The sequence below is a fragment of the Mirounga angustirostris genome, unplaced genomic scaffold, assembly GCF_029215605.1.
Source record: "Mirounga angustirostris isolate CCGP_5_RB_7025 unplaced genomic scaffold, mMirAng1.0.hap1 SCAF_5, whole genome shotgun sequence".
In the NCBI taxonomy this organism is placed as follows: Eukaryota; Metazoa; Chordata; class Mammalia; order Carnivora; family Phocidae; genus Mirounga; species Mirounga angustirostris.
The window spans coordinates 88,592,411-88,714,306 of record NW_026991713.1 but is presented as its reverse complement, the minus strand read 5'-3'; the positions used below and the strand labels follow the sequence as shown (position 1 = coordinate 88,714,306).

The 121,896-nt window shown below is 38.1% G+C and overlaps 1 protein-coding gene and 2 long non-coding RNA genes across 13 annotated transcripts; 2 read left to right on the top strand and 1 right to left on the bottom strand.

Annotated features, from left to right (window-relative positions):
• Nucleotides 1-916: 916 nt before the first annotated feature.
• LOC123843926 (uncharacterized) lies at nt 917-53,921 on the bottom strand. Of its 2 annotated transcripts, XR_006790671.3 has the most exons (3): nt 53,765-53,921; nt 37,648-37,697; nt 917-1,392 (listed from the first exon to the last, which is right to left on the bottom strand). It is a non-coding gene; the product is annotated as an uncharacterized LOC123843926 (long non-coding RNA). The 2 variants fall into 2 exon arrangements; XR_010411601.1 differs by lacking the exon at nt 37,648-37,697.
• On the top strand, nt 35,193-37,756 carry LOC123843925 (uncharacterized). Its single transcript, XR_006790669.3, has 3 exons — nt 35,193-35,266; nt 35,345-35,386; nt 37,536-37,756. It is a non-coding gene; the product is annotated as an uncharacterized LOC123843925 (long non-coding RNA).
• On the top strand, nt 53,337-75,308 carry MGST1 (microsomal glutathione S-transferase 1). 10 transcript variants are annotated; one of them, XM_054507161.2, is made up of 6 exons: nt 56,688-56,711; nt 59,915-60,062; nt 62,415-62,509; nt 63,411-63,439; nt 67,357-67,385; nt 71,550-74,801. In XM_054507161.2, exons 2-6 carry the CDS (start codon nt 59,937-59,939, stop codon nt 71,583-71,585), a joined length of 315 nt encoding a protein of 104 aa, XP_054363136.2. In that variant the 5' UTR covers nt 56,688-56,711; nt 59,915-59,936; the 3' UTR covers nt 71,586-74,801. The 10 variants fall into 10 exon arrangements, with proteins under 10 accessions (XP_045729751.1, XP_045729749.1, XP_045729752.1 ...); XM_054507162.2 differs by having other exon boundaries at nt 56,691-56,711; nt 74,703-75,308; XM_045873795.3 differs by lacking the exons at nt 56,688-56,711; nt 63,411-63,439; nt 67,357-67,385 and adding an exon at nt 53,337-53,507 and having other exon boundaries at nt 74,703-75,308.
• The last annotated feature ends 46,588 nt before the right edge of the window (nt 75,309-121,896 follow it).

Here is a 121,896-nt window from a genome sequence, read left to right as displayed (position 1 = left end):
AATTAATTATACAGCAGACACTTCAACCTAGGTGCTCTGACTCCAGAGCCTACACTTAACAGATGTTTTTTCTTTCATATAATAAAAATATGGAAAGATATTATGTAAAAAACCACTTTTTTTCTCCACAGAATTCTACATTATTTAATGTCCAAACTACATATCACCTAAAATCATTTCTAATTCCAAGGTATTGGGAAACATTCTTCTATGTAATTCTCCCTAAACCCTCCAGAAACTTTTTTTTTTTTTTTTTTTTTTTGTGATGAGAACCTTCCCTTGCCAGTCTGCCATGGAGCTGGATGACATGCTCACGGTTTCATGACTACGCTATGCTCTTTCATCTTTTTATCTTTTCACATGCCATTGCTTCCACTCAGGGAGCCTCTTTTCATTCCTTAAAACTCAGCATCAGTATCACATCCTCAGTAAAGGCTCCTCTGATTCTCAGATAGTCTTTTCTGTGCTCTCAAAACACTGTATCGCTTTCTCTCTTTTGATACATATACATATATTAATTAGTTTGCATGACTTTTCCTCACTGACTGAGATCTTGGAGAACAGGAGCAGTTTCCTACTTGTCTTTACACCCCCACTGCCTAGCACGCTGCCTGGAATGTACTGGTGGTTTCAGCGTGTGCCTAGGGGCTGAGGGTCGCTGTGATGTTTGCCATATTCAGACACAAATAACCTTTATTCCATCAGAGTTCTGCAAGGAGTGCTCTTCGTTTAGTTTTTCCCAGTCTGCTACCAGGATCTTGACTCTTAATAACTAGGTAAAATCCACTTGATGCCTATATATTAAAACATTTTAAATGGATAAATGTGTAGTTGACTTCCTGAGTGAATAAATGAAAGAATGGTTAAGGATTTGACGTCCTTGAGATGTTATGAAGGAAACAAAAGCGTTCCTATGCACCAGTGGACCTTATCTGACCACGACCAAATATTTATTAAGCACCTAGTAGAAGCCAGGCTCTGAGGATCCTGTAACGACGAAATACTAGCCTTGGCTTTCTGGGGCTACAGTGCAATAAGGAATATCAATGATCCAGCAAGAACTACGGTCCAGTGAGCTGTGTGCCATGATGGAGGAAAAAGAAAGGGCCACAGAGCATACAGCAGAGCTTCTTTCCCAACCTCAGCAAGTTCACAGAAGGGTTCCCATTGAAGCAATATCTCTGCTTGGGTTCTTTTGAGGGATAGAATTCAGCTTGGAGAAAATATGTAAGGTGAGAGGTGCTTCTAACAGAGAGCTTGTTCTCTGTAATGTAGAACGTTTACTCTTGAAGGACCTAAGAAGTTTTTTTTTTCAATGGTTTGAGGCAGGAGCAGATTCAGAAGATCTGGATCAGGGAGCTACAAGGATCTGGGCAGACATGAATCCTGAAGCTGAAAAGATAAAAAAACAGATCATAAATGGCTTTATGAGACAGAGTTTTGACTGGTTCTCGAAGTCAGTTTTCTTCCATACGCCAGACTTATCTAAGTAGAATGAATTTCTACCAAAAGCAAGGTATAAAGGACTAAAGCTTTTCATACGAAATCATTTTTTTTTCTATTCAAGATCAGAAGTATGGGCATGAGTTAAGAGGTACTGGCAAGACCCAATAATTTCTAGATACTTCTTTTTCTCACCACCACCACTTAGAGTACTAATATAGTAATCTAGGGAAAATAAATGGAAAAAAGTACTAGGGTTTGATAGAAAAGCAGACACAGAAGCTTTAGGGCTCCTTGGATGTGTGGCATGAGGAAATAAGGGCATTAAGGATGATGTACAGCTTTCTAGTGTAGACATTTCAGTGGGTAGCGGTCTTATGCAGCACAAAGGAACAGATCTGGGGTAAAGGAAGATGACTACTATGTGACAGATGGAGTTTGAGGCCCCAACATCATATTTGATAGGCCATGAAAGAGGGGAATCAAATTCGCTTTCTTTGTGCATGTGGAAAGAGTTACTTCTTGCTTTGAGCCCAGGTGAAAGGTATCTCCAACGAAACTTTGTATAACAATGTTAAACATTCCCAAAGCAAAGAAAGCTTAGAACATGGCTTTCTAGCTAATCACCTCTATTGAATACCGTTCAAATTTCATGAGAATTTATGGGGCATTATGCCACCCCCAAGGAAGGGGCCTACAGATGGCTATAAGAGACTATAGCCAATGCTAAACATAAACTGTAGAACAACAATAATCTTTTTTTGAGAAAAAATTAAAGTTTTTATTAAAATAGGAAAATGGATATGCTTTAGTTGTTTTAAAATTAATTACAAAATATGAATATAATTTAAATTTCTTTGAGTCACTTCCTCTTATTTCTTGGGGTAAACTAAACAATGTGGCTGTTATTTTAACACTAGATTATATTTTCATTAAAAGAAAAATGAAAGCAGTTGGATCATGTATTATGTTAATCAACGAGAAGGTGAAACTAAGTCCCTGTCATTCATCTCAGATTTGGGTTTTGCCTGCACCAATTTTGGGGAAAATATGTAGGAGGAAATATTTAACTTCTATAGCACTGGTCTTGAAAACTTAAAATAATGATGAATGTTAAAGCCCCTTCCACACCCCTCCCTCCCAGCTCTTAAACCAATCATTTGTTTAGAATATGAGCTTGGCCGTAAGTTAACAGACGTGCTTTAAAGGAATGATGGCTCCCTAAGCAAGATGTCTTACCATTGGTGGGGGAGTATTGGAGATGGTGGATACACAGATAAGACCGGCGGTATCTCTTTTTAGACACCCATAATTTTAGACCAACTATCCTCTAATTTCAAATTTGTATGATTTTAGATCTGCAAGAGGGCATTTTGGCCACGCTCCTTGCTTCACAGTGTTTTACAACTGAAGGTCTGAGAGGTGAAATGACTGGTCTAAGCTATTTTAACTAATTAATAACCTGTCCTGCCATAAATTCATGTCCCTTTGCTGCCAGTCTAATTTTATTTTTATAACATTGCAGTTGGGTAAAAATAAGTCTTAGAGCTTTGAAATTTGAGTACTTTGAAAATTAGAAACTGACCTGGAACAATAGAGCTTATGCTTAATCAAATCTGCAATATTGTAGAAATGCTTTTAGACCCAGTTCTTCCACTGTCTACACAAGTGTGTACAATAAAATTTTTAAGACCTCCGTTTTCTTAAACAGTGACTAAGGGCCTTGGAGTAGATGAGATTTAAGGCCCTTTCTGGTTCTCTGCTTCTAATTTCCCTTGCTAAAGACCTTGGAAATTTACAAGAAATATATCCCTTTCACAGTAGTAATGGAATTGTCTTCCTATAAATTTTTCCTTTTGTATATGTAAACTATGCAGAGGGCATAAGTAAGATTTAACTATTTTAAAAGATACAATTACCTTGGTTATGGCTAGATTTCTATCTTCGTGGTACTGCCCCTGTGGATCCAATTTGAGAGGTGGGGAAGGTGGAAAGCAAAGGAAGAGCTACTACATTGCTCTCTTTCTCTGGACCCCAGAGTTAAAAATTATTATCCCTGGTCTTTCAAAATTTATACAAGAGAAAAAAACCAGAAAATTAAAAAATATATAGCTATAAATAGCACTTTGGTTCTGATTTTATTGTTTTTTCAAACTCTGCAAATTTTATTTTGGGGACTTTATTCGAACACATGTAATTACCTAAGCTAAGCAGTTTTTCATACTTTCAAAGCTCTTGCATTATTGCACCTGTACGACGGCTTTATAATTCAGTAGTAATTGAACAGCAATTATTTTTCATGATGCATGTACATTTTTATATCAGATTGTTGGCAGATATTCTTTATGATGATGTCGTTTTCACTAATGAGGAAATTAGAGCAAGTTATCTCATAGAGTGAGAGGTCTTTTTCTGACTCATTTCCTAGCTCTTGATATGGATTTTAGAAAAGTTTTTGTATTGTAAAATAGCATCCACAGATGGGAACAATGTTATCTGTGAATCCATGGAGGGTAAGGGGAGTGTTGAACTATTTTATAGGAAGAGTAAGATCCTGTCTGTCTCGTCCATATGACAGACTCTGATATTAAACTCATATATTCAGCTATGTAGGTATTTAGATTATAAAATTCCAAGAGAACAAAGACCAAACCTTTTACGGTTTTCACAGTATTTGCTTAATATAGGTCCTCAAAAGACAGACTGACAGACTAACTTCCTCAATAGTTTGGCATAGCACAAGAAAGTAGAGGACTGGTATGGTTTTCCAGTGAACTCAGGCACCAAATCAACTCAATCTAGAGCATTTAGGACCAATAAAAATTTAACATTTATTGAATACTTGTATGTCAGGCATTCTGCTTGATGCTAAGGATTCAAGGGTGAATAAGATCTGATCATTAACCTTCAATTTCCTCCAATAAGTATGTATTTTAGATATGCCATATAAACATATAACTATGAAAAGATTACTTAATTCAACCAAGAAATATTTATTTAATATTTGTTTGTGCTAGAAAACTATAATAAGTAGAGAGGACTCAGAGAAAAAGACACAGATCTGGCCTTCAAGGAATTCATAGTCTGGTGGTAGAGATGGAAATAAAAATAAAATTAGAAAACAGTGACAACTGTTCTCATAGAAGTATGCACAGGGCACTATGGGATAATGGATAAAATATGCCTTAATGTGACTGTATACAAAAAGCTTTCTGGAGGAGGTATGCTTGAATGAAATCTCAATGGAAGAGCAATGGGTTATCTAGGCCAAGAAAGAAAGGAAGTGCATTCTGGGAAGAGGGAGGAGTGAGCCACAGGCGATGATACGGGAAACCAAAAAACTGCAGATATTTTGATAGTACTAGAGCACAGTGAAAAGAAGATGTGGTGAAAGATAAGTTAGATGAGGTGAAATTGTGGAGTCTTTTGTCATGATAAAGAGTATAGATTTTATTCTGAACTTAGTAGAATGCCATCAAAAGTTTCCACCTACAGATTGATGGAGTCAGAACTATATTCTAAGGAGCAATGAGGAACATTTTTCTAGCAGCAATGTGAAGAATGAACAGGAGGCCATAGAAATTGATTAGTATAGAAACAATCTCGGTGATAAGTGATGAGAGTCTATTTAAGGGTATTTTTAAACGTTTTTTTATACCAAGATGTTTTTTGTTTCAGTGTGTGGTATTCCTCATTTGATATTAAATATATATTAGTAGTAGTGGCTGGGGATGGGGGTGGGGGTTGCCCATCCATCTCCAGTGAACACAGATCATCCTGCACTGCCCTTGACAGACGGCAGAAGGTGCATGTCCACCAAAACGCTGAATTCTGAGCGCTCTGTGCTGAGCCCAAAAGCCAACAGGGGGCAGGCAAACTCACCATTACTGAGCAGTATGGAGCACCTGCACATTCTTATGGAGGACTACAGTGTGAGCTCAGTGAGGAAAGAGCTTCATTTCCTCCAGACCTACTACAGAGATACCACAGTGGCTAGTGGACAATGTGAGGAGGCATTCAGTGTGGAAAATTTTCCCTGTCCCCATTCCAACTGATGAGGTGGCTGTGTGTTTTGGGATATCCAGGACTTTGTTTTTTGTACTGAAGTATAATTAACATACAGTGTTATATTAGTTTCAGGTGTACAATATAATGATTCCACATTTCTATACATTACTCAGTGCTCATCACTAGTGTACTCTTTTTTTTTTATAAAGATTTTATTTATTTATTTGACAGAGAGAGACACAGCGAGAGAGGGAACACAAGCAGGGGGAGTGGGAGAGGGAGAAGCAGGCTCCCCGCAGAGCAGGGAGCCCGATGCGGGACTCGATCCCAGGACTCTGGGATCATGACCTGAGCTGAAGGCAGTCGCTTAACCAACTGAGCCACCCAGGCGCCCATCACTAGTGTACTCTTAATCTCCTTTATCTATTTCACGCATCCCTCCACTCACCTTCCCTTTGGTAACCACCAGTTTGTTCTCTGCATTTAAGAGTCTTTTTTTTTTTTTTTGGTCTCTCTTTTATTGTTGTTCATTTGTTTGTTTGTTTGTTTTAAACATGTGAGTGAAATCATCTGTCTTTTGTCTTTTTCTGTCTGACTCCTTTCACTTAGCATTATACCCTTCAGGTCCATCCATGTTGTTACAAATGGCAAGATCTCATTCTTTTTTTATGGCTGAGTAATATTCCATTATATATACAACATCTTCTTTATTCACTCATCTATGGAGGGACAGTTAGATTACATCCATATCTTGGCTATTTCAAATAATGCTGCAGTAAACATAGGGGTACATGTAGCTTTTTAAATTAGTGTTTTTGTTTTCTTTGGATAAATACTCAGTAGAGGAATTACGGGATCATATGGTAATTCTATTCTTTATTTTTAATTTTTTAAGAAATCTTCATACTGTTTTCCACAGTGGTTGTACTAATTTGCATTTCCACCAACAGTGCACAAAGTTTCCTTTTTCTCCACATCCTTGACAACACTTGTTATTTCTTGTCTTTTTGATTCTAGCCATTCTGACAGGTGTAAGGTGATATCTCAGTTTTGATTTGCAGTTCCCTAACGAATGGTGATGGTGAACATCTTTTCATGTGTTTATTTAAGGGTGTTTTAATGGGGATAGAAAACCACATTAGTGAGTTATGAAAGAGGGAAAATTTACAAATATTTCTGGCTGATTTAAATATCTGTGCTAGGGGAGGAGAAATCAATTTTGACTCCTAGGCTTCTGGTTGGAGAAATTTCACAATGATATTTCCTGAGACACAAGTTGGTGGAGGGTTGTGGTGGGAAACTTGATGGGCTTGAGGAAAATAATGAACTAAGTTTGTTATGAGGTTTTTGAGAAGCCATGGATCATACAGAAAGAGATATCCAGTATATTCATATCTGAAGTTGTAGAGGCAAACATGGACCAGAGATACAGACTGAGTCATCTATTTACTGGTGCTAGATGGAAACATAGAAGTAGTTGATGCCATTCAAGAAGGGTTGGGAGAGAAAAACAAAGGCAATACAAAACATCTTGGAGAATTTTAAGACAGAAAAAGAGTGTAAGTGTAAGTGGAAACATAACAAGAAAATGGGTGTGGCAGCAAGGATGGGATTGCCCAGTAGATTTAAAAAGTACTGAATGTTAAATGTCAAGTTATATAAGAAATAAAATGTACTTTATGTGACTTAATAATATCTTTGATGAGGAACCAATTTCATTCGTACATTAAGTGCTATACTGAAGGTGTTTTCAAAGTGCTCAAAGCATGTTACTTGACACCTATATAAGATGCCTATATAAGAGGTGAGGTGAGGAGACAATCCATTGACATTTGAGCTGGGCCTGAAGAGAGTAGGAACTTGCCTTATGGAAAAGGTGAAAAAGAGTTCTATCCAGAGTATGAGCAAAACCCTGAAGTCTGATAAACCTGGAATATTTGGGTCACTGTGTGGCTCGGAATAACCTGATCCTCCCCCTTCTCCAGGTCTCCAATTTCCACATGTGCCACTGAACCTGAACAAACTGAAGCAGAAACCAAATGGTAAGGGAGCTTCAGAAACAGAATTTTCCGAGGGCACACCCCAGTGATACAGAGCCAACTAGGAGGAAAGCATGGAATGAGCAAGTAATAATAGAGATGGACAGAAATAGTATCTCAAAAGACATGTCTTAGGTATTGATGACCAAATATTCTGACTGGTTGGAATGGGCCAGAGATACAAAAAAGGTGACTTAATTCCCCCTTTCCTGGGTCTCCCTACACATGTGGGTGAATAATATTTGACTGGGTTGGAAAATACAGAAGAAAGAGCAGGTTGGGACCAGATACTGAGCTTGAATAGAGGCATATGGTTGAAGTTACTAAGAAACATTCAGATATCAATAAAAGAAATATGAGCCTGGGGCACAAGAATATGAGCCATAATGATGTTGTTTTAAGAATCATCAATGTATAGATCATCATTAGAATGAAAAGAATAGATGAGGTCATCCAGGAAAGGTGTGTATAGATAGAAAAGAAGACCACCAAGGACACTTCCTTGTGGGGGGGCTTGACAGTTCTGGATTAGATATTTATATCTGCTTTCATCAACCATCCTTCTAGATACTGATGTCTTTGTTGCCAAGGGTATCCATGGTAAGAAGGTTAGTGAAGTGAAAGACTCAGGTTATTCTGATATTGCTAAGTATTCTAATATTACTTTTTAAAAAGAACTTCCAGTACTGAGAGAAAGAAAAGTTTAGATTGTTTAATTCTTTATTTGCTTGTATTTTTAATGTTTTTAACAAAAATAGCCACACAGATGATTTCAGTTGACTCATTTCACTTCATCCTTTAATTTTCAAGTACTTCCTTTTTTTGGCTTATGTACTTATAGTCATACCCAGTTAATCTGCTTTAAAGAATCTACATTGGGTCTTACTTTGGCCACCTCTACTGAGAGAAATCAATGACTATTTCCTCAATCTCTTTGTGTTGTGCTGACAGTCTCCATTTAACACCCAGAGAGCACAGAACATTTAGTTGTTGCATTTCCTCACATTTGCAATTCATTTTCTGTGTCAATTCATGTGGCTGATATTATAAAAATCATTTTAAACCTAGTTTAACTTTTCTTTTTTAACGTTTGGCTTATTCATAATTTTATGAGCTATAAATTTTATTGCATTGTGAATTGTCTTTCCCATCTGCAGATAACTCTGAGGAAGCCCTTGGAGGAATTGCTTAGGATGTGGTAAAAAATGAAAAGAAAGAGACTTCTGTTGTGATTTGGTTCATGTTAGGCCAAAATGTATCCTTGAGTAGAAAATGACCAGGAAGGAAAGATTTGGGCTCCATAAATCTGGTTTTATTTGAAGTATTCACTCTAGCTGAACAGGTAAATGCTGTCCACAACATGCAAAATGAATATGAAATTTAATACAATTGCATGGTTTACTGAAAACAATAGCTCTAACTAATTCGTATAAAGTCCTTCTCAGCGAAAGATTTTCTTCAGTGTGAATTATCCAGATAAGCTATCAACAAGAACTAAAATGATGAGAATATGCAAGTTTCTAGGTGTGTGTGTGTGTGTGTGTGTGTGTGTGTGTGTGTGTGAAATATTGACTTAGTCTTGGTACAGTTAAAGCTGGAATTACTAAGATCATACCAAATATTTATTGAAGGTTTTGGGATTTCCACACCCATATTTTATTATTAAGGTAAAGGCAGAAATATGTAGAAGAAAAATTATACTGATTGGCTTCGTGTTAGGTTTATTTATTTTGACAGAGTCTAAATGACTCAAAGGGTATTAAAAAACAGCTAAAATGAATTTTGAGTCCAAGTTCACTTGGTTTGTTGATTTAGCACAAATATAATTTTATCTGATCACTAACTATTTAAACTTACTGTTTTTATATTTCCAATAATGTATAATTATTCCTCTAGAGAGTTTGGAGAGGTCTAGTACCAGAGTATTAAGAAGTAGTATATCCTAGATTTGAATATTGCTCTTCCAGCTCAAACCTCACTCTTTTAATTTTGCTGCCTTGTAGACACTGTCTGTCCATGATATATATTTTCACCATGTCCATAAACACCCAACATGTCACCAGTGTAAGGCCTTTTCCTCAGCTTTTTCTTCTGTCTAGAATGCTTTTCCCCTAGATATCCACATGTCTAACTTCTTCACTCCCAACAAGACTTTGCTCAGATACCATCTTCTCAGTCATACATGCACTGAGCTTCCTCTTTAAAATTGCTTTCTGTTTCCCCACTCACACATTAGGGGGACCAACTTGTCCTGGTTTGCCTGGGATTTTTCTGGTTTTAACACTGCAAGTCCCACATCCTAAGAAACCCCCTCAGTCCAATATACCTTACTCTGCCTAAGTTTTTTTTTTTTCCATCCATCCGTCCATCCATTTATCTATCTATCCACACAGATACCACACAAACATGTGCACACACACACACACATTTAATTGAATATTTCCCTATTGTAGAATTAAGTTCCATAATAGCAGGATGCTTTGCTATTCCCCAGCCCCCCACCCCCCATGGAAACATCCAATGGCTTCAAAGTAGTGCTCAAATAATACTTGTTAAATGAATGAAAAAGTTTATATGTCAGGGCAGATTAGTAAAAATTAGAATAGAAAGGCCATGTTGATATTCCATCTGTTCAAATAGCTACCAGAATTATGTTCTGATCTTTATCATTTTCCTAGCTCGTACTTACAGGTAAACTCTGAATGAGTCAGAGTTTCCAAATGTAATGCCTTAAATACTGGTAGTTTGAACTGAAAATTGAGATTTATATAATGAAAATGCTGATTCATATCAGAATTGTGCTACAGGATAATCAGATTGGATAGAAACTTTCAGTGTGTCTCAGTCTGTTGGAGACACTGTTAGAAAAGTAAAGAAAAAAGAAGGAAATAATGGGCCTAAAAGAGCATTATAGAACTTGCTTGGCATCTAACTTTAAAGAAGGCATGGAACAGTAAGTACTAGCAGATTTAGATTCAAATTCAATCAACCAAAATGTGCTTAGGCACTTCTATATGTAGCATACAGATATATGTTATCTAGTGAAACAAACAAAACAAAACACCAGAACACAAATATAATAAACCTGGGTATGTTTTAGATGGTGTTGGGGAGGAAAATTTTTCATTTACCATTCAAAGATTCTTCCAGCTTGTCTAAGAATTAAGTTGACATGAGACAGACTAACAGAAAAAAAAAATCAAATTTAATTTCACGTGTATGGGATTCCCACTTACCTTAGGGGTTCAAAAGCAGAAAGACCAAATGAGGTATATACTGCCATCCTGTGCTAAAGAATGGGATACGGGCCTGGGGCTTCAAGGGGGGAGGAGGGCAATTCACAGGGCAATAAGAAGAGCAGATGTTTGGTAATTAGATGTTCACTCTGCCATACAAATGGGTCACTCCGATAAAATTTACCTCTGGTAATAATTCTAATTCTGGAAAAGATCTCCAATTTATATTCCTCTAGGTACTAAAGGGAGGGGTAAAAGTTTCTCTTGGGACCACAAGATCTCCATTTGAGCCTTCAGCTCAAAATTATCCACATTTTGGGGATTCTTGCTCAGAATACCTTCAATGGCATCAATGGAAGTACGACAAGTAAAAATGAAGTCATTAGCCCAGGGAAATGGCATGATTTACCAGGATTACTCAGAGCATCTCTCTCTACACGTCTTTATTATGTTTTCTTTTAGCTTACATCCTGGCTCTGTGGCTAAGCATTGCTACCTTTCATTTTTCCCCTGCTCCTTTCTCAGTTAAACTTCTGTGGTTTGGGGTATTTCTCCTCTTTCACTATCTTTCACATCCAATCACTCATCGGGCTGTACCCTTTTTACCTTCAGATATTTTTCAGATTGTCTCCTCTTTTTTATCCTTAGTGTTCCTTAATCAGGCCTTTATTATCCTTTGCCATAATTATTGTAAGAGATTTCCTATTGATTACCCTGTCTCTACTTTGGTGACATTACAATCCTTTCTCTATTTAGCTGCCATCATCCTCTCTTTACCCTGTCACTCTCCAGGATGACGCCCTTGCTCCCAAAGAAGACTCATATTGCTCACCATAATCTGGCCTCTCCTTCTCCCTTCAGGGCTCTCTCTGCTGCAACATCAAACTCCTCATAGTTCCCAACACAGCTATGGCTTTACTTTCTTTCCTTTGGCCCACGACGTTTCCTATTTTGTGAATACTATCCTCTCCAGGTGGCTAAGTTCTCTTCACATTTCCAGATTTATTTCAGCTTTCCTGTCCTCTATGAGGATGCCCCTATGCTTCCATCCATGGCAGGTGACATGTTCTTTCTCTGTGCTTCTATTTCACTGTACTTCAAGATCTTACATCATTACTATTTATATCTCCATTGCCCACTTTGTCCTTCTCTCTTGAAGACATGGATAGAGTCTTAGTCCTCTTTAAAGTAACAGCATCTGGCAAAGTGCTTGCTGATAAGACAACTGTTTATTGAATGATTGAATAAATGAATGAATGTTTATATGGCTTCACTCTTACCAGCATTACATCTATGGGCACGCTCGAGTCATTCATCGATCAGCAACGGACTTCCTTTTAACTCTCTTTTCAAAGGAATCTCTTTGGTTTTTCTCATGGAGAATCTTCTTTTACTTCGACATCTGACAAATGAGTCATTGAGTCACACCTCAGCTGTAATGAAATTTTCCTTCTACTGCCAATTCTCTGTTCCTCATGGAAGGATCCATGTTAAAACTTTTTACTTTATTCCCTTCAGACTATTGTAATAGTTTTTTGGCTGGTGTCCCAGCACACATAATTAACAGACTTCAGCTGGTATGAAATGTTGCCGCTAAAATCCGATCCAACACTAGATCAAATAAGCACATAACTCTGGTTTTTGTGTCATCAAAATTAGAGATGGAAAATTATTATTAGTTCCGCATAGACCCATTCCTCTGGGGAATTAAGGCAAAATTATTCCCCTCTGGTGTTTTGTCCACTGAGTTTAAGTCAATCAAGCAACAGGTCCTCCACTATTTCCCTTGGGAGATTCTTTCACTGTCAAATAGAAATGATTAAAAAGAAGAAGGGAAAGACTAAAAAAAACACCCTTCAACTTATATTAGGTTTTCTTAACTTTTTTCTTTCTAGCCTCTGCTCGGTTGCATTCTGAAGCATCTGTACATGATGGAGTGTATCTTTTGGCCAAAAGGTTTATTTTCCTTTGTGATGCTCATTGAAGGCGTTGCTTTTATAATGACCCATTTAGTCCCAGTCACTTGGAAATGAGTTAAATACTGCCTGCTTCACACAATCTAAATTGGTTTAACATCTTTCAATGCAAGTTATTTGTGTAATTATGCTATGCTAATGTGTACACCTCAATCTGACTACATAGACATCAGGTCCAAACAAATGATTTCAGGGGCCCAGGAGTGAATTACTGTATTGATCTATTAAATAGACTTAAAATGCTTGTTTGGATTTGGAAGTCACTTGCAATCAGCCACATTTTAGTGAAAGGTTTAGTCTGGGAATGACTTAGTAGTAGGATGCAAAGCCATTGCCTAACTACCTATAGGGATCAGTATTCCAAGAAGTTTCCCTGAAGGTTTTGGTGACTAGCAGGCTTTGCTATGAGACTTGATGTCAGTTTTCTCCATTAAAATAATTCTTGAAATCAGATTATGGTCATGGGGGAGAATTTTCCCATGAAAATCTCTTCACAGTTACATTCTACATTCATTAGGGAGGAGATTAACACAGGGGAAAGGAAGCTTGCTGGAATCTGAAGCCAAATGGACTTCCATTCAAATACCAATTCTTCCACCGTCTAGTGAAACATTAAAAATGTTATTTGGCTTTCTAAACCTCTGATTTCTCATTTAAAAATTGGGAATGGTAAAATAATACTCAAATGATTGTTGTGGGGATTAAATGAAATAACATATGTAGTGTATCTTGGCACAGGGTAGACACTCAATAAAATTTTTATTTCTTTCTTCCCTTCCCTAGTCTTGTTAAGAAGACTATTCTACTACATAAATCAACGAAGATGTGTTGGAAAAAGTAGATGAACATCTGGGATAAATTTAATATGTATTTTAAAGAGATAGGAAATCAAGGTACAGTTTATGTTTAATTATTAATAAATTACCACAGGGGCGCCTGGGTGGCTCAGTTGGTTAAGCGCCTGCCTTCAGCTCGGGTCGTGATCCTGGAGTCCCGGGATCGAGTCCCGCATCGGGCTCCCTGCTCGGCAGGGAGTCTGCTTCTCCCTCTGACCCTCCCCCCTCTCATGCTCTATCTCATTCTCTCTCTCAAATAAATAAATAAAATCTTAAAAAAAAAAAAAGCTTTAAAATAAATTACCACAAATGTCATTAAATCGAGAGTTCCATATAAGTTTAAGATACTATGGCTACTGCTAATATAATCTACTTAGTGATTCATCACATCCCTTAATAGCTTCCTCTTCACCAATAAAACCCTTTAAACTTTTTGTCCAACGTATCTTTCTATATCCTCAAATATTATTTGGGGCACCTCAATCTTGCCTGTTTGTGGCAATAGTATGTAAATGTATCATTATAAAAAGTCATCTCATATGTTCTGGAGGTCTTTTTTCCCCCCTCTTATTTACAATCAATAGGTCAATAATATTAATTAAGTTCTTAGAGCAAGCAAAGTGTGTGTGTGTGTGTGTGTGTGTGTGTTGTTTTGTGGGCACAGGAGTGTTGATCAAAAAGTGGAAGAAGGAAGCATTATGCCATTTAATTGGATCCTGTCTCCAAAGCTTCCATCATCCTCCAGGCCGATTTTTGAGGTCCTTGAAGCTTTATCATTTGTTTTGTGTTGCTGTATATCTTTCTTTGTTGCTTAAGTAAAAGACAGTGGATTCTTTGGACTTACAATGTGGGTGTGGTATGGGGGGTGCAGCAGGAGTGTCCCAGCCTTACACTACCAGATGGATTTCTTGCTAGTCTGGGCCAAGACCGTAGGAAGCCAGTTTGATTAAGGTCCTATAGGAAACCAGGAGAGGATAAACTGCTGTGTGGATTGTGGTCTTCAGTACATGAGCCATAAAAAAGCTGGTGGTGTCAAGGGTTTCTAGATTGTGTTTCAAGCTAAGTTATGATTCAGGAAAGAGAATCCATCCTTTTTTCACTCTCTGATTTGTTTTCCCACCCAAAAAAGGTTTTTTTGCTGCCTTAGCATTTAAGTTGCATGTTATATTTTAAGAGGTTTTCTAACTTTTTTTCCTTAAATAACTCTGTGAGACAGATCAAAATCAACCCTGGCTGAAGAAAAATAGTTCTTAGGGGCAGATGTTTACTTTAACTTGTTTCTATCTAGAAATAAGCTCTGATCCCATTAAAAGAAGTGTCACAGCAGTATTAATTTGGTTATTTTTACATAAATCTGCATTAATATCCAAGATCCTACTGCAGGTATGCAAAATAAAGTAGCATTAATTAATTAGTGCTACCTCTGTCAACTACATTCAAGCCCAAGATTCAAAGCGTGAAAGTGGCTGAAACACACAACAAGTATATAAACCAATTAGTGCTAATTCATGCTTAGAGGAGATGCATAAAGCAAGTTTTCATACACGCACACACAAAGGAGGATGTCACAAATAGATACCTTCATGTTTGTAGGTGGAAACATGACCACTCCCTTTCCACTCCTCCCTGCACCACCCCCCCCATTCCAAAGAAACCCGCCGCAAATAACAACAAACGCACACAGGCTGGAGGGACAGAGAGCCTTTGTCAAGAACTTAATAAAGCTTAGATATACAGTTTTTCAAATTGTATTATTATTTTAGTTTTTAAATATGCCCCACTCTCAAAAACTCAGTGCAGAATTAAATGAGGTGGGGGTAGGGAGATGAATTGCTCTCCATTGGTATATTGTGGGGGTGTGGGGGGTGGTTTTGAGAGGGATGCAGAGGGAAGGGAAGGACAGGGAGGGAAAGAGGGAGTAGCGAGGAATTCTAAGCAGTAAGGAAGACAGAAATCCTCCAACGGCTGTCTATATACTTTGATTCACTAGAGCAGACAGTATTACATGGGGAGAGATTAGAGAACAAGAAGAGGACAAAACTTTGGGGAAAACTGTAATTTATGAAAACAAGGAAGAAAAAGTGCCCGTGAAGGAGATTAAAAGCAAGTTTTCCTTTCCTGAATATCCTCCACCTTCTTAATTTTCATAGTAACGACACAGCACATAACTCAGAGTGTGGTTATCCCCATCCTGGACCATCGTTAACACCTTTTCTCTGAGCTCTGGACTTGGGAGAAAAATTGGAAGCAACCCAACTTTCACCAGTGGGAGAATTAAGAAAGAGCTTGTATTAAATTCACATATGAACATTATATAGCAGGTAAATTGAGTGAACTAGACCTACATTTATTAACAAGGAAAAAGCCTCAAAAACATAAGGGTGAATGGGAGAAAATGTGCAAAATGATATATTCAGTATGACACCATGCATATAAAGTTTAAAAACTAAAAAAAAAAATAGTTATCGTCATGGAAACATACATAGGAATGGGAATGATAAGCAGGAATTTCGGAATAGAAGTTACGTTCAGAAAGAGAGTAGAGGGAATGGGATTTGGTAGAGTTGATACACGGCTACAGCTCTGTCTACAATATCATATTACTCCCTTTCTTTTCTGTAAGAATAGAACTTCCACCTGAGTTTAAAAGGGCACTTGGCTGCCTAGCTAGAGATTATGTTTTCTGGTCTTTCTTGCACCCATTGTATGCTCATATGACTAAGTTCTTGGTAGCATGATTAGAAGTGATGTGTGTGACTTTCCAGTCATTCCCGTAGAGGAAATTGCTGTCTCTGCATCTTCTTCCCCTTTTGTAAGTGCTGGAATATGGGCATAATACTGGTAATCTAGTCTCAACCCTGAGAACAGGGACGGTACACCAGGGCAGGGGTCCTTGCGCCAATGGCCTCATCTGATGCATATAATAGTAATTCATTAATGTTCATTCTTACGTCTCATTTTGTTGTGTGAATACACCATGGTTTATCCTGTTGATGACATTGAGATAATTTCCTATTTGGGGCTATTAAGAATATCCTTATGTAAGTCTCCTTCCTCAAAGATTAGAGTTTCTCTGTGGTATGTTCTGTCTTTAGTCTGTTTGGGCTACTATAACAAAAATACTGTAATCTGGGTGGCTAATAGACAAATATTTATTTCTCACAGCAGGCTGGGAAATCCAAGATCAAGGTGACAGCAGAGTCAGTGTCCGATGAGGACCCAGCTTCAAGATGGCCACGTTTCCTTTGTGTCCTCACATGGCAGAAGGGGCAAGCGAGCTTTTTCTAGTTGGTTAAAGGGCATTAATCACTGAAGGATCCAGACTCATGACCTAAATCACCCCCCAAAGGCCCTGCCTCCTAATATCATCACCTTGGGAATTAGTTTTCAACATATGAATTTGGGGGAGACACAAACATTCAGACCATGGCATATATATTTAGGAATGGAACTGATGAATAATAGGATATGTCTATGTTCAATTTTCCTTAGTACCATCAGAATAAACTTTTTTCTAAGTGGCTGTAACAATTTAAATCATCACCAGCAGTGTGTTAGAGATTCTCACTTTGTTTTTGATTAAATTTTAATTTTTTAATTTTTTTTTAAAGATTTTATTTATTTGACAGAGAGAGAGAGAGCGAGAGAGGGAACACAAGCAGGGGGAGTGGGAGAGGGAGAAGCAGGCTTTCCACCGAGCAGGGAACCCGATGCGGGGCTCGATCCCAGGACCCTGGGATCATGACCTGAGCCAAAGGCAGACGCTTAATGACTGAGCCACCCAGGCGCCCCTAATTTTTTAATTTATCATCATTTTAATTTTCACAATATCAATTATTCACTTTTTTAGTGTGATCTTAATTTACATTTTTCTGATTACCAATGAGGATAGGGATTTTTTTTTTTTTTAAAGACTTTATTTACTTGACAGAGCACACGGGAGCAAGAGCAGGGCGAGGGGCAGAGAAAGAGGGAGAAGCAGACTCCCTGCTGAGCAGGAAACCCCAACAGGGGGCTCAATCCCCCCTCCCCGCCCAGATCCTGACCAGGAGCCCCGAGCCCCAAAGGCAGACACTTACCCCACGTAACCAACTGAGCCACCCAGGCACCTCCCCAAGGATAAGCATCTTTGCATATGCTTGGGGCTATTTGCCTTTGCTGTGAAATGCCCATCCACATTTCTGCTAATTTTTCTATTATGTTGTCTTTTGCTTATTGGTTCTACATATAAATCCTTTGTTAAAAATATGTGTAGCAAAAGTCTTCTGTGATTTGTCTTTCTTTTTTTTTAAAGATTTTATTTACTTATTTATTTGAGAGAGAGAGAGAGAGCATGTGGGGAAGAGCAGAGGCGGAGGGAGAGGAAGAGAGAAAGAATCTTCAGCAGACTCCATGCTGAGCACGGAGCCCAACTAGGAACTGGATCTCAGGACTCTGAGATCAAGACCTCACCGGGAACCAAGAGTCAGCCACTTAACCGACTGAGCCACCCAGGCACCCCTCTGTGATTTTTCCTTTTAACTCCTTATGTCTTTTGATGAATTCAAGTTTTTAGATTCAATGTAGCAATATACCAATCTTTTACTATATGGTGTGCCACTTTTATTATCATTTAAGAAATCCCTGCACTGTGAGGTTGTAAAGATATTCTATATTTTAGTCTATAATTTCCATAGTTTTACCTTCCATATTTGCCTTAAATCTACAATTAGTAACTGATTTTTGGATATGATATGGGTTAAGAATCAAATCTAATTAATTTCCGTGTAGATAACCAATTGTCCTAGACCCATTGATTTAATAAGGTTTATTCCCCGCCCCCGGCCACTGATCTCTAATTCCTGCTCCAGGTTATTTGTGTGGGATTATTTTTGGAAGCTATCTTTTCCATTATTCCACGTATCCAACCCCATGCAAATGCCACCTGTTCCTATTATAACTTTAATAGAAGTGTTGGTGTCAGGATATATCTCCTTCTCCTCCTCTTCTAATGGAAGATTATTTTGAAAAGTCTTGTTTCTTTGCTATTCTATCTTACCTTCAGAATCAGATTGTCATCTTGTTCCATTGTATTTGTAGATCCCATTGTTCTTATAGATTAATCTGGGGGATAATTTTGGTTCCTGTTCTTAATTTATTTTTAAGTTTAGGTAAACACGCTTCTTTTGTATAACTTTATCATAAGCCTGACTTTTATACATTTTTGTTTTATAGAGGTTATAATCTCGATTTAAAATTAAACAGAGCAAGTAAAGAGGTAATAGGTAAAGAATGGTTTAAAAAAAGAAAGGAGAAGAGTTTTGGTTGTTGCTTAAAGGAGAAATGTACACATTCAGGAAAAAAAAAATACCTTAGATGGAAACAATGGAAGTGCAAGTCCTAAAGGAAAAACGTGAGGAGCAAAGCATGTGCTTGATCTTGAAGAGCGAGGTAAGGAAGTAGAGGCCATGCTGGCTACCAGCTGGCCCAGAGTGGTGTAGGATGGCTCAGCTGCATTCTGGAGCACTCCCTGAGGGAGAAAGCAGAGGATCCTGAGGTAAATACTGAGGGTGGGAAAGAATGAGTTCATTATGTAAATAATAGTTGCAAGCCAGATGTTCATAGCTTGGGCATACCTTACTTGCCTAAGGCAGTTGTACAATGCATTTTGAGCAAGTTTTCATATCCTCAGGGGCCTTGCTATCAAATTCCAAAATTACTCCCTCTCCTCAGACAGCTTTTCTCACAACTGCTGAAAAAAGAAACTGTTAGGAGGGCTTCACATTGAGGAAATGCTGGTAAAGTGTGTTGCATGCAAACAGGAACATAGTGGGAATTGAGCAATTCAGACAATTATTGTCATGAATGTTGGACTGTGTAAAAAAAAAGGAGAAGATCTTGCTTTTCCATGTTTGTATACTGAAGTACATAAAATGAAAAAAAAGAGAATGCCATGAACCTAATTTTTTGAAAAACTAAATAGGCTTTTAGCTGCTCAGATCCCATAAAAATCAAAAGGACAAATGTGACTTAAACTCGTTTTACTGAAGCAAATTTTCACAACCTGGCATTAAAAGTGAGCTTTGGGGCTCTCAAATAATCCCACAGGCATGTAAAATCTGATACTATATCTGCATGTAAGTATTCTGCTCTGGGATTTAAAATCCCAATTGGCAACCTGGGAAAACCATATTACTTACACTTGCTCAAATAGTCTCTAATTAGTTCTTCTGACCCTCTTGTATACTAATCAATGGCCCATTACAGAACATTAAAGCTGAATTCTTTCCATTAAAAATGATTTCCCTGCTAGTGAACATGATCTAGGTTTAATGTACGATGTTGGTTAACATTAGATTGTTCTAATGTACAGTGAATGCTTTCCAGTATGAAGTGATTGTAACACTAATCAGGCTTTCTGGTTCAGTCAGTTAGCTGAGAGGGGGACGAGTCTTCCCACAGGGGTCTAAATATTGCTTATATTCTTAGTTTGTTTTTGGTCTATTACTTTTTGATCTAAAGAGCTGAAAGCTCTAATGTGAAATTGTATAATGAGCCTTGGAAAATTATGAGCCTAAAGAGACTTTTATATCACCTCATCAGGTCAATTTTTAAGTTTTATTTGGTTAGTGGTACAAACAGGCTGATGCCATAAGAACTTCTTCTGGGATTCTGGCACATTCCTCAGACCTTCCAAGGTCCCCTTGGCACCCAGTGCAGTGTCCCACATAGTAAGACTACACGGTAGATTAATATCATTAGATGATTCTGAGGGACTGGTCAGTAATATTTCTGAAATGCTTATCTAATCAATCAATATACAAATATTTATTGGGCATCTATATGTGCCCAGAACTGTGCATGACAAGCCCTAAGGAAAATTTAAAAAATGCATTAATAAGGCTCCGTGAAACAATACCATAGGGATTAAATTATATTTTATTATTTTAGATACTTATAATTATCTTAGATTAGGAGTATTCCCAAAAAACTGGGCCATAGGCTTACTAAACACATGTGAATCAGAATGTTCACTAGGAGGTCAGGGAAGATTTTAATACAACAAGCACATTTTTTTTTTCCTGAGTTGATATGGTGGGAATTGTACTCACTAAACTAATATTTATTGAGCACCTGGCATGTGCCTAGCACCCTGCTAGGTTCTAGGCACATAGACAGAAAGTTATGACTGCCTTTCAGAAGAGCATGGTCACATGGAAAAGAGGGAGACATATAAACAAATATTCTGGTTAAATGGACTAAGCATCACCATAGCTGTTTTAGACAGACTGACACCATATCCCTGCTGAGCTGGGCTTTGCTCATCCAGATGGAGAGGAAAGAAGTCTATGACTGGACAGGGATAGCAGGTGAAGCCAAAGGAATTGGTCAAGGATGTTGAATAAATAGGAAAGTACAGGGAATAGGAAGTAGATGCAGGAAAGAGGAGGTACTTGTTGAGTGGTATGAGGTCTGCTGGAGCCTTGGGGACTTAGCACTCAGCATTGCAAGGGCCTCCTACCTGCTCTTCTTTTTTTTTTTTTTTTAAAGATTTTATTTATTTATTTATTTGAGAGAGAGAGAGAGAGAAACAGCATGAGAGGGGATAGGGTCAGAGGGAGAAGCAGGCTCCCCGCCGAGCCGGGAGCCCGATGCAGGACTTGATCCCAGGACTCTGGGATCATGACCTGAGCCGAAGGCAGTCACTCAACCAACTGAGCCACCCAGGCGCCCACTACCTGCTCTTCTTATTTTCAGCCTGAGCTCATGATTATCAAGGGCATTTTTTCTCAGAATATTGCCCATTTATACCCTCCTCTCCAAGGTTGCCCAATTTTTTAAGAAAATAAACCCAGCCTCCTTATTTTGGCTTTTGAGATCTTCTACAGTTTGACAGCAACATGCAATTTTGCCTCACAAAAATGGCATTTTTATATGTTTCAACCACTTAACTTTGTCTCTCTCTACTCCATAAATAGGCTCAACTTTAGTCAAGTTTGACTTCTTTATTGTATCTGTGTCTTTTTCAAAAATTCTGCTCATTACTAACAGCCCTTTACTGGACCTGACAGCCCTTTACTGGAGCTAACAGCTCCTCTATCATGTTCTTCCTGGTCCTCCTTCATCCCTGTCCACAGGGAGATTCTTCCTCACTTGAAACTTATTTCTGTAACTTATTTCTGTAACTTATTTCTCTCTATCGTGTCTTCTGTTTTATATTATTGTTATTTATGTACATGTATGCTTTTAATCTGTTTGATTATAAGATAATCTTATTGTACTCAACTTCTGGTCTTTTTTCTCACTCTGCTTATGAAGCCAATGTCCATCTTGTCAGTTCAGATGAAAGAATGAATACTAGAGATCATATCACCCCAGGCACAGCTGGATCAATCAAGGAACCTATAGGAATGCAACTCCACTAGCTTACAAGGTGTTAATCAGCACCACCCTAACGATAGAGTCACCAGATGTACTTAATGAAATCTCTAATGTAAAGAATAAAGATATTTTTCAGATTCCAAGCCTCCTGAGATGGAAAAGACCTCCAGGGCACCAGAAGAAGTGGCACCAGAGCATCTACTAATAGGACCTTATGGGCCCCCAATCAGTGGGTTCCACCTTCTCAGAAGATCTCTGCCCCAAATTTTGCCCTTAAAAACTCTCACTTCCAAGTCATCAGAGAGTTGGGGACTTTTGAGCATTAGCTCCCCATTCTCCTGGGTGGTGCCACACCAATAAATAGCCTATCTTCTTCACTGCAAAACCTCAGAGTCAGTTTTTATTGGTTTGCTGAGCATTGAGTAGAGGAACTCTCGTTTGGAGTTGTTACATGTACAGCAATCTGCATAATGTAAGACCATAAATATCAGTTACAAAAGATAAAACTGAGTGCTAGATGGAGTTGATAGGGAGAGACTTGAAAATCCCAGACAGAAGATAGGAGAGATGGGGAGATGTTCAGTTGTCATCTTCTGGAAGACTGATGGAAGAATCCCTCTTGCTCTCACTTTCTTCGTCTCTCATTCTCTCTGTCAGGTGTGTCTCTGTGTGTGTGTGTGTGTGTGTGTGTGTGTGTTTGAGGGTCTTCTAAATATTTAAATTAAGATTAGGAAGTCTCTCCTAAAAGCATTAATAGTTGCAACTATGCAAAACCATTATAACCTTCTTATTTATTGTGTAATGAGATTGACAGCCTCATTTAAACGTTGTGAATAATGCAAAATGCCTTTGTTGGGGATTCTACTATACAGTTTTCCAACAGTTTCAATTAATGAATACAAATTATTTTCAATGCCAGTGATTTCTGAGAATGATTTGACCCTAAAGATTTTTTTTTGTTCCCCACTTGCATAATAAAAATTTTGTAAAGAAACATTTTATATACATATATATCTTAAGGAAATTATTTAGGAGCGCAGCAGAATATTTATGGATACAGACAGAAAATCTGAATTCAGTTCTTGTGTGATGAAAGATATGTATGAAAAATGTAAAAGGAAACATGAGGAGGAAATAGAACAACACATACATTCAAATAAACGGTGCTAATCTGTATCTGCTACCACATTTCCAGAGATAGCTAGCTTACTACTCATGGTGCTCTTTTCATACCTGTAGGAGATAAGCATTTTTTCAGATGTGGAAACAGGCCTATAAAGATCACGTAATATGTTCTCATTTTCTTTCTTGCTTGCTCTAGCTTTTGCTCTCTCTTTCCTCATTTAAAGAAAAACTCCGTATGAATGAAGAACTCACTAATCCATACTCATCCTGTATACTCTTGCTCTATTCTATTTGCTGGCCAAACTTTTAACCCCAGGGTCTACTCTAAAGTAGCGAATTGTTCAGAGGCAGACACTTATTTAAGTTAGGCAAAATTTCTTTTGTTTTAATCCCTTCTCTTTCTCTGCTTATTCTACCTAGCAGCTCTAAAATATAGTTACTGATCTTCATTGAATCTAGGCTTTATATCTACATTATTATTCTTGTTTTACTGATAAGTAAAATGAGGCCCAGAAAATTTATGAGACTTCCCCAAAGTCACTGGGATTCTGGGATTACAGGTTGAATTGTATCTCCCTACTTCCTGCCCCTCCACCCCTGCCTTCATTCATATCCTGAAGTCTGAACTCCTAGTACTTAAGAATGTGACCTTATTTGGAAATAGGGTTATTGCAGATGTAATTAATTAAATTGAGATGAGGTCATACTGGAGTAGGATGGGCCCCTAATCTAATATGACTGGAGTCCTTATAAAAGAGGGAAAACTGGGAACAGATGCACATCCAGGTTAATCACTATGTGAAGATGAAGACAAAGATTGGGGTGATGCCTCTATTAGCCAAGGAATTCCAAAGATGGACAGCAAACCACTAAAAACAACAGGCGGGAGAGGCATAGCACATGTTCTTCCTCATAGTTCTGAGAAGGAACCAACCCTGCCAACACCTTGATTTTGGACTTCAAGCTTCTAGAGCTATGAGACAATAAGTTTCTGTTGTTTAGCTGCAGAGTAGATTAGAAAAAAAAGATTAGAGAAAGTAGATAGATTAGGAAAATTTCCTAAGTAGGCTTCTAGGCATGTAGAGTTTTAATGTTTTAGGAAAACCTATAGGGGACCGACACGTTTTAGTAAAAACAGTTCTGATCAAAAGAGGCCATAGGAGGCTCCTCATGGTTTTTGTAGTAGACCCAGGTTACGCATCAGCCCAGGTCCACCTAGGTCCATCTGTCCTCAAACCCAGCTTCTACTATTTGCCTCTCTCCCTGGCCTGAGCAGCCCCAGCAATGTCACTAAGCAGGCTCGTGAGCCTCTGCGACAGCTACAATCAATCATTTCATCTCCTAACACCACCAATTGACTCAGCCTCCTCTGGAGCAAGGTCAGCCTCTGGCACAACCTTCATAGCTGCATGAGATACAAATCTCTTTTAAAGCTGTCTGTGGCTTTAACAGTGTGTTTTAACTTGGTATGGAGGTACCTAAGCCTATCATGGTCTTTTAGCAGAGGATGTAAATACAAGGTGGATTAGTTGTGCTATACTGTGACTTTCATCCAGCATTGTCCTTGATACTCCAGTACTTCTCTAATGGGCCTATAAACAGAGTGACCATGGTGGCAGCAATGGAGTCTTAAGATGAGTTCAACAACAGGGTCTTCCACTTACTAAGGCAATCTAGCAACCAACACTGCAGAATGTATAATTCAGCAGCAGCTATGACTGGCACCCCTTGTAAGCCACCATGTTTTGGGGGCCAGCCACATGATCACAGGTCAATTACATTGAACACCTTCCATCTTGGAGAAGACAGTAACTCATCCTTACCAGAACTGATAATAGATTGAAGCATATGAATATGTCAATATATGACCATTTTTTGTGTGACATAAATGACAGTTTTATGTGGTTCAACAAAATGCATTATTCTGGATGTGGCTGTGGCAGACAGAATGATGCTCCTCCCTCCCCAAACATGTCTATGTCTTAATTCCTGAAACCTATGAGTATGTTAGCTTACATGGTAAATGGAAATTAGAGTTGCAGATGGAATTAAAATTTCTCATTAGCTGACCTTAAGATAGAGAGATTATCCTGGATTTTCTAGATGAGCCCAATGTTAACTGGGTCCTTAGATGTGGAAAGGAGAACCAGAAAGATGGCAATGTGAGAAGGACTCAGCTCAACATTGATGGCTTGGAAAATAGAAGAAGGGGACCATGAGCCAAGGGTTGTGGGCAGCCTCTAGAAAGTGGAAAAGGCAAGGAAACAGATTCCTCCCTAAAGCCTCCAGAAAGGAATGCACCTTGCCAGCACCTTGATCTTAGACCAGTGAAATCCATGTTGGACTTCTGATCTTCAAAACTGTAAGATAGTAATTTGTGTTGTAGATCACTAAATGTGGTGATTCATTATAACTGCAATAGGAAACTAAAATAGTGGGATTATTTTTCTTCCCCGCAGTACCCATACTTGGCATTACGTTCCAGTCCTTTACCAAAAGGCTTATCCATTGACACAATATCCCACACAATATTGCCTTGGGCTAAGAGATCTATTTTTTTTTTTTGTAAGGGAGGTAAAATATTTGGCTCACTCCCCAGGTATTTATGTGTGTTCTTCGTAATTTATGAGTAGGAAACTTGATAAAATATGGAATAGCCTGTTGAAGGCTTATTTAGGACAATAGCTTAGGGGCAATTTTTGAGGGGGAAGGCCAGTATATTTGTTATACCTGCAACAAGTAGGTGGAGCCATGTCCCTGATAGCAAAAATATTTAGGATGAAGAATGAAAGGATAAGAATAGGATTTGTTTCTTTTTGTGACACTTTCATTCTCCCACTTACCTCTTATCCTAGAAAATTTAGGTTCTGTGAGGTTAGAACTGAAAGCTATAAATACTGCTTGGCCCCTATGTGGTTTCTGTGCAGTAGACCATGTCAAAAAAAGAATTACTCTATAGGCCAGGGTGATTGACCCTAACTACTCTTAGGATCCAGAGCTTCTACTACACATGAGAGCAGGAAGGAACATATGTAGAACTGAGGGGATTTATTGAGCCTTTTCTTGGTGCTTGTGTGTCCTACAATTGTGAACGGGCAATTGTAGCAATCACAACCTGACAAGGATAAGGAAATTAGAGCTCAGACCCTTCTAGAAGGAAGGTCACCCACTCAGTAAGAAATACATACCAGCTCAAGTTCTGGTCAAGGATGAAAAAAATTGAAATGGATAGGAGAAGAGAGATATGATACATGTCAGTATGGCTATAGGATCAGCCAAAGCAGCTGGGAATGTAGCTTGGGTTGTTAACCTCTCCCAGTTGTTTTAGGAGATGGCAACTGGCACAATCTTGGATGACTGGATTTGTATGTCCCCTCTGGGGGGAGAAGTGAGGGCACCTTGTTTACATATAAGATCATATATTATTAGAGGGTGAAAGCAGAACTGAGCTGCACTGAATGAGCTTTATCAGACTTAGTCAGTTGTGTCCCCACATCAGCTTGCCTCATCACCCCAACCTCAGGGAGTTGCCTTACTTTCTGTCCAGGTGGGTCCAAGCAACAGCTCACACCATACCCTGCTGCAGTCTTAGTCACCTTATTTCCTAATACCACCAATTGCTTACAACTTCTCCAGGAGATGAGGGCTGGGCTTCTACACAAATGCCATGCCACCCATTGCGATGGGGGGAGCCACAGCAGCTGTAGTGTTAGGTCCTACTGAGTGGATACCTAGAGGCTCCAACTTCCCCAGTGGCTGTCCTGAGGGATCCAGTAACCAAGATGGAAGTATGGGAAAATTAAAGTCCAAGAGATGGACTTTGGCCAGTGAGAGATGGAAGATTATCTGCTTGCCTTTCCTTCCTTTCCCATAGATCTTTCCTAGCAATGTTTTCATACTCCCTCGTGGAAGTGAAAAATTCCCTGGATTTCTTTGAGAAGCTGCGCCAGTTCCATAACAGATCATCTTATATTTGCTTTTCTTTTTTTCTTGGCGTCCTCTTCTTGCTCCTTATCCTTCCCCTCAATAAAATGTGTGCATTTATGCTCTGCCTTAAACTCTGATTTTTAGAAAACCTGGGCTAAGATATTGCACTTGAGACATGTTGAAGACTTGGACTACATGAGTCACAATGCAGATGGCAAAGAAGGGTAGATGCATGAGATAATTAGGGAGATTAAATTCTTGCATTTGCTATTGCATTGGATTGGACTTGGAGAGCTGAGTGAAGGTAAGGGAGGCGATCATGAAAACTCTGAAGTTTATATCAGTGGCAATGACTGTAATGATGCATTAACTGAGGTTTCAAATATTAGACGTTTGGAGAAAAGGTAATGAGCAGAATTTTGAATCCATTCTGCTTGATATAGCTGTGGGACAGCCAAGTGTTGAAGTCTAGGAGGAAGTTGGAAATGTGTTCTTGGAGCTAAGGCAGTGGCTTTGGTAAATGAAAGGTTGAGGTCAGCTCACTACAGTGTAAATTTTTTATACACATAGATTTTTTACGGCCACATTTCTGGCAGACACGTCACGTCGGTGTGTTTCAGCAGTGAATATAACACCTTTTGGAAAATAAATCATCCAACAGCATTTATTTGAATGTCCCATGCCCTAAAACATTTTAACACTCCTGTCATTTATTTCTTCCAAATCATCTATCATTTACCCTTTCCTGGCTAAGGCCACATTTATCCACAGGGCTGGCTATGATGCGCTATCAGAGGACCCAGTAAGGCTGCCCTGTTTCGGGAAGCATCTCTCCACTGCCTTGCTCAAGCTTGATATTCACAATTAGTGATTTTACTATTGAAATGAAAGATATAATTCATCAAAACTCTGTAGGTCATTAGTGGGTTTGGAGAGACTGAGAGTAATAGATTCTTCCTGAGGGAAGATTTTTATTGTAAAGAGAGGTATGTGTGTGTGTATGTGTGTTTGGGTGGGGGAGAAAAGAGGGTGGGGAAAGAAAGAGAGAGAGAGGAATATCATGAATGGTATAAAATAGTGGTTCTATTTAGTGCTTCTATTTAATGGTTAAGACCTCCGGCTGCCTGGGTTCAGTTCTAGCTGTGTTGCCCCTGGTTCCATCACATTGGAAAAGTTGTTTTCCTGAGATTCAGTCTTGCTGCATCTATAAAATTAAGCATAATCACAGTAAATGCCTGTAGGGCTTCTGTGTGAATTAAATGAGAAAACAGATGAAAAGCACTTAGTGTATAGTAAGCTCTCAATAATTATTAATAATATTTTTGAAGTATGGATTGTGAAGCCCAGGACAAACATTACCTACTTTTTAATACTGTCTGGAAAAGGCCTTTTTGATCATGTATCATCACTTGTTAGTGGATTTAAATTTGGGACCCAATTTTTTCTCTTAGTCCATTTACTGTATAATTTAAATAAATAAATTGATTCCAAGCACCCCTTACTCCCACACCAGTCGAAGTCTCATCCACCTGCCTCGCTTCTTGGTTCGCTGAGAAAGGAGCTTCTCTTGTCGTGTTCACCCATCTACTTGGAAGTTGTACTGTCTGCTTTACCTACAAAATACATCTTAAAATTTTCACCTCTCATCATCTACACAGCCTTGACAATGGCAGTGACCTCCTGATGGACTCTGATTTTCGTTTTTTGCCCCTACCATCTGTTCTCCTCTCAATACAGAGACCATATTGAGAATATGGTTTTGATTAGATCAAAATCCAAGTTCCTACCCATGGCCTCTAAGCCCTTCCATTAGTAGATTCCTGCCACATCTCCCACCGCATAATGCATCACAAACGTGTGTTCACAAGCAATATCCCTCCTCTGATAGCTAACACAACATTTTCTTCATTTTCTTCATAGCTCTTGTGCCACATCTTTTTGTAATTATCTTGTTTATTATTTAATTTGTATAAACCTCTCTCTTCTTTAAGGGCTTCATGAGGCTAGATGCTTTATTCCTATCTTGTTTATCTTTGAATCTCCAATGTTAAAAGAGTCTGGCATAGAGAAGTTACACAACAAAGATCTGTTTCATAAATGGATGAATGAGTGAATGGACACAGGACAAATATTGCCCATCCAAATGAAGTGAAAAAGAAGACCACCCACATGATAATAAATACAAAGTGTCTCTGTGCCTGTAGGTAGTTGAAAAGAAGTAGAAGTGAAGGTTTTAACAGCTGAGAAAGCAGAGCATAAGACTAGCGAACACATTGTTTTTGTTTGTTTACCAGGGGTTATTCCAAGAAATTTAATCATATTAACTCAGCTGTCACTAGAACCTCCCAGAGTAGAAGCTGTTATTAACATCCTTACTTTATAGATGAGGAACAGTCACAAAGGAGTTGAGTAAGTTGATGCTCAAGATCACACAGTTAGCAAGTGTCAGGACAGGCTGTGAATCTAAGCAGTCATTGTTCCAGAGCCCGTGCCCATGCGCACCCTACTGTTGGACAGTCCGAAGTAATCTAACAGGCTCATCAGTGTGACACTGACGTGATATGAAGAAAACAAGGACCATATCTCATAAATGTTGATGTGCACACCAGCACTTAATCCATTGCCTTACCTGTGATGGTTGTGTATCAAACTGAATCAGATATTGAAGTCCCTGAGAATGTCATCAGGGCAGGTGAGGCAAGAAAGGCCCTAAGCTAGACCTTAAAAAATCAACAAATTAGTTGGGAAAATGTTCTAGAGGTTGGAAAAAAAAAAAAAAGATGATTAAATAAAAATGAGGAGCATTGTGATAATAAATACAAATAATAGAATTTTTATGGAATCCAGAAAAAAAAAGTAGGGTGAGAATAAATGTGTTTCCAGGGAAAGAATGACATTCAAAAGAAAGAGGGTAACTTTACTAGAGAACACAAAAATGTGATTAAATTGGCAAACATAACCGTTCAGTGGAGAGGAATGACTCACTAGGCTGCATAGTTCGATGAAAATATCATCTCTTGAGGCCATGTGATTTTCATTTCTCTGATTCTGTATTTACCAAGCAACCTTTGAATTTAAATTCAGTTTCTCAATGTCTCCTAGCATGGATAAGAAACAAAAAAACCAAAAACACAAACAACCTGTCTGCTTTAAAGCAAAAATTTTCCTGGGAAATTATTAGACTTTCTCTGGATTATCAATTCAAGCCATGCTGCCTGAGCCCTTTGGAAGGAACTCTTCCAGCTGTGATTGTGGTGTGAAGATGATTGGAACGTCCTCCCTGCTCTTGGCTTACCTATGAGGTTGTGAGTGTGCTTGCTTTTGGTGTAAATGTGGGCCTAATTGTCACCTGGGGGAGGTGACCACTAAAATCCTCCATCTGTAGCAGTGGAGGGTCAAATACTGGATCCACACGGCTTTGTAGTCATGTATCTCCACCTTAAATGCCCATTGTTCTGAAAGGAAGGAACTTCCCTTTCAGACAATTGGCTCCTTTGGCCACGTTCGACCTTGATCCTCCTTTTCTCTCCTGTGAACTAGTACTGATCTGGTGAACCAGGAATGGACATTTCCCCAACTGAAGACTAAGCTGATGCCTGACCTTCCATGAGAGCGACGTCCTGTAATATGCGTGTTCTGATCTCCTTTTTGGTTGTGGCCTTGAGAAAACTTAAGAGATAAACATTGTGTGATCTTGGCAATAACTTGGAAGATTTTTATTATTTATTTGCATCAAAAGGCCACAGAAGAATAAAGCATTTAAGCCTGTTTTAAGAGCACTCATTTTCAATAAAGAATTATGTAGCATGATCGCTCTCTCTTTCTCTTTTTATTCCCTCCCTCCCCCCGCCCCCACACACTTCCTCCCAGCATATCATTACATAACCACACTTCCCATGTGGGGTGAGGACTGGAGAGGGGAGCATGGAGATAACATTACCTTGAAAGACTTAAATAAACTTGTTTACCACTGTGACCTTCACCCTTTGTCCTAGGTCCCAGCTCCTAACATTTTATGACTTTTAGCATCACCCCATAAGCTTTGGTTGTGGGTCCCTCCCAGAGCTAATGTTAATAAGCGGACGTAAAAATACTCACAGTTACATAGATATTTTTTTAATAAATTTTTTATTCTGAACTAATTATAAACATACAGAGAAGTTGCAAAATTAGTACACAGTTCCCATATACCCCTCCATCCAGCCTCCTCTCATGTTAAGAGTTTACATTTTAAATTTTATTTTTTTATTTATCAGAGAGATAGAGAGAGAGAGAGAGCACAAGCAGGGGTGGTGGCAGGCAGAGGGAGAAGCAGGCTCCCCGCTGAGCAAGGAGCCCACTGTAGGACTCAATCCCAGGACCCTGGGATCATGACCTGAGCCAAAGGCAGACACTTAACTGACTGAGCCACCCAGGTGTCCCTGTTCAGAGCTTACATAACCACAGTAACAATGATCAAAATGATGAAATTTACATTGGTACAAGACTTTTTACCAAACTAAAAACCTTATCCTAATTTCTTTTTTTTTTTATCAATCTTATATAATACACCAGTGCTCCTTACATCACGTGCTCTCCTTAACACAATTACATAGATCTTAAATATGAACACACTCTAAGACAAAGGGAGTGGAGTTTATCCCAGGATGGGTGTTTAAGAGATAGGATATACAGGCCAGGTGGCTAGAACACTGCTTTACACACTTGCATCTATGACCTTCACCCCCATGCCTACCTGTCAAGGCTTCACCTCCTCCTCCTCCAGCCTTGACTGAAATCATCGAGCTACGTATGAGGCTTTTTTCCTTCCCACCCCTTTTCTCCTCTCTTCTATTACTTTTTCATAGTTAACGTCTATGTGGAACTAACTCACTGCACTGTTTTTCAATTCGTACTCCCCAAAGTCTCCTCTGGAGTCATAAAACCATGAATAAGAGGAATTAGCAAACAGAAAGCCTATGATTTTAGAGTATCTGGAGTAAATGGGAATCTAACTAGGCTGGTGCTGGTTTACAATTAGGAGAGGGATTATATCTGCCTTTACTCACTATCTCTGAAGGTAACCTGGAGAAATATGACTAATTTGGGGGAGAATTACCACATTCGCCCATAGCTCTAGGTCAGGCTCTCTCTCCCCGAGCTGTGGTAAACCTACAGGCCCCTTCTTACAGAGAAAGCACCAGCTAGCACCCCTGCTGCTTTATAAATGCTCTCTCCAACCTGAAGGGTTTGTGCTCACAGCACAGTGCCATTTTCATTTAGAAATGGGCTTCCAATTGTGTTGACACACCTCATTAGCTAAGCCCTACCTCTTAAGTCAGGGTCTTTTGTACAGTTGTTAAGTACGGGAGGAAGAAAAAAATAACAAGGAAAGGGAGAAAAGCATCATTCTTCACCTAAATAAATAAGGGAGGACAACGTTCTTTATTCCAAGTCCCTTGCAACATGTAATTCTAAACTTTATTATTGTTGTTGCTATTGTTTTCCTCTATTTCACCTTTCTTCCCCCCCACCCCACCCCGCTGGGGCAGGAAGTCACGTTAGCTGTGGACGAGGAGGGTGAGGTTAGATCTGGGTTGTGCTTTTGAGAATTATAGAGAGATGGCTCAATATTGCTTTTCTCTCTATGGCTTCCACCGCTGTGCATTCTCTTCATTGTCAGGTGTGCCATTTGGAAGTGCTCAGTAGAATTTATTTAAATGTTTTATTTTATCAGCCTCTGCTGAGGGCATATTTGGCACTTTATTTTACTTATTGGTTTATTCGATGAGTTGTTTCTCGGTTGTCTAAGGGAATATGTGTCCTGGTAACTACAGCAGGTGTTTAAACGTTTGGCAGGGCTTGTCACTTGGAAGAGAACCAACCCAGCTCGGGCCACATCCTGGGGTAGTAAATTTCGGCTCTACTGTAGGTTTCTCTTGTTCTTCGATGATTTACATGTCAGGAAGAGCATCTAGGAGGTTCTATTGAGTTAGATGACTGCCGTCCTCAGAAATATTTAATGAACCAATTCTCATGGTAAGACCAGGCTGGAGACAATTGCTCATTCCTTTTGCTCTTTTTCTTCCTGTTTCTTTCTAAGTGCTTTCTTGAGAAAGAGAATTGCATCATAAACCTGCGGTATGTAATTAATATGTGATACATGCCTTTTTCTGGACACTTTTGTGTATTTGATGATTAGCTTTTGCTAACAGCAGAAAGAGGAGGGAGAATGTCAAATGAGAGAAGCTACTGCAAAGGCTTTATGTAACAAACCATACTGTCAAACATTACCAGAAAAAACACAGCTGCAGAATGGTGGCAGCACACAGGGCAGAAAAGCACCAACGGCCACCAGAGATAACAACATACATTTAATTTCCTTGAAGTTCTTTATTTACAGGTTATGGTTCTGCAAAGCATATTCTGGAACTCTCTTTGGGTAAACTGATAGTTTTTAGAGCCAGAACATTCTTCTTCGCAAACTCAGTGGCCCTCTTCCCAGGTTTCATGGAATTAGTTTTGTTTTAGCTCTCATTTTATGTCCTTTTCATTTGACCTATTTTTAAGCTGTAATCTTGCTTCATTCTAATTATTGGCTGTCTTGAACGATTTTTCCAGAGATGTCAAAGGATGATTCTAGTTTTGAAATGCAACACTCCACCTAAAACAATCAGCAAGTAGCCCACTGCCTGAAACGTGTATCCTATTCTGTTCAAAAACATTTCCTACAGTTTGGGAACTGTGTTAAAGTCTCTACTCACTCATTTAAGACATGGAGATACCACAATCATTCTAGTCAGTCTCAAATTATGCTCTGGAAAAATTGCCCTAGTGTTCCCAAAGCTTGAATAACCGTAATAATCAACTTCTTGAAAATACAGATTCTTGCCTGGAATTAGACTGGTTTGGACCAGAATGTCCAGGGTGTATGGAGTTGAACCAGACAAAAGAAGGTCAGAACCAAGAGTCCAGAGACATACCAAAGCTTCTAGAACACAATGGTAATCAGATGATTGGTCTAGACTCGGGAAGACGAGAATGTGAATATGAAAAGAGAATTTAAAATTGGGAGATGATGCCAAGGGGAAAAAATAGCTGGCATATGAAGCAAGATGAGATGGAATCCCATGTGTCTCCCTAAGCAGAGACAGAGTAGGTAGTTACTATGGGGCCTGTCTCTATAGAGACATCTGGCAGAGATCCAAAGAAACAGCTCTTCAGACATTCAGTAGTAGATGTCAAGAGCCTCCATGCAGGGATGGGGCACACACTAGGTGTAAGACCAGGTGAATAAATATAGCTCAGGGACAGGAACCCAGCCCAACAGAAACTTGGTTGCACTCATCACAGTTGACATTGTGAAAGCAAACAACCTGATTTAACATGGAGATAAAACATCTCAAATATGAGCCCTTAAATTCCTTCTGCCTAAAGCCTGGGCTGGTTGTATTGTATGGGGTAAGTCTCAGCCCATAGGTGAGGACTGAGTGTACATTTTCTCAAGCGATACTCTGCTCCACAGGACGAGAGCCAAGCACATCACTGCAATCTCTAGGGAGGTATGGGGAAAGAGTGGGTGAGAGACTGGGGCCATGATTTGCAGAAAGGCAGCCTTGGGAAACAGTAGAAGTCAGCAAGCATGGAAACTGTCCTTTGGTGACACATCAGTCTTTTTTCTTCCTACCCTCACCAGCTATCTGTGCCTCTCACCCATTTTTCTTTCATCTGTTGACATATGCTCCCCAAATAATGTACTTGTGTGGAAGCATATCTTCATTGCCCTGGGGAAGTATTATATACATTTATTATGTGGGAACAGAGCTATATGTAATAAGCTCCCCCTTTTTAATGGAAAACATGACTTTTAAGGTAGAGACAGTAGTGAAGCCTGCAACCCCATCACTGAATTACTGTCGGAAGGAAGAATCCAGCCTCTGGCACCTCCGCGGGGCTGGGAGAACCGCTGGAGCCAAAACTGAGAAAACTTCATGTTTTGTAACCCACAGCAGTATTGATCATTCTCTGCTGCCTTCTGTGGGAACCAGAAATAATTGCAGCAAGAAGGCTGGCCAGGGGCATGTGGAAAAAGAGGTTTCCAAGTAGTTGAAGAAGCACCAGGGAAGGGAGTAGCTATCGACTGGGACCTCCAGGTCCCAGGCTGCCTATTGCAACCTGCCTTTTCCTCCATTTACCTTTGGCCAGTGTTGATGTGGAGTAATCAGGAATGTTTCTTCATTCCATTATCAAGCAAACTCCGAAGGAAAGTCTTCCCAGACCACCTCCTGGTTGCTCTCATTTCTAAATTTTTAGCTGGTGACTAGAGTTACTACGAGGTGGGGACCTGGTACCCAATGACTTAAATAATGCATATTTATTTATATCTTTGAATAAGTTTTTTTTTTTTTTTTAAGGCACTTACTGTTCTAAGAACTGTCACAGTGAAGCTGAAGGGGGTGAGTTTGGGCTGGAAAGACAGTTTCTGTTTCGTGAGTTTAAATTAAATCCTTGGCATTATAAAACATTACAGATACATTACCATTGTCGATTGTGCATCGTTCGTATGTTTTTGCTATTGCATTATTCAGAATTAAGTTAAAAATTCTTTTTATTGTGTCTTAATGTTTCTAGGATGTGGACAGATCAATATTTCTAGTCTGTGCACACACTCTACCTAAGGGCTGTGAGTCATATTTGCTTTGAAAGAAATAGCACTTAAGGACTGTCAGTCAAGTCAGTTGTAAGAAACGTAGAACTCTTTAAGAATTACTCTGCCTCCTCCTCATATCTAAATATAGCTAACCAGTTGCAGTGTCTAAGAAAGATAGCTAAGCTGTATTTAAAAATGGGTGCAATTGCAATTAATCAATGCAAATAAATAATGCAAGGTCTTTTTACCTATATGTATCAAATATAGAATCTTTATTAAATTAACATTTATGTAACAGTATGAGTAAGGCATATTTGTAAGGAAGTGACCCAGTTTACCAAAGTCATTTGTATGTCAATATTATAGTATTTTGTTTTAATAGGTCCCTATGCCCTGGCTGGGAAAACACTGGGCAGTGTGTTCACACGCTGGGCTGGGAATGCTAGTCTCCTTTTGGCCACTGCTTAGCTGCATGACTTTTAAAAAATCACTGCCTTCATTTCTTCCCTCCCAAGGTCTGAATCTCCTTTCAGATGACAGGTTGAGGACGACTATTGAGAATTGACTGTATATTTTCAGATTTACTTGCTTGTCCCTATGAGAAGTTGGCATTAATAATGTACAGCTTGATAGAGAAGAAATCCTCTTTTAGCACTAAAACTGGCTTGCCTAATTCAGATCAGCTTACTGTTCCTGAGAGTAAATAAAAGCAAAATTGTCCCTTTGGTAGCTAAGAGACAAATAACGTAACAACTATTTATCCAGTGACTACTTACCTTAGGCCCCTCACTATGTTACTTGTGTGTATATTTAATCTTCTCCCTGAGTGAGCTTCCATTTACCTACCACATAATCTATATTTGCAAAGTGACATTTGGATTCTTCTGGCATATTACTGCCACGGGTGCCAATAAAGGAACCATACTGTGCCCTAATATCCCTGATTATATTTGTATCAGGGTCTGTAGAGGTTGTATCAGCAGACGGAACAATGGACTGTACCATTAAATTAGCACAATTTTGCAGCATTGCCTGGCAGACTCTCACACTTAATCCAAGAGGTTATTCAACCCTATCCAATATAGATTACTCTATAAATATTTGCCCAAGCTCAGCACCAGCCGTTATATCACTAATCACACGCAGGTTTGTTATAGCGAAGACCCCCAGCGTCAGCAATTTGAAAAACAAAGCTAATTAGTTTTGATTTAGGGATGGGAAGACTTACTAAGTTGAAAGTGAAGAGTTCGCATAGGATAGCGGCTATTTAGAACACATATGAAGGTGAAAGATTTACTTTTGTTTGCATAGGATTTTGAGAAGGAATGGAAAGACTGTTAGGCTAAGGATATGGGCATATGCGACAAGACCCAGTGATGATGGCAGTGAGGGTGGGGCAAGAGAACAATCCCCTTAAAAATGCTACTGCAGGTAAATACCCATTAAATAAATAGTGTACTTTCTATGCAACCAGGTTTAGGACAACTCCCTGGCTTCCCCTTCCAAACAGATCACTGATCCTAAACCCCTCCAATAGGAGAATTCTGGTACTAACAACAGTGTTGACCCATATGGTTTGATTTGTGGGGAAGGTAGCAAAGGAAGACCTTACCCCTATATCCCTCAGCTACCAGTCTCTTATGGTACTGAGGTTATTATTATTATTATTATTATTATTATTATTATTATTATTATAGTGTTTGCATCCTTTAAAAAATATTTTGAATTGCAAAAATTTTCCTTAGTAACGTATATCTTTATTAGCACCTAATAACACAGTATTACTTATTCCAGTTTCTGGAAAGGCACTATCAGTCAATGGAAAGACCTCATTCCTGAGACATGAAATGAAGAGAACTAACATTAATTGAGCCCTTACATTGGGTCAACCACTGTGCTACCCTCTTTAATACACTTTCATTTCATTCAATACTCAGAAAAATTTTATTTGGCAGGGCCCATAATATCCCCTTTAAGGATGAGGACACTGAGACTCTATGGGTTTAAATGACTTAGCTATGGTCATTTCACACTGTCACCCATTGAAAACCAGACTCTTCTACTCACAGTTGAGATCTTGGGTAAGTTGTTTCTCTCTTTGGGGTCAATTGCCTCCTCTGTGGAGTAAGAGGAGCAAGTGAGATCACTGGTCTTTCAGCTTTTTTGATTATACTACTCTATCAGTAAAAAAAAAAAAAAAATGAGCATTTACCCTCTAGCTTATATGTATTATAAGATATATATATATATATGGACACACAAATATATGCTATTATGAACCCATTTGCTAAATAACAAGCTCATTTTTTTCTTAAATTTTACATTTAAAATACATAAAATATAAATCCTAACATCTTTCTTCCTCAACTGAATGAATCAAAACTCCTGTGCATCCTACTTTGGAAACTGCTGGACTAGATGATCTCCACAAGTTCTGAAAATCTACGCTTCTAGGTTGTCTGTTCAGTTTTGCAAATTACAGAAAGAACGTGTTGATAAAAATCTTACTGCCATAGGTTAATTACAATAGAGGAGCCAGGAAGAACTGGAAAAACTAGGTCAGGAAAGTTCAGTTGCAAGCAGTGAATGATGTAATGTGGAGAAACGAGGAACTCAATAAATAGGGAACAAGTAAGGATCAAAGGAGGTTACAATTAATAAAAATAGTCATAATAGTGATAGCATAGTAATAGCAATAGCATCCTTTCTATGTCCTACGTGCTGTTTAATAATTTTGCGTGTGTTTATTTATTTAATTAATCATCACATTCCTATGAAGTAGGAATGAACTATTATTATATCTGAATGAGAAGTAGAGGAGAAAATATGGAACAGAGAGGTCATGTAACTTATCAAAGGTCATATATCTAATAAATGGCTGAACTGAAATTCAAACCTAGTCACTTGGTCTAAAGAATGAGCTACAAAAAGAAGCAGAGAGGACAAAAGATCATAAAAAAAAATTGTTAAGCCTAAGTGGATATTTGTTCGTTGTCTTGTTAGAAGCCAAGACTCCCTACATCCTTCCTAAAACCATTCCTCGTTTCCCAGTCAACATTTGGATGAGGTTCTCTCTCATCCCCAATTCTGAAAGTAGACCCACACAGCAGTTGTATTAGTTCTCCAGGGTTCTCCAGAGAAACAGAACTAGTAGGATAGATGGATAGATAGATAGATAAATAGAATAAAAGATAAATAGATTTATTATAAAGAATTGGCTTGTGTGAGGATGGAGGCTGGGAAGTCAAAATCTCCAGTGTGGGCTGGCAGCTTGGAGACTAAGCAGAGCCAATGGTGCAGATGAAGACCACGTGCAGTCTGCTGGAGGATTCCTTCTTGCTCTCAGAGGCTGGACTTTTTGTTCTTTTCAGGTCACCAACTGATTCGATGGGGCCCACCCCCATTATGTAGGACAGTCTTCTTATTCAAGGTTCACAAATTTAAATATTAATCTCATCCCAAAACACCTTCCACATTGACACATTAAAATTCACCACCAAGGCTGTGTTAAGTTATCCAGTGTATTTTATCTACCTCATTTCAGAGATGGATGTGTGGTCCAATTAACACCAATTAGGGTCAGGAAGCTTACCTCTATGACTTCATACATTTCTGGAGACAGGACTACCTTGCAAACATGAGGGGAGAAGTTGCCTAGAATGCAGCCAACACCAAGCAAGCAAAGCTGAGTAATGGGGAGACTCCAAATTCATTCCATAAAACTTGATCTAAGCCCTTAAAGAAACTAGATGTACCTGTGGACTAACCAATTATGTGAGTTAATAAATCCCTTTTAATTGAATTTGCTTTGGGTATTCTGATACTTGGAACGTAAAAAATGCTAACAAATGTATAGAGAGAACTAGGCAGGAGAGGAGCCCAAACTTCTTGAAATCAACCTCAGGTCATAGGCAGCTACCATGTTGTTTCATAAGAGGACAGCTGATTATTAGATCTGGAATAGCATTGCAGACATTTTCATATATTTCTAGGTGCAGAGAAAAGCCTGGATGACATTTACTGCCAGATAACTCTTGCCTACTTCAGGGTTTCACCTAAGTCTCACTTAATGACTAATAAATAAAGAGAAGGATGTGATCACCCATGAATGAGATCAAAAGCAGAAATATGGAAGGATGTGTGACTAAAATTATCCTAATATACTCTATAAAATAATTCATCTTAAACTCTAGCGAAAAATAATCTTGCAAGAATCACCTCTACAAATACTTTACCTTTTTTTTTTTTTAAATCCAGGTCAATCTCTGTATATTTCTTTAAATTTTTTTTTCTATTTTTATTGAGAAATAATTGACATACATCACTGCATAAGATTAAAGTATACCACATGATGGTTTGATTTACATATATTGGGAAATAATTATCACGATAGGTTCGGACAACACCCATCTTCTCATTATAGATACAACAAAAAGAAAAAGAAAGGGAAAAGAATATTCTCCTCATGACAAGAACTCGTAGGATTTATACTCTTAACTTTTCTGTATATCATACACTGGTGTTAGCCACAGTCATCATGCTGTACACTACATCCCTAGTACTTATCCATCTTTTGACCCTTTTCCTCCAATTTCCCCTCCTTCCACCCTCTGCCTCTGGTAACCACAAGTCTGATCTATTTTTCTATCGGTTTGGTTTTTGTCTGTTTGTTTGTTTTTAGATTTCACATATAAGTGAGATCATACAGTGTTTGTTTCGAGTGAGTGTTTGCATTTCCTTTGGATATATTTCCAGAAGTGGAATTGCTGGATCATAGGTAGTTTTATTTTTATTTTTTTGAGGATCCTCCATCCTGTTTTCCATAGTGGCTACACCAATTTGCATTCTCACCAACAGTGTGCAAGGGTTCTCTTTGCTCCATATCCATACCAGCATTTGTTATCTCTTGTCTTTGTGAAGATGGCCATTCTAACAGGCATGAGATGATATCTCATTTGTATTTCCCTGATGACAAGTGATGTTGAGTATCTTTTCAAGTACCTGCTGACCTTTCATATATCTTCTTTGGAGAAATGCCTATTCAGATCCTTTGCCCATTTTTAAATTGGGTTATCTATTATTATTTTTGTTATTGAGTCATATGAGTTGTTTATATATTTTTTCTTTAATCTCTTATCAGATACATATTTGCAAATATTTTTTTCCCATTCTGTATGTTGTCTTTTCACTTTGTTTATGGTTTCTTTTGCTATGCAAAGCTTTTTAATTTGATGTAATCCCACTTATTTATTTTTTATTCTGTTACTTACGCTTTCAGTGTCATATCCAAAAAATCATTACCAGGACCCATGGTGAGGAGTTTATTACCATGTTTTCTCTTAGCAGTTTCATGGTTTCAGCTCTTGCATTAAGCCTTTAATACATTCTGAGTTAATTTTTGTGAGCAGTGTAAGATATAAATCCAGTTTCATTTTTGGACATGTGGATATCCAAATATCCCAACATCATATATTTAAAAGACTATCTATTCTCCATGGAGTATTCTTGGCTTCCTTATCAAATATTAGCTGACCAGATATGCTTAGGTTTATTTCTAGGCTCTTGGTTCTATTTCATTTGTCTATTTGTTCCTATGCCAGTACCACACTGTTTTGATGACTGTAGCTTTACAGTATAGCTTGAATCAGAAAGTGTGAAGCCTCCTGCTTTGTTCTTCTTTCTCAGGATCACTCTTGGAGTCTTTTGTGGTTCCATTTAAATTTTAGGAGTGTTTTTCTCTACTTCTGTAAAAAACGCTATTGGAATCTTGATAGGGATTGCATTGAATCTATAGATGTCTTTTGGTAGTATTGACATTTTAACAATATTAATTTTTCCAATCCATGAACATAGGATACTTTTTCATTTATTTGTATCTTCTTCAATTACTTTCATCAATGTCTTATAGTTTTCAGCATAGAGTTTTTTTTCACCTTCTAAGTTAAATTTATTCCTAAGTATTTTATTCTTTTTGATGTTATTATAGATAGTATTGATTTTTCTTCTCAGAAAATTTGTTGTTAGTGTAGAGAAATACTACTGATTTTTATATGCTAAGATGTTAATTTTGTATACTGAAACTTTATTGAATTCATTAATTAGATCTAACAGTTTTTTGGTTGAGTCTTTAGGATTTTCTCTTATATAAAATCATGTAATTGGCAAATAGAAACAATTTTACTTCTTTTCCAATTCTGCTAACTTTTGTTTCTTTTTCTTGCCTGACTGCTTTAGGATTTCTGGTACAATGTTGAGTAAGAGTGGTGTGACATCTTCGTGTTTTTCCTGATCTTAGAGAAAAGCTCAGTCATTTGTTGTCGTATACCATTACTTTGTAGACTTGGGTGCATGAAAGAAAAATAGAAAGATGTATATCACTTCAATAATTTTTAGAAGACCAGGACAGAATGTACTCTGGGATTTTCCCTATGGGTTGGGCAAGAAAGAGAAAGCAGAATAGTGGAAAAATCTAAATGTGTTGCTCAGCTTGGAGATGGTAAGTTTAGAGATAGGCACATGGAAGCTGGAGTGCTTTCAACTTCAAAGTCAGGCCAAATATGGAATAGACAGAAAAGATGTACCTTCAGGTTCAAACAAATCTTCACTGTCTGTCAAAAGAGGAGCAATGTAGCAATGAGCATCTGGTCAGATAACAGGCCAGGTACTAAAGACAAGTCTTGGGAAGTCAGAAAATAACCATTGTAACCATTGAGTAACAGACATTTTTGGCAGGAAGCCTTCTCTAAGGTCTGGAATGAAAGCAAGACTCTAGACATTGAAGACTAGCAAAGCGTAAGGACTCAAGAATTCAAATGAGATGTATGTCACAGTCCAGAATTGAATCAGAGAAATGTCACACTCTAAAATAATTGCAATCAGGAATTAGGACAGTATGACATAACAGCAAGAACCTTAGACTTAGAAAATGTAGGTTCTAGTTACCAACTGATTTATCTTGACAGATATTATAACCGCTCTGTGCCTCAGTTTACTCTCTGGTAAAGTAAGAGGATTGGACAAGATGAACCCCAATATTCCATGAGAGTGATTTAGGGATTTCCTAACCAAGGAAATACACATTTGTCCTAATCACTAGAGATTTAGGACCATCTGGGAAACCTGTACCTTGGTGTAAATTATTTTAAATTGTAAGGTTCTGGGTAAGATTTCATTTAAAAACAGAATTATACTTAAAAAAAGTTTGAAAACCTCTTGAACTGATGCTACTAGAGTTTGTTTCATTATATGAACATGAGAACCAAAATCATTTCTCCTTCCTGCAAATAACCCTAGATGATAAGTGTTTTGTATTTTATTGATATCATTTGAGAGTATTTTGTGGAAAAAAAAAAAAAGCTTAACGTACCTTTGGCAAGGAAAGTAATCAAATATTTGAATTTCTGATCAAATATATTTATTATTGTATTTTACATTAAAAAAGTAATACATATTATGGCGAACAGTTTTCAAAAATAGAGATAAGTAAAAGGAAGAAAATAGAAATCATACAGATGCCTTTAGGCCAGAAAAAACAATTATCACCATTTTGTTTATTTCCTTCCAGTCCCTGTGTGTGTGTGTGTGTGTGTGTGCGCGTGCGCGCATGCGCGCACATGCGCACAGACACATTGTTTCTCAACGTGGGGGCCCTATATTTATATACTGCATATTTAAAGGTGGGTTAAAATAGACTAGTAGGAGGGACGCCTGGGTGGCTCAGTCGGTTAAGCGTCTGCCTTCGGCTCAGGTCATGATCCCAGGGTCCTGGGATCGAGCCCTGCGTCGGGCTCCCTGCTCTGCGGGGAGCCTGCTTCTCCCTCTGCCTCTGTCTCTCTCTCTGTCTCTCATGAATAAATAAATAAAATCTTTAAAAAAAAATAGACTAGTAGGAGTGTTAAAATATTACGAAAGTAATCACATTATAAGATAATGTAAACATACCGTAAAGGAGGTAAATATAATCTCCTACAAAAGTTCAGTAGAGAAGGAAATCACTTTTAATTTGGTAAGAGCCTCAGAATTATGGGAAAATAGAAGCTAGGTTAGACTATATAAATTTTAGATAAACTGAGGTGAAAAGAAGATATTGTCAGATAAGACAACAGAGGAGAAGTACAGCAATGGAAACAGGTGGAACGTGTGTCAATTAACCAACCCCAGAGTAAGCAACACATATAGACTCTCTCCCTAGTCTTCTGCTTTCTCTGCCTGTCCTGGAATTCCACATACAGTTAAGATATCAATAATTTGTATACTGGCCCCATAAGCTATTAAAATATTTTGGCATTCTTAAGCCATTGCTGACATTGATTCTGAAGGATGGAAGCTTCACAGTGTTGACAGAAAGTCTCCTGTCATTGTCGATGTAGAGCAATCTATTTTCAGATCTCATGGGAAGCAGGAAGCAACTCTCTTTATCATAATAGGGGGTTTAAACCCCATCCCTATCTTTTTTATCCTCTGTAAGTGAGAGCTGCGATGGTCACTGATCTTACAAAGAGATGGCAGACATGGAGAGCATCATTGTCTGTAGCCCGTCAGTGCTTAAAGATCATACTGGAAAGTAAAACCTTTCCATAGAGATCATTTATGGACTTCCATATATATATATATATATATGGACTGCACTATGAGCAGGTGCCCAAGTAAAGACTGAGACTTCACAGTAAAGTTTCTTTTTTTTTTTTTTTAAAGATTTTATTTATTTATTTGACAGAGAGACAGCGAGGGTAGGAACACAAGCAAGGGGAGTGGGAGAGGGAGAAGCAGGCTTCCCACTGAGCAGGGAGCCCGACACGGGACTCGACCCCAGGACCCTGGGACCATGACCCGAGCCGAAGGCAGATGCTTAACCGACTGAGCCATCCAGGCGCCCCTTCACAGTAAAGTTTCTAAAGCATGATGCAGCATAGGTTTTGCTGGACAAAACTAGAGTAGAATGTGCAGGAGAAAAAATTATTCTGGATCAACTTATTGCCAGTTATTGCGTTATTGAATCCAATTATTGCCATTTTCTTCCCAAGAAGGAACTGGAACTGTGGTCAGAGCCTGCTGTATGTTCATTGTATGTTAGTGGTTTAACCAAAACATGGCTGTGCTCAAGGGGCCTCTACATTCTCAATCTGTTTGTTGGAGTCCAGCTCAACACCTCTCAGGAGTTCCAGAAAGAAAATCAACTCCCTAGGACTTTTAGAGAGAGTGGAATACTTTCCTGAAGAGTGTATGGGAAAAGAAAGAGGAGGAAGGTTGCATTACATACTGTGTCTGAAATCCTGATGAAAATCCTTATGAACCACATCTGTTCTTACTCTGAAATTCCTCTTCTTCACCAGCCATCTTGTCTCTTTCTCAACCCTTTGTCCTAGGGCTCCTGCTGACCTATTGGCTCTGGTTTGTAAAGTTTCTGCTCTAGTAATCCTCTCCACTTTTTATCTCTCTTCTATCTTATATAGACTTACTTAAATTCTCTTTATTTAGTTGCCAACTACATTTGAGGGTGTCAAGAAATTGTAAATTAAAAATTTTGCCTAATATAAATTTCATAATTTTACATATGTATACTAAATTTGGTGTTTATTTTCTTTTTTTTTAAAGATCTTATTTATTTATGTGAGAGAGAGAGAGCACAAACGGGGGAGTGGTAGAGAGAGAGATGGAGAAGCAGGCTCCCTGCTGAGCAGGGAGCCCGATGCAGGACTTGATCCCAGGACTCCGGGATCATGACCTGAGCCGAGGGCAGATGCTTAACCAACTGAGCCACCAAGGCACCCCTATTGTTTATTTTCAAAATGTCTGCTTAACAACTTCCAACAAATCCTTTATACTGTTTTCAAAGACAGAAGTTTAAGTTCTGCATAAGTACTCCATTGGATACTGTAAATGGCTGGGTGCAGGTCCAACTTACGTCAGTATTACAACAAGATTCACCCCAGAAGTTGACCAAATGAGGTAAGAAGACCCAGTCCACCTCCCAACATTTTACTTTTACTGTCATATAATGCATACTGCAGATGGGATTGGAAAGGTGGACCAGTTGAGATCATTGTTTCTTGAATCCCTATCTTGAATTTCTAGTAGAGGAGTGGCTTATCAGAGTTGTGCTCCAGAAAGTCCAGACATGCAGAGGTGGATAGAATATACTGGTGCGGAGAGAGGCTAAAATTGGAGAATCCCCTTAAACAATTGTAGTAACTTCTCTGTGGTCACTTGAAAGGTACCCTCTGGAGGGAACCTGAGATCATTTTCCAAGTTCTACTACAGCTTGGGGGAAGTATTTCCTTCATTCTGGACAATTTGTTATTTCTCATTTGGTTTTCCACCTAGAAAGGGACTACTTTGTAAAGTAAATCTGAGTAGTCTGACCTATAGAAAGGCAGAACTTTCTCTTTTTACTTAATAAGTAAGAATTCTGATTTATAAAGCAGCACTAATAAATCTATCAGTATGAATTGATTTTGAAGAGCCTGAACACTGGCCTGGGTCAATAAAAAGGAAGTATTTAAAGATAGAGGCATCTAAGATGCATCTTTGTCATGCTTCCCATCCTTCCCTTTATTTTTCATGGTCGTAGGACATTTCAAGGTCATTTAAAATCTGTTCTTAAGTTTTTAAATCTATGCAAAGAAGGTAATGCCTGTCCTAAAGTGTTGTTTTGAGAATCAAACTATCAGTGGAAGATAAGACCCTTGGAAAAAAAGTGTTGTAAAAATGTAAAGAGTAAAAGGGCAACTTTTAAACAGAAATTGTTTGGCCTGTGTTCCTGATGGGCCATGCCTGGCTGTGCTGAAAGGGTAAAATACATTTAATTTATAGAAAATGTATGTCCCTGTCTACTAATGTTTTCTGTGACATGCTCCATTCCTGGGCTTTTTAAAACATGAAGAAACATTTGTATTAGATTTACATTATTTTTAGGATAAAAATTTTAGTTCGTACAAATTGGTTAACCCCATAAAAATTTTCTGGAATGGTTGGAACGATGTCCAACCATGATGAGCCAAATCAGATGTTCTCAGTGTGGGGTAAGCTGCTTAGCCGACTATATACGGTCTTTCTTAGCATTTAATAATCTCCATGCCTGAGCCTCCCCTTTCCAGATCTCATGCCATACCTTTGTATTGTTGGGATGCCTGGGTGCCTCAGTCAGTTAAGCGTCTGCCTTCGGCTCAGGTCATGATCCCAGGGTCCTGGGATTGAGCCCTGCATCAGGCTCCTTGCTCCGTGGGGAGCCTGCTTCTCCCTCTGCCTGCCACTTCCCCTGCTTGTGCTCTCTCTTGCTCTCTCTCTGACAAATAAATAAATAAAATCTTAAAAAAAAATTGTATTGTTGCTATCACTGATATATCTGTTCTAGAAAGAAACAGGCTTTCGTTTCCAGGACTGTCAAATCAGGAGCTTTCACAAGAACACAAAGATTCACTCTATTATTGCACATCATAGAACTCAAGCCTGTAGCTTGAAAACAGAAGTCTTTGGTGGAGGCATTTGCTTGTTTGACAGTTCTGTTCTAAATTTTGAAACTACTGGTGCTGGAAAGTGCCTGTCTGACAATGGTGTACCAGAGCTTAGTCATGCAAAATAATTATTGTTCACGGTTCCTTAGCTGAAATCAATAGCTATGTGCAAAACACAACATAATACAGAGATCTAAAGTTACTAAATCAAAACTGAGAAAAAGAAGAATTTTAAACAGGTTTGGCAGAAAAAAAGCGGGTTCCACAAGATTTGCCAAGTGATTTCTCTCAGCACATGGAAGGCTTTCATATACCTAAAAGAGGCTCCATTATAGAAGTGATGGTAACTTTTATTAGTACATTCTGGTAATTGTTGTCAGTAAGCTTATGTGATGTGAAAGAAGCAAAAGCAATTATGGGGATATTAGCAAGTGGTGCATAGTGCTTATTTTCTAAACTTGAAATAATATTTTCAGTTTGCTTCGGTGAATTTAGTGTTTTAAAGCCTCCAATATATCATCTACACTGAAGGGATTGATTGAATGAACCTAAATTATGTAACTCAATTGGAGTGTCAGGATGCTTTCCCTGGGCCTATATAGTATGGTCCATGAGTGATTGTAGTGGTATCTGCTGGAAAAGTTAACATTAATCCAGAAATGGAGAATTATGTCTCCATGTTGCCTGAGACATTTGCCAGAGAATCTTGGCAAGATTAGGTGTTGCTCTTTGACTGCTTCAGTGAAAGGGATGATGTCCTTCTTAACACTTGGCAGACAATTATACTTAAGAATATCCCTCTTCTGGGAAAAGCAAATAATATCTACTGTTTCAGTGGAAGAGGGAGAAACAGAAATAAACGAGGATTTCAGTCTTCTCTGAAATATATTTACATTTTCCTTCAGTACTTTCCAACCCAATATTAAGATGGAATTGATAGAGGTGAACATGAACATTCTAGGCTTAGCTCATTACCACCTTCCATAGACTTCATACAACTTTTAAAAATTTATTTGTTATTGAGGTACAATTTGTATGTAGTAAAGTACACAGATTTTAAGTGTACAGTTCAGTGAGTTTTGATAAATGTGTACCCCTATGTAACTGATATCCTGAACATTTTTATCACTCCAGAAAATTTTCTTATGCTCCTTTTCAGCCAACTGGCACCCCATCCCACCACAAACAACCACTTTTCTCATTATGTGATCACAGATTAGTTTTACTTGTCTTTGGGCGCCTGGGTGGCTCAGTTGGTTAAGCGACTGCCTTTGGCTCAGGTCATGATCCTGGAGTCCCGGGATCGAGTCCCGCATCGGGCTCCCTGCTCGGCAGGGAGCCTGCTTCTGCCTCTGACCCTCCCCCCTCTCATGTGCTCTCTCTCTCTCATTCTCTCTGTCTCCAATAAATAAATAAAATCTTTAAAAAAAAAAAAGTTTTACTTGTCTTTGAACTTCATGTAAATGTTTCTTTTACTTGACATAGTATGGAAATTCAGCCATGTTACTATGTGTCAGTACTTTCTTACTATTTTTTGAGACCTAGTTAGTATTTCTGTATGAATGTTACCACAATTTGTTTTCTCTTCTTCTGCTGATGGACACTTAGGTTTTCCCAGGTTTTGGCAATTATAAATGAAGCTGCAAAAAAATTCTTAAACAATTCTCTTTGTGTCTATATGTCCTCATTATAGGAAACTACAAGCCAGTTTTTCTAGTGTGGGTGTTCCATTTCATACTCTCACAGTCAATGTATAAAAATCCCATTTGCTTCACACCCTCATCAATATTTGATTTTGTCTTTTTTTTTTTTTTTAATTCTTGCCATTCTGATGTTTGGGAAGAAGTATCTCATTGTGGTTTTGATTTGCATATCTCTGAATACTAATGACATTGAGCACTTTTATATCTGCTTCTTAGATACTTACATAACTTCTTTTGTAAAGTGTCTATTCAAATCTTTTGCATATTTTTTCTATTTTTAATTGTATATTTTTGTCTATTAATTATTGTTATAGGTATTCTTTGTATATTTTGCATACAAGTTCTTTGTCAGATAAATATATTGAGAATATTTTCTTTCAATCTGTGCTTGCCTATTCATTTTCCTAATTATATATTTTTTAAAAATTTTATTTTATTATGTTATGTTAGTCACCATACAGTGTATGGTGAACACTACAGACGTAGTGTTCCATGATTCATTGTTTGCGTATAACACCCAGTGCTCCATGCAATATGTACCCTCCTTAATACCCATCACCGGGCTAACCCATTCCGCCCGGGCCAGAACCCTCAGTTTGTTTCTCAGAGTCCATAGTCTCTCATGGTTAGTCTCCCCCTCCGACTCCCCCCCTTCATTTTTCCCTTCCTACTATCTTCTTTTTTTTTTTTTTTTAACATATAAAGTATAATTTGTTTCAGAGGTACAGGTCTGTGATTCATCAGTCTTAACACAATTCACAGTGCTCACCATAGCACATACCCTCCGCAATGTCCATCACCCAGCCACCCCATCCCTCCCACCCCCCATCACTCCAGCAACCCTCAGTTTGTTTCCTGAGATTAAGAATTCCTCATATCAGGGGGTGGAGGGATGGGTTAGCCTGCTGATGGGTATTAAAGAGGGCATGTATTGAATGGAGCACTGGGTGTTATATGCAAACAATGAATCATGGAACACTACATAAAAAACCAATAATATAATGTATGGTGACTAATGTAACATAATAAAATAAAATAAAATAAAATAATTCCTCATATCAGTGAGATCATATGATACTTGTCTTTCTCTGATTGACTTATTTCGCTTACCGTAATACCCTCTAGTTCCATCTATGTCATTGCAAATGGCAAGATTTCAGTCTTTTTGATGGCTGCATAATATTCCATTGTATCCTAATGATATTTTTTGACTAGAAGATTTCAGTTTTGATGAAGTCCACTTTTTGAATATTTTTAATCTCTTATAGATAATGCTTGTTCTGTCTTGTCTAAGACATCTTTGCCTACCCCTAGGGTATTTTCCTGTTTTTTTCCAGAAGCTTTAGTGTTAGTCTTTAGGTCTATGATCCATGCTGGATTGATTATTATGTATGGTGTGAACTAGAGTTGAAGTACATTTTTTTTTTTCCATATGGCTATCCAGTTGTTCCAACTCCATTTGTGGAAAACTTTCTTTTATCCATTGAATTGCTTTGGCACCTTGTTGGGAATCAATTGACCAATTAAGTGTGATTATATTTCTGGACTCTATCCTGTTCTTTTGATCTACCTGTCTATCCTATAGCTTTGCCGTATTCTTTTGACTAGCTTCATGAGTTTTATTATTTTTTAGTCCTGTTCCTCTCATTGTGGCTACTTTTACCTCCTGTAGGTATTAGGCTCAGAGTTTATTTTCGAAGTTGGTAAAGCTTCCAAATTACTCTGGATCTCAGAGTGCATATACGTAAAATAGGAAAAATAAGAACTCTGTTATAGGATTGTTGGGAGAGATAAACAATCTAGTATCCTTTTAAAAAGCGTATTATATATTTTTTAAAGGTTTTATTTATTTATCTGAGAGAGAGATTGAGCCACCCAGGTGCCCTAAAAAGCATATTATAATTCTAAAATAAAATTTGTATGCTTAGGGGCACCTGGGTGGCTCAATCGGTTAGGCGTCTGCCTTCGGCTTAGGTCATGATCCCAGGGTCCTGGGATCGAGTCCCGCATCAGGATCCTGCTCAATGGAGAGTCTTCTTCTCCCTGTCCCACTACCCCAGCTTGTGCTCTCTCTCAAATAAATAAATAAAACCTTTAAAAAAATTTGTATGCTTAGAATGTTGCCTATTTTCACTTTTTGGTTCCCTTAATTTTAAAAGTTCTCATGCATGTTTACACAAATCTTCATGAAGGATATGCACTCTTAGTTTCAGGTTACAGGGGCACTTTTTCTGTGGATTTAGAAAAAAACAAAGATCTAAGATAATTATAAGAAATGATGGGCACCTGATCCCCTCCCACTTACAGTAAGCCTTGTCTTGTGGTAATGACAATCTTTTCTGATATTTCTCCTTTGTGGGTTTTCTAAAAGGCAAGAATTGCTAGGCTGTAAATGCTTTATTCTTCTAGACCTTTCTGATCTGATCCCCCTTTTCTTTGTTATGGCAGCTACTCTGCTGAATGACCTTTGCTCTCCCACCCCAAATCATTGACCTTTTAAACTGTTTTAATATTTACTAGGGAATTACTTGTCTTAAAGCTTGAGTTGAATTTTCCGGAAATATTTTATTATAGACTTAAAATGATGGTGAGGAGAAGGGTTCAAAGTCTGAACCCTTTCCTTTACCTGAAATAAAACAAGCTGGATAAAAACTCTTTCTGTCTGTACTCATCTAAGAGCTTATAACAAAGATGAATAGAAAGTGTAAATTCTTTACTGTCCTAGTTCCTACCCCGACTATCATTCTCATTTCTCAATTGAAATATTTTCTTCCTCAAGTTTGGTGGCCTTTGTACTTTTTTGGCCTTTGTGTTTAACAGGTTATAAACTCCTTGAGCAAAGTTATTTGATGTTATTTATCTTAGTTTCAGATTTTAACATCAAGCCAAATGCCTTGTATTCACTTCATAAATGTCTTTTGATTTAAATGTATTACTGTTAAGTACTGATGTTGTACTAAAGCTAGTGTCATACATATAACAGACAGGCAATAACTGCTCATGGTTTATTGACAGCAGGAACTCAAGATTTATTCATTGATTAGTTAAGTTTGAATACATCTTATAATTAGAGCATCAGATGAGTCAGGTCCTCCCTTCTTTTCAAAAACATGTTAGAACTGCTCAACTGGAATTCTGTAGATCAAATTATTTAATAATAGCTCTTTGTACCTTTTTCTGTAATGTTATGGTTTGGGCTGTGTCACCTCATAATAAATTAAGAATACTAAACTCCTGTGGTGAGAATTCAGAACAGGCTCATCTCAAAGTCTGTCCTATTCCAGTTAGTGTTAAGGCCAGGTTCCAGAGTACTTTACTGAGATAAGTAAATAAACACAATTTTTAAAAGATATAGACCTGAAAATGAAGCACTACTATCTTCTGATGCTAGATTTCCCAGTACTCTACTGATAGGCTTGTATAGAAATTGTTCTCAGGTTTGTGGTTTATTTCTGCTTCCCAGAGCAAGCTGGTAAGTCTTACTTCCTTTTTTGGTAGAATACAGACTTGTCTATCAAATCTTAGCTAGCTAGTCCTGAGGGCACCCCTTAAAACCTGAAGGAGATAAAATTAGGACAAAAAAGAAAAAAAAGAAAGAAAGAAAAAAAAAGGAAGTATACTACACAGCAGGTGGTAAATGTGAGAAGTAGTACCAAGAGAGAAATAACATAGATTGAAAACATAAATCCTTAAATAGTTTTAGATAAAACCATGGAAGCTAGATCCATAAATATTTTTGTGGGGACTAGGAAGCTTAGAAATATCCCTAATCTAGATATTGATGTTAGAATAACCATAGTTTCCTAAAACACTCCCCTGAATGTCCCTGCAAAAACCATACTGAGCTGATCCTGTAATGAACTGATCCAATATAATCCCCTCCATTTCCATTTTGGATCCTGAACATGAGGGGACAGAGTGAGGAAGCAAGCTGCTTGGGATTACAGGTTTGGAAGATTATAGGTGATCTTTACTGAACATTACATTGTGTCCGAGCCAGGCTTTGCCAGCCACGGATGCAGGGAAAGTGAAGTTCAATGGAAGGTAATTTTATGAATGATTTCTCATCATTTTCCCCCCTAGAGATTTAAATCTTCTATAAAGCTTCTAAAGCTTTCAAAATTCAACATTAAAACCTTTAAAAAATTTGTTTCCAGCTAAATAAAAGTTAACCGCTTTTTCCTTGCTTTCCCACTCGCGTGCTTGCAAAGTCCAAGGACACACAGGTCTGATACTAACTGCCAACATCTCCTCCCCACTGAATAGGGGAGCCGGAAAGAAAGGCTTCCACCAGGCGCCGCAGGGGGTCAAAGAAGGAACCGGGTGGGCAGTGATTACTCTTGCACAAAAAAGTCAGGCCAGGGGCGCCTGGGTGGCCCAGTCGTTAAGCATCTGCCTCCCGCTCAGGTCATGATCCCAGGGTCTTGGGATTGAGCCCCGCATCGGGCTCCCTGCTCCGCGGGAAGCCTGCTTCCCCCTCCCCCACTCCCCCTGCTTGTGTTCCTGCTCTGGCTGTGTCTCTCTCTGTCAAATAAATAAATAAAATCTGTAAAAAAAAAAGAAAAAGAAAAAGAAGTCAGGCCATTTAGGGGAGGTGCTTGGCGAGGCTGGGAGTCAGGCTTGAAGCGCCGGAGAGCGGATTAACTGGAAATTGGCCAGATGGGCGCGGTGCCCTGCGTCCCTCTCCCGAGCGGTAGAAGTCACCGCAGTGCCCGCGCGAGCCACCGGCTGGGACAGCTTCGCTGCCGCTGCGCCCCTACTCGGACTCACCGTACGTGCCCGGGAAGGGACGCGCAAGGAAAGGGTGCGCGGTGGGCGGGAAGGAGCGAAGTGGGTGGAGCGGGTGGGCTTTGCCCGCGTGGAACTTCTTTGCTCTCTGTAGCTGCTAAGCGCTGGCTTTTCAGTCCGTCGCCTCTGAAACGGAGTCGAGTTCCTGTACCCTGGTAGGTAAGTTTTCCCCGTGGTCAAACTCCAGGAAAGAAACTTAAGGGAATAAGTCCTTTTACGTTTACGTAGTGAGTTACTCACTTTTTATTCTCAAGCCGCGCGAGCGTCCACCTTGAACGGGCCCCCTGGAACTCTGGGGTCCCAGAGACGTTAAATCACAACCTGCCAGTGGCGGAGTCGCATTCACCCCGACCCTAGTCTAGCTCCAGAGTCTCTGTGTGCTCTACGCGCTTTGTGCAAATTGTATAATACATGAAGTCGCTGTATGTTAGGCAACTTCTGTTCAACCGAAGGGTGTGGAATCCTGCAGCGGCCCTGGGCAAGTTGGCCTTTGCACCTACTGAAGTACAAGAAGGATTTGCTCCTCGTGGTTCACTTTGCTAGGCAAGAGGAGCATTGTCACGTTTAATGATAATAATATAACGACAGTAACAAAGTGCAGGAGGACATAGGTTAAACTTTGTGATATTATAGCCAGCCCCCCAGTCTGGAGGAGGAAGCCATGGGAAACTCTTATTTGGGAGGTGAGGCCTCGGATATTACTGTTATGGCGGCCCCGGGGCAGTGGAGAGAAGGTGCATGCAAATCTCCCATCTCCTTGCTTTCTTCGAAATAGTCCCAAGGCCTCTTAGTATTCTGGGCACCCTTTTGTTTTCTCCTTTGCCCTCTGTCTGCTTTCTCTCCAAGAGAGTGCCAAGTGGCTTATAATCAAGCATTGTTATAGGGGCACATGGAAAATTCCCCAGATCCTCCAGTTTACAGCCTTTCCACTGTTTGCCATTTAAGACTAGAGTTCTTCAGGGCCTTAGCTTGTGGTGAATGCCAAACTACAGACCCTTTTCGCATCCCCCCCCTGGGGGCTTACCATACTGGGAGTTAAGATAGTAATAGGGTTTGCTGTCCTTTGCTGTTCCCCAAATAAGAGGACTATGTAGAACTTTGGTCATTTTTTTAAATGGCAAATCAGTCCCAGTTTGAATATTGCTCTTGGTGGCAGAAAAGTACAATTTTTTCTAAGGGTTTGTTTTAGAGTGGAGTTTATCAGTGAGGCTGGGAAAGGAGATCAGCAGAGGCCCCTGAGAACAGCCTTACCTCACATTCTCCCAGAGCCCCCAGCATTTTCTCCCCAGCACCCAGGCTCTGAAGCATAGGAGGCCAAGATAATTTAATTATCTTTTTTTTTTTTTTTAAAAATCTTGTGGTAGTATTACATTTGTTTTAGAAGGTATGAAATTGAGGAGTCATGGCTCGGGGTTGTGTGACCAGATTTTTTGTGTGTTTCACAATGTTGATGTTGCAAGGCCACCATAAATAAGAAGAGAACTTTGCCCTTTTTGGCCCAGAGCCTGTAAAGAGAAGAGGAATATTCCATGGTTGAGAGATAAAAAACTCAACTGTAATAGATACAGTAGGGGTAGGTGCTGTATTTGGATGAGGAGGGCAAGATAGGAATAGGAGATTGGACAGAAAAAGGCCCCCAGAAACCAGAGTGGTCTAGAATTCTTAGCCTTGATGGTGGATAGCCCATGAGCTAAACACTTGAGAAAACTGGGTTCCAGTCTTGGCCCCTCCACTGTGAATTTGGGTCACATTACTCACTCTACCTCTTCAGACTTCAGCTTCCTTTCATGTTATTATTAGTTTTTTTTAAAGATTTTATTTATTTATTTATTCATTTGAGAGAGTGAGAATGAGAGAGAGAGAGAGAGAGAGAGAGCACATGAGAGGGGGGAGGGTCAGAGGGAGAAGCAGACTCCCCGCTGAGCAGGGAGCCCGATGAGGGACTCGATCCCGGGATTCCAGGATCATGACCTGAGCCGAAGGCAGTCGCTTAACCAACGGAGCCACCCAGGCGCCCCAGCTTCCTTACATGTTAAAGGCAGAGACAAATATTGCTTGCTCTGACTACCTTAGAATTTTCTAGATCAAGTGAGATAATGGGTAAGCTTTTTGAAAACCCTCAAATGATCTCCTCAGTGCCTAGAACAGTGCCAAAGTGGGAACTTATTTATCAAATACTTATATAATATTTACCAGTTCCCAGTGCTTTTGTAATGTCTTTAGACTTTGCTCATTTGATACAAGAATCTTGTGAGATAGGAAGTATTATTAACCTCATTATACAGGTAAGGTAAGTAGGTCCCAGAGAAGTTAAACCACAACCAGTAAATGGCAGAGCCGAATTTACCCAGACTCTAGTCTAGCTCCAGAGTCTCTGTGTGCTTCGCACTTTGCTCTTTGCCCCTTCAGAGGCATCACCTCCACCTTAGGGGACTGAGTCCAGCTCTCTGGTGAAAAAGATAGAGGTATTCTCTGCTGTGCCAACCAGTGATGGACAATGAAGGGAACGATACCCTGGACAAATGTAATTCATCATTGTAACATTTTATTCTCTCTAATTCATAACCAAGTTTCATGTTTTGTCTTTTCTTAGATTATTCATACCTCGTTCCTAGAATACTCAAAACACTTAACAATTTACCCTCTTAATTATTAACACTACTACACTGCTCTCCTCCCTCCTGGCGACCTCCCCTAGTAAAAAGCGTTCAGTAATTTTGTGGGTTTTTTTTTTTTTTCTTAAAGATTTCATCTACTTATTTGAGAGAGAGTAGGAGAGCACGAGTGAAGGGAAGGGGCAGAAGGAGAGGGAGAAGCGGAGCTCTGTCCCAGGACCCCGAGATCATGACCTGAGCCGAAGGCAGATGCTTATTAACCAACTGAGGCACCCAGGCGCCCCATTAATTTTGTATTGACTGCAGTGCCCTGCCGTGATGTAAGCTCAAGGCAATGTCCTGACAAATCAGCTTTGAAAAAAAGTCTAGGCCAGCACCATCTTATTCCATGCTGTAAATCACTTCTGTTTCTTTCTTTTTTTTTTTAATTAACATATAATGTATTATTTGTTTCAGGAGTACAGGTCTGTGATTCATCAGTCTTACACAATACACAGCGCTCGCCAGAGCACATCCCTCCCCAAATCACTTCTGTTTCTCAGTGCCTTACCTTCTCCTCACCTGGCCCTCCGGTATGCTGGGAGTGGAAGATATTGGTCTCTGAGAAATGGTTCATGGACCTTTAGGATGTGAAGTCAGAGGCTCAGCATTGGCCCATCTCCCCAAACCACAGACTCCAGGAGTTAAGCTACATTCTTGGTGTTGGAAAAACTCTTGCTGTGAGGTACGCTTTCAATGTGTTATTCACATTGAAAGAAAAAAACCTCGCATTGCCCTTTTCCTCCAACTGCTGACATCTTTGTGTTCTTTTCCCACCAGCAGCTCTGGAAGGCTTCCGCTTTTTCTCTACTTTTTCAAGACCAGTTTTTAACCAAAAGAAAACCATTCTCTGGACTTACATTCCATTGCTAAATACATTTCATTCTGTAAACATCTGTAGCGACCTACAGAAACTGTTTAGTTGTAAAATTATTGTTAAATAACAACAGTTCCGACTTGATAAACTTTTCTTATTTTTTTTAAATTAACATTCCTGCTGTGTTTCTTCAGATCTCTGTCCAGAGGCATAGGACTTAAGGATCCCTTATTAAGCTAATTACTTTACATGAGCTTTGAAGGATAGCGCAGTTTATTCCTGACTTCCTCCCCCCCCCCACCCCGCTACCAGAACAAGAGCAGATACATTAAATGGTACTAAAAGTATTACCTTGCACCGAGAGCTTATATCACATTCTGTGCTTTCAAGACTGCTGACTTGTGGAGGTGGATTAATGTATCATATGCATTTGGTTTTGTTTTTTACACTGAAACATACAGTTTCTGTTTGCTTAAATCTGAAATACATATTCAGCCCACCTTTCAAAATAGGAGTTACTGGGATGCCTGGGTGGCTCAGTCGGTTAAGCGTCTGCCTTCCACTCACGTCATGATCCTGAGCTCTCGGGATCGCGTCCCACGTCGGGATCCCTGCTCGGTGGGGAGTCTGCTTCTCCCTTGGCTCCTCCCCCTGCTCGTGCTCTCTCTTTCTCTCAAATAAATAAATAAAATCTTTGAAAAAAATAGGAGTTACTTCGGAAGTTTTGGTTTCTTCATCTGAAAAATGGGAGTAATAGTATCTACCCTGTAGCATCACTGGGAGAGGAAACAAGGTAACAGATGTGAGGTGCCCCAGCCACAGGCAGGCATTCAGTCAGTGTTAGCTGAATCAGCATTAAGCACTTTACAGTCTCTTGAAGGAGACAGTGCTGTGTAGTGTAAAGATACGAAGTCAGAGACGTGGGTTTGTGTCCTAGCTTGGCTGCTTAATATCTCTGATTCACACTTTCTTCATCTGTAAAATGCATATAGTTATGAGGACTATACTAGAATAGTTACAAAGATTATGTAACACACAAAAAGTATAGGGCATAGTTGGACATTATAAAATTAAGCATATATGTATATGTGTGTTGTTTATATCACATTCACAGCAATATGTAGACAGCTATATGACCAGTCACAGAGTAGAGAAAGAGATATAGATTTATAGGTTATTGGTAGATGGATAGAATGATCAGAGTTTGATCGATGTCAGTCTGATAAGGTTGCATACAGGGGTTGAGTTTCAAAGGCAGGAATGGACATTTTGTCCAAGAAACCGAACTCCATGCTAAGTAGGTTAAATAGTGTTGAAGCTTGGGTGTGAGAAAAGATGTGTGTTTATGTGGAAAAGAGAGAAGAAACAGACAGCAGAGCTGATAACAGAACAAGAGGATGTTAAAAAGAATGGCTACCAGGTAAGGTAGGGAATTTAAATTTTAAGCTTTACCTGAAATCCCTACCCACTTTGACTTGAGTATCACCAGTATACCTTAGCTTCCCTTCTGGGTACACTCCCAATTATATTTCCAACTCCAGACAGACAGTTACATTCAGTGGAAGGTGGAGTAATGTGAAGAGTTACATAAAGCTACCTTCCTTCCCTTATTCCCTCTATGAGAGTCCCATAAACACCACTTCCTTCCTTTGCATTTGCCCGGCATTTTGTTTCCATTATCCTGCTTCTCCTTGTTCACTTGTGTTGGTATGAATGATGACTATAATCATGGTGATAATGATGATCATAAGGATATAATAAACTTTATCGAGGGTTCTTCACGGGCCAGTTGCTGTGCTAAGTATAAGTATATTCCACATGGTATCTCAATTAAATTCTGACAACAAACCGCTAAGTTAGGAACTATTACTATTCCCATCTTAGAAATGAAGAAATTTAGTTTCAGAGAGGCCAAATCTCTCAACCAAAGTTAATAACCAAAAGGTGGGACTGGAATTCAGATCTTGTAACCTGGGATCTTAAATACTATTGAAATGACAAAAAGCTGTAAGGTGGGTTTCTAAAGCAGGACATATATTAGAGCTTAGGTGTTTCTTATTTTATATTATTTTTTAAGACTTTATGTATTTGAGAGAGAGAGTGCAAGCAGGGGGGAAGGACAGAAGAAGAGGGAGAGAGAGAATCTCAAGCAGACTTCACACTGAACACAGAGTCCAACTCGAGGCTCAATGTCAGGACCCTGAGAACATGACCTGAGCTGAAATCAAGAGTCAGACGCTTAACTGACTGAGCCCCCCAGGTGCCCCAGAACTTAGGCATTTCTTTCTTTCTTTTTTTTTTTTTTAAGATTTTATTTATTTATTTGACAGAGAGAGACACAGCGAGAGGGGGCACACAAGCAGGGGGAGTGGGAGAGGGAGAAGCAGACTCCCCACCGGGCAGAGAGCCCAATGCAGGGCTGGATCCCAGGACCCTGAGATCATGACCTGAGCCGAAGGCAGACGCTTAACGACTGAGCCACCCAGGCACCCCAAACTTAGGCATTTCTAATCAGACATTAACGGTGCTACTATGTACATAATTTAATGTTTCTAAAGAGATCAATCCATAAACTCTGGTCTTTTGTGTCCAACTTGTGGTTCATCTTGATGCAAATATAGGATTTTAGTCTATCTTTACAGCATTTTGCCCATTTACTTTTGCTTCTCATACCCTTACATTTTCATTTTCACTCCATGCTTGTTTGATATCTTCAAGCTTAATGTTATAGAATAGAAAAAAGCCACAATATATTGTTTATTTTGAAATTTTAGAAAAGATTATTTCTCCTGCAATAATAACCCAAGATATTTTTAAGAACAATATGGTTAATGCTGCAATATAAGTACACCAAGTGACTGTCAGGTTATTTGAGGTATTTATGTCTGCCTTTCCTCTCTTGTCTAAACTCTTTTTAAGATTCCAGACCAAAATTGAAAAAATGGTTGACCTCACTGAGCTAATGGAAAATGAAGTATTCATGGCCTATGCTTCCTATACAACGATTATTCTTTCAAAAATGATGTTTATGAGTACTGCAACTGCATTCTATAGATTGACAAGAAAGGTAAGACATTTGGAGGCAATAATTTCCTTTAAGGGTTGGCATTTTGGAAAACAATTTTCTTAATTTACTTTTTAAAAAACTTTTTTGGTAAAGCCCAATGGCACATTGTTTAATGTTGCAAATGAATTATGCCATCATTTGGTATAGATGCATCTGATATATTTATGGAACAGGTACTTTCTCCCGGAAGCTAGTAAGTGGTTGTTACCTTTTGTCATGCTACTTAGTACATGAGATTCTTGGAGTGTTAAAGTTTTCAAGAAAACTCTGTGATTTTGAAGTTAATTTTGCCAACTAGAGTTTAGAAAATAGTCATTTTCCAGACAGCTGGTGTTTTTAGTTCTATTACAGGTCAAGGGTACACCTTTGGGAATAGAATTAAGTTCTTATTATCAGTAGAGCCTTTTATGACTGGGGCAAGGCATTTGAATTTTGTGTAGTTCTGACTTCTTAAGTGGATGCTATTTCTGCCCAGCATCATAAGAATGATTTTTTCTTAAACTGAGCCTTGGGGAAGGTAGTAGAAAGATTTTGGAAACTATATCCTATACTCAAGCAGGGTTTATAACACAGTAAGTGGGGGTAGAACAAAGCTACCTTGACAAAGTTAAAACTATTTTCATTGGTGTGGTCCTTGTCCCTAGTCAGCAATTTCTTCCTGGAAACCACCTATTTCTCTCTGTCTTTTTTATTTATTTGTTTATTTATTTATTTAGAGAGCGGAAGAGGAAGGGAAGAGAGAGAATCTTAAGCGGGCTTCACGCCCAGCGCAGAGCCCAACATGGGGCTCAATCTCACTACCCCAAGATCAAGACCTGAGCCGAAATCAAAAGTCGGATGCTTAACTGACTGAACCACCCCCAGGCGCGCCCCCCCACACGAGTTTTTATCCTTCAGAGACTTGCTTTTATCTAGAGGTTATAGTCATCCTTAAGGTATTTCCCTGTTACTCTCTTGAGGTATAATTCCTTCCCAAGGATATTTGCATTTTAATGGGGGGGCACCTACAGACATATTTAAGTCTCTTAAATATAAGAGGTCCAGGTGTCAAAGCAGCAGGCTGTAAAGTAGCTTCCTACCACTGGGTCCACAGTGTCCTCTAGAAACAGGGTAGCACTAAGCATAGCAGAAATGTACCCCATCTTACAAGAAAAGGAGAAAACTCAAATTCATGGAGTGCCAGGAGCCATGTGATAGTCTTTGTATGTGCAAAATCATGGAATTGTTAGTATTTTCATGTGAAATGAGAATTAGTCCCCCCATTTTATAGATGAGGACCTGAATGAAAGTCAGACAGGTTAAATAGCGTACCCAAGGTTATACACCAATAAAGAGTGAAGCTGAGATTCTAATTCGGATTGCTTTAAACTCAAATCCCATGCACACTTTCCACTGTAATACATTTATTTACTTATTTGAAACATATTTATTGAACATCTAGCATGTGCCAAGCATTTATTTAGAAACAAGACAGACAGAGCTGATCTCAAGAGCTGATACTGTATCATGTCCCTTCCCATCAGTTCTCCTCAACATCTTTATCTGAAATAAATGCTTATGTCATATTTAGAAAAAAATGTAATATTTATGGCTTTCTAAGCTTAAATTAGGCTAATTTTGTAGTTCATGTTTTTCTTTATTATAAATTATTAAACAGTGGAACATACTTAAATATTTTTTAAATGCCTTTTTCAAGTTTCAAGGGATGGGGAGATCATATCAAGCAGCCTAATAATTTGCAGGAAGGAATAAACAAACATATGCTTAGAACATGTACTTGGTATTTTTAGGAATGCCGTTCAACTTATTATGTTTCACTATATTATTCAACCCAAAGTGTTTGTTAATTCAGCCAAAGAAAAGAGATACACATATCCTAATAAAGAACAAAATATACTTCCTGCCCCTCATTCTTATACTTCTTGCCTGGTTTCTAACATCCATGGTTAGTAAATTAAAGACTTTCATATGAGCCAACCAGTTGGGAATGCTAATACTCTTGAGGGAAGTTTCATCAACATCACTATAAAAAGATGCCAGTTCACCATAATAATAGTCAATGATGGCTTGGAATTAGGCTCTCTTTTCCATTTTTGCTTCCTTTTCACTATTTTTATACATTAGTTTTTATTTAAGTTCTTATTTATGCTTTTCTTTAAAAAATGCTTTGCACTGTCAGGAAAAGCTTAAAGTCTAGATCCCTCCCCGTGTTTGAGCTCCAAATTTCCTTTTCATAAGGGCCAACCTGGATGCCTGTATTTCTTCCGTTAAAATGCAAGTAACTTATCAGGTGGAATACTCCCATGTTATTTGGCATTTGAAATACATTTTTTTTCTTGGAATTTGGAATAGGTTTTTGCCAACCCAGAAGACTGTGCTGGCTTTGGCAAGGGAGAAAATGCCAAGAAGTATCTTCGGACAGATGACAGAGTGGAACGTGTACGGAGGTAAACCCACTGTCTCCTGAAATTATTTACTTGATCAAAGAATTTTGGTCAAGGAGTTCAGTGAGGATGTTGGGGATTGTAAGAAGGGAGAAAAGTCAGTGATCTTAACTAGTCCATATAATAATTATAGAAAATTAGGGATCTAGAAGTCTCCAACTCTCACTGCAATTGCACATGCCAATTTCCTACTTCCTTGGGGTTAATGACTTTGTTCTCTGTAGGGATTTTTCAAAAAGGCTTACAGGTAGAAGGTAAAATGAGGATGGTGGATTTTTGCAGTTTTGTCATCTTTCTCCAGAGCTGAGACTGTCAGCTTGTGTGAAACGTTGAAGATACTTTTGCATAAGACTCAAAATATGAATGTGGGAAATCTTGCCTTCCTTTTTCTCTCTCCTTTATAGGTATTATGTTTAATGTACTGAGAATTCAATGAACAATGAAAAGCAATACACCAAGATACCATCCACAGAGCCTCCTAATAATATAATTAATACTCTGCTTTAAAAAAACAAATTGAATTCTAGTTCTGAAGGTATACTTCTTAATCCTTGCCATAAAGTCATGTAAATTGCAAACTTTCTTTTTCACCTTTACTGAACTGTGGTCAACAAATAAAATTGTAAGACATATAAAGTACATAGCGTCATGAGTTGATACACATATATGTTGTGAAATGTTTATCCCCGTCGAGTTCATTAACACATCCATGACCTCCAGATTTACCACCCCCTTTGTTTTTTTATGTGAACATTTAAGTTCTAATCTGTTAGCAAATTTCAATTATAGACTACAGTGTTATTAACTATAGTCACCATGTTACACTTTAGATCTTCAGACCCTCTTCATCTTATAACTGAAATTTTGTACCCTTTTACCGGCCTCTCCTTATTTCCCCCCACAGCCCCTGGCAACCACCTTTCTACTGTTTCTGTGAGTTTGACTTTTTTTTTATCCTGTCTTTTAGATTCCACATATAAGTGATACCATACAACATTTGTCTTTCTCCGTCTGCTTTATTTTACCTAGCATAGTGCCCTTCAGGTTCATCCATGTTGTTGTACATAACTTTTTTAAGGGTGAATAATGTTCCGTTGCACATATATACCACATTTTCTTTATCCATTCATCTGTTGATGGACACTTAAGTTGTTTCTAGATCTTGGCTATTGTGAATAATGCTGCAGTGAACATGGGAGTGCAGATACCTCTTTGGAAAAATGGTTTCTTTTTCTTTTTTGGATATATACCCAGAAGTGGAATTGCTGGATCCTCTGGTAGTTCTATTTTTAATTTTTTGTGGACCCTCCAAACTGTTTTCCACAGTGGCTATACGAGTTTACATTCCTACCAACAGGGTTCCCTTTTTTCCACATCTTTGCCAGCCAGCATTTATTATCTCTTGTCCTTTTGACAATAACCGTCCTGAGAGAGGGGAGGCTAATCAAAACCATTGATTTTTGGATGATTTTGAATAAAAATCAATGGTTTTGGATGTCTTCTTTGGACAAAAGTGACTGCTCACGTCCTTGCTTATTTATTAATTGGGTTATTATTATTACTATTATTATTATTGTTATGGAGCTATATAAGTTCCTTGTATATTTTGGATATTAACCGCCTATCAGATATGTGGCTTGCGAATACTTCCTCCGTAGATTGTTTTTCCATTTTAGTGATGGTTTCCTTTGCTGAGCAGAGGCTTTTTGGTTTGATATAGACCCATGTGTTTATTTTTGCTTTTGTCGTCTTTGATTTTGGTGTCAAATCCAAAAAAATCATTGCCAAAGCCAATGTCAGGGAGCTTACCTTCTATGTTTTCTTCCAGGAATCTTATGGTTTCAGATCTTATGTTCAAGTCTTTAATTTATTTTGAGTTAATTTTTGTGTATAGTATAAAATAGGGTCAGGTTTCATTCTTTTGCATGTGGAAATCCAGTTTTCCCAACACAGTTAATTGAAGAGACTAGCCTTTTCTATTGCATTTTATTGGTTCTTTTGTAAAAAATTAATTGACTATAAGTGCATGGGTTTATTTCTGGGTTTTCTATTCTGCTTCATTGATCTGTGTGTCTGCTTTTTTTTTTTTTTTTAAAGATTTTATTTATTTATTTGAGAGACAGAGAGCATGAGAGGGAGGAGGGTCAGAGGGAGAAGCAGACTCCCTGCCAAGCAGGTACCCCAATGCGGGACTCGATCCCGGGACTCCAGGATCATGACCTGAGCCGAAGGCAGTCGCTTAACCAACTGAGCCACCCAGGCGCCCTGTGTGTCTGCTTTTATGCCAATACCATACTGCCTTGATTACTGTAGCTTCGTAATGCAGTTAGAAATCAGGAAGTGTGATACCTCCAGCCCTTATTCTTCTTTCTCAGAATTGCTTTGGATTATTCCAGGTCTTTTGTGGTTTCATACAAACTTTAAGGTTGTTTTTTCTATTTCTCTAAAAAAAATACCATTGGGATTTTGAGAGGGGGTGCATTGAATCTGTAGTTCACTTTGGATAGTATGGACATTTTAACAATATTAATTCTTCCAATCTGTGAACACAGAGTATCTTTCCATTTATTTGTGTCTTCAATTTTTTTCGTCAGTGTCTTGTAGTTTTCAGTCATAGATCTTCCACCTCCTTGGTTAAATTTACTCTTCAGTATTTTATTCTTTTTGATGCTATTGTAAATTGAATTCTTAATTTCTCTTTCTGATAGTTCATTGTTAGTGTAAAAAATGCAACTGATTTTTGTGTACTGATTTCATATCCTACAACTTCTCTGAGTTCAGTTATTAGTTCTAACAGTTGTTTAGTGGAATTAGGGTTTCCGATATAATATGTCATCTGCAAATAGAGATAATTTTACTTCTTTCTTTACAATTGGATGACTTTTATTTCTTGCTCTTGATTTAATTGTTCTGGCTAGGACTTCCAAACTATGCTGAACAAAAGTGGTGAGAGTGGGCATCCTTATCTTATTCCTGATCTTAAAGGAAACATTTTCAGCTTTTCATGATGTATGATGTATGTTGTTAGCTGTGGGATTGTCCTGTATGGCCTTCACTGTGTTGAAGTACATTCCCTCTATATCCAATTCATTGAGAGTTTTTGGCATGAAGGAATTTTGAATTTTGTCAAATGCTTTTTCGGTATCTATTGAGATGATTATACTATTTTTGTCCTTCTTTTTGTTAATGTGGTATTGATTTACAGATGTTGAACCATCCTTACATCTCATTTGATAACAGTGTATGATTCTTTAAGTCCTTTTAATTAAACTGTTGAATTTGGTTTGCTAATATTTTGTTGAGGATTTTCATATCTGTGTTCATCAAGATATTGACCTGTGATTTTCTTTTCTTGTAGTGTCCTTATCTAGCTTTAGTATCAGAGTAGTGCTGGCCTGGTAAAATAAGTTTAGAAGTGTTCCATTCTCTTCTACTTTTTTGGAAGAGTTTGAAAAGAATTGGTATTAATTCTTCCTTAAATGATTCGTAGAATTCACCAGTGAAGCTATATGGTCCTGGATTTCTTCACTGGGAGGTTTTTGATTACTGATTCAATCTCATTACTAGTAATTGGTCTGCTCAGATTTTCTATTTCTTCATGATTCAGTCTTGGTAGGTTGTATGTTTCTACGAATTTGTCCATTTCTTCCAGGTTGTCCACTTTGTTGGTAATTGTTCATACTAGTCTCCTTCGTATTTCTGTGGTATCAGTTGGAATGTCTCAACTTTCCATTCTAATTATTTTATTTATTTGAATTCTTCCTTTTTTTCTTCTTGGTAAGTCTAAGGATTTATCTTATTTTATCTTTTCAAAAATACAGTTCTTCATTTCTTTGGCCTCTTCTATTTCTCTTTAGGCTACATTTCATTTATTTGCTCTATAATCTTTGTTATTTCCCTCATTTTTCTAACTCTGGTTTTAATTTGTTTTCCTTTTTCTAGTTTCTCGAGGGTTAAAGTTAGGTTGTTTATATGATATCTTTCTTTTTCTTAATGTAGGTGTCTATCACTATAAACTTCCCTCTTAGAACTGCTTTTGCTTTATCCCGTAAGTTTTGGTATTTTCTGTTTCTATCCTCATTTGTCTCAATATATTTTTTTTCATTTCTCTTGATTTCTTCTTTAACCCATTTGTTGTTTAGTAGCATGTTGTTTAATCTTCACATATTTGTGAATTTTTCAGTTTTCTTCTTGTAATTGATTTCTAGTTTCATACTGTTATAGTTGAAAAAGATGCTTGATATAACTTCAAACTTCTTAAATTTATTAAGGCTTGGGCGCCTGGGTGGCTCAGATGGTTAAGCGTCTGCCTTTGGCTCAGGTCATGATCTCAGGGTCCTGGGATCGAGTCCCGCATCGGGTTCCCTGCTCAGTGCAGAGCCTGCTTCTCCCTCTCCCTCTGCCATTCCCTCTGCTTGTGCTCTTCTATCTCTCTGTCAAATAAATAAATAAAATCTTTAAAAAAAAATTTATTAAGGCTTGTTTTTGGCCTAACATATGATCTGTCCTGGAGAATATTCCATGTGTATTTGAGAAGAATGTGTATTGTTGCTGTTGGATGGTGTGTTTTTTAAATGTCTTTTGGGTTCATCTAAGCTAATGTATAGTTTAAGTCCAATGTTTTCTTATTGATTTTTTGTCTGGATGATCTATCTGTTATTGAAAGTGGGGTATTAGAGTTTCTTACTATTATTATTGTATTGTTACTTCTCCCTTTAGATCTGTTAATATTTGCTTTATATATTTAGGTGCTCCTGTATTAGTTGCATAAGTATTTACTAATGTTATATCACCTGATGAATTGACCTCCTTCACCATTATATAATGGCTTTCTTTGTCTTTTATTACAGTCTTTCGCTTGAAGTCTGTTTTGTCTAATGTAAGTATGGCTTTCCTGCTTTCTTTTCTGTTCCATTTCCATGGACTATCTTTTTCCATCCCTTCACTTTCAGTACATGTATCCTTAAAGCTGAAGTGAGTCTTTTATAGGCAGAAATAGTTGGGTCTTGTTTTTTAATCCATTCCATCATTCTGTGTCTTTTGTTACAGTTATTTTTGCTACTTTTGTCTTCTAGTCTTTATACTAGAGTTATGCGATGTACCCACCATCATTACATTAGTGTATTTTGAATTTAATTATACTTGCTTTTACTGTTGAGTTTTATACTTTCATGTGTTTTCTTCTTACTAATTAGTGTCCTTCTGTTTCAGCTTAAAGAACATTCTTGAACATTTCTAGCTGCTGTAGTGGTTATGAACACTTTCAGCTTTTGTTTGGAGAATTCTTTCTCTCTCCTTCAATTCTGAAGGACAACTGTGTCAGGTGGAGGAGGATTCCTGCTGGCAGTTTTAATTTTTTATTATTTATTTATTTTGAGACCTTAGAATATATTATCCCACTCTCTTCTGCCTTGTAGTTTCTGGTAAAAAATATGCTGATGGTCTTATGGGGGCTCCCTGGTATGAAACAAGCTACTTTTCTCTTGCTGCTTTTAAGATTCTCTCCTGTCTTTAACTTTTGGTAATTTAGTTATAATGGGTTTCAGTGTGGGTCTCTGTGGATTCATTTTTTGTTACTTCTGAAGTTCCTACATCTGGATGTCTGTTTCTTTCTCTGGGTTAGGAAAGTTTTTAGCCATTATTTTTTTGATTAAGCTTTCTGCCCTCTTTTCACTCTCTTCTACTTCTGGGACCTGCCTAATATGTACTTTCATCTTTTTGATGGTATTCCATAAGTTCCATAAACTATATTTACTCTTTTTCTTTTTTTTTTTCTTTCTGTGCCTCCAGTTAGATGAATTCCATCGCCCTGTTTTCAAGTTCGCTGATCCTTTCTTTTGCTTGATCTGGCCTGTGTTGAACCCCTCTATGGGATTTTTAAATTCAGTTATATTCTTCTGCTCTGTGATTTCTTTTTGATATTTTTTTATATTTTCTTTTGCTATTGAAATTCTGACTTTGTTCATGCATTTCTCTCCTGACCTTGGTGAGCATCTTTTGACCATTATTTTGAACTCTCTATTAGGTTACTTATTTCTATTTCATTAAGATCTGTTTCTGTAAATTTATCTTGTTCTTCGGTTTGAAACATATCCCCCTATTTTTACATTTTCCTTGGCTCTGCATTGGTTTCTCTGCATTAGATAAAACAACCACTTCTCCAGGTTTTGACAGAGTGGTCTCATGTAGGAGATGAAACTTGTCAGTCATCCTGGCCTGAGCCTCTGGTTGTCTCTTAGACCTTTGTGATTGTCCAAGCTGCCTTCTTTGTTTTTACTGGCTCCCAATTGTTCTGGGTGTGCCAAGACTTGTCACATGTTCCAAAGGGAGGAACACAGTCAAGATCTAGATATAGGCTGACTGGAGGCTGGATGCTCAGGTAGCAGTGGGAAAAGTATGTAGTTAAGCCCCTTCTAGGGAGATCCTGGATTTGGGCATTTTTGTCTGCTCCCTCTGTGCTGGACGTAGATATAGCCATGGGGAGGGATAGCTGCAGTGACTGCTTGGGCTTGTTGAGAATGATTCTTTGTTTGCTGTATTTTTATGGGACTCATGAGTGGTAGTGCTATTAGCTATAAGGGCATGGTGATCCGGAGACCGAGCCGTAGGGCTGCAGCCATAAAAACTGGAGTGCATACAGGTATATGAGCTCCTTCCAGAGAGATTCTGGTCACTGAGATCAAGCTAGAGGGAGAAGGTGGGGGAGATGTCTGCTGGCTTCCCTGGTTTCTAGGAAGGATCAAAGCCCAACCCTAGATGCATGCATGCTGACACTTAGGCAGTAGATTTCAAAGTATGCAGTTGGATCCCTTTCAAGAAAAGACTGGGAGATGGACAATTTTGCCTGCTCCCTCTGTGCTGACACACAGCAAGTCTTGTGCTTCCCTTAACAATTTCTCTTCTGTTTGCTGTAAGTCTTATGGGTCTTGGGAATGCAATCCTCATTGATTTTCAGAGCTAGATATTTTGGGGTCCCATCCTTTGGTGAGAGTCCTAAATGTTTGGGCACTAAATGTGGGGTCCAAACCGACTGCTCCTCAGAAAGAAGCTTGGAGTTGGGAGTTCCCTTTCAACTGTATGGCACTATGCTGGGGGCGGGGTTTATGGCAAGATTGTGTCTCAGCCTTTCCTACCCATTTCAATGTGGGTATTTGCTCAATGTGTAGCAGTCACTTAGCTGGTTTCTGGATTTCTTTCAGAGATAATTACTTTGTGTGTAGCTGTACATTTGATGTGGCTGTGGGAGGAAGGGAGTTCAGGAGCCTCCTATGTCACCATCTTGGGTAACCCACTTCCCCCACAGAATTTTTTATATTGGGATTCTATTACCAATCTATTAGTTACCTTTTTCTAACATCTGAAACATCAAAGTTATATACCATCTTCTCACTTAGTATTTTCTAACGCTCATCCAAACGTGGTTCAATTTAGGCACATTTCAAGGAATAAGTAAAATTATATAAAATTAAAGAAACAGTGAAGTGTTTTCATAGCCATACTTAAACGTACAGATATTTCGTTTTATGGTGAATAGTTAAGATAGGAAACATCATGAGTATATTTGATGCACTGTTTCAATTTGGTGAGTATGAATAGGTGAACTGGATACTGAAATAAAAGAATTTTATTTCTGTAATTCAGGAACCAGCTGGAGTTTCTAAACCCTCTAGGACCTAGATCATATTTGCATTATCACTTTTCTTGATTCCCTGTGAAAGTCTGAAGCCCCTCCCAAGATTTCTGCAGATTCCCTCTGGTATATGATCTCAAGATTCACTCTCAGTCTGGGTTTCTACACGTGTGCATGTTTCCATAGTCTACATTTTGTTAGGCTGATGTAAACTTGGCTCTTTCCCTAACTCTCAACAAACCAACTTAAAAAATGTGGATAAAAGAGACTTGATGAAATTGAGGTGCAGTGTTTACATTATGGCAACACAAACATTTCAAGTTGTATGTTAGACAGCTTTGACAGTGTCCTTCAGCATCCTGTCCCTGGGGAAGTTGCACTGTACCTTCTTCCCCTCAAATAATGCCCACCATCACACCATTTTGCAGGTTCTTCTTTGGCTCCATATACTCTTCTGCTCTTCTAGTACCAAAATTATGCAAAAAATTTAACCCCAAGTTATTTATTAAACAAGAATGTTTTTCTCCTAAGAGGAAGTCTGTGCTAGGTAGTTTGAATAAAATGGTAACTTCTGCTTCACTTAGTTGTGTTTGTTAAATTAACGGTCCTACTGAGTAAATCAGCCAGTCTTAAAAATGGACGATTCCAAGAATGTGGATCTAAAATGGTTTCAGGACAAAGAATGTGAAAATTTCAAACAGTATCAGAAAATTGTAAGTGTTATGATGAAAACAAATAAACAGTAGAAAAGGTGAGTACAGCTTTGTGGAGTTGCCAAAACCACCAAAGAGACATTAAGCAGTTTAAAACTTTTGTCTTTACCTTTTTGTACATCCCTTCTAGAGCAGATAATCACATACATGATGCTGATCATGACCCTATACTCATAACATTGCCTAGGACTTGAAAGTGATAACAGTTAGATGCTCAATAGCATTAGTAAGTTTGAAGGGAACATCCAAGTGTCACGTGTGAAAGCTTAACAAAAGATATTTTAATTTTGAGATTTTAGATTTTTCCCCATTCTCCCCTCCCATCGTAACCCCCCCCCCCCATGCCAATAGGACTGACTGTACTTCTAGAGGAGAAAGCCCTTATTGAAGCTAGTCAGGTTGTGAACAATTTACCTTAGTTCTTTCTGAAAGGAATCCGTGTCCTCGAAGAGGTGCAGCGACTGTGTGCACAGCGCCCCCTGGTGATCAGATACTGCCTTTTCAGTGTGGCAACAGAAGAGTCTCCAAGAAAGACAAGGTGTCCAGTTTCCAGTTGTATTTTTTGAGACCTTATCGACACCATCAAAAAGTTTCTAGTAACAGTTCGCTTTTGGAGATACTTTTCAGATAACGAGTTTCCATAATCTCCTCATTTGATTTTTAACCTGGATTTTTTTTTCCATTACTTCCACATATAAAGCTATTTCTATCAGTATATCCCAATGGCAGGGACTGAATGGGGCTACAAATGAAGTGACAGGTATGCTTTCAGGTATGCAATATTGAGAAAATTAATACATACACATAGGGGGCAAATAAGTAAAAATATAAAGTAATATATGTGGAAATATCAAGATAAGTGGCTTAAAGTAAGTGACTTGCATTCTGGACAGACAAAAATCAGAGATTAGAAAACATTTTATGTATGTATTTATTTAATCCCATCTCACCGTGTTCTAGAAAGAATATGAGACCATATATCCATTCAGTACAACAAGATGAAAAGAAAGTTGCAAAGTAATCAGGGCAGCTGGAGAAATAAAGAGAACCATTCAAAAGGAAAAGAAGGCAGGCTTGGGTTTGGTATATAAGGGAAAGGAGAGACATTTAGAATATACTACCTTCAAAGGCAAATAATACCTTTTCACTGAGTGTTTAATGGAATATAGGTGACACTCACTGGGGATTCTGTCAAGGGACTGAGCCTTGGGCTGGGAGTTGAACTAGATGGCTTCCCTTCTGGCCCCAGTGCCTGAATAAAGCATTCACTGAGAAATCATTGTGTGGACATTACTGTCATTTCTTGTATTAGGGTACTATAAAAGAACTTCCCTGCCCTTGAGGGGTTTATAACTTTTCCCTTGAAAATAAGACCAACACACATGTAGTAATTAGAGAATGATATAAGGCAGCCTCTTATTAGATGTTAAGTTGTGGGGGACAAGGTATAAGTTCTTAAAATATTTAGGAATATTGCATGAAGGAAGAGCTTGAAGGATATTAGGATTTGAGAAGAGGAAGAGGAGAGAGATCATGGCAATTTGGAACAATTTCTTTGTGGGAATTTGGGCACACTGCTCCATGTTGAGCGTGAAGAGCTTTGGCTGAGATAAGGGGGTCTGGAGGAGTCTGGTATGAGGTTCCTTTTGTACTTGGCCACCCCCAGACAATTCTCAAAGATGTGTAGCATCACTGATCCAGGTCAGGTGGATGACGCTGAAATCCAGGTGGTTCTGATCTGAGGCAGGGAGGTGTGACTGGAGCATCATGAGCACAGAGAAGGGTTGGTGGGAAGGTCAACCACGGAACAAGCCTATACCAAGGGGCATCTGTCTAAAAGAGAAAGGAAAATGGGAGCAGGAATCATCACGGGGGGAAGGGGATAGACCCAGATAGAAAGTGGTTGTGAAAACTGAAATTAGCACCTGCTAATAGATTTTGAAAGCAGTCTAGAAAGGACTGAAAGATGAAAGAAGCTGTGCCATCATAAGATGAACTCTGTCGTTTGAGCAGAGAAAGGGTTCCAGTGGACAGGTGATACTGAACTACAGCAGGTGCTCACTGGGAGAGCTGGGACACCGAACGCCCTGGCCAGGGTCTAAAAAGATGGCGTGAATTAGCACTGAATATGTCATGAATTAGCATTGAAGATGAGGGTCTGTTGAAAACAGGCCTTCCTAGGACGAGGAGCAGTGTTATCTGTAAGATCATTTGGAGGACTGAGGACAGGGAAAGAGAGTTGAAGAGGAGAGATAAGATAGAGGGAAGCCAGAAAAAAAATGAGGGGCTAGTAAGGTCAAAAGAAGCCCTCCTCCGACCTTCCTTCCCTCAACCCCCAGTGAACCACATTACTTCTTACTGTCCTTGACTACCTTCTCTGTTTTAAAACTGCATTCTATTTGCCATTTGCTTAAGTAGACTTAGAAGTAGACATTGTTTTCCATGGGGTCTCCCTTTTAAAACTTCTTCCCCAACTTTAAAATGTCTGTCCTTTTAGAAAGTTGTGAGGGAGAAAACTAACATGGCCAAGATTGGAAGTGAAGCTGTATCTGTAGTCCGGCAGGAGAATTCAAAGGACAAAAACAAATAGCCTTGCTGTAATTGGTGAACTGGACCCTTCCTTAGTAAGAAATAGTATTCCTGTCCCTTCTTGCCCACCTTGCTCTCAGTAGCCTGTTCCATGATGGAGTGGGAATGGGAACACTCATATCTTTCTGTCTTTTGCTTTTACTTAGAAACAGGTCATTCTTTATATAAATCTTTCAAAACCATTACTTATCTAGGTGACTGTCACCTTCTCCAAACCTTTATGTTGTCACCATCTTTGTCAGGAACCTATGGAAACCAGGAGAAAGGAAAGGAGGGGGAGACAGTGGTGATTATTGAGCAGGCAATATGTAATCATTTTTTTGGTAGAAGAAAAGAAAGTGACATAAAACTATTTTTTTTTGTTTTAAAATACCTATCAATAGCTGATAAGCTCTCTCAAAAATCTTAATTTCTAGTCTAGATTCTAAAGCAGTTTTAAATCTGGCTACTTAAACAGGGACATTAGATTTTAAAATTAAGCACTTCAAAAAAAATCAAGTCAATAATAAATGGGCCTTCTGTTCACAACCCTAGCCAGAGAAACCCAAGGTGCCATGAACTGGAGGAAATCATCTAGCTATGGTATAAAGATAAAATTTAGGAAACATATCTTTCTATGGTCAATAATTTTTGTGTATTCTTTGTACTTTGCTCCCTCAGTTAGCTAATTCTTTTTGTAATTTGAGGATAGATTGGCTAAAATTTTACCCATATTTGAAAGGCTACTTATGTATTCTGTTATTTGAAGTTGAGAGCATAAGATTCTTGGTATTGAATTGGTAAATTAATTGTTGGCAACCTAGTAGTTGGGGTGAATGGGCAAGGATTGTCTGAGTAACCATTCTGTAGACTGGCAGAAGTGAGGGAGTAGTCTTATGAAAGATTATAACCAAAAGTTCTTTCTTTTGGAAAGAAGAGTTTTAAGAAGAGCCTTGAACTGCTATTGTATGAACCTCAGAAGAAAAAATATTTCATATCTACAAAACTGAAATGAGTTTTATGACACAGATGCAATTTTGATGTTCTTGAAAGTGAAAAGTGTCTTCTCTGTTATATGTTGAGATATGCTAAAGATAGAACCAAAAATAATAAGACATTTTAAATAAAAGCCAAATGGTTAAAGAAACAAGGCAATTTGAAAAAGAAAATAAATCTGCATTTTTAAGATCCACTAACATTATATTTAGTTTTAGAAGAAAGGGAAAAATGAATGGATTTCTACGGATTTTGAAATCAGTGTTTTTCTAATCATCTTTTCCTACAGAGCTCACCTGAATGACCTTGAAAATATTGTGCCATTTCTTGGTATTGGCCTTCTGTATTCCTTGAGTGGTCCAGATCTCTCTACGGCCCTCCTGCACTTCAGACTCTTTGTTGGAGCACGGATCTACCACACGATCGCGTATTTGACACCCCTTCCCCAGCCAAATCGGGCGTTGGCTTTCTTTGTTGGATATGGAGTTACTTTTTCAATGGCTTACAGGTTGCTGAAAAGCCAATTGTACTTGTAAAGAGAATCATACAACTCATCCAATTATTTTCTAAAAATTCTGTACCTCCAATTTATAACGAATGCTTTTTTAGATTCTAAGTGGGAGGAGAGCAGAGAAATTAAGATGGGGCAAACAGTCTGAATGTTAACATCACCAATATCATTTATTCTTGTTCTGTATTTGTACTCAAAATTTCACATAATTCTTAAATCTTTTGACTTCTTCTTTAAGTGCCTTGTTGTAAATTCTGATTATAATTTGTAACATTCATTCAACATTTAATATTTGAAATCTACAAAAAGGGTGAATGCATGTGTGATAAACCTATATTGCAATATTGCTGAAGCGAACACATGAAATAAAGAATTTAAAGAATAGTTTTATTTGGTTCAATTTTTCCCAGCTTATATTTTCAAAAGTTTTAAACCTACAAAAAAGTGGAAAAGTAATACAATGAACCTTTATATATCTTTCATCTAGATTTACCAATTGTTGACATTTTTGCATATTTGCTTTTGCTCTATCACTCAATGTTTTTTCAGATTAATTTGAAAGTAAGTTGCAGATATCATGATATTTCACTTCTGAATACTTCAACATGTATCTCCTGTGAATAAGACAATCTTCAAATAACATTATCACACACGATAAATTTAACAATATAATAATATTATATATATATAATTCATACTTAAATTTCCCCAATTTTCCCAATAATGTCCTTTATAACTACTATATTTTTTTAAAAAGATTCATTTATTTATTTAGAGCGAGCGAGAGAGAGAGAGAACATGAGTGGGCGGGGCAGAGGGAAAGAGAATCTCCAGCAGACTCTGCCCTGAGAATGGAGCTCGACATGGGGCTCGATCCCTCAACCCTGAGATCAGGACCTGAGCCAAAACCAAGAGTCGGTCGCCCAGCCGACTTCGCCACACAGGTGCCCCTATAACTGCTATACTTTTGATCCAGGAATCAAACGAGGACCACACAAACATTTTGTTATCATTTCTATTTAGCTTTCAATAAAATGGAAGAGTTCTTTCATTTTCTTTCTTTCTTTTTTTTTTTTTTTCTGTCTTTAATAGCATCGACATTTTTTGAGGAGTATATGCTGATTGTCTTACAGAATGAACCTTAATCTGGCTTTATTTTGTCTATTACTTTCTTGTTCTTAGATTCAGATTAAACATTTTTGGTATTGTTGTGTCTTTCACATGACAACATATCAATAAGCATATGATATCAGTTTGTCCCCTTATCGGTGATATTAAATTTGATCAACTTAATAAGGCAGCATCAACCAGACTTGTCCATTGTAAAGACATCTTTATTTTTGTAATCATATGTGGGGACAAATTGACACTGCAAATTCTGTTTTCCTATAAAATTTCACCCAATGGGTTTGGAATCTAATGATACTGAGTTTGGTTTCTACGTTAAAATATGAATATATAAATATAAAAATTGATAGAATATATAAGTATACAAACCCATAAACACATATAAATCCACACAGATTGAGATCTTTCTGTCTTAAATGGAATTATATGTGTTTAAATTCTCATAATGAAGGATGAACTTTTAAAATATCAATATTTTTCTTGTACTTGCTATTAAATTTATATTAATTATTTATTTGGCCATCTCTTGATTAGTCTTAATTTTAAATACATATTTCTTTAAAAATGCCTTTAGTGGCTCATAATTGTTCATTTAGATTTACCACACAAGAGAAAATCATTGTGTAATGTTTTAAGTCTCATAATTTGAGCAACTCTGAAGTCCACAAACAGTACCTATTGGACTACAGAGAATTCTTACAAGTTTCTCTCTTTTATTATTTTATTTTATTTTATTTTATTTTATTTTTTCTAACATTAAAAGCAGCTTTGCCTATCATGCATGGGTCTTGGCTTCAGAAAAGCTTGTGGTGTAATTAATGGAAAAGACCATGAGCTTAGAAGTGAAAAGCCCAAAATTCAAGGATTGGATTTACCTGCATAAACACACACACACACACACACTGCTCTTTGGATTTGAACAATCTATTTACCTTGTCTGAGCTATAGTTTCCTCAAACTTTTTGTGAGATTTTTTTGAAGGTCCAATGATCTATGTGTGTGAAGCATATAAAAAAAGTACTTTCTAAACAATAAAGTGTCCTCCATGTATAAAATTATTTGAGTAATCTATCAGTCATAAAGATTCAGTTACTTGAGTTTTTCCTAGCTTCGTGTGAGATCTCTTTAACCATGGTCATTTTTCTCACTGTTTTCTTTTCTTTTTTTTTTTTTTTTAAAGATTTTATTTATTTATTTGACAGAGAGAGACACAGCGAGAGAGGGAACACAAGCAGGGGGAGTGGGAGAGGGAGAAGCAGGCTCCCCGCAGAGCAGGGAGCCCGACGCAGGGCTCGATCCCAGGACCCCAAGATCATGACCTGAGCCGAAGGCAGACGCTTAACGACTGAGCCACCCAGGCGCCCTCTCACTGTTTTCTTAAAATTTCTACTTCCCTGGTCATGCTTCTCAGAGTAGAAGCAGAGTGGACTGTGGCTGCTATCCTAATGGTTAGGATAGGTCAACTACTAATATTTGATACCCATTACTAGACAATTATCAGGATAAAAAAGGACATTTACGTTTTATATTCTCAGAGGCATAAGAACTATGTGTTATGTGCAGAACACACTTAAGAAAAACTGGAAACACCCAGAGATAACCTACTTCAATTCTCAAGTTTGAATAATAGTTGTAAAGATAATTTTAAAAGTTTCTAACTGTATTTTCCCTCACAAGAGAAGCTGTAGATGTTGGGGGATTTATTAATGGAATTGTTTTAATGGCAACAGGTGGATGAAGGGGTAGAATATTCACTGGTCTAGTCTCTCCTGCATCAAGTCTCACGTAATCACATGATAGCCTGGTCTTTAGAGTGAAGTCTGCAGTGAGCAACTTTAACCTGTGATCGGACAGACACAGGAAAGAGAGTGCTCAGTTTACCTAAACACTGTTACCTGTGAGGGGTATGATGGATATTTTCATGTTTCTTTCTTTTTTTTTTTTTAAAGATTTTATTTATTTATTCATGAGAGACAGAGAGAGAGAGAGGCAGAGGGAGAAGCAGGCTCTCAAGGAGCAGGGAGCCCGATGCGGGACTCGATCCCGGGACTCCAGGATCATGACCTGAGCCGAAGGCAGTCGCTTAACCAACTGAGCCACCCAGGCGCCCTGTCATGAAGCTTTTTAAGATAATGATAGGGCAAGCGTTATTTTTATTTCCCTCTCCATGTTTCAGAGCTTGTTTCCTTTCCCTATACAGACAGTGAAGCGATCAGCTTATTGATTAGTAGCTTCCTCCACCACTACTTTCTTCCCCAATTTAGAATTCTTTTCAGTTGCTCCTTCCTATCACCTGTACCTTTCTTCATCAATCTGGTTTAATATTGCCGACTTTCTCAACAGACTCTTTTTTTTTTTTTAATTTTATTTATTTATTCATGAGAGACAGAGAGAGAGAGAGAGGCAGAGGGAGAAGCAGGCTCCCAAGGAGCAGGGAGCCCAATGCGGGACTCGATCCCGGGACCCCGGGATCATGACCTGAGCCGAAGGCAGTTGCTTAACCATCTGAGCCACCCAGGCGCCCAATATTTTCATGTTTCTGCCACTTAATTAGAATTCTGAAAGTGAGGATTATGTTTTATTTATTTTTGTACATGTGTTCTCATTCACGCACACAGACGTGCGTGTAAACATACACAGACATGCGTGTAAACATTCACACCCACGCACCTCGTACTCACAAACATCCCACTCACACACACCCACGTAAGTCCCAGCACTGTCACCAGTACTAACCATTATGGGTACTTAGTGATTAGGTAACATGTTACTGCTTCATGCTTTGCTATCTCCCTTCGCTCATGCCTTGCTCTCTCCTCACTTACCCTAAACCAACTCTGTCATAAGTAATTTGAGATCCTTCTGCAGAAATCAGAAGATATTTATCTGTAATTCTTATCAACACTGTGTCTAGGGCAGTAAAGGGAGTTTTGTTGGGGAGGGTGCAGGGACTCTCAGATGGGGCTGGAGGGTAGGGCAGGCTTTATGGAAATCTCTACAGCTAGTATCTGTACACACAAATGTGTATAGGTATTGAATCTATATTATTAGGACACAAGCCCTATTCTTTTATCATATTACATAGAGTCTTCTTAGCAGGTGGGGACATCTATTTGTAAGATGTACTTATTTGGCTTGGGTATGTTGAAAGGTGGTGGGACATAAGAGATTCATGTATATCAAAGGCCTTGGTGCTTTAAAAAAGGTTAAGGAGGGGCGCCTGGGCGGCTCAGTCATTAAGCGTCTGCCTTCGGCTCAGGTCATGATCCCAGGGTTCTGGGATCGAGCCCTGCATCGGGCTCCCTGCTCTGCGGGAGGCCTGCTTCTCCCTCTCCACATCCCCTGCTTGTGTTCCCTCTCTCGCTGTGTCTCTCTCTGTCAGATAAATAAATAAAATCTTAAGAAAAAAAAAAGGTTAAGGAACCTTATCTAATCAATGCCAAATGAATGAGTCCCTCTATTTTGAAGGCTCGGAGATTTATTATTTCAGGTATAGGGGGCATTAGGTCCTGAGAGGTAGACTCATAAGAACCAAAATATAAATGAGACTGCAGTTGAATTAGAATGGTAGGGAATTCATCCAAACTCGGGCTTGTAACAGTCCCATGGTCTGGTGGTCAGAATCCCACGGGTCAGTCCATTCTGCCTCCATGGTCAAGGTGACTTGGAAGCTGAAATCATGATCAGAAAGCCTCTGTTGATTTTCTCTGAGGCAGCATTGCCAGAGGTTCTAAAGTTACTCCGGAGCCCAGGGCTCTCCATACGTCAGGTAGGCTTGTGTGGCCAAAAAGCATACTTGGTGAGCATGGGTTAGACCAAAGAGGGTTCGATGAATCAGGCATTCAGTGGCATAAGACTAAAATAATCTGATATCTCCATTTCAAAATAGAGGAGATCTCATGAATGGTATTAAAAATACTCATAGTCCATTGGCTACAGCATCCCAAATTCATCTCCACACTTGGAACAGCCTGGGAGGTGGGTCTAGGAAGACCAAGTCTGATCTGATGCAAGTCTCTCATCAATGTGGGTGCTTAGACAGACACAGTCAACACGTATCTTCGTGCCCTTCTTTTTCCCTGTTTCCTTAGCTATCTGATCTTTCCTCTGACTGAGAGTCCACCTCTTGTGTCTTCATGTTCCAGAAGCTAATGACATACTTGTGCTAGGTTCAGCTAGGAGATTAATTACCAAAAAGGAATGGTACAACCTTTGGCTCCTCGTAATTAGGGGAGCCTCCAGAAACACCCAAGCATTGCTAACACCTACCTCCTGCTCTCACATTCAATGATTCTATGACGAGACATTTCCCCAGGCAGTGTGGAGAAGGGCAGGGAGTTTCTGGTGCCTCAACTTTAAGGTGGAGAGACTCAAGCCTTGGGATTCCTGCATGGGTCGTATAAGCCATTCACCTGAAGGTTTTACTTTATAAATACCAAAAAAAAAAAATTTTTTTTTTTGAGTTGCATAGTTGCATCACACTGACTCTTCTTGGAGGCAGATAGTGAGACGTGAGGCAATTTGCCTTGGGAGTCTCTCCAATCCAATTCGAGACAGCAGCACAAAAATCCCATGATCATCTCCCCGCTGCCAGCCTGAAATGTCAGCCCTGTGGGAAGCTGATAGGTATTCCTGCTATCTGCGGAAACAGCACCTCTGCATTCGTATCTTCCAGAGTATTTTATTCACTATATATCCTATGTAAACTGTTGGATATGACAAGGAGGAGTTGTCAAAGGCAGACTTCTGGGAAGGGGCTATGTTGGGTTGAATTTGGCACCAATCTCTCACACTTGACAGCTCAAGTACAAGATTGCAGATGAGCTATAGAACCTAGGAGGCCCCTCAGTCAGGATGCACAGGCCCTAAGTCACATTTAATTCAGAAAGGCCTGACAGCCCTGCATAAAATGGGAGCAATAAAATGGAGAAATAGGAGCTGTGTGCAAGAGTAGGCCATTTAAGTTATTTCCTTTTACTGGAGTTTTAGAAAATATGAACCAGGACAATATGGACTATGATACACGATGAGGAGGAGATGCGCATTAGCAATCGAAGGAAAATAATCCAAGCTTTAAGCCAGAGTGACATGATTTTTAATAGCTCAAAGCTAAAAGGGGAAGCAGAGAAGAGTTAGAAGAAGCTGCCTGAAGTTCTTATTTTTTAGCTTAAATTGTACATATCTATATCTTTATCTCCATGTAAACAAACAAAAGAAGAAAAGCAAAGGATTGAAGCAGTTTTGTGTAGTGAATAGAACACTGGATTTGAAAACACCTATATCTGAGTCTTGGCTCTGACACGTTCTGGCTGCCTCAGATAATGACTGTGGTATTTAACCTCTTTAAGCTCCATCTTTAATTCTAAAATGGCAAAATTAATACTTTACCTACTGTATGAGTAATCTTCTGCCTATAATTCTGTGTAACAAATCACCCATGACTCAGTGGCTTTGCAAATGATTCCGCAGGGTTGAGCTGATGTTGGCCGGGTTTGCTCATGTGTCTGCTCTAAGCTACACGTTGGCCAGGCAGTGCTGCTGGACGTGAGTCTGGTTGTCTTATGGAGCTGGGAATTGGCTGGAGCTTGGCTAATTCCAAATGATCTCAACTAGGATTACTGGGGCAACTCATCTTTATTCCATGTGGCTGATCCTCGGATACAGGGGTCAGCAAACTATGGCTCTTCAGCCAAATCTAGCCCATGGGCTGGTTTTGTAAATAACATTTTATCGGGACACAGTTGTGCTCATTGATTTTCCTATTTTCTCTGGCGACTTTCATGTCGCTATCGCAGCGCTGAGTAGTTGAAGACTTGCAATAGAGACCCCCTGACCCACAAAAGCAAAAAAAATTGCGATCTGATCTTTTACAGAAAAAATTTGCTGACTCTTCCTCCAGTAGGCTAGCCTGGTGTGTCCATCGTGGCCACGGCAAAGAGCCATGGAAGAAATGAAACGCGTAAGCACCTTTTCAAGGTTCTGCATTCATCCCGTCAGCTAACATGCTATTGGCCCCCAAAAAGAGGTCATATGAATTAAAGTGAGAATTGTAGAGAATTACAGTGCTAGGAAACAGACTCAACCTCATTAGTGAGAACTGCAAAGTCACATGGCGAAGGGGCATGGATGCATGGAGAGAGAAAGAATTTAGGCTATTTATGCAATCAATCTACCACATCTGCCCACTTTATGATGTTGTTATGAGGTTCAATTGGAACACATGTAAAGCATCTTGTAAACTCTACAACATTAAAAGAGCATTCATTCTACTGTGTCATAATTTTACCAGATTAGTGGTAATCTGTTATATACTCAGTATGATAGCAATAGTTATAACTAAATAAAAAAATGTGATACTGGGTATATGAACTTGGCCTTCTCCCTCTCATTTGCAATGAGCTGCTTAGGAGACAGATGGGACAAGGAACAAATATTTGGATAGCCTTATTGCTTCCATAATCAAGTTGGTTCCCAAACTGTGCCCAGTCTGTTCTCTTGAATTATCATCTGCACCCTGTTCCCAACCAAGTGTTTCATCAAAATTAATCAATTTCTGACTATTGGTGCATTGATTATAAAACAGACGATATTATTGGCCCAAATGTAAACTGTTTGTTTTAGTATTTGCTGGAATGATTGTATATTGTCTTTCTATGCATTGTATTCATCATGAAAACAAGAGCTGTGCTAACTTCTTGTCTGAGCTACTAAATCTATAAACTTGATAACTACCAGGATGTAATTTACTTTTTCTTTATAACTCATATTTCATGGCAATATAATTAGATTTGAGAACCAAGGATTGGTTCCAACAACAGTTTTGCCACTAACTTGCATGAGACACACTTGCACATCACCTACTCTTGCTCTCTTCACTTTTTCACATTTAAAAGAAAGAGATTGAATTAGAAAAACATTTGAAATATTCTCTGACTCTAGAAGTTTTGGTTGTCCTGGAAGCAGGTGTTGGACTCCTCTTTTTTTCCAGTAATAAAATATGAATAGCAAGATGTGGGAATAATTAGAGTAGAAAACTTGTAGCATCTGTTAATGAGGTCAAAGGTAAGTTTGTGAGTTAAACAGCATTTTGTGGCTCAGTGTCTCAGAAAAATTAATCTTTAAATTAATTTTCTCTGAATAACCAATGTGATGTCACCCAAACCAAATGATCATTTTTTAATTTTCAGTAAAAAGAGTGCATCATGACACCCCCCTTAAAGGTTTCCTTCTATTAAATTTCTTCAGACATGAAACATGCTATCATTTCAGTAGACCATTCCCTAGAAGCAGTGAGTATTTGTGGGACAAACAAATAGAATGCCCAGAATTAAGTGAAATAGGATGCCTTGGTCTTTTTAATTCTTGGCTCCCAGAATGCTGACTCTTAAGAGTTAGTGAGGTGCCTGTAGTCCAAATATCTATATGTCAAATAGCAGAAAACGTTTTATTCATTGCTTCATGAAAGAAATATTCACTGAGGGCTTCCTATGTGCCAGGCACTGTTCTAGGTGCTTGGTATACATCAATGATAGAAAGATGAAGATCTTTGCCCTTTCCCCTGCAGAGTCTGCATTCTAGTGGGGATCCTTTAATTTAGGGCTTGTAAAGAAGGCAAAAGGAAAGCAAAAGGATTTGTTGAACTTATTGAACCTATGCCAAAATGCGACTTATCTATGCCAGAGTTCAGTCCCCTACAGCCTGTGGGCCACATCTGACCTGTTACTTGATACTGTTTGGACCATAAACTAAACTTTTTTTTTTTTTTTTTTTTAAGATTTTATGTATTTATTTGACAGAGAGAGACATAGCGAGAGCAGGAACACAAGCAGGGGGAGTGGGGGAGGGAGAAGCAGGCTTCCCGCAAAGCGGGGAGCCCGATGCAAGGCTCCATCCCAGGACCTTGGGATCATGACCTGAGCCGAAGGCAGAAGCTTAATGACTGAGCCACCCAGGAGCCCCATAAACTAAACTTTTTTTTAAAACTAATGAACATTTGCACTAAATTTGATGATTGGGCAGACTAACCTGGAACCCCAATTAAGCAAAATGGGAGTCTTTGAATAAAATTCCATCCTTCTCCCTAGTAGATCTGAATTACAAAAACAAAATTGTGCTCCATTATTATTGTTGTCTTTTGAATTTCATCACTAAAAAATTGTGGACATTTGTTTTCCCTCTTATTATAAAAGTACCTACATAGCATAGTCGAATTTGCCTTTTAGTTCACAAAGTCTAAATATTTTTACAGAAAAACTATATTAGTCCCTGATCTATACAACTGAATTAAAAAGATATAAATGGATACAGAAGTTTCTCTAGTTCTTTTTCACTAAATAACAGGTGCCAGAATTTAACCAAAGTGACTGAGAAAACTTTATTTCAACGTTGGTCCTCTTGTACTTGAACCAAGTTATCTATTTTTGTTCCAAATTCTTATGTCCTACATGGTATGGAGTATGCTGGGATATTTGGTAATTTTTAAAACATTTGCTGAATTGATAAAGGATTGAGATACTGTTAATTGGCCTGTGTGAAAATACAGCTTCTTACCAGCATATTCTGCACCTGGATGTGCGCTCCCTGGTGGTTGAATTTTCTCCCTGAGATGGGTACTCTTGATGTTACCATGAAGGATATTGAAGTTTTAAAGGCTTTTTGGCTAGAAAAGCTTTGTTTTGCTTGGATTTCATATACAGAAATCACGACACTTCCAGTGTAACACTATTAAATCACTCATTTGTCAGGAACAGTGGTTAAAACCATTAATGTGTAATCACCTCAAGTAGTTTACACTAGCATAGAGCAGAATAAGCTGTGGCCAAATGAAAGCAAATGGAAGACTCAGAAACAGTTGATGAGATCTAATTTAACATCTTTGTTTTCTCCTGGGACATTTATGCTCATGGTGGTGATTTTATATTGCATACATATAATATAGTCATGGCTATTGCTTTTAAAATAGCCCCTAGTTTCTTTGATGGTTTTAAATTTATTACTGTTTTATAGAGAAATAGTATGTCGTTCCACTGGAAAAATCACGACTTCTCATTGCTCTGCCACGCAAACGAATTTTAAATTCACAAATTCAAAAATCGCCCCAAACCCTTTACCAAAATGACAACAGTAACCATTGTATGTAGAATTCTAAGTTAAAGTTTTAAAATATATTTCAAAATATGAACTAGGAGAGTTACATAGATACCTATTTTTAGGAATTCATCCCAAAGATACACTGAGCAAAAATATGAAAGTACTTGTAAACAAGGTCATACACGGAAGCACCGTTTGCAATGACAAAATACTGCAAATAATCCAAATATTAGCCAACAGGGAAGAGCTGAATAATCTATGATACACATGGATTATTATGCAACTATAAAAAAGAATGAGAAAAGTTCAGTGTCAACTATGCAATAATCTCCAGGATGTAAGAATGTGTGTGTGTGTGTGTGTGTGTGCATGCACTCACATGCACATGCATGCCTGTGTGCTTATATTTTAAAAATTAATAAAAAGACAAACCATAAGGTTCAAAAAAACAGTTGACGGGAGGGGAAGAAGGCAGAGTGGAAGGGAGAAGAATAGAAACTATTCTCTTTTTTTCTTTAAAAACCTTGTTTTGAAGATGTGACTTTGGAAATGCAAATATTTTACATAATAATAAAATAAAAGTAATCACAAAGAGCAATTCCTAACCACTGAAAGCCAAAGGAAAAAGAAACCTCAAAGCATCTCCTGTTGAGGCAGAGAGGAACTATCCCAAGTGACTTTGAAGCATCATAGATTGACCCGTACATCCTTGGTGGGACCAAAGAATGTAAAAAACAAACAACAAATTTTCTTTTCCATAATGGTGTAATTGGTGGTAGTGTTAATATTATTCTGAGAATTTTGTGTATGACACCTAGTGTGAAATAAAGCCAATGAATAATTACATTGGCGTCGTTGAAAATCAGGATTTGGGGGCATGGCAGAAAGGAGATACAGATATGAAATCAGTTAGTAAAAACCCCGTACTCTTGATTTTGAGTTGGAAGTATTAGTGTGAACTTAGGATGTGTTTCATCTAGAACAAAACAAAGATAACCTTATTTTCTATCTATGATCACTGTAAAGAACTAACAGCCAGCTGCAGGAAATGTAAGATGAACCTGGTATGTATAACTTGTTACATCAGAAAATAAGGATGCTATTCAAGACTATTAATGTCATCTCAAAAGGACTCAGGAGCCTAAGTGAATAGACTCCTGCGTCAAAGACAGGATGATGTGAGTATCAGTAAGAACAATAATTGCAGTAAATTGTAAGACATTCAAGGTATTTAATTCCATGAGTTGATAAAATACAAATATATACACATAAATACATGTACATACATACCTATTATATATATAATATACATAGAAGGTCATATATATTATCTTCTTTGAAGGATGTTATGGGTCTTATTCTTTGTGAAAACTTAAAAAATAAACATTTATCTTGCCTCTTTCACAAACTGTACCTCAGCCTAGCCAGTTGCTGTTGAGAGGGAAATGTCTCTTCATAGAAGCATACTAGCTAATAATTGAAGAAATAACTTACTTTTCATTACCTTACGAATTAATGGATCTAAACAGTGATTATTAATGGCTACTAATATCACAAAAAGAAGACAACCAGGGATAAGCTATCCCTGAGGGTAGTGTACAATACCACCTATGAAGCTGGACCAAAAAAGCCAGAATGAGTCTCCACAGTATCTAATTTTGAATACAAATTTATAGGAAATACAAAAGACAAAAGTCACCATGAGGATAAAATTAAAAAATCAGACTGAGGAAAACTTTAGAGGATAAGCAACTCATTTTTTCAACAAAAACTTAAAGAAAGACAGTAAAAGAAAAAGAGAGAGAGACAGAGAGAACCTATAGATAAAAGGAATTTGAGAGATTTATCTTCTCTCCATATATGGATGTCATTTAAATTCTAATTCAAAAAATAAGGTAAAAACAAAGTGAAAACCAGTAAGTAATTGGGGAAATGTGAACATGAATGTATATTTGATATCGAGGAATACTTTTCTTAAATTTTATTTTATTATGTTATGTTAGTCACCATACAATACATCATTAGTTTTTGATGTAGTGTTCCATGATTCATTGCTTGCGTATAACACCCAGTGCTCCATGCAGTACGTGCCCTCTTTAATACCCATCACCAGGCTAACCCATCCCCCCACTTCCCTCCCATCTAAAACCCTCAGTTTGTTTCTCAGAGTCCATAGTCTCTTGAGGAATATTTTTTGAAAAGGAATTCCTTTAACATTTTCAGGTGTGATAATTGTATTGAATATGCAAAAAAAAGTCTCCATCTCTTAGAAACATCTCTGAAATATTTGCAGATGATCTGATGTCAGACAGTTTCAAGCTGCAAGGATGGGATAGAGAAGGACCAAAAAGGGTCAGTGTAAAGAAAGTGACACTGGTCTTGAGTTTGGGGGTTTTTTAAAAAGATTTTATTTATTTATTTTTCAGAGAAAGAGAAAGCACAAGCAAGGGGAGTGGCAGGCAGAGGGAGAAGAAGGCTCCCCGCTGAGCAGGGAGTGTGATGTGGGTCTAGATCCCAGGACCCTGGGATCAATGACCTGAGCCGAAGACAGATGCTTAACCGACAAAGCCACCCAGGCATCCTGGTCTTGAGGTTTGAACTGTTGAAGCTGAGTGATAGGTTCATGGAGAATTACTATACTGTTCTCTCTACTTGATTTTTGTTTGAAATGTTTTAGAATAAAACATTAAAACATAGAGAGTAGAGGTGAGCAAATTCTTCCAAGACCTAGAACTATAGCTTTATCAAAGTCTAAATAAATTAGATACAGTCTGTAATAAGTGAATACTTTAGAAGTATTTAGTACTCTGATGAGCACTGAGTAATATATGGAATTGTTGAATCACTATATTGCACACCTGAAACTAATATAACACTGCATTTTAACTATCCTGGAATTAAAATTAAAAAACGAGCAACTGAAGGAAAAAATATTTTGTACTCTAAGAGGAAGATTATGTAGGAGCTGAGGTGTATTGGTGGGTGCTTATGATTAGCATTTTTATCCATAGTAAAATTTTATATTCTTTTTCACGACTGGATTTCTCCTTCAAAGTTTTTGTTAAGATGTTGCCCTGCAAGGACAAAACCTTAATATAAAAGACTCTGTGTGCATCTAAACATATATAATGGAGATAATATTTTTCAAATATGTTTACAAATAATTCAATCTCTCTTAAATCACACAGATTTTTTCATTAGTGTATGTGCTGAGACCTTATCACCCCAGGAAAGAGGGGAGTAGGTACCTTCTAGAGCTAAGAGGCCCAGAAGTTGGAAAGATGGAAGATATGACACAGGAGAATTCCTCATTGAAGAGGGATGGGAAGCAGAAATGCTTCTGGTATTTAAAAAAAAGAAAAAAAAGGTGGTTCATGCAGAATGGGTCTAGGAATGGGATGCTACTGGGGTCCCCTGAGGAGACCTACACACTCTTGGCCTTTGTGAGAAGATATGGCCCAAGTCAGAACTATGGCCCATGTAATTGGTTTAATAGTGCCCCCCCAAAAGATGTGTACAAGTCCTAAGCCCTAGAACCCACAAATGTGATCTTATGTGGACCAAAGATCTTTGCAGATGTAATCAAATTAAAGATCCTGACTTGAGATTATTCTGAATTAGAATGGGCCCTAAATCCAATACCAAATCCTCATAAGGGAAGAGCAGGGGGAGAAGTAGAGACACAGAGAGGAAGGTAATGGGAAGAGAGAGGCAGACTGGAATTGTACAACTCCATGCCAAGGAATGCCAAGAGTGGCTGGTGGCTATCAGAAGTGAGGAGAGTCATAAAACAGATTCTCCCTCAGAGCCTCCAGAGAGAACCAAGCCTGCCTACTACTTGATTTCGGACTTCTGGTCTCCAGAACCAGAAGAGAATAAACTTCTGTTGTTTCATTTTGTGATAATTTGCCACAGGAATCCTAAGAAACTAGTATGCCCTGCTTCTCTCTCTCTCTCTCTTTTTTTTTAAAGATTTTATTTATTTATTTGAGACAGAGAGAATGAGAGAGAGCAAGCACATGAGAAGGGGGAGGGTCAGAGGGAGAAGCAGACTCCCCGCCGAGCAGGGAGCCCGATGCGGGACTCGATCCCGGGACTTCAGGATCATGACCTGAGCCGAAGGCAGTCGCTTAACCAACTGAGCCACCCAGGCGCCCCTCTCTCTCTTTTTTTAAAAAGATTTTATTTATTTATTTGAGAGAGAGAGAGCGAGGACAAAAATAGGGGGGGAAGGGCAGAGGGAGAGAGAAATCCCAAGCAGACTGTCTGCTGAGCTTGGAACATGAGACAGGGCTCCATCTCACAACCCTGAGATCATGACCTGAGCTGACATCAAGAGTTGGATGCTCAAATGACCGAGTCACCCAGTTACCCCATGCCTGCTTCTTATCACGAACTCTGGGAGGAGTGCATTGCATGGGGGCTCTTGGGCGATATGAGAATAGTTATGTCAGTGTCATGTGGTTTGGAAGGGAGAGGCCCAGAAATGAGACCCCAAAGTCTCTCCTGGTTCACTTTCATAGACTGTTTCTTGAGGATCTGACGTGTTCTGGGTGGGATATCTGAAAACGGGTGGTCCTATCACGGTGGTCCTACAGTGAGGGTAGACTCTGGTGATGGCCACAGTAGAGGCTGCAGGGGCAGGTGGATAATAGATGTAGAGATGGGGAAAGGACAGAAGCTGGGTGGGAATGGAGGATATTGCCAGACACTAAATGTGCTGAGAACAGACCGGGGATTCCACCCATGTGGACCTGTCAGAGTGGGTTTAGACAGGACAGTCAGAGAGCAGAAGAAACCACTACAGCTCAGAGAAGCAGAAGCCAGGAGAGAAATACAACACAGGGACTGGAGACCACCTCCTGGGTATGAACTTCTTCCTGTGGCCAAATTTCATTTGGAGAAAGAGGAGAACCTTGGAAAGAGAAATTGCTCGAATAACTACTTGGAACTGCAATTAAAGGTTTGCCTGCAGAGCACCTGGGTGGTTCAGTTGTTAAGCGTCTGCCTTCGGCTCAGTTCATGATCCCAGGGTCCTGGAATAGAGCCCCCCATAAGGCTCCCTGCTCCGTGGGAAGCCTGCTTCTCCCTCTCCCACTCCCCCTGTTTGTGTTCCCTCTCTTGCTGTGTCTCTCTCTGTCAAATAAATAAATAAAATCTTAAAAAAAAAAAAAAGAGTTTGCCTGCAATGGATGATTGTACTCAAGAGAAGGGTTGGTGAGCATGAATGGGCAAATTTAAGAGTTTTCTTGTCACTAGAGGTTGGGGGAAGGTGGGCCTAAGGGAAGACTTTGAGATTACGTCAATTAGATAACTTTCGTAAAAGTGGTACTAGGGCGTCGGAATTGTAGTATGGAAAATTTGACCTTGCTACACAGAGAAGAGGCAAAAAATCAATGGTTGCAGACTTTCAATATTTTTCTCGTAATAAAATACACTATGATTTTTATCAGCTAATTTAGACCTAATCTAATTTATTTGCAAATCTGTCTGCCTGTGAAAGTCAGCTTTTGACAATGAATTTCTGATGCAACCATCTCCATCTCTGCTTCCATCCTACCATCAAAGGCCAGGAGCAGTCTGACTCTTCTGAGGGCTTTGTTTTATCAGTGTGGGTGGCTGGCTTTGATTTGGCTTTGTCATTTTGCTGTGAAGCTCATGAGTAACCCTCATTAAGAGTTCTGCTGATGCTCATTTAGAGATCAGCAAGTTCAGAGGACTGTTTTTAATGTATTCACTTTATTTTGAAGCTTTGCATCTTTTCTACCTCTCGAGGGTCAGGTCTGTTTTACAGACAACTAGAAAGAGAGGATGGAAGGAATTGCTCACAAAAGGAGGGTCTCCCACCCATATACTCTCCTCAGCACACTGTCTTCACTCTTTGCTTCATTTGGCTATGCTTGTTAGGTGTGGTCGAAGGAGTGGTGAAGGTTTCAGGGGCTCCATTTCAGGGGCTGCAAATCCTTCTGACCCCTGCTTGCCTTCAAATGCAGTGATTCATTTGCTAGGGTAAAGTTCAGTAAATGAACCTAAAGTGCCTAAGCAGCTCGTGGTTTGGAAATTCTTGGACTCCTCTGGAGCATTTCGGCGATTTCTCATTGCCACTAGATGTCCCTCTGTGGCTTTTCTTTTGGACATCAGTGCAGTCAGCAGGCAAGTTATTTCTGCTCAGCTGCATAGAAGGAGAGTGCTCTCAGGTCCCCAATGAGGCAGTTCACAGTGGACTCTTATCCAAGCTGGCCCCCCAACACACCTCACCCTAGGGCCCTGATTTCAAGTATGAGGTGAAAAGTATTCTGAGGTTGTATAGCAATCAGGACTCTCTCCAGAGAGGTCCCTGGGGTCTCTCCAACTTGCATCCATTAAACTTCCCTGCCTCCCGGCCCACTCTCAGTAGCCTAAACCAAAACTTCTAAAAGTACCATGAAGAACCAGCTCTTAAAAATGTGTTTTTGTCTTCCGATCTCTTGTAGACCAATACGTGGTCTCACAGTGCCTGACCAGCTTGCAGCTCACATCACATGCAACTCACCAGGCGAGTCGGATAACATCCAAACTGGGTTCACTGATTATGTGCTTGGATGCGACATTGGGCAACAATGTCAAGGGATTCTAAAAGGTTTTTAACGCAAACTCTCATCTCTGTATTTCTGTTGTCATTGACGGGCAACCATTCGTAGAAAAGCATTGGTCTGAGGACCACACGTTGAGTGGCACTGGCCCAGGCATTACCAGAAGGCTTAGTTCTCCATCCTTGAATGAAAACCGATGGGCCATGAGGAAGTGGGGTGCTCGAGGCAGGTTTGGAAAACTTGAATGGAGGCTCAAGCAATGTGCAGAGGGCTGTGAGCTCTGTCCTTTCAGGGTGCCTGCCCTAGGTCAGGTATGGACCTTCCATTGACCTGCTGCACCAAATCTCAGATGAGGGCTGCTTTAAACAGACACAGCGGCTGATCCCGGGAAGTGATAGCAATAGAGAAGGAATGAGAGTTCTTACAGCTTCTGAAACTTCCTGCCGAAATTAAGTGCATCTCCTACAGTTTCACTCTGCGCTTTCGAAAAGAAATAAAGGTGGCATAGGGATAAATACCATGTACTTGGATTCATTTTAATAATTAGCCATAGTGACACCTAGGTGATAGATAGTGCGGTGGCTTCCTCCAGCAACCGGCTCCAATTACCGAAATAGCGGTAGAGAGCCTTAGCTTCACAAACTGGAAAGAAATAGTTTGTTTACTCAATGCACCAACAGTTTGTGTCCCAACAAGCATTTATTAAGCCCGTTATTTGTAATGCAAAAGCACAACCTGCCTTAAAAACAAAGTTGAGGATGGTGGTTAAGTTTCCTGTGGGTTCACAGAAAATCATTTAAGCCAGCAGTCATTGAATTAAAATAATAAAGCGATGGTTTTTTTTCTTCTTTATGATTGCATAGGTTAGGTCAAGTCCAGCTGCGGAGAACATGGATTTCTCTGTTACAAATTTTGATAGAAGGTTTCCCTTCTCTTTCTCAGGAGAGCCACTGGGGGGATGGGGTTTCTCGGAACTTCCTTGCTCTGGTCAGGACAGCAATATAACATGAGTCCCTCCGTGGCCAGCAGGGAGGCAGGACTCCAGACAAGGGGGAATGTGGAAGAAGGGTTTCATGAGCTATTTCTTTGAAGTTTGAAGTATAAAACCGTGTTGGATGAGCAGTGCTGGGGTCTTTGTGCTAAAATCTAGTGATGACTGGCAGTTAGGCATAGGCTGTCTCAGAGAAGAAGAAGGGTGGTGAGGGCCAGAAGCTTTGGATCAGGTGCTACCCAGGGGAAATGCTTATGAAGAGTAGGAAGAAGCTGCACAAGTGGAAAAGGAAGAGGCAAAAAATGCTCACAGGAGAAAAGAAGTTGAAAGGCAATGTACACAGCTCTCTCAATCAGAGACTGAAATTCTACAGGTTAAGGCTCAGTTTTACACGTTCACATTTCTGTGGCGAGGGCTGCAAAGGAGGGACCTGAAATACGTCCTCCCAGAACGGTGACTCTAGGGAGGGCTGACCTCTACAGCGTCTCCCTGGGAAAAGGTAGCTCAGGCAGGGGCAGATCCAGGTTTTATGGAGCCTGAAGCTCAGGCAGTGTGTGGGTACCTCAGAAAAAAAGCAAAATTACAAATTTAAAATTAGGTATAAAAATAATATTTACTGAGGTGAGAAAATCAAAACAGAACAACATATCCATTTTAAAGCGCTAGTAAGTGCCACAAAATACAGAAAAATAACAATATATTTTTTTAAAGATTTTATTTATTTATTTGAGACAGAGAGAATGAGAGACAGAGAGCATGAGAGGGAGGAGGGTCAGAGGGAAAAGCAGACTCCCCGCCGAGCAGGGAGCCCGATGCAGGACTCGATCCCGGGACTCCAGGATCATGACCTGAGCCGAAGGCAGTCGCTTAACCAACTGAGCCACTCAGGCACCCCTCCCCCTTATTTTATTTTATTTTATTTATTTGAAAGAGAGAGAATGAGAGAGCGTGAGAGGGGGAGAGACAGAGGGAGAAGCAGACTCCCTGCTGAGCAGGGAGCCCGATGCGGGACTCGATCCCGGGACTCCAGGATCATGACCCGAGCCGAAGGCAGTCGCTTAACCAACTGAGCCACCCAGGCACCCAAAATAACAATATTTTTAATTGTCAGACATACTTGTATAATTTTTTTCCTACTTTTTTTTATGGTATCCTCTTTGAGTACCTCTCCAAATGACAATGATTGTAGACTATGATTTTCTATAGCCATAATAGAAGGATAATTTTTTCATGTAACTTCTAGCATATGATAAGATTTAGGATCAGCTACCCTCAAAATACGGACCTTGGCACATGGGGTATTTTAATATGAAGGAGTTTGAAAAAATAAGAATGTCACTCTGACCTTCCCAGCCCCTCTCTCCTGAAACAGCTCATAAAACCTTCATGAAAGACGTTCCCTCCCTTCGAGAGGAAAGAAGCCTCCTTATCTCTGAAGAAAAAGGGATGCCGAGAAGAATCTAACATACCACCTCACTAAGTTTCACCAGTATACTACACTTACCCCATACTCCTTAACCTATCATATTTCTACACAGTTGCCCACTCTTCATCAAACCTAGCATCAAAATATTCAGGTCTGTCTCTTGAAGTTTTCATTTACTAACGAACATCCCTGGGTCAGGTAAAACTTATATTAAATACATTTGTGTGCTTTTCTCCTGTTAATCTCTCTTTGTCAGTTTAATTTTCAGACCCCGCCAGGGGCCCCAAGAGGGTGGAAGAAAACTTTTTCCTCCCCTACATGTTTAATCAAAAATTTAAAAAATGTATTGCTACTCTTAGAAAAAAATAAGTTTTATAATACATTATCAGTAATATCATGCAAACTTCTAGGACTGTTGACAAATTTAGGAACATTTCTATCAAATTTCTTCATACATGAACTGTTTGAAAGATTTCTACAAACTAGCTTCTGGTTCCATGCATTTCAGCGTGATTTCTCTCCCTGTATTTATGTAATTGGGGTGGTTAACACAATAATATATGTTCAAATCATAATATAAACTCTAACCTTTCACCTTTGTTCTTACCAGCTTGAGTCAGCACAGTGGCCAATATGAATATTCCTGCAAGCCATTACTACAGATGGATACTTAGCAATAATTAACCGTGCCCAGAAATGACTACAAACAATATCTGTTTCTCTCTCCCCATCTCTACATCTATCTTTGTATAGCTGTACCTATTATATAATTATTTATATCTATTATGTAATTATATCTAGATGGATGGATGGATGGATAGATAAATAGAAATTGATATTGGTCCATATCCAACTAAAATCTTTTTAATGTATTCCCAGTTCAACTTCCCCTTAACCAAGTATCAAAAATGCTCTGAGCTTTTGTAATGTCGTTCAACATGAGTTGAAGTTTTCTGAAGGGTGTGTTTGAGGGGGGAGTAGACAGTGGTCTTAACTCATTCCTGTTTAAATACATTAGTTTTATGAATTTTATAAAGACCTATGTCCACGTGAACACATTGCTAGGGCTCTTTCCAGACCTTTGGAAGAAAACTGTGCAAATGAGGGGGTCTTGATGCTTAAGGTTCATTAGCTTCCCAGTAAGTAGGTAAAAGGAGATAGTAGCAGGAGAGTTTGTTCCCAGAAATGTGGGAAATAAAGAGAAACCTACCATGTCATGTATGTGGGGAGGAAGCACTAGCTTCCTGCAGTTTCCTTCCTCAGCCCCCAAAGGTGAACTATAGGAGGAGAGCATGGGAAGAGCAGCTGCTTTCTTTTCCTGGCAGGGTGAGGAAAACCCACAGTGAGAGACTGTCCACACAAGAGCAGTGAGTCTGAGATGTTACCACGGCAGCAAAGGTGAAAACAACAGATTAGGAGCATAGTTTCATCAAACCTAATGCCTGGAGGAACAGCAAACAACAAGTTGTAATAAAAAAGTTTGTAAACCTTTGGCAACCACCTGGATTTGAGAGACATGGGTTTGAGGAAAGAAAGGAGGCTAATACTTCAGAGATTATGCTAACTGGGGCTCAGCCTGTTATACTTATGTTACCCACACCCTCAGGTTTCTCCATCCTTTGATCAGTAGCCTCAACATATCTGCTACACTTAAACATTGGTAATGCATTTAAGCCACTAGGGTATTGTATCAGTTAACACTCAACTCAAACCCAATCCAATCTAATGGTATAGTTCTTTTATTGTCAATTTTGTTTAGTAATCTACTATATTAATAGACCACACTTACCCAGTTTGTAAACATTCAGGTTGTTTCCTTACTTTTGCTATTATAAATAATGTGGCTGTGAACATCCATACATGTGTCCCTGTGCTAACAGACAAGATATTCTCTGGGAGATACACCTAGAAGACAAATTGTTGGACTATAGAATATATACATCTCTAATTTTACTTGGTAATTACAAACTGTTTTCCAAAGTGATGGCATTATGAAACACTTCCACCAATAGTATATGATAGACCTCCTTTTGCTCCACATCTTTATCAACACTTGGTACTGTTAGACTTTTTAATATTTCTCAAATTTGTGAATGGTTAATGATATCTCATTGTGGTTTTAGTTTGCTTATTTGTCTATTGTAGCAAGCATCTTTTTTTTGTCTTTGTGGAAGTGTCCATTCAGATCTTTTGGCCATGTTTTCTATTGATTTATCCTTTTTTTCCTTATTGATTTATAGAGCTTCTTTATATTTTCTGAAAACTAGCCAATATCAGTTTTATGTACAGTAATGTTTTCTCACAATCTCAATAAAAGCTGATTTTTTTTATTCTCTTTGAGGTGTCTTTTGATAAACAAATTTTTTGGATTTTAATGTAATGGAATTTAAATATCTTTTCTTTTTTGGTTTTGGTGTTTTCTGAATAAAATTAATGATATTACCCTGAGTTTATAAAAATATTTCTCTGTATTTCTAAAATATGTATAGTTTTGTCTTTTTTATAGGCCATAATTCATTGAGGAAGTGACACTTAAAAATATAGTCCAAGGCAATCTTGGAAAAGAAGAACAAAACTGGAGGTATCACAATTCCAGATATCAAGATATACTACAAAGCTGTAGTAATCGAAACAGTATGGTACTGGCACAAATATAGATAAATAGATCAATGGAACAGAATAGGGAGTCCAGAAATAAACCCATGATTACATGGTCAATTAATCTTCAACAAAGGAGGCATATACAATGGGAAAAAGACAGTCTCTTTAGCAAATGGTGTTGGGAAACTGGACAACTGTATGCAAAAAAATGAAAGTGGACCACTTTCTTACACCAAACAAAAATTAACTCAAAATGGATTAAAGACCAAATGTGAGACTTGAAACCATACAAATCCTAGAAAAGAGCACAGGCAGTAATTCCTCTGACATCAACTGTAGCAACATTTTTCTAGATGTGCCTCCTGAGGCAAAGGAAACAAAAGCAAAAACAAACTATTGAGACTACATCAAAATCAACAAGCTTCTGCACAGCAAAGGAAATAATCAACAAAATTAAAAAACAACCTCCTGAATGGGAGAAGATCTTTGCAAATGACTTATCTGATAAAGGATTTGTATCCAAAATATGTAAAGAACTTATAAAATTCAACAACCGAAAAATGAATAGTCCAATTAAAAATGGGCAGAAGACATGTAGACATTTCTCCAAAGAAGACATCCAGATGGCCAACAAACACATGAAAATATGCTCAACATCACTCATCATCAGATAAATGCAAATTAAAACCACACTGAGGTATCACCTCACATCTGTCAGAATGGTTAAAATAAAAAATGTGAGGAACAACAGGTGTTGGCAAGGATGTGGAGAAAGGGGAAACCTCTTACACTGTTAGTGGGAATGCAAACTGGTGCAGCCATTGTGGAAAACAGTATGGACATTCCTCAAAAAGTTAAAAATTAGAACTACCCTATGATCCAGTAATCACACTACTGGGAATTTACCCACAAATACAAAAATGCAACAAATTCAAAAGGATACATTCACCCCTATGTTTGTAGAAACATTGTTTACAATAGCCAAATTATGGAAGCAGCCCAAGTGTCTGTTGATAAATGAATGGATAAAGAAGACATATATATACATATAATGGAATATTACTCAGCTATAAAAAAGAATGAAATCTTACCATTCACAACAACATGGATGGATCTAGAAGGTAAAATGCTAAGTGAAGTAGAGTAGGACAAAAAACCAGACTCTTAACTACACAGAACAAACAGATGGTTACTAGAGGGGAGGTGTGTGGGGGGATAGGTGAAATAGGTGAAGGGGATTAAGAGTACACTCATTGGTTTAGGTTATGATCTCAGGGTCATGAGATCCAGCCCTGCATGGGGCTCCACGTTGGGCATGGAGCCTGCTTAAGATTCTCTCTCTCTCCTTCTGCCCCTCCCCCATCCCTGCACTCATGGATGCACTCTCTCTTAAAAAAAAAAAATGAGTACACTTATTGTGATGAGCACTGAGTAATGTATAGAATTGCTGAATCATGGGCTGCCTGGGTGGCTCAGGTGGTTAAGCATCTGCCTTTGGCTCACGTCATGATCCCAGGGTCCTGGGATTAAGTGCCATGTCAGGCTTCCTACTCAGTGGAGAGTCTGCCTCTCCCTCTACTTACTCAGTGGGGAGCTGGCTTCTCCCTCTCCTGCTCCCCCTGCTTGTGCTCTCTCTCTCTCTGTCAAATAAATAAACAAAATATTTTAAAAATATATCAAAAACTAATGATATACTGTATGGTAACATAACATAATAAAAAAATCTTAAAAAAAAGAATTGTAGAATCACTATATTGTACACTTGAAACTAATATAACACTGTATGTTTACTATAATGGAATTAAAATTTAAAATAAAACTAAATATAGTAAACAGAAGATAATATTTAAAAGAGAATCAGATTGATAAACACATTAAGTCACCTGTAGAATAAATTTAATAGAGCTACACCTAAAGAAAGAGCTACATGTAAGGCCAAAAACTATAAAACTAAGGGAGAAAACATAGGGGTAAATCTTTATGACCTTGGTTTTGGCAATGGATCCTTAGGTATGACACCAAAAGTGCAAGCAACAAAAGAAAAAAATAGGTAAACTGAACTTCATCAAAATTAAAAACTTTTGTGCTTCAAAGGATATTCTTAAAGTGAAAAGACAACTTACAGATCGGAAGAAAATACTTGTGAGTCATATAACTAATAAAGGTCTAGAATCCAGAATATATAAAGACAACCCAATTTTAAAATGGGCAAAGAACCTAAATAGACATGTCCCCACATGAAAAGATGCTCAACATCATTAGTCTTTAGGGAAGTACAAATCAAATCCACAGTGAGGGATCATTTCACATCCACCAGGAAGACTATAATTAAAACAATAATAATAACAAGTTGTAGAAAAGTTGGAACCCTCATCCATGCTGTTGGAAATGTACAATGGTGCAGCCAGTTTGGAAAATACTTTGGCAGTTCCTTAAAAGGTCAAACATAGAATTGCCTTATGATCTAGAAATTCCACTCCTCACTATATGCCCAAAAGAACTGAAAACAGGCTCTCAAACACATATGTTCATAGTAGCACAATTGAAAATAACCCAAAGGTAGAAACATGCTAAATGTCTACCAAGAGATGAGTAGATAAACCAAATATGATATATACATATGAAGGAATTGTTCAGCCATAAAAAGGAATTCAGCATACAACATGGATGAACCTTGGAAACATGCTAAGTGAAAACAACCAGGCACAAAAATTCAAATACTGCATAATTCCATGTATATGAAAAAACCAGGATAAGTAAATCCATAGAGACAGAAACCAGATAGGTGGTTTCCAGGAGATGAGGTGCGGGGGAGATAGAGAGTGACTGCTTATTGAGTATGAGGTTTTCTTTGGGGCTGGTGAAATGCTTTAGAATTTAATAAAGGTGGTGATTGTACAACATTGTAAAAAAAGAAAATATAGTACGAGGTAGGAAATACAATTTTCTCATCACCATTCATTGAAAAGTCCATCATTTCCCACTTAAATGAAATAAACCTGTTCTTTCTCCCTAGTCCTTTCCTTCCTCTCTCCTTCTTGTGCATTTATGTTTAGAACTGAGGGCCTGGTTGATATGACTGCTACAGTTCTCTCTTTTCAAATCTGTAATAGTCATGGTCAAGGAGAGAATTTATTTCAAGGAGTATGCAATTAAATCTGAGATTCTATAGTATGCATTGAGAAATAAACTGGGTCATGTATGGTTTTATAAAATTTTGGACAAAGTAAAATACATTAGAAACATAAGGCAGGTTTATAATATTTGTAATACCATTTTTTAGAAAATATTTTATTTATTTATTTGACAGAGAGAGACACAGCGAGAGAGGGAACACAAGCAGGGAGAATGGGAGAGGAAGAAGCAGGCTTCCCGCAGAGCATGGAGCCCGACGCGGGGCTCGATCCCAGGACCCTGGGATCATGACCTGAGCTGAAGGCAGATGCTTAACGACTGAACCACCCAGGCGCCCCTGTAATACCATTTAACCCAATTTAAAAAAATACATATTTTGACTAGATAAAAATTGATAATGCAATTCTCATTCTCGTCTCCATTCCAAAATCTCCCTCTTATCACCAGTATATCATCTCTCTTTCTCTGTGCCTTTTTCCACTTTCTGAATACCCTCTTCTAACTCACTCTCTAGAGAGTTCTCTTTAAAAAAGACTGCCTTTTCTTTTTCTTGCAGTTGGTGCTTTTATATATACACACAGTTATTAATATATATGCATAATTTATATATAAATATTATAGATTTATAAAAATATAAAAATTTATATGTATAAATTTTTCTGGATTTTTAAATATCAATATATATGAAGTTTCCAAAAAAGTATATGTCCTTTTCTGACCTCTCTATATTCAATTCCATTGGTCTATGTGTCTACTCCAGAATCAACAGCACAGTGTTTAAGCCCCGCCACCACCAACTCTACATTAAAATTTGGGATAGGATTATGTTAAATCTATAAATCAATAGAAGGCCTGTTGGAATATTTGACATCTGAACATATCAAATCTTCTAATTCATGATCACAAATATCTCTCCACTTATTTATATGCATTATATAAGAATTTTAATTTCTCTATAGAATTTTGGGCATCCTTGGTTATATTTATAACTAGTTTCTTAATATTGTTGATGTTATTTAAGTAGTATCTTTTTCTATTTTTTTCCCTGTTTGTTGCTGGGATATGGAAGTGTAATGGAGTTTTATATATCATTTTGTATCTAGTAAACTTACTTAAATCTCTGACTATGATAGATTCTTTTGGAGTCCCTATTTATTCGTGACTTCTAAGCTTTTCTTGGTTAGTCTAGCCAGATATTTGTATGTTGATTTTGCTGTTGTTGGTTTATTTGGTTTTTTAAGGAACCAACTTTTTCTATTGTTGCATGTCTCTATTAAATGTGTGTTTTCTGTTTTATTTATTTTATTTTTTTGTAGATGTGTTTTCTTATTATTAATTTCTGCTGTTAACTACATTATTTCCTTTCTTCTACTTTCTTTGGATTTTATTTCTCCTTTTTTATACATTTAAAAAGTATTCTATTTTTTAGATGGATATTTGACTCAGTAATTTTTATCCTTTCAGCTAAAAAAAGATTTTTTTATTAATTTATTTTAGAAGTGGGGGTAGCAGCAGTGAGAGAGAGAAACTGAAGCAGTTTCCACGCTGAACATGGAGCCCGACTTGGGACTCCATCTAACACCCCTGAGATCATGACATGAGCCAAAACCAAGAGTTGGACGCTCAACCAACTCCACCACCCAGGTGCTTCATATCCTTTCAGCTTTTTAATATAAATATTTAAGACTAGAAGTTTCCTAAAAGTACAGCTTTAACTGCACCCTACATATTTGGTATTTATGATTTTTATCATCAGTTAAAATGTTCTAAATTTTCTTCCCAACTTCTTCTTTGACCCATAGATTATATTAAATACTAAATGTGTTAGTTTATTCCCTCTTTTTTGCTGGTTTGCTTTGTTGTTGTTTCTAGTTTCTGACTTAAGTACACTAAGGAAAGAAGATATGCCATGTATGATTTCAGTCCTTTGAAATTTGTTTAAACTTTTTTTATGGCCCATTATATAGTCAATTTTGCAAATGTTCCCTGTGTGTTTGAAAAAAATTATTTTGCACTTGGTGGATATGATATTCTGTATGTGTCAAAATTTAGTTATGCTGTAAAATTTTTGTCTAACTTTTTAATATCAATTATGAGAAAACTTGAAGTCTCCTACAATAATTGCAGAGCTATTCATTTCTCCTTATAGTTCAGTTTTTGTGTCATGCATCTTGAGGTCATGTTTTAAGCAGACACAAAATTATATATGCAAATATATGTATATATATTTGAATTGTAACTTTTGTCCTTATAATATGACCCTCTTCATCCCAAGAAATTCTTCCAGCCTTAAAATCTATTTTGCATAATTAATATAATTAAGTAATAACTAGCTTCCTTTTCGTTAATGTTTGCACAGTACATTTTTTCCATCTTTTACTTTCAACTTGTCTGAGTTACGTTAGATCTTTTTCTAATTGACAGCATATATTAGATTCTTTTTTAAAATTCAATCTGACAATCTTCATCTTTTTTACAGGAGCATTTAGTTCCTTTTAAGTCCATGTAACAGCAGATATATTTGTGTTTATACCTAATCTTCTATTTTTCTTTTTGTATTATTGATCATTTATTCTTTTTCCACTACTAGTTTAGAAGCTATACATTCTGTTTATATTTTTTAATATAAACTACTACAGACATCCTTAACTGATCAAAGTCCAAATTTAGCCAATACTTTTAACCTTCTCTGGGATATTTTAGGGACCATAGAAACTTTTGCTTGATTTATTTCTTTCTTTATCTTTATGTTATTGTCCTTGTTTATTTTAATTTTTTTAACCATAGAGATATGTATTTTTAAAGATTTTATTTATTTGAGAGAGAGAGAGCATGAGAAGGGGGGAGGAGCTGAGGGAGAGGGACAGACTGCCCCCTGAGCAGGAAGCCTGATGAGGGGCTTGATCCCAGGACCCTGGGATCATGACCTGAACCAAAGGCAGACGCTTAACTGACTGAGCCACCCAGGTGCCCCTAGAGACTTTTTTTAAAGATATAATATATTTATTTATTTTACAGAGAGAGAGCAGGGGGAGCGGCAGAGGGAGAGAGACAGAATCTCAAGCAGACTCCCTGCTGAGCACAGAGCCCAATGCAGGACTCAATCCCACAACCCTGAGGTCATGACCTGAGCCAAAATCAAGAGTCAGATGCTTAACCGACTGAGCCACCCAGGTACCCCTAAACTCTAGAGATATTATTACCATTGTATTCAGTCAATGGTCTTCTAGCTTCACATCTTCATATGCCACTTTATTTGCTCCTTATTTCTTTGTGTATCTTCCAACTTCCAACTAGGATTACTTTCCTCTGGTTTGAGGTACATCTTATAGACCAGTTTTTAGTGTGGATATGTTGGTGGCAGTTTTATTTTTTGAAAAATGTCTTTATTCCACCTTTATTCTTGAAAGATATTTTGACGAGTATAGAATTACAGTGTGATAAATGCTTTTCTATAAGCACATTCCAATTATCATTCTGTTTCTGTTTCACTTCCTTTAGTGCTGTTGAGATGAAAGCCATCAGTCTAAATGCTCCTCCTTTAAAGTTAATCTTTGCCTCTGACTACTTTTACAACATTCTCTTTTATTTTGGTATTTGGCACTTTTACTATAAATATTTTATTCTACTTTGAATTTATTGAGATCCTTTTATTTGTGTTTTGGTATATTTCATTAGTTCTGGAAAATTCTTAGTTAATATATTATTAATTATTCTTTGCATTCTCTCTTTTCACTACTTCTGAAACTAATTTACTATGTAAGATCATCTCACTCTCTCTTCCATATTTTTTCATCTATTTTTCATATTTTCTAGCTTTTTAAAATTTGTGCCACATTCTGGATAATTGCTTTTGATCTCTCTCTAATTCACAAATTCTCTTATTAGTTGTGTCTAATCTACCCTAAAATCCATATCATCTACTCTAAATTCCATGTATTCACTTTAAAATTTTGATTATTGTATCTATTTTTAAAAGATTTTATTTATTTATTTATTTATTTATTTATTTATTTATTTATTTATTTATTTAGAGGGTGTGAGTAGGAAGAGGGGCAGAGGGAGAAGAAAAGAGAGAGTCTCAGGCAGACTCCACGCTGATTGTGAAGCCCAGCACAGGGCTCGATCTCACAACCCTGAGATCATGACCTGAGCTGAAATCAAGAGCCAGATGCTTAACTGACTGAGCCATCCAGGTGCCCCAGGCTTCAGCATCTTTAGCTCTGTGGTCTTTGGAAAGTTACATAAGTTCTATAAGCCCTACTTGACATAGATGTTGAATGGAATTAATGATAATACCACTCTCATAAGGTTTTTGTAAAAATAACAATTAACTCATATAAAGTACATAGCATAGTGCCTGCTAAATAGTAAACTATTAATAAATGTTAGCTATTCTTATTATTTGGTCTATGATATGTCTGAATTTTTGCATTAAGAAGTCAAGCATGTGCTATGTGGAAATTGGAGCTAGACTATTCTTAGTTATTTCGTTTTATAGATCAAACGTGAAGGGCATTAGACTTGAAGTCAAAAGAGTTGGACTGAAATTCAACCCACTAACTATGACCAGGGCACAACCTAAATCTTAACAACTACATCTATCATGTGAGGCATGATAACATCTACCTTAGAGGGTTGTTTTAAGCTTATGAAATATAGTTGAAAAAGTAACTGCTCTACTATGATCTTCCAGGTTTCATCTTTGTCAGTTTGTACACTGACAAATGTAGTGAGATAGTTAGAACTATTAATTTTGTCCCAATCTCTTCCTGGCTGGAATTGGTCAGAGGCATTCATTACTTGAAGGGAATTAGAATTGTAGATAACAAGCTTTTAGAGAGAAAAAAAAAACCCTGGTGTTTCTTCCAGTCTTCTAAACAATATTTAGAAGACTCAGTTTTTATAGAAAGAAGAAAGGGTTCTCAAAGTTCAAGAATAGGACTCTGAAAGAAGCAGAACATAGAGTATATGCCATCATAATAACATAGAAGTAGAGTAGCAAACTTGTCAGGATTCCCACACTTGGTGGTGATAGTAGTCATTAATTTGGGGGTGAGTATGTGGTTAGTCAATGAGTGTCACCTAGAAAGAAAGGAAGGAAGAGAGTGGACAGAGCCAATAAATAGGCATCAAGAAAATCCTTATCACTGTGGTTTTTCAACCTCAATTTATTGTGAAAGAGCTAAGTTGATCCCTGCGATGCCCTGTTGCCATTTTGGTGACTGCCACATGTCACTTGTGTTGAAGAACCTTGTTAGCTGATGCTCATGTAGCTGTTAAGGGAGAGTCTTGCATTCACAGGTGCCTGCATGTTGTCTATGCATTCTTCAGCAGAAAAGACATCTGTTCATTGCCCAAGATTTGGCTGACTGTCATCCAAAGCAACCCCATTATGAACAGATCATCCAATTTTTAATGGCTTGAGCATTTTATGAACATTGAAAATAGCAAGTAAGTGGTTGTGAAGCATTCGATGAGAGAAAAATCTCTCAGCCTTAGTACTGGATGAGAAAGACTGATGATGAAATGCCCATTATGCTAGAATCCCCTTTTGTCCTCTCCCCAGATAACATAAACAGAATCTACTTATCTTTATAGATACATCTTAAATGTCTCACCTACTCTTAATCCTTTCCACACATTCTCAAAGAAGTGTTGATTATCCCCTCCTTTTGGGTAAACCACTATATCTTGTTGTTCTAGCACCTGTCATAGTATGTTGCCAATATTTGTTTACATTTATTTCCACTTCTAGACTATGCAATTAATAGTGTCATTTAATCTTGGCATCTCTAGCATATAATTCCTGGCACATAGAAGACTCTTAGCAAATGTCAAATGAATGAATGAATGTATGTACATATTATTTCCTTCCTGTAAACATAATATTAAGGCTTACTCTGTGCAGCATTTCTTTAAAAATCAGAGTGAACTTAAGTTTTCTGAAAGTCTGGGATCAGTAGCTAAGTGTAATGATATATGCCAAGTAAGAGTGGTGACCATATGGTCTTATATGAAAAATATAAAGTATTTCCTACTTGGTGTAATTTTTTTGTGTGCCTTTGAAGTCTCTTTCTAACCAAATACTCTTCACTCTCACTTCCAGAATACCTGAAATTCTACTATACCAACATTTCACATATTTTAATATTTGAATGCCAAGATGCAAAGTTATGAACATCACAATTGGTAGCCTTGGTGTAACAAAGATGGTAGAGAAGTGGAGAGAGAACCACACATTTCAACATAAATCTTGAATAAGTCATAAGTTCAACCTAGTTGTAAACTAGTATTTTGTTTAGAGTAGAAGTAGTTAAATGTGCTTGTATTATTCCTTTCAAATCATTCAATTTTGTAATTCTTTTATTAATAAAAATACTGTTTTTTTAAAAAAGAGAATTATCATATTGAAGCAGAGTCAGTTCTTATTCATTATGCTACCAGTCATACATTTATGTCCTCCTTCCTAGAACAATATGCCACTTTCCCAATAGCCCTTTCTAACAGTCCCAAACACTTTGATTGATTGAAATATTAATTGATTAAAATATTTCTTGATTCAACAAAATTTTTTTTGTAGTTTTTACCTCATTCTAGGTGCTCTGCTGGACTCTGAGCATTAGAACAGATGAGAAATGGTGCCATACTGGAGGAGCTCAGAGAGCTCTTTGTCCAAATTGTTATTGATAGAGAGTAGCAGAGCCAATGTGATAATCCAGGTTGTCAGGACTCTTGGTTTAGTTCTTTTTCTGTAAGGCCGTAGCACTTCTAAAGTTTAAACATCTGACCAATGCCAAAAATAGAGAATGCTTGGCAGTGATATAAATGAATCAGTACCTCTAACTCATGGTAGGTTAATAAAGGCCTACATATTTTGGAACTATTAAAAGCAAACCCACAGTATCTGAGGTAATGGGCCCTAAAATCCGTACAATTCTAAACCTAAAAAACATCCCCAAACACAAGTACTAAAAAAGCAAAGGTATTGGTTTTAAAATACAAAAGCACTAAAGCAAGTATTTAAAGTATCAAGACAAGTATTTAAATGTAATTGAGGTCCTTTCTTAATTACTCAATTAAAGCAATTCTACATATGGAAGATAGGAAATTTTCAATTTCCAGCTTGAGCAGCTCTTCCTTGCTCCTTGCTGTAGGGAAAGACTTTTAAGACTTGGTGGCTGATTGCACATGGATCCCTTCATCAGGAAAATAAAGGAGTCAAAGCAGGGCAAAGGGAATTCACAATTATTGAGTATCCTCCATGGGCCCTGAGTTTTATGTTTGTCATATCATTTAATCATCCAAACAACTTTATATGGTAGGGATTATTGTCTTCATTTTACTGAAAATTGAATTCAAATATTTTAAATACTATGCCCAAGGATGCAGATAGTCAATGGTAGAGTCAGAAATGGAACAAGGCTAGTTTAATTCCAAGGTTCATGTTCTTTGCAGCATATCATTCCACCTCCAAGGATTAGAGCAAGGTTCACATGAGAGAAAAAACACCTGAGGGTGAAGTAGGGAAGATGGAAATCAGGGAGGGCTGACATTTATATTTTTGTTGAATTAACAAATATAGCAGCAGAAGGGCTATGTTTATAATCCTTGTTATTCTCTGTTCAGAACAATTTTCCACCTGTGGTGCCAGGAACAGAACTGTTCCCTCACTTGTGTTGTACCCAGGAGCACACCCTAACACTCAGGGAATCTTCTGAGTGTTCTGCTTCCATTGAGAAGTAGGAAGATAAAATTCTGGGCTTTGGAGGTGGAGAGCCTGTGTTTAAATATCACTTTTGCCACCAACTTGTATATATATATATATATATATATATATATATATACACACACATATATACAAATTATTTAACCTTTCTGTGCTTTGGTTGTCTCAATGGGGATAATAATAATAATGCTTCACTCCTAAGCTAGTGGGGGATAAATATGATGAGACATATATAAAGAACCCAACATTGTGTCTCGTCCAAAGTGAGTGCTCTGGTGAGATAGCATCAGAAAAGCATCAAAGTAACAGGGAACTTTCACAGTAAATTACCTTGTTACATAAATTTGTATAAAACAATTCCATCTATAAGATACTGTAGGGAACATTGAGAAGAATATGATCTATTCCTTCAAGGAGCTTACTCTCTAATTAGGGCAATGAGACCTAGCCAAGATAAAACAACTGAGACACTTCTAAGCTTCCTGGAATTTCTACCAAAAATCTGACTATCTTTGTAGTAATTTCAAAACATGACAATTTTAACTAAGCACTGGTTTGGAGGGCTATATCTCTGCCTGAAGATATACTTTGATGGCCATAATCATTGTCTTTCTGCTTCAATGACATGGAGACAGACTGGATGCCAGGGTGTCAGAGAATCTTCCTAGCTGATTAGACTGCTATAGACATAACAAAGGCCATACTTTAAATTAGCTCCAACAGTCTAATCAGAGTGAACAGACTACTTGGATCTGTGATGGAGACATATTGGCAGCTGATGAAGGCTGTCTAGAGGGATTTTGGTGAAAAACCAAAGTATATTAATGCTGAAAGCAGTTTGAATCCAGTGTAAGGATCAAGGGTGATTTAGAAGGAAATGTTTATGCTAACAATTTATTTCTACTCTAATTTTATTTTCCTTAAAGTTTGTTTTTATGTATTGGCTTTAAGAATCATGCAAAATAGTAATTTTTCTCATTTCTTTCATGAGTGACTTAAAATAATCTTTCTAAATAATCACACTCAGGAGTATTTTAATACCCTAGACCATCTTATCAAGATGCCCACTATGATACGGGGCAAAATACCCTAACAGCAGATTCAGGTCTTTTGATTGAGGGAGCGAATTGCATCTTGATTCTGCAATCTTGAGCATATTCATAATCTAAGGAAAATTTGTATCACTTGTCATTAGAAGGACTCTCATAATGAACTTTTCCAGAATTTATCTTTTTACATGTTTTTTTAATCTAAATAGAAACCTGTCTTAACTTGGGTTTCCTGGGAAGTAAATTTTGAGTCTGAGTTTTCCATGTTGGATGTTTATTGAGGAGTGCTCTCAGGATCAACACCTGTGATGGAGTGACAGAAGAATAACAGAGGAAGGAGTTGAATTGTGATGTAATCACAACAAAACCTCACTGGATCCTAAAGAAAAGTCTGGAACTGGAATGGTTCTTCAGAGTGGGACCTTTATTTTCTATTCACCAAACAGTGATGAGATTTGGGCTGTCCGTGGGAAAGGGAGGTGACCTTGGGTGACATTGCTCTCTTCTGTCAATAGCCAGAGGACTCATCTGAGAACCTTTAAACATTAGGTGAGGCTCCCAGGAGTTGAGGGAATGAGTGCCTCAATATCTATTACAGGCCACCCATTAAGTGTCTCAGATCCATTTGCTTTTCATGATAAGTTCTAGGAACACTTTCTCCAGTCTCTCTTTTGGGGGAAATTTGCCTGAGAAAGGTTAGTGGGATGCCTTACTGGCCCATTTCTACAATTGTTCTCATGACTGCAATTGATACTCCTTGTTTCCTTCCTCTATTAACCTCTGCTACCCATTTCCCTGACTCATGGCTACCATCTCTTTTGGTCCAGATTACTTGACTGGAGATGGTCCAGACTTCAGTCCTGAGGAGTCTGAATCTCTGATCACTGTACCCGTGGCTGCAGCACATGTCCATTTATCAATAAAATTGGGCAAAGGAATTGAACATATGCCCCCATTGTTTAAAAGTAGCCTTATCACTTACTGATCAAGGTCCATTGCTTTTAACAGTATGGCTACTCCTTTCCTTCTCTGCAGGTCTCTTGACAGGAGGACTCTGTGTCTGACCAGGTAACAACCTTAGCTTAAAGCTTAATGAGACTCTTGTTTTGCTCCCTGGTGAAAGCATTTCCCTTTTGGGAACTAGACCACTAAACTTATGAAGCCCAGAGTTTCAAGAATGAGAAGCACAAATTCCCCAAGCAGGGACTCTTTTACTTCTAGTTCGTGGCTTCCAGATCCATAGGCATAGCATATTATATGGATTGCACATTTAGAATGTATTCTGCATGTGAAAGATATTGTCCTATGCATGTATGGAATCATCTCCTAATTGTTATCTCACTTCTGCCCTCAAATGGTTCTTCCATCATTCTATCAAACCAACAGTTTCTGGATGGTATGGTATATGATCCATGGTCAGGTCCACTGTGATATACTCACTGCCATGATTCCTTTTCTGTAAAGTGGTTTCTTGGTCTGGAGCAATGTTAGATGGAATTTTGTGCTGATGGGTCAAACACTCTGTAAGCCCTAGCATAAAAAGTAAGGCAAACCCTTACTTGGAATGTGTGTCTATTTTGGTCAAGATGAGTAACAGCACCTTCTAGAGTAGAAGAGTCCAATGTAATTAACCTGATACTAAGTGGCTGTTTTAATCTCCCTGAGGGATGGTGACCTATCAGACCTAGCGTTCATCTCTTGTCATCACTTTAGATCTCTGGGGCTGGTTATTTGGATATTTGGCATCAGGAGCAGTGGCTAGATCAACTTTAGTGAGTTCATGCTGGGCCCATGCATACGTAGTCTTCATTCCACCATCTTAGACTCTTACACCAATTGTGTCAACAATGCAGTGGTCATTGGCCAAAGCTGGCTGGATCATCAACTGACTGGATCATTCTGTTTCAATGGTTATTGAATTCTTCTTCTGTGGGACAGGTGCTTTCTTCTAGGCCTTCTCCTGGCATTTTGTTTGTACATTCATTATGATTCTAATTACCTGAGGACTTGTTATTTTGCTGCCCAACATCCACTGACCCTTCCCAATGGTTTCTTTTATTCTTGGAATGATGAATTCAATTATTAAAATGATGGCTATTTCATTTCACTTCTCTTTCTAAAGGCATTTAATCCAAGCTAAGCCAATCCTATGCTTCTTCCCTGGAGAGAAAAATGGTCATTTTACCTAAACAGATACAGCTTCACCAGACCTTGCTAACACTACTCTGTGGTGGTTCTTGCATCTTAGTCTTCTTTCTGGCCTTGGTGGCTGATGGTGCTCTAGTCTGGTTCTTCAGCTTCCCATTAATTCTGAGATTCTCCTCAATCCATCTGACATATTTTTTTCCCCATAATATATCCAGAGGACAATTTTCCTATTTACACTCAATAAAATGACCTATCCAGCTTTACTTTATTGTTAGGTATATTTCTTCTTGCAACTAGACTGTGAGCCAGTGGAGAGCAAGAACCATGATTTATTCATTTCTTGTCTTCTGTAGGACCAAGAAGAAATGCAGATGTTAAACAAATGCTGTATTAAATTTAATCAATCATCAAATGTTTTTAGCACCTTCCTTGTGAAGGATGTATTGTTTACTTACATGAGCAGGTCACAGTCTAAGTCCAGAGAGCAGTCAGAATCATCACTTTGACCTAAGAGAGACCTTTCCTGAGAGAACTTCTAGAAAAAATAGACAGGATTTCCTACTTAAAAGTATACAGGAATGAAGTAAAGCCCTTCATATACCACTTGGCAAAAATCTCCAAACTTCTCTGCAAAATCTAGTGATCCCAAACCTCCAAAATCTGTAAGTTGCCATTGATAACGTCTAACTCTCCTCTCTCATGGACACCTTTTCATGCCTGGGCATTTGAGGTCCTGTTTTTATCTTTTCTTCTAGTTAATTGTTTATTCCTCTGAGGCTCAGGATTGAAATCTGTGCTTGTTACTTCTCCACTTGCTTGCTTCCACCATATGTATGAAGTATGAAGATGGTTTCCAAGTCTTTATCCCAAAGCATAATTTCTCAGCTGTGCTCCAGTTTTAGATCTGCTCCTGCCTGAGTGACATGGGCATATGCATATACTGCCACCCATCAAAGCTAAATCTGGCACAAATTGAACTTCTCACCTTTTAAACTGTCACCTTGTCATTTTCCCTACCATCATTAAAACTACCATCAGCCCTCAGACTTGGAAAGGGAAATATAGCCTCTATTTTATTACCTTATTCATACTGATCAAGTCTACATGAGTTGTATCTCCCCAAAGTAAAGCTTCTTCTTTACCCCTCCTCGCCTATATGAGGAAAGAAACAAAACAGATGTGTTTGGGTTGGGGGGAGGGAATTCTTGTATAACGCGCCTTTTCTTTAAAGATTTTTTTTGTAAGATTTTATTTTTAATTTATTTGAGAGAGAGAGTGAGAGAGAGAGCACAAGAGGGGGTAGGGTCAGAGGGAGGAGCAGACTCCCTGCTGAGCAGGGAGCCCGATGCGGGACTCAATCCCGGGACTCCAGGATCATGACCTGAGCCGAAGGCAGTCGCTTAACCAACTGAACCACCCAGGCACCCTGACGTGCCTTTTCTTTATCCTTCAAAGATAGGCTGAGTGCTGAGAGCCTCTCATTTTTTTTCCCTAGAGTGGTGTCCGGAAATGCTCAAATGTATGTGTCTCCTTCCAATCCTGCAAAGTTGGACTGGCTTTCTGCATATCCTCATGAGCCATCTGCAAAGGAACACACTCATCTTCTGTGGGGGCACACATGGGGAAACTGCCACATTGGGATCTACCACAATAAGGCGTGCAGAGCATCGGGTTTGTCCATGGGCCAGTCAGGTGTCCCATGCAGCTCATGGGTGGATTTCCTGATGGAATCCACAAAGTAGTTAGTAGGATCTATGGCCCTTTGATGAATTCTGAGCCCTGGTTGCTTAGAACCAGGGTATCTGCTCCCAGAACATATCGTCCCTGCTCCTGGGCTCTCTCAATCACTCAGCCATGCCAATCACCTCAGCATTTTATGTAGGGTGGGAAAGAAGTGGGCTTCTTGGGCAGCATCCTGCCTGACTGGAAAGGCCAGGCTCTCCCTCACTGTGCTCTCACTTTTCTACGTGGGGGAAATCATTGGCTGAGGGGAATCTCTCTTCGAACTGAGCTCTGCTGCATTAAGAGACAAGTGACACAGATAAAGTAAAACTGTTCTTACCTTCTTCAGTGCATCTATTTTTGGGTTTTCTTGTTCCACTGATGTTCTGGAACTTCTCTGTTTGACTTTCAGACTCCCAAAAAAGTATTATTATCTTTGGGTAGTTGTCAAATCGGTATGGGGATGACAGTAGAAAACTCCTATTTTTTTTTTTTTAAAGATTTTATTTATTCATTCAAGACACAGGGATACAGAGAGAGAGAGCATGAGCAGGGGGAGAGGCAGAGGAAGAAGCAGGCTCCCCACTGAGCCAGGAGCCGGACGTGGGGCTTGATCCCAGGACCCTGGGATCATGACCCGAGCCGAAGGCAGATGCTTAACCATCTGAGCCACCCAGGCGCCCCGAAAACTCCTATTCTACCATCTTGCTGATGTCACCCAACTGGTACTATTTTTAAGAATATATTCTTAACATATAATGTATTATTTGTTTCAGAGGTACAGATCTGTGATTCAACAGTCTTGCACGATTCACAGTGCTCACCATAGCACATACCCTCCCCTCAATGTCTGTACCTCTGAAACAGATAATACATTATATGTTAAGAAAAAAAAAAAAAAGAAGAAGAAGAAGATAGTGGGAGGGGAAGAATGAAGAGGGGAAATCAGAGGGGTAGATGAACCATGAGAGACGATGGACTCTGAAAACAAACTGAGGGTTCTAGAGGGGAAGGGGGTGAGGGGATTGGTTAGCCTGGTGATGGGTATTAAAGAGGGCACGTTCTGCATGGAGCACTGGGTGTTATGCACAAACAATGAATCATGGAACACTACATCAAAAACTAATGATGTAATGTATGGTGATTAACATAACAATAAAAAATTTTAAAAAAGAATATATTCTTGAATTCTCTTTGCTAGTATTTTTTTTTAAAGATTTTATTTATTTATTTGACAGAGAGATAGAGAGATAGAGAGAGAGCACAAATAGGCAGAGAGGCAGGCAGAGGGAGAGGGAGAAGCAGGCTCCCCGCAGAGCAGGGAGCTTGATGCAGGGCTCGATCCCAGGACCCTGGGACCATGACCTGAGCCGAAGGCAGATGCTTAACGACTGAGCCACCCAGGCACCCCACTTTGTTAGTATTTTGTTTAAGAGTTTGTTTTTACTATTCATAAGTGAGATTTGTCTTTAATTTCTTTTCTTTTTTCTTTGCTATAAGCATCTAGACTTTGAAATACTATTATACTTGCTTTATAAAATGAATTGGAAATTTTCCTTCTTCCTACTCTGGGATAGTATAATATTAGGACATTTAAAAGTTGGGAGTAATTCCATTTGAGGCCATCTGGGTTGACTATTCACTGTGGAAGGGCCTCAGTATCTGTTTCTTTATTTTTTTCTGTTGTAATTGGTTTGTTTATCCTTGGTGTCTCTACTAGAAATAATTGTGATGAGTTGCATTTTTCTAAGAAGTATTCATTTCTTCTAGTCCTCACTATCTTATGATGTTTAAACTGTCAATGTTATTTTTTTAAATTTTGTGTATTTGTGCTTTCTTGATCTTTTCATGATTGGGTTAGGCAATGGTTTTTCTAATTGGTTGATATTTTTAAGGAGTAACTTTTACTTTTTTTTTCCATTTTTTGTTTTTCACCTTGATATTTTCTGCCTTTATTAATTCTTTTATTTAGTTTTCTCATGTTGTTCTTTTTTTCTAGTTTTTTGAGTTATCAACTCACTTATCTTTATTGATAGAGATGCTTAATGCTACACATTGTCCTTTGATAAGTGCTTTAACTTGAGCTCATAGATTAGAAATGTTTTGTTTTCTGGATGCCTGGGTGGCACAGTTGGTTAAGCATCAGACTCTTGGTTTCGGCTCAGGTCAAGATCTCAGGGTTGTGAGACTGAGCCCCACGTCATGTTCTGTGCTCAGTGCGGAGTCTGCTTAAGAATCTCTCTCCCTCTGCCCCTCTCCCCCATGCACTTTCTCTCTCTCTCTCTCAAATAAATAAATAAATAAATCATTAAAATGTTTTGTTTTCATTATTATTATTTTTAAGATGTTTTACAATTTTGTATTTTGTTTCCCACTTTACCTAAAAGTTGTTTGGTAGTATGTTTTAATTTTCCTGGTATATGGGCTTTTTGACTTTTGTTAGTTTTGTTAGTTTGTTAGTTTTGTTAGTTTCTAATTTAATTGAATTATTGTCAGAGTTCATAGTTTGTACTATTTATATTCTTTGAAATGTATTCAGATTTTATTTTACAACCTAGGAGATGATTAACTAATGCAATTGTTAGGTTCACATGGAAAAAGAGAGATATATTCTTTATTATGGGGGTATAGAGTTAAATGAATATCTATGAGATTCACCTTATTATGTTAAGTCTTCTATATCCATGCTAATTTTTTGCCCATTTTATCTGTCTTGAATTAAGACAGTGATGTTAAATTTTTGTATTATCAATGTATTCTATTTCTCCTTGCATCTCCTAAAGTTTCTGGCTTATGAAAATTATTGCTGTGTTTTTAGATGCATAAATATTAATAATTGTTATATCTTCATTGTGAATTGTGGTTCTTAGCGAAATAGAGTGCTCTTTCTTGATTTTATTGTTTTTGTCCTGTATCTTAACCTTGTCAGATACCTATATTACATTCTTTGCTTTCTTTTTATTTGTCTTGGCCTAGAATAACTTGAATAATCTTGGATTTATTTCACTATCAACTCTAAAATGTATTTCTGATAATATGTAGGTTAAACACTTTTATATTTATTGTTAATTGGCATAAATGACTATAGTTCTATCATTTAATGTGTAAGTATATATTTACATGTATGTGTTTTATATAAATTTACTTTCATTATATAGATTATTATATTTGGTATCCCTTTTTATGTTTGTTTATCTGTTGATATTTAAGAAAGTTTTTAGTTTTTGTTTTAATGATTACCTTTATATTAGTACCTTAGATAATACTTGTAATTCCTCTTTTTTTTTCTCTTTCCCCCCTTTTTTTCCTTTTTGGTTACTCTTAGTTACCTACTATAAGCAAAACTGAAATAGAGAATTGCTTCCCTTTCCTTTCATTTCCAGTCTCCTATCATTTGACACTTTCCTCTATGCTCCACCATTTTTACAATAACTGTCTTATACCTATGTAGTCATAAGATACAGCTATTACGTATTATGATAGTTCCCATATAAACATTTAAACGTATATTTTATTTAAATTAACATGCATTTTAAACACATACACACACACATATATATACATCATATGTATATATACACACACATATTTGTTTATATATAACTTGTTCCATAATAGAGTCCTTAAGAAGAGCTCATAGAAAAATATTTCTATGTATTTTGTTTAAGAGTTTGTTTTCGCTATTCATAAGTGAGATTTGTCTTTAATTTCTTTTCTTTTTTCTTTGCTATAAGCATCTAGACTTTGAAATACTATTATACTTGCTTTATAAAATGAATTGGAAATTTTGAATTCTCATAACAGTTTGCCTATGCCTTTATATTTGGTGGTCACTTTGGCTGGGTATAAAGTCTTTGGCTAACATTTTTTATTTTTTTGAATATCTTAAATATGCTCATCCATAGTTTTGGGGCCTAAAACATTTATTATTGAAAGTTTAATGACAGTCTGATTTTATTTCCCTTATAAGTGACTTGGTGTTTTTGCCTAATTACCTAACTTTTTGTTTCTTCAAAGGCCAGCACTTATAAGTATATGACTTGTATTGGCTTTTCAGGGTTAATTTTTTCCACTTAAGCGTTATGCCTTTCGTATGGTTAGTTTCAAGTCTTATTTTAATTTCATACTTTAAAAACTTATTGTTCTTTTTCAGAAGCTCATATGTATACTGGATCTTTTTAGCTGTTTTTATGGCTTGTACAATCACTTCATGTTGTGGTTGAACATTTGAAACTCTTATTGTTTTTCAGTAGATGTTTTATTCTTATAATTTTCTCTCTTTTGTTTTTTTATTGAAATAGAATTGATATATAACATTATATTAACTCTAAGTGTACAACATAATGATTTGATATTTGTATTTATTGTAAAATGATCACCACAATAAGTCTAGTTAACGTCCATTACCATATGTAGATATAATTTTTTTTCTTCTTCTGAGATTATTAAATGGCACTCTTCCCCCTTCCATGTCTCTTAGCTTAGGGCTTGGAGTAGTGGGAGTGAATAAATAAATGCTTATGGGCAGCCTGTATATTACCTAGTCAACACTGGGTGGTTGTTTTCTGCTTCATGGTTATGATGGGGCAAGCAATGGTTCTCTTAAGGACAGATGGGAGAGAGCCAAAAATAAAGCTTAAAAATGATTCAACATTCTAAACTTCTACTTTTGCTTTTGTTGTCCCCCCAACTTTATATTGTCATTCCTGATAATACATCTTCACCCCCAAATCACACACACACACACATGCAAGGTGCTAGTCAGGATCCTCCAGAGAAACAGAACCAATAGGATGTGTGTGTGTGTATATAAATATACATATATACATACATAATATATATACATGCACATATATTACATATATTATATATATATATGAGATATATACGACAGAGCGATTTATTATAAGGAATTGGTTGTCGTGATTATGGAGGCTGACCCATCCTAATATCTGCAGGTGAATTGACAAGATGGAGACCTAGAAGAGTTGATGGTGTAGTTCCAGCCTTAGTCTGATGCCTTGAGAACCAAGACACAGATGGTACAGTTCTAATTTAAAGACCAGCGGTCTGGAAACCCAGAAAGAGCTGATGTTTCAGTTTGAGCCCAAAGGAAGGAAAAAGCCAATATGAGTTTAAAGGCAGTCAGGTAGGATTAATTCTCTCTTACTCAGGGGAAGGCCTATCTTTTTGTTCTATTCAGGCCTTCAACCAATTGAATAAAGCCACTCCTTTTAGGGAGGGCAACCTGCTTTACTCAGTCTACAGATTTAAATGTTAATCTCATTAAAAAACACATTTACAGAAACACCTAGAATAAAATTTGACCAAGTAACTGTGCACCCTGTGACCCACTCAAGTTAACCATCAAGCACATACCTCCGATTCAATGTCCCCAAGGCTTTCTGTTAGTTTTAATGTTGGTTTCTTTTATCTATGCTTCTACCTTTCTTTGCTGATGTCTGCAGGGTTGATTTTGATGGAAGCCATTAAAGCCATTAGTCCATGCTAATTTTCTATCTTGTCTGGAACCTCCTATTCGCAATTCCTGGATTATTTATATCAGCACCAATACTTTTTTTTCTGTACAAGAGTAAATTGCTTCTCTTTTCCAGAATCAACATCTACTGTATCCATCTCTTTCCCCGGTCCCCATTATATTGTCCATTACATTGACCCAAGAACCTTATATGTATATCTGTAACCATGTATTTATTTCTGCCTTATCTAGATCAATAAGAATATTCCTCATATAGGCACACCATCAATGTTTATTGACTGAGCAGATAAGTGAATGGATAATAGGTGGAAGAATGAAATAATCACTGAGAACAAATATTTAATGCAGAAATCATGAAACACTATGCAAATAAGAAAGAAATGCATTTTATGAATGGTGGTAGAAAGTCATCCTGTTGAGCTGTAAAGCATTATAAAACACTTTCTAGTTTTCTTTTTTTTATTATGTTATGTTAATGACCATACATTACACCATTATTTTTTGATGTAGTGGTCCATGATTCATTGTTTGCGTGTAACACCCAGTGCTCCATTCAGTACGTGCCCTCTTTAATACCCATCACCAGGCTAACCCATCCTCCCAACCCCCTCCCCTCTAGAACTCTCAGTTTGTTTCTCAGAGTCCATCGTCTCTCATGGTTCATCCCCCCCCTCCAATTTCCCCCCTTTCTAGTTTTAAAACACAAGATTAAACAACAGAAATTGTTGGTTCTTGTGATCATTATTTACATCTCATTGTAGTTCCAAGTAATTCTCATTTATTTTATTTCAATATGTGCGTGTTTGTGTGCATGTGCGTGTTTCTGTTCAATTTTTAAGATTCTTCAACTAGATTTGGCTTGTGTCTATATGCTGGATACTAGAAAAAACTCTTAGGGAATTATTCCATGACTTGTTAAGTCCCTAGATGATTCAGAGATTCACTGTCACCTTAATAAAACAGCCATTCTTTTTTATTTTTTCTTTCTTATCCTACCTCCTATACTCTCCTTGCACTCTTTTTTCTTTTGGCAGGAGTGAGTGGAAGTTCTGAATTGTTTTTTGGAGCATTCAGTTCTTTTTTTTTTTTTTTTTTTTTTAAGATTTTATTTATTTATTTGAGACAGAATGAGAGAGAGAGAGAGCTCATGAGAGGGGGGAGGGTCAGAAGGAGAAGCAGGCTCCCCGCCGAGTAGGGAGCCCAATGTGGGACTCGATCCCGGGACTCCAGGATCATGACCTGAGCTGAAGGCAGTCGCTTAACCGACTGAGCCACCCAGGCGCCCTGGAGCATTCAGTTCTCTTTGGGGAATTAACTAGCACACTTGACTTCCAAGAACTCTTAAAGTAAAATGATTTGACAGAATGTAAATTTAACCCTACTTTGATAGCTTCCACTGTGTGGTTTTCTCATAACAGAGATCACATTTGTTATTAGTTGGTTTAGAAAATAATTTTCTTACAAAATTAAAATGACATAAGCAATGAAAATTAGAGAAGAAATTATATTTTTAGTTAGCTTAATCTGGTAGGTTTGTATAACTCTTTCATTGTTTATTTTTAAACTTATCTGAGATTCTCTTTTAAATATATCCAACAAAAGGATGTCTATCTCTTTACCAAGAAGTTCATTTTTTAAAAAAATTCAACTCATATTTATTGCACACCTACTTATTATATACCAATGTTCCAGGCACTGTTCTAGGACCTTGGGATACAGATAACATAATAACTTTTCACAGCATGGTCTTGTTATTTATATTTAGTTAACTTTAAGTTGATTTTATTTCTTTGTCTCAATTAAATATACAAATAAAGAGTAATGAGAGACAAGAACATACAAATGTTCAAATACAAATACAAATGAATGAATATCGAAACAGCACAGGTAGGAGCACCTGGGTGGCTCAGTCAGTTAAGCATCTGCCTTTGGCTCAGTTCATGATCCCAGGATCCTGGGATAGAGCCCCACATCCTCAGTAGGGAGCCTGCTTCCCCCTCTCTTGCTCCCTCTGCTTGTGTTCTCTCTCTGTCAAATAAATAAATAAAATCTTTAAAAAAAGAAAAAGTAATTGCACAGATAAATTAATAAATTATTGTTCATAATTCCTTTGATTTATACTTACAACTTATAGACAATACTCTGGAAATATTATTAAGTGCTTTGCTTTTCATAATACCATGGAAATGTGCCTAAAATAAACTTGCACTTTGAATTTTATATTCTCAATTTTATTTTCTCCAATTCATAGCTAAAACATATATAATTTCAATCAAGTTATTACTAGAAATTTTGATTTCTTTATGCTAGAAACACTTTTGTCAAATAATCTTTTTTCTTCTTCAACATTCTGAGTATTAATAGAAGGGAATTTTCATCCATCCAACATTCAACAAATATTTAATAATCCTTTCTTACATGCTGAATGGTAGATGTAGAATAATAAAAAGATAAGGCATGTAGTCAAGTCAGAGCTATAATTCTAAAAGTCATGAAAACAATTGTAACCCTAACTCTCAGAGAAGAAACAAACCACTCAGACTAAAGTGTGGAAAATTAAAAATTGTACATGATTATGTTGTATTTATCTTTTTGTAAGAAAATTAAAAATTGTACATGCATTGTACTTAGGGGCATTGTTACTTTAGATACTATTCTAGGATAGCCTTGAGTTTTCAATAGCCCTTAAGTCATGAGATCTACGTAGAAAAATTCAAAAAATTGAACCTATGTGATATCCTTGAAAGAAACTAGCTATTTCCACCCTGATACAAGAATATATGTATATATATTCACACATATAGCTGCTTTTGAAAATTGACTTCATAATTCCTTGACTTCACCAAAGTCATTAGAGTATCATTTTTTTTTTTTTAAGTAGGCTCCATGCCTATTGTGGAGCCCAACATGGGGCTTGAACCCATGACCCTGAGATCAAGACCTGAGCTGAGATCAAGAGTCTAATGCTCCACCAACCGAGCCACCCAGAAGCCCCTCATTAGAGCTTCTAATTAGAACTACTGCAAAGGTCAACACTAGGGAATCTCAACCTCTTCCAACAATAAGGTATTTCTAATAGACCATTATTTGCTTTTCCTGAGATTTGCACTAAAGAAATAATGACAAATAAGGCTAACTCAATTGCTATTTACCCAATGCTTACCATGTGAAAAGTATTCTGTTAGATACTGCGAGTGATAAAATCACCAATAAGGCAGGCTTTGTCCTCAAGTGTTTTATAATCTAGTTAGGCAAGCTATGATACGTGATGTGCCGTATTCAGAGGAAGCTTTCAGGAAGACCCGATCAAAGAGATGGAGTAAGCTTTTCTTAAAGGATAGGTATTCTTCACACGTTAAATTCATTGAGAGAAGGAAATATGTTGCGTGTGTCTTTCTATCTCCATATTGCATAGGACAATGCTTTGCACTCAGTAGAAACTCAAGAAATATTTTCTAACTGAACCCATATAAGTAAAAGCAATAAAAGAAAGCATTCCAGGGAAAATGTGAGTAATTTTAATAATAAATATAATAATAATAATATATTATATGATATATATAATATAATAATTATTACAGCTAACATTTGTTAGACACTGTTCTGTTTAAATGTATTGACTCATTTAATTTTCAGAACTTTATTGAAATGATTGCTATCGTTATGCCTATGGTGTACTGAAAAGGAAACTGAGACACAAAAGTTAAGTAACTTGTTCAAGATCACACAACTAGTTAGTGGTTGAGCAACTTAATCTCAGGAGATCTGGTTTCAGCATCTTGACCACCACACAATATTCCTCACAGCTCTGTGGGTAATATATAGAATGATATGACATGGTCACTACCTTCAAAGAACTTAATATTTAACTGGGGAAAATT

Bases quoted from the DNA above. Each gene is read 5' to 3' on its own strand.
- MGST1 (XM_045873795.3), top strand. From the start codon at position 59,937: ATGGTTGACCTCACTGAGCTAATGGAAAATGAAGTATTCATGGCCTAT. The intron at 60,063-62,414 runs GTAAGACATTTG...AATTTGGAATAG, and splicing joins TCTATAGATTGACAAGAAAG to GTTTTTGCCAACCCAGAAGA. The intron at 62,510-74,702 runs GTAAACCCACTG...CTTTTCCTACAG, and splicing joins AGAGTGGAACGTGTACGGAG to AGCTCACCTGAATGACCTTG.